Raw genomic sequence first — 144,179 nt, forward strand, 5'->3', positions numbered from 1 at the left:
AAATACTTTCATTTCACAGATACTATCTTCCATATATGCTTCATTGGGCATAGGATTGAGTAATGTTCCTCTTCACCCCCCCCCCCATTAGATTGTGAGCTCAAGGACAGGGACTGTCCTTTACCTTTCTTTGTAACCCCAGTACAGTGCCTGGTATATAATATAGCCAATTCTTAACAAATGTATACTAATTGAGGATTATGAGGCATTCTTAGTGTCACATTGGCTCTTTGTCTAAAACTCTTTATATATTTGAGTCCTCAGGAGCTCTAAGCCTGGAGTGTAAATACCTTTGCATAGTTGCCTATTTGGAACCACTCCACTGTGTGCCACTGTAGGATTGTAGGCAATGGGAGCAATAAATTGAGTTATTCCTCAATGGCATCTGTTTTCTTCCTTCCTTCCTGAATAGTGATAAGTTATAGGAGCTATATGGTGCTGCCTTTCTTCATCTAAACTTTGCTGTACTACAATTTCCTTTGCCACCTAAGTGAGATTTGACACATTTAGAAAAGAAAACTTTTATCAGACCTTGCTTTTAATCACCAATTATATCTTACCAAAAATACCAAATGTATTTTTGGTACAACTAAATGTTGTAGGGAAAACTCATGTTTCAAGAGGCAGTTTAATCAACTTGAAGGGAAAAAATGAACATGATTTTAGTATTGGAAATAATATATTATGAGGAATAAAATGTCAAACTTGGATTGAGAAAGACCTGACATCTTATTGGTGTTTATTTTACAGTTATATCACCATGGGGAAGTTACTTAAACTCAGTGAAATATGTTTTCTCAATAGTAAGATATCGATCAGCACACAGTTTACCTACAACTGATAGTAACTGAGTTAAGTATTTCAGGCACTTACTTTGAAAACTTTTTATCACCATGTAAATGTTAGTTTTTATTTTAATTGCTTAATACAAATATTTGTTATATTGAAAGAAAAAATCATTTCAAATAACTAAAAATGTAAGAATATAGACAAGATTTCTGAATTCAAACAGCTTTTCTTCCTAATTCATTTAAACGGTTTCAAGATTTCTAAAATAGTAAAGAAAACATGTACCACGTCAAATATTAGCATGTTGAAAAAATTAAATTAGGCATTCTTCAAGGGCCAGTTCAAATGCTTAAAAGAGTTTTATCTCATCACCCAACCAAAAGTAATCTTTTCCTCCTTTAAACTTTGTACCACTACATATCACCCAAAGCCTTGAACTGTGATTATTATCATTATTTTTGCAACTTTTTTGGGGGGAGAGGCAAGGCAGTTGGAGTTAAATGATTTGCCTAGTCACAAAGCTAGTAAGTGTTAAGTGTCTGAAGGTACATTTGAACTCGGGTCCTCCTGACTTCAGTGCCCAGTGCCAAATAGAACAATGCACCATGTAGCTACCTCCTGTTGTGTTTTTGTTTTGTCTTATCTTTTCTAGATTATATGTTTCTTGAGGACTGGATTGTTAACTCGTATTCCATATAGGACTTGACAATTCCTTCACAAAGTAAGCACTCAATCTTATTTGACAAATGGCTAATCAATTATTTTCATTAGACTGTGCACTTCTTGAAGGCTTGAATATTTTTAGCTTTTTTTTTGTATCTTCAGCTCTTAGCACAGTGCTGGCAGATACTAGGCACTTCATCAATCTTTGATAGATTGTTTCCAACTTCTCTCAGAAAACCAAATTCTGTCTAATATTAAAGAGAATGATATGGGAATAAGGGCTAATTATAAATACTAACTTCTTTTGCTCAAAGGAAAAAACATGAATACACAGATGAGTTTTAAGAGAACATGTTTTCTATTCACTTAATATTAATCACCATTATACTAGTAAGGAGTAACTAAGTTGAAGATTTGGGAATTCACCAATTCTTTGTATTCCCAAAATACCACTAAGAGTGCATGAGTAAAAAAAGGAATTAAATAGCCTAGCAGCTTAAAAGCGCTATATACTACTCATAAGAAGGTTAAACTGTCCACAGCAATGCAAATTGTATACTGCTGAGAAACTTATATGAAACTAAAAATTCTTTTAATTATTTTCTATTATATGCTCAGAGAAAAAATTAGTTAAAAAAACTTGAAAGTCATATTTATTAAAGCTTGAGGTATTCTACACAATATAGGCAACTTCCTAATACTGACTCAATACATCAGTTTGAACTTTATTGCTGTACTATTCTTAAGTTCACTTAATTTTGTAAATGTGTCATTAACATTTACCATTCGTTTCCTTTTAATATTGTTTTCACGGAGAACTTCTTCCAGAATTTAATTGCATAGCTGACTAATTTATTTCAAGTGTTGAAAATGTGACAATATTTGAGGAATATAATTCTCTCTCTCTCTCTCTTTTTTTGTGTTTCATTTTGTGCTTTATTGCATAGCATGTTTACATAGGTACAAACATGAGATGTGAGGGAATTAAAATCTGTGTGATTATATAGTTTTATAATAAGAAAAAACCTTCAAGGAATATAATTCTCCAAGTATCTTAGTATATATAGCATTTCATATATATATTACATATAAATTATTATCAGAATGTCACTGTTTTTAAATATGTTTAATGTTTCTCCCAATACCATTACTCTCATTTTCAACAAATTCATTTATATACTAATAACTCACAAGTTTTATAAGACTAAAATTTGAAGTACAGAACAAAATTGAAATGAATTTTATTCAAGAAGGGAAAAAACAAACCTTAACATTGTAAAATGCTAAAGGAGAATCTAAATAAAATACTTACATTATCACTTAATTTTCTATAACAATACAATATAACTGAGAATACTGTTAATATATAATTCAAATGAAATGTCTGGAAGCACATGTTAAAAAGTGAAACTTTTAGATATAAATGGGAATACCAACTACTGAACTCATATTCTGAATGTATGCAGATGTGCACACATAAATACATAATGTTCTTCCAGAAATAAATGGAAGAATTCTCAAGGTCTTTTGTTGACTCATGATTTTTCGTTTCTTAGAGTTTAGGAGTTTTCTTTCTTTCTTTCTTTCTTTCTTTCTTTCTTTCTTTCTTTCTTTCTTTCTTTCTTTTTTTTTTTTTTTTAAGATATTTCTAATTTTTCTTAAATGAATAAGAGGAAAACCTTCTCTAGGAGTTGTGTTACTCAAATCTACTTCATGTACAGTTACTATAATCTCTGCTGTTTTCTTTGAACTTCTTAATCATTAACCATAACCTTCATAAAGCCTAAGGAAACAGTTTTAAACATGTAATCTGTAATAGCAAATATGAGTGGAGTCAAGAAGAAAAAAATGTAAATGCTTCAAAAACAATAACAAATGTCAAAAAATACTTAGAAAAATCACTGACATTCCAAACCATTTAGCTGATCAAAATTGCATTGAAATCTTGTGTCAACATTAACAAAGCCTTAAATTTCAAATGACCAAAAATGGGTCAATGATTTAAAAAATATTTCCCTATGATTCCATGAGGAAAAAGTGAAAAAAAAAAAAAAACCCCAAAGCGGAAAAAGAGAGTTCAAAATTTGTTAATTCATGTTTAGCATAAAAGACATTTGTCATTTTTGTTTTAATTAATATTGCGTACTGGTAGGTGATTTTTTTGCTATGTTCTTTGATTTCAACTTAATAAGGATGGTTACTTGCTAAGCTGAATCAAATCCTTCTAGTCCAAACAAAGATGTAATAATTAGTATGTTCATGTATGATGAGAATCATTAAAGATTTCAACAAAATAAATGAAGAAAAACACTATGTTAAATGGGACTACTCCAGTCTACAATCAAGAAAAACCTCTTTTATTCAAATTTTAATATAAATGGTGTTATGTAATCATTAAAAAATATATTTCCCCCTCTACATGTCTTATGTTAACTACTGTCAAATAACTAGCCCTTGTCCATTATGAGTTCTGTAACAGTGACATTTTGAGAATTTTTGTTTTCAACAGTATGATATAAATCCTGAAAGTTTTACCCGGATTATGGATCCAATTAAGGACTTTTGAGAAAGAAAAAAATGTTACATTTAAAAGTTATCAACAACAGTCTTACGACAATATGGTAAATAATTTCAAATTTTTTTTTAAATTTGAAAACATAAAATAACTGCCAATGTCAAACAAAGAAACAAATTTATTCCAATTTTATTCAATTAAAAACATTGCCAACATACACTGTATTATCATTCACTATGATCTTCAAAAATTAAAATTATCCTTTTTTCTTTTGTAAGATGGTGATTCTAGAGTGAGATCATGAATTACAAGGGCCCAGTCATAAGGCATTATCCCCACCTTCAGTTTTTAAGAGTCAGTGCATCCAGTCATAAACAAACATGACATTTTTCAGGATCTAAAGATCTTTTTAAAGTAGCTTAAAATATTTAGCTTAAGTCCTTTATCAACATAAAATAGTCAGTATTTAGAAACTTCAACAATACCTCAAGGTATGCTACCATAAGCTAAATGTCAATCAGTTGCATTTTTCTCTCCTAAAGGGATACGCTCCCATAACTGTAAAAGTTGTTCTCCAACCTGGGGTTCCAATTCCTATAAAAAATGTAAGAAAAAGTAAACATAAAAGAAAGCAACATTTTTTTCATGGTCTAGATATCAAAATACATGAAAAGCAAGGTTTCATATTATAAGTTGGGAAGAATTTACTTAACCCCTAATGGCCTCTGATATTCCTTTCAGTCCTAGATTTTACACAGGTAGAACTTGTTTTTTTTCTCTTTTTAATATTTAGGTCAGAAGATAGTTTTAAACCTTTGCAAACCTTTAAAATATAATCACAAATAAACAGAGAACACTCTATGACTAATCTAGAATATACCCATAAAGCAAACTAATCTAGAAGATACCCATTGACAAAAGAAACCATTCTACTGATTTTAAAACTATTATTATAGATAAATTTTCAATTTTTTTTGTTTTCTTAAAAAAATATACTAATACATATTCAAAAAAATCAGGAAGGCAAAAAAAAATGCCATGACTACTTGAAGATTTTATAATTTAACAAAGTAAGAAAGCTAAATTTGAAAAACTTTTTATTAGTAGTAGTAAGATTTGTGAAATTAACATAAGTCAATGATATTTAGCCTAATTCTGAAGTTTTCCCACCTGTAAAATGTGAATAATGATATTTATAATAACCTAAAGTCAATCCATTATTTTCTACTTGTAAACAGTCAACATTCTAATAAGTAATCTTCAAAACCAAATATTGGACAACAGAAAGGAAAAAATATTTTTTAATACTATCAAAAAGTAACATATTTAATATACCTGTCCATCTCTGCTTATTTGTACTTTCTTATTGTCATTCCAAGGATTGAGTAAGTGGTGTGCAAACTGAAAAGGAAGACTTTCTTTTCGTATCCATTCCACTTTGAACACTCCTCCTAGACCTGCCGAGCCCCAATCCTGACTCTTTTCCCGTCCTATCTCTGAAGACATCCTAGAAAATCCCTGTAGTGAAATTCAGAGAAAAAAAATTCAAGATTTTCCAAATGTCTGCTTTAATTTAATATTTTAAAATGTATTTTTACATTGTAACACAAACAATTGTAACATTGTAACAAGAAAAATCTACAAAACTTTATATTGATTTGTTAATGTGCCTAAATTTTTTTTTGGGGGGGAGGGGAACAAATATACCAAGCATCATCAGCCTTCTGGTAATAATAACTTTAAATATCTATTTTTAAAAATCAGACCATATGGTTTTGTCAAATAGATCAGCATTTGTTCTGCAACTTAGTCTTTATCAGTTGTGGAGGTTACTGAGAGGTTGTGTTATGTGGAAGGACAAGAATTCTGTTATCTTGTCCTTCCACATAAGTGAGACTTAAACTCAGGTCTTCTTGACTATAATAGACCACTATCCACTATATAGCAGTGCCTTTTATTGTACACCATTTATTAAGCACTTACTAGGAAGTACTTATTAGGAACTGTGTTAAATCTTTATTATCTATGTAGGTGTACATGCGTGTGCATGTGTGTGAGACATATATATGTAAACACAAAATTAACAGACAGTATTAAATAATGCAATTTTTGTCTGTATTTGTTCCATATTAATAATTATTTCTAAAAGTCTACAAAAATAAGAATTTCATTATCTTATAAATTTCAATATTTAAGGAATGAATGTCTTCTTTCCAAGGAGAAAACTACTTCATTCTGTTTATTTATAGCATAGTGACATGGATAGGAAGTAGGGCTCAAGGAATGAGGAAGACTTGGATTCAAGTTCCCTCTCTGACATACTAGCTTTATAACCCTGGACAAGTCATTTAATCTCTAAATATTCTAGGCAACTCAGTAAGATTTATTGTAGAAAATGTTTATTTACAATAATTAATTTACAATTTACAAAGGAATTTCCTTACCAAGGAATTCTATACCAAGGTTTGAAACCACAGATTCCATCTCTATCTGTACATGAAGTAATTTTTTTATATCACAGGAAACAAGAATTTTTCAAGAGTTGATAAGTTTGTTGGTGCAGTTATTATTATCAAGGCAAAACTGTTGCTGCCTAGACTGGGCTTAGGCACTAGCTTAATATTCAGGAGATCTAGTTTTACTGAAATATAGAACCAGCTTTAACAATAAACTAGTGAATATATTTTAAGCAAATTGAACATGTCACATACATATAAACACACCAATAAATCAGAGAATCACAGTACAACTCCAGGCTTCCAGACACATATAACCATTCTCCTTGAACTTTATCCTCTTTCAGTAAAGGGAGATGCATTCAAAGTCAATACAGAGTGGCCTGAAGTTCTAGGGTGTAAATAGTAAAATGAACTCCAGAGGCCCAAGAAAAGAAATCCAAAAAACCAAATTGATTACAAAGTAGAAATGTAGCCCAGTTCTTGGAGGGAGCTTTCATGAAAGAAATAATGTTGGGTTGAAGCAAAAATCTGTATGTTCCGTTAAAGTGGTGTGGTACATTTGAAATTACATTGCTAATTGAGAGTCCTTTCTGTTCCCCATGGAGAACTGGGACTATAGAGTAAATTTAGTCTTAAAAGTCTTTTGGACTTTTAAATTCAAGAGATTTGGCTCACAATGCATCACAATGTTCTTTAGCTGTACAATGAATCCTATAATTGTGCAGTCTTATATATAATAGAGGGACAGGGAATTAACAAAAAATGAATTAGAATAACACTGAGAATTTCACTAGAATCTTCACCACATTCTTTACCTAATCCTGAATTCCTTTGCTATCAATGTGGTACCCAGGTAGCACAATGGATAGTGTTGAACTTGGGATCAGAAAAATTTGATTTTAAATTCTGCTTCAGATACTTAGAACATTTTAAATCTGCCTGCCTCAGTTTTCTGATGTGTAAAATGAGGACAATTATAGCATCTACATTACAAAGTTGTTAGGATCAAATGAGTTAACATTTATTTTATAAAGTTTAAAGACTATATAAATGTTAGTTATTGTTATCATTATTATCATCAGTCTTGCTTGTTTTCTCAGAAGTAGTGGGAGGCGTTATATAGAGTGAGTACTGGATTAAAATTGAAAGTTCAAGTTCAAGATTTCACATTTTGTAGCTATGTAACTGAACAAATCTTTAAATCTAATTCTGGGAATGATGCTTACTACTTTACAAGGCTGTAGTTAAGAGGGTTTTTTAATAGAGTGTAAAACACAATAAAATGTGAACTATTGTAATTATTAGTTTTAAAAATAGTTTCTAGATACACATACCATAAAGTTCACTTTATCAGTTTTTTTTAAATCACAATAATGCCTTCAGATATGATAATAAAGTAAACAAAGTCTCAATATCTATTTAAGTGTTTATGATTTACAGAGTGGTATTTGTTGACCAGAATAAAAAGAAATCAGATACTTTAAAAAAAGAAATTTAGAAAAGTACAAAGGACAGAGAGGTCAATGCAAAGCAGTAACAAAAGAAACTGGAGGAATAGGGGCAGTGAGGAGAACCTGGGAGGACAAGAATAAAGATATTTCAATTGGTGAATATATGCCCATAGCAAAATCTGTAGTCAAATGGGGAAAAAAAAATTAAAACCAAAACCATTTTATTGTATTAGGATAACTTACCTGGAAATGTCCAGATCCTTGAACAGAAAACACCAAATAAACCATGCTGCTCTCCCAAAAGGCTCTATTTAATTTCCGTTCATTGCTAGGGGTTGTAGACCATATACCCTTCTGTTGAGAAATCTCAAGATTTCTCAGATTGCTACTCTTCATTATGAAGTATCGAACTGGCATATTTGGTCTTGGTGAAGGGGATTTTGAGCCCTGCAAAAGAGTATCTAAGTTCTTGAAAGGTAACATAAAATCCAAAGAGACTCATAAGTGCTACAAAAAGACAAATCAAAATAATCTAACAGAACACTTTTCAAAATGTGTTCTGTAGAATCCTAGTTTTCCATGAGAATATGTTGATATTAGTGTATTTCCCTCTAAAATGTTAAATATAAAATTATGTATGTATCCAAATACTTAATACTTCATACTTAATATAATTTTTCAGTATTAAAACAGATTTAATTTCCTATTTTGATCCCACTTAATTTTGGGTAAGTTCCATTACCCCAAAGCTTCCCAAACCTATTTATGGGCTCCTGTAAAAAATGAAATTCAATTCATTTGGAGAAACTAACCTAACAAGTAATTAAAAGTCAAAAAATTCTAATGTGATAAAATTTATCCATAAAATATAATTGGTAGAACTACAGTGCATATTTTAGTCTAAAAGATCTATTATGGAAAAAAGGAACCTATTAAGATTAAAGGATCTACTTGCTATTGATATAAAATTAAGATACAATTTCTTAAGAATGAATATACAAATTCTTTTTTTTCATTATTTAATTTTTGGAAATATAAATTTATGTGAACCAACAAAATTTGGGTAGTCTTTAATTCAATATTTACATGAACATATAAGTGTGTAACATACATAAAGACACATATAATACACACTTGTGTCTCAAGAAATTATCAAAGATATGAGGCTATTTATTCATATAATTAATTCCTTAAAAAAATTACTCTTTCAAACCTATCCCTGTAAAATCTTGCACATGGCAGGTCCTTAATAAATGTGTTTATGTTTGCTGAATTTCCTTCAGTCAACTTTTTAAATATAATAAAAGATTTAGTCCAAAGATTAAATATGGTTTGCAAACTGTCCTTTGAAATGAATATAAGCCATGTCACAAGAACTAAGATACTCATTTTATGACCCAAAGGTAATTGTTTATGAATGGATAAATTAGAAAGAATATACAAAATTGTCTAATTGCATGTTCATAATGACCTTGGAATGATCTTATAATACATGCAATATGAAAACCACAGCTAAAAATGTGGTCATATTCAATTGTTTTTAAGTTTATAGAAATAGATACTCTACCTTTCCTGAAGATGGAGGAGAAGGACTGGCACAAGGACTAGGGTAACTACTACTATCTGTAGATTTCACAGAAGATTGGTCAGATCGATCATCAGAACTTCGTTTAGGATGCAAAATACCTCTATCTTTGTATTTCTGAGGTGGGTGGAATGCTGGAGATGGAGACTTCATCAAGACTCTTTGGGAGAATTAGAAAAATAGAAATAAAATGAATTTAGTTCCAATAATTTTTTTAAAATGCAAGTAAAGGTTTTAAGATTATATTTTATAAAATAGCAATTTATAGAGAAATTGTGATTCCTATATCAATATTTGGAATTTAAAAATATAAATCTGGATTATACATTTACTTTCATCTAAAAAATTGATCAATTTCTCAAGAGCTAAAAATGTTTCATCAGCCAATTCTACATACAGTCCTATTTGAAAAATTCCTAATTGCCTTTAGGAATCAATAGTAATGTTCTATAAATTTTAAAATTATTATTTTTTAAAAACAGATTTTGATTTCATTGGCTCTCAGGGAAGAAACTCCCTTAATCATTGTGGAATGACAATTGATCTATAATTAATCTGTAGTCTTAGTTACCTGGAACCACTGAAAGGTTGTAACTTGCTTAAGCCATGAAACTTCTCACAAATTTTTATATACCTGTTTTATACTTAAGTATCTCTTAAATTTATCTGGTTCAGATATGAATAATATATATATAGCATCATGGTACTAGCCTTATCTAAAAAAATAATTTAAAACTTCTAAGAGCTAAGTACAATTGACAGAATAAATATATTCAACAGCACAACAGAATGAAAACTAGTCAAGAAACTTGGGTTCTAAATTCCAGCTCTGTTACTAACTAGCCTCCTTTGGCCTCAATTTTTTTCATATATAAAATGAGGGGATTAATCTTTTAGGTTCCATTCAGCTCCAGCATTCCACAATTCTCTACATACTGTGAATAAGATATTTCAATTTTCAACATTTTACAAATTTTACAAAATTCTTCAAAGTTATATATACTCTGATTTCAAGACAAGCTTAATTAAGTGTACCCCAAAAAGGTTTTTTCAGTAATCTCATTGACCTAGCATTAATTCCAGGATGTTACTAGGAAACATCAGGGCAAATATATAAATTAAATCTACATCTATATCTATCTATCTATCTATCTATCTATCTATCTATCTATATGAAGCGATTCTTGAAAATGGTTTGATGCTTAGGGCAAATATGTATACATATATACATTATATATATGTACATCTACATATATGTATGTGTATATACACATGTGAGGTGATTCTTGAAAATGGTTTGATGTTTATTGAATTTGGTGAGCCTTACAAAAGCATTCCATATAAAAGGGTTCAGATCTCCATGCTGACTTAAGAACACTTGAAACTGCTCAGACTAGCAAGGCCATGCATACCTGAAAGACTACTAAGTAACTGGAAAATAACAACTGAAAGGATATTCTTTTCAATCACTAACATAATGGATTTGGTAAATAGGTCCAGGTTAAATAGTGAGTTAAATACAAGCCTCATGCCCCACCAAAATTTCTGACTTCCTTCTACACTTATAAATGCAGTACATACATAAGGGTTTGGACGTGGAATTTCTGGTTTTTGAAGACATCAGATCAATAAAGCTTCCAAAATGTACAGGCCTATATAAGACTTATGGCCAAATTAATGTCTGAGCCTCCTCTCACATTTAAGCCAGAAGAGGAATTTGTTCAAACTAGGCTGAACTGTAAGTAAGAAATGAAAAGCTTATGACATATGAATAAATTAATCAAAAGGCACTTATCAAGTGTCTGCTATATATTATTAATATGCAAATAAATTGAAATTTAAAATTTCCAAAAGGAAGAAAATTTATACATATATGCATGTTCCCGACCTCTCCCCCAGTTTAAACCCTATGATTTCAACATAGAGGATTCCCAGTGAGAAAGCTCCTGATTAAAAAAAATCTTCAGTGCCTCCATCTTGTATAGGATAAAACATAAACTCTTTATGCTGATATTTTCATCCCTTCACAATCTAGCTAACATTTTTCTAGTCTTTCTTCAATTATTTCTCTCTATGACCTCTATGTTTTAGCTACCCTGACTAGTAGTTGTTTCTAGGACCACACATATATTCTGGCTCTGTGCACCAGCAAGAGACGTTCCATGTGACTGGAATTCCCTTTATCCTGCTCCCCACTTCTTAGAAGCTTTGTCTCTTCTAGGCTCAGTTCAGATGCTGTCTCTTCTATGAAGCCTTCCCTATCTCCATAGGAGTCAGCACTTTCTCCTCTCTCAATTCTGTTAGTGTCATATTTCCCTGTGTATATGTTGAATTTTGAAGTAAAATGTAAGATACTTGAGGATAGGCCTTTTGCCTCTACAGACTGCTTCCCATGCCTGGGAGTCCTCACCTTTTCTTTATAGAATCACTGGTTTTCTTTAAGATTCAGCTCAAATTCCATCTCTCACAAGACATCTTATGCCTATCTTGATTTTACTTTGAAGCCTATTACTAGAGCCTCTAGACCTAGAAAGAAATTACTCTGAATTTAGGAGAGGGAAGCGGATTTCAATAGAGCAATTATTTTATACTAATACTACGATCATTGCTCAATATTTGCTTTGTTTAAATGTTTTAATTTTGTCCTTGTATTCTGAGAGAAGAGGAAAACTGGGGAGTAGAGAATGGAAGATAAAGGAAAACAGGAAAAGGAGGAGAGGATGGAAAGGGATAATTAGAAAATGTGAATTTTCCTATATTCAGGAATTTTCTTCAGATGATTAATGCTAACCTTCATAAAAATCTAAACATTTACCTTTCTGCATTAGAAGAATCATCAGAGAATTCAGTATCTGCTGAACTCTTCCTGCTATTATTTGACCTCCAAGAAGATGCCAAAGGAAGTTCCTCTGAAGACATTGGTCTTGGTCTTTGGCCAATCCCTGATGGTTGTTGCAATCCTGCAGACTGTTCTTCTGTGCTTAAAACAGCTATAATTGCTCTTATAGTTGCTTCATCAACTTGAGACCAAGGCTTAGAAGGAGCTCTCATACGGCGCAAAAATAAACTATGCCATTTCTGTCTGAGCTGTAGCAATAAACTGGCAGCCTGTAATTAATTTTTATTCAATTAGAATTTGTACTGAAGCAGAAGAAATTAAAAAAAAAATCCATCATTTAGGATTTTTTTTTTTTTACAGTTTTCAGTGAACTAAACTTGTGATTTATATTTTTCTCATAATTTTAGAGGAACACTGTTCTATCTCCTTTTCCTTTTTTCTGTTTCTCTCTCTTTTTATTCTTCCACTTCTTTTTTTTGTCCCTCTCTAGATAAATAGAAAGTAGAAAGAACTTTTTGGGATCAGAGAAAGAAAATCTCAGAAATCACCTACTTCAACTTTTTAATTTTACAATTATTAGGAAACTGAGACTAAAGATGTAATAAGAAATGTAGTAAATGACAGAAAGGATTAAAACCTAATTTTTATAACTTTAAATTCCATGCTTATGTACCATACTCTCTCCTTCTGGTCTATAAGGAACTACTCATAAATTTTCCCAGTTCCACTGAAATGTTCTCTAACTTTTAAAATAATTCCTTCTTTATGGTCATGAGTTTGATTTTTCTATCTCTCCTCTGACTAAGCAAAAAGCTCATCTACATGATAATACCAAAGAAAGTTTTTCCCCTAATATTCAAGACAGAACACAACATATGAACACAAACTTGCCAAACTTGCCAAATGTTTATATATTTACTAAAAGATAGCTACCTCTGGATCCATTTTGAAATTTAGCCACTCATCCAGTTTCAATGCTGCCAAATTAGCAGTGGTTCTATCTTCCATTTCACTGTCACTGCTGTCATTAGGAACACCATCCACTATTCAAAAAAAAATGCAAATTTTAGCATATTTCAGAGCAGAAAAAGTCTTAAAAATGCTTCTAAAGAATGTTATCATGCTTATATAAATCTTCCTGACTTATAAATTTGTGTGGACAGATTTCCTCTAGTTTTCCCCGTCTCAAAAGCCAGCAAGGAAGAAAGGGAAGAGAGGTGATCGAATAAAAGAAAACATCTTTCAGGAAAGCTCAAGAATGAAGACATTTGTAAAAACTTAAAACAATATATAAATTTAGTTATTATTACTATGGTCAAGAATGGACCTACAAAGTTATTTTGGAGTTAATCATAATAAAACTTTATAATCTTGTATTCCCTACTCAAATCCACTGTGCTTTCATATATGCTTTCTCCAACAATAAAGATCACAAATTATCCATGCCAACTTATTATATTCAATGTAACTCTTGTATTTTGTCTCCTTGCAATTTTGCTATCACAAATAGTCTACCTGATATGGTCTTCTCCAGCACTGGAGCTGTCCATCAGTTCTTATTCATATTTTCAGATAATTAGCTCATTTCCGTTTTTGAGGACTTAATATTTTACTCTTGTTCTTCACTTTTCTTTTTTCACTGTTGTCATGATATATTATAGCCTATATATGCATACATACCATATCCTTTCCCATTACCTTTTATGTGGTGCTCATTTTTAATTTCTTGAGAAACTGTAGTATTGCATAACCTACAAATCTAATATTGGTTTTAAAGAGATGAACCTTTTTATCTGGGAGAAATATGGGGCCATTAAAAGAGCTTTGCAATTTCCTAACACACACTGATGAACAAGCACTATATTCATCCAACAGCATGTTACAATCTGGGCAATAAACATTCCTCAATCACCTGTTTTTGCCTATGTGGATGGTAAGACCAAACTCCTTTGAACAGTTATGGATATCTTTCAGGAAACTCCAGAATGTTCTCAGGCTTAACAATCACCACAATTTCAACTGCAAGTAAGTGTCAATGGAGGTCTTTATCAACTCTAGATAATCTACTTCAACTTGGACTTTACATTAGAATTTTCCTTGACAATGGCAAACATAACATTAACAATCCAAGAATTGGTAGAAGCAACAACTCATGCACATAAGATAGGCTAGTTTTTCCATAAAATTGATTCTTCCTCTTGCCTTTAATTTGTTTTGGAGTCTAAGGCTCAATGCATTAACATAAATATAAAAGCCTAGTGATTAAGAACTTACCACCAAGGCAAAAAACAAAGGCTGGAGAGTTATGTACAACTAAATGAATGGTATATCTTTGCTATACTTTTTGTGCTGCAGCTGCTGTTATTACTATTGTGTCATTTCAGTCATGTTCAGTCATGACCCCACTTGTGATTTTCTTAGCAAAGATACTATAGTGAATTGCCATTTGCTTTCCCAACTCATTTTATAGATAAGGAAAATGAGACAAACAGGATAACTGACTTTTCCAGGGTCACTAAATAGATGCTATATCCTATTTAAATGTTTTTTGGCATTATTAAGCAAAATTAATTTTGCCAAATAGTCTACAAGTATCACATTTTGTTGCAATACTGACTCTGAAATACTGGGCCCAATTAAGTCAGATCAAGTCCAGAAATCCCATACACAAATCATCAAAATGATGATCTGGGATTTCGTAAATTTAAGTATCCCTTACAATGATGCAGATCATAATCCAGACTGGCTAATTATTATTTTTTGGCCTCCCCAAAGTTATCCAGAAGACATCTATTCAATGTGTTTCAGGCCTATCTTCCTCACTTTCCTCACATTGCATAGGAGTCAGTGGAACACTTTAGCCACCTATATATGACCCCCTTCTCTCACCATATGCTCAACCCATCTATGTTAATATTAACAAAATCTTTTCTACCTGTTCTTCAGAGTTTCCTCATGGGTTCTAGGTCCCTGTTCACATTTAGTATGAACCCTTTCACTATAGTTTCTGTTAATGTTTAGTTCTTCAAGGAAGTGGGATTCCAGGTCTCACTGCCTTACAAGCAACACTGGTGATGTGTTTATATTGAAAACAGGGATTTTTGCTGTTATGGGAAGCTTTGGATTAATAAAAGCAACCCAGTCCTCTCTTTTTTCTACTTTTAACTCTAGGCTCAACTCACTGTCCATCTGTACAAACTTTGTACAAGCTCTATTGGATGTCCATGTTGAAATGTTTTAGATGAAACATGCTGAAATCAGAACAATAGATATTTTTCGTCTACTTGTTTTTTTCCATGAGGATGGATAAGCCAAACTCTTAAGTAATTATAGATCTCTTTCAGGAACATCTGTAATGATTTGGGGCTCAATGCAGCAAATACAACATCACCCTCAAAATAGGAACATGTGGAGAACACTACCATAAGGAATCCTTCTTCAACTTGTTTTGCTGCACTGGATATTCTCCATCACAATAAATACTTGTGACAAGTATGTAACTCCCATTGTATTATACCATGCTTGAACTTTAGTCATTTCTGCTGTTACATCTTCCAAGGAATCCTAAAAGATTTTCATGTTCAGGAGATAGGAGGTAAGAAATACCATGCTGAAAAAGAGTCTGGAAGTTAGCCTTTTAAAAATGAAATTTTGTTGAAGATTTTTGACCTTTTTATGTCATCAAAATTTCCTTCTGTTATGCTTAGTTCTACCAGTTATCCTATATAATATTTTTTAAAAGAAAAAATAATCAAAACTGATTAATTAAAGTCTAAAACATGTATATAATGTACTTCAATTGTGGATCAGGCATCTCTGCAAAGGGGTGGGGTAGGATTTGCTCTCTGTCTTTTTGTATCTTTCCTTTGGAGTCATGTTTGCTTTTTATAATTTTAGAGCATTCATTTCAGATTTTTTTTTGGAGCATTCTTTCCCTTCTAGTCATCAGGTACATATGGCATTTCCCCTTATAATGATAAGTTAAGTAGCTTTTCATAACCAATAAATACTGAGCACAACAGGATGTCATTCCCTATATAGTCCATTGTGAGAAATCACTTGTGAAAGCTTGCTTATTCATTATTTTTAGGGAAGCCCTCAATTCCCCTATAGATGACTCTTGGAAACATTTTATATGTTTAAAAAAGCAGGCATATACATCCCTTTTTTAGTATCAAAAAGTGATATTTTCTTCTATATCTTTGGTATCTTATCCTTAAAATAATTTGTGTATTGATCCTTCAAAACCCTTTCAATTTTAATGCCATAAAAATAGGTGTCTTCATTGTAAAGTTATTCCTTTGACATCAGGATGACATTATGGCTCCCTTGTGATCTGGAAAATCTACATAAAATTTTTTGGTTCTTCTTTCATACCAGAAATCTGAATTTTTTCTTTTATAGGATGTTGACAGTACCTTATTGTAAAATTTGGCTTACGTATTTGGTCACAGATTTTGAATCACCTGCTGGACTTCAAATGTTATCTGCAGCTTCTACAAAACTTCCAAAGAATTTCCATTTAATTTCTTATGTCATTCCACAATATACTGAAACTGTGCTGGGGAAAGTTACAATGTGGAAGGAATAGCTGTACATTTAATTAAATCTGGCTGCTTTTTCCATCGTTGTCCTCTTCATCTGTAAGTACTACAGAAACTATGATGTTAAGAGCTCAAATGTGATGGTTTCTTTATCCTTGCTGACCTGTATTGTTTTTGAAAATTTTTTCAAAACTTTTCCATTTTCTTTTGTTTATAGACTTTTTTTCCCCCATTTTTCTTCTGTTTATAGACTCTTCCCCCTTTCACTTAAGATGACTTGCCACACTTTATTTAAAGTGGTTTTATTCTCCACTGCTTCTGTGTTCTCTATGAAATAATAGCAATCATAATAATTCCTCATCTTTTTTTCATAAGATTTTGCTGATTATTTTGTATCCTAATTGTGTTGCCTTTGTCAGCTTTTTCTATTTGGCCAGCAAATCAATTATTTGCAAAAGTGCTTTCTGGAATCTTTTGTGGGTCTCCTTACTGTAGGAATTAATAAATGTTGGTTTAACTTTTGGATGAAATTATTATAGTTGATACTGATGTCCTTTCTGTTGTCATTTCCCATTTTGAAGTAGCTTGTTTAAATTATTCAGAGTTAAATTATCTTAATTGTTTATCATTTTTCTTTATTACAGATCCTAATCTTAGCGATATACATATAGGTGACTAAACAATAAGTTCTCTGGCAGTAATGCTTCTTTTTTAAGCTAAAACATTATCAATTTCATTCTTTGCAAAGTTACTTCATGCTCACTTTGTCCACTGCCTACTAATTCTTTTTTTGATGAAAATTTCAATGACATAGAGATATAACACTCCTGGCCCCTCTCCAAGTCTTCAGTCAATTTCATACTTTCCTATACATTTCTTTCCACCTTCACCTTCTCCTTCATTTCCACTAAAGTTACCAAGTATAGATAGATTTGATTTGACGGGTCTTATCAAGGTATTTGTAAAATTCCTATATTACTTCATTTTAACCCAGTACAAGAGAAAACATATATAAAATGCTTTATAAATCTTAAAAGTATTATAAAAAAAGTATTATAAAAATTATTATCTGCTGTTATGTTGAAAACAAGATGTTGTGAACAATTCTGATACATGTATGAGAAAGATCTGGTACAAAGATGGCCTTTAAGATTATGGTTTCTGAACTACTTATTGAAATGATTATTTAATAGCCCACAATGAGATTTTTATGTTTACGTCTATCAGTAAATTATATGATCTTTTGTGGAACACTGTTTAAGAAAGCAGATTCACTCCCTACTTATATTATCCATTAAGGATTCCTCTGAAATAAGTGTAGATTATTCTTATAAAACTGGATTGGAAAGTAGGCATATATATCAACAGTTGTTGACAGGCTTTTGAGCTTTCTATTTAAAAATTTTTTTTTTAAAGTTCATGTCTTTCATATCTTTTCTTCAAATAACCTGTGAATCTAATACTTAGCACCCTCTCTATTAAGATTGCATATTTTTAACTGGTGCTATTGCTCTTGAATATCAGCTGTTTTTTCTTGGCAAGGAAGTCAAATGTTATCTAATGAGGGTAATTTAGGTGGTTTTTTTCTCTCTTCTGGTCTCTCTTTGATCTCCTTGACAATTATGTCTGTCAGTGAAATTTCTAAAGGAGGGGGTAGGTAGGTGGCGCAGTGGATAGAGCACCAGCCCTGAAATCAGGAGGACCGGAGTTCAAATCTGGCCTCAGACACTTAACACTTCCTATCTGTGTGAACCTGGGCAAGTCACTTAACCCCAGCCTTAGGAAAAAAAAAAAAGAAATACTTAGCATCAAGGTATTTTGTTGTCCAAAATATATCCCATTTTTAATACTGAAAAGTTATTTTAAAAAAAGATTAGGTTAAAGTTATTTTAATGCATATCATATTTTTCTCAATTTTTCTTTCAGTTTTGTATATAGATTTTTGCTCTAATAAATTGTAGGTCTGAATGTATAGACAGTCAATTTACAAATTACTTCTATATAAGCAATGTATTGGTTCAAATTTCCTATCTGTTAACACAATCATTTGTGTGTGTGTGTGTGTGTGTGTGTGTGAGAGTGAGAGTGAGAGAGAGAGAGAGAGAGAGAGAGAGAGAGAGAGAGAGAGAGATGTCACTTAGTGTTTACCATGGCCAGAGCTTTCCAATTTTTTTTTTTTTTTTTGAAGAAAGAATTTATGATGTGGAGTCACAAGTTAATTCTGGAAACCACAAATTTTGACCTCTCCCTTCATATTTATTCCAGCTCCATACTTTCCGATGTTTATCACAATTGTCACACTGTTCCTATTTCCATCTTTGTACTGAAGTCAAATACATGTTTGATTTGGAGAATTAGCAAATTCTTCACAGAACTATTCTATGACTTTGCATGCAAAGTTAAATTTGTTCCTATGGTAGTTTTTTTGAGACTACTTGGGCACAACAGTATGAAATACTATCCTATGAAATGATGTTTTTTGTTGCCTTTGGACACCTAATGAAAGTCATTTCATTAATTCTTCAATTTGCAATTTCCCTTTTTTATGATTTTAATTTATAATGAAAATATTGTCATTGATATGATTCAGTTCTTCAATTAGTATACCTACTCTTTTGATACTGGTCAAAGATTTCATATTTAGAGCTAAATTAAAATTGAGAGATGGTCTAAAAGCTGTGTAATTCTTAATATTCTCTGTTCACTTTTTCAGAACTCTTTCAGAACTCTGTCAATTCAAGGACTAAGGGTCAATTTGCATTTTTCTTTTTTCATTTGTTTGGCCTATTCAATGAATTTATCATCAAGTGGACAACGTGCTAGTGATTCTCCTTAGCTAAATAGGTTCTTAGAAAGGTGATTCATTCTGCTGCTGAGATCATACTCAAAGCCTTTCTAGTACATTATGACTTTATAGCACAGTATGACCTATTAAACTGGGTATACATTTGTCTCATGAGAAAATATAAAGGGAAAGAACTTTTACATTGCACTTTACACATGATAGTCACTGGATAATTTTTTTTCACTTCATAATATTCTTGTTTTAATAAGAACTTTTAATTATAATACTGAGTTTTATTCAACTCAGCATACATTTACCTCTAAAAGATGAAGGTTCCTGAAGAGCATTACTTGCCAACCTTGCTGGCCCACAAAATACTGAAACAGTGACAGGTGTTACAGCTGAACAACATCGGATATTGGCTATTCTGTGTGCTCTGGTCATTTCATCATATATAAGCCAATCTGTGGGGAGTGCTTGAAGAGCTGCTGCTTGGCCATTAGCTGGAGGAATCTGGTAAAATCACACACAAAAAAAAGTATATATAATTATAAAAACTAAAATATATAATTACAAAATTATAAAAATATCTTTGAAAACAGACCAAGTAATAGTATTGTTGAGTCAAATGAGACAGATTATTTAACAACTTTTTGGGCATAATTCCAGATTCTCTCAAAAATTGCTGGAGCAGTTCAAAATTTCACAATGAATTGGTACCCAATTTTTTCCACATTCTCCCCAACATCTGCCACTTTCCACTTCTATCATTTTAGCCAATCCATTAAGGACTGTTTCTCAAGATTGTTTTAAACTGCATTTCCCTCAACAATAATGATTTAGAACATTAAAAACTTGACTATAAATTGTTTGATTTCTTTACTGGAAAATTGCCTGTTTATATCTTTTGACCTTTTATCAAATCAGGAAATCTTTGTAATGTTTAAAATGTTCATAGTAGCTCTCTTTGTAGTGGCAAAGAACTGGAAATGTCATGGATGTCCATCAAATGATGAATGGCTAAACAAACTGTTGTATATGATTGTGATGGAGTAACTATTATAAGGAGCTCAATGATTTTAGGAAAAAAATATGGAAAGATTTGTATAAAATAATGAATAAAATGACCAAAACCGGGAGAATACTTTCAGATGTTATCTGCATTAAGAGACAGAACTGATAAACAGAAGCATGCATAGAATAATTTTACATATATGTTTGTGATATCTCTGAATGTGTGTGTGTGTTGAATGGTAGCTATCTCCAGGGTGTGGGGGAGGAAGAAAAAAAAAGAAAATAAATTCGCTTGATAATTGTGCTGTATATTTAAAAGGAAAAGCAAGTTGGATATAACATATGCAGTTTCACATACAATCACCTTTTTATTGTGCTATGTTATGGTAATACTTGTTTTATTTGAGAAATTAGAAATAAAATTAAGAATTATAAAAATATTTTAACTTTTAATATTTCAAAATGTTTCTTCATGAAATACATATGTATTCTAACATATACATTATTACCCCAACTCTGAAATCTATATTTCCTGAGATTTAATTTTAAAACACTCACTCTAGTTCTCTCATCTCTTTATGAAATCTGCTTTTTACTAGTGTTTAATCTTACATAGTTAAATGTTTCAATTCCAAAAGAAAGGAAATATATTGATTGTTGGTTTTCTATTCTTGAGCTAAATTTTATTCTATTTTTTTCTGCATTCTAAATGTGAAATGAAGAATTTACCTTTTTATATTGAGGTTGACTGAGAACAGAAGTTGGATGAAACCGTACTTTTTTCTCCTTTGGTCCTGTTAATACTACATTCTCTCTGTCCACATGAACTAAATTAGGATACATGCCTGCCACCAATGCAGCTTTAACTACAGCCCAATTTTCAGAATTTGTGTTAACATCCCGAATGTCACCACCACCTCGTGCTCTAACAAAACCTAGAATGGAGAAAAACCCATTTATACATTATAAATTATTCCTAAACTGAACAAAAGCTTATTCTTTTCTTTCTATTAAATTAAATATAGATATGTATATATAAGGATTTATGATATATCCTTGCCTTGAAAACTTTTAAATTAGGAAAAGCATTTCATGAGTAAATTCTGTAACCTTAATAAACCAAAGTCACAAACTCTTGGGATTGTTTCTTAATCTATAAAATAAATGGATTTGACGAAATATTTTCCTACATGTCATCATTCTATGATCCCTATACCATAATTTTGAGTCATCCAAGACAAAGGTAAGCAGCTGAGAATAAATGGTGTCCTAAGATCTCTCCTACTTATTATTTGAAATATTAGATCTTGACCATTATCAATTACTAGGTGCTACCACAAATGGACAACCGAACATTTTCGAGATCAAAATAAATTATATGTTGGCTACAATACAAAATGAAATCATCAAAACTTTTTTTCCTTTCTTATAAAACTTTATTCCATCCTAATAGCATTTTTTGGGGGGTCTGGAAGTATTTCTCCTCACTGAAATGCCATCTTCAGTAACTGATTCAAAGTTAATATTCTAGAAGGAAACCGAAATTTAAATGTTCTCTTAAAAAGAACAACAAAAATAGGCATTTAGTGCTGTTTAACAAATAGGTGATTTTAAAAATCTTTACCAATTTTATTTTAATCTCCATAATATCTTATTTTGGGGTTATATTGGGTTCTTAAAGGCTCAAGAATAGGAATATGTTTCAGCAGATTCTACCACACTGGAAATGCCTCAAGTACTGCTCTAGAAAAAGAATAAATCTTATTCAAGAACCAATCTAACTAAATACAAAGCTTGTTGCTTAAAAAGTGGTCTACTTAAGTGATTACTTCTCTGACCATACCAATCACTGAAACACAAAAATGTAAAAGTTATTGATTCCAGACTACTTCCTTCTACTTCTGCACTGACAATGGCAAAATGGCAGAAAGTACAAAGAATCAATTTTTCAACTGCCTATCAACATTAACTTAGCTGTTGGTACTTTAAATGATTCTTGTAAATGACCATTGAATGGATGTAATGTTAGAAAAGTTGACTAATAATAATTCTGCTATAAAAAAGAAAAAAATAAATTAAAAAGTTGCAGCAAAATTAAGGTATACTTTAGTTTCTTCTCAAAAAAAAAAAAAAAAAAAAGAATTTGCTATATGCCCCAAAACAAAAAGAAACATTATTTTACAGAATAGTTGGTCACCACTCGTATTCTAATATTCATGCAAAAAGAACACTATGAAAATAACTTATGTATCAATTCTTCTCACAAAGTTTAAAAGATGGAGGGTGGAGCCAAGATGATGGAGAGCAGACACGACTTTCTGTGACCTCCTCTGATTCTCCTCTCAAACCAACAGCAGATTAAGCCTCTAAACTGGTTTTGTAGTGAGGGAACACACAAATATTTGGAGTACAACACATTCCCAGAAGAAGATACTTTGAAATAACTTCATAACAAGTCTGTTTCAAAAGGGCAGAGGACAGTGTGCTGAGGTCTAACCACCATGCAAGGAGTTGGGGTGGGGAGTCAAAGCATTGCAGCTTCACACCTGGGAATCTTCCATGAGCCTCTTACGCCACTCTGTTCTGGTTTCAGATGGGTGGCTTATTAGATTTGCTGCAAAACACCCAAAAGCCTTGATTACCCAGAAACGGAAATCAGTGAGAAACACTGGCCCCAGGGCAAACTAAAGCAGTTGTTGCTCCGGTGCCTTAAAAGCAGATCTCAACCCTTAAAAAAAAAATGAACAGAAAAGCAAAAAGAACTGAGCACAGACAACTTTTATGGAGAAAGAGAGAAAAGACCTAAAACCCTGAGGTTTCCAAAGGCAAGTCAACCCTAGATGAAGTCCCAAAGGGAGATATGCTTCACAAAGCCTTCTTGGAAGAATTCAAAAAGGATCTTAAAAGAATTAGAAGAAAAATGGGAAAAGGAAATATCTTTGCAAGAGGGTATGGAAAAGGACAAACAGAAATTATCTGAAGAAAACTTGCTACAAAATAGATTTGATGAAATGGAATAAGCCTATAAACTTCTTACAAAATAGATATGAAAAAAATCCAATTCATTGAAAAATAGAATTTGTGAAATGGACAAAAAAATGCAATCAACAGAAGTTTAAGAGATAGAAAAATTATATGTAAAACTTGATAAAAACGTCCAACTTAAATCAAAAAGTACTGATACTTATTGACTTCAATGAAATGACTGGAAAAAGTGAAGATGATGGGATATATGGCAAAACATGTTTCAAAAGGAAATGAGAGAGGTCAAAGGTACCAACTATACAGAAACCTTTAAACTTTATATGTAAACACTTTCATCAAGAAAAGAACTGGTACAATTAAAATAATCAAACACTGAATAATATTAACAAGGAAATCAATTGCATTTTAATAAAGGAAAAGATTTATTATTGATGTGGGAGTTATACTTGAACCAGCTATGTATGTAAAGTGAGGCACTGAACTTGCTAAAGAAGAAGTGATCATAAAAAGATTACTTGAAAAAATTATGACATATAATTAAAACAATTCAATTTTGAACCATTTAAAAAATAGCTGATAATGAAAAATAGGAAGCAGATGAGAAAAGACATCAACATAAGAAAAAAAAATTATCTTAAAGTTTAACCAATGTAAACACTAGCCATAACAAAACCAACAAGAGTCTAAAATGTTCCTCAGTCATGAAACTCTCGACTTAATTTAGAGATAGATGACAGCCAAAACTATAACAGTTTAGAATATAGTCATTTGTGAAATTTTATGAAAATGACAGGTGACTATGAATAGTATTGTATCATAAACTAAGAGAAAACAATGTTAAAACTAAGGTAAAGAAAGCTTGGCAAAAATTTCGAATGATACAAAGTTATCTTAAGGACATATGAAGATGAAAATAAAAGGAAAGTTAACAAATGGAAAAAAAATGGGAAAAATCTGCAAAGATCATCTTACCATATCAAGCAAAATAGAGCTAGTACTTTAATACCACAATCCGAGATGTCTTTATAGGTGAGGCAGAAATGTTACTGAACAAAACAGACTAGAAATGCAGTAAAATTGAACAAAATGTATATGTAAGAAAACATACTGAAGGTAAAACAATTATGATTTAAAGAAGGGGAAATATCAAAGATGCTGAAAACATTTCAGATCTTATTAATAATAAAAGAAAACGTGACCAAGAATATACCTATAACTACTTTCTTTCATTATGAAATCTTTATGAAAGTCATTTTTTGCACAAATTAAAGGCATTCTTGATGAAGGTAATTAATAATAGGTAGGCTTCATAAGCAATATTCAACAATGGGTCACATCTTTTATTATTTTATAACATTAAAATATAGATATGTAAATATTTATATTTATAGATACATAAATATCTATATACATAGATATTAGATATAGATAAAAAGATAGAGACCCCATTGTATTTATTTGTGGATTATGAAAAAAACATGTGATTCAGTAAAGCAAAAAGCTACCTTAAAAGATTTCTTCCAGCCAGGTATAAATATTCCATCCAAAATTTTAATAATTCTAGGTTCTTTGAAAGATATAACAGAAATAACTCTGTTTCTTGATCTTCTCATTATAAATATCTGGTGAAGTATAAAGAGAGAGAAATCTATGGTCGCCATAGGCATTAGTCATTGTGATGGAGGAGATCCTACGCAGAGTATAAATTGAAACAGGATAATGAAGTTCTCCAGATGCTACTGTTTGCATATGACATTGTATTGGTTCCATCTAGTCTTAGATTACTGTGATACCTCCTGGAAGAGAGCCATCACCACTCAAAAGGGGGAAAAAAGGCCTGATCATTCACACTGAAAAAGACCAAATACATGAAGATTGTCTATTACACAAATTACTATATGTATTTGCACAAGCTACATAACTCATCCATTAATATATTTTGGACAGGCAATGCAATGTTTTAGACCAGAATTGAGCAAGTATAGAGTGGCCTGAATTGCCTCTGGGAAACAGAAAAGCTGCTTTAATAATTTTAAGGTTTCCCATGAAAATAAAGGTCTATCCTTTTAACACCAACATTATATGGTGGCATTATAAAGCAATAAGAAATGAAACTAAATGATTGAAAATAAAAATCTCAGAGGGGAATGGAAAAATATATGGGTGTGAGCAGGCCATGATATACGAAACCAGTGAAAAACATGGAAGAAGAAATGGAATAAAAGAGGAAATATATAAAAACATAACACATGGAATGGATAAAGACAAACAGATGTAGTCATATTATTAATGTCAGGAGAAGGCAAAGAAGGCCTTTAGCATATCAGGTAGACCCTTCTGGAAAATATATAGCAGGTAGAAAAGTATCATACAGGATGAGAAAGCATGGAAGTGTGGCATTAACCTTTTTCACTGTAAGGAGTAAGTAAATTTTAACTTTTACAATTTCCCAAGTCAAAATGTTGGCCATGAGATATTTGCTACAAGATATGTATGTATATGTGTATATGGAGAGAAAAAGAAGGGAAAAAGAAAGGAATGGGGGATAAAGAGAAAATGCCATTACATTATTTTGTTGATTTATTACAATTTCAGATGTTTCAATACCAATTAAAAAGGAGAAAATATAAGATAGACAAGAAAAATTCCACAAAACATTTTGTTAAATCTTACATGTGCAACCTGATAGGTATCCTGTATAGCAAAATTAACCCATCATGAATAAAAATAACATAACTATGAACCAATTTTACACTCAATATCGTAACTACTTTAGTACTTTACCTGATGCTCTAAGCTGACCAAGCAACTGAGTTCTCATGCCTATGATGATTTCCATTGTAGCTTGTGAAAGAAAATTCTTTTCACAAAAAGCTCTTTCCCAGCCATCACTTCTTGCTTTCTGCCATGCCTACAGAAAAGATTAAACAATACTTAATGGACACATGCAAGGCAGTATTACTGAAAACTAAGATCTAATTCATCTCACTCTATTTTTCTTTTCTTCTTCTGATATTTTAAATAACTTTTAAAATTAAAATTAATTAACTTAAAAAAATTAAGATGCTAGTTTAGCATATTTAGAGATCTTCAAGAAAGGAACCTCTTCATATATTACTTGATCAGTAAGGTCCCTTTTAACTCTCAAATTCTTTGACTTTGTTATCTTCTAATTTATCAAATGAAGCAAAAGGTTCTTAAATTGTTCTTTAAGTGCAGGGAAGGGCATCAATGATGTAAACAAGTTACCTTAAGCCCCAAATTGAGAAAGGCCCAACAATATTTAATTTACTTTTTACTTTCAGTTATTGCCATTCAAAAAAAAATTATACATTGTAATTGATGGTTCATTCATTCTCTTGTTCTTTTAGGGTTGAGGAATATCCAATCTCTAATGAACTTCAAAATAATATATACTGCAAAAATTATAGCAGCCATAGGTTACTTAGGGCAAAGCCATAATTCTCACCTTCCTTGATGGGAACTGAAAAGTAAGGATTTTGTAAACTGTCTATGCAGTAAAATGGAAGGTGCTCTAGAAAAAAAGAGTAGGAAGCAGAGTAGCAGCAAAAGTAGGAAGCCAAAGAAATTACAAAGTCCTCTTGACCCCATGCCATTCTTTTCTAACCAAATTCTGTTTTGAGGGAACAGAAGCAAATTAAAATAAAAAATACTAAAGAAAACATTATTTCAATATTCCTTCTATTGTGCTTATCCATCTAGAGGCAGGTAATGATATTTAGTAATCTAATGGTCCCATCAGCTAATAATTCTTTGTAATTAATAGGCATATATTGAATTTTCAACTATACAATAATCATTGCTAGCTCCATGAACACCATGTGAACCAAAAACATTTACTCTATTTACTGGGTACTAGATGTATGTGCAATTATATCAGAAAACTTTTTAAAAAATGGTACAGAAATAACACAGAATTAAAATAAGAGATCACAAGATGTCCAGGAAGGAAACTCAGTGTTTTGGCCAGGTTCCTTAGGCTTTCCTGACCTTTTCACCACTCCTAATTGTTAGGGCTCTCCCTATCCTCAAATAAATATGTATATACTTACCTTACATCTTATATGCTCCCAAGAAAACATAAGCTCCTTGAGAGAAGGGGCTATTTTATTACTTGGGACCTAGGACAGTTTTGTGGCACATATACTAAATAAACGTTTGTTACATAAAATTGTCGACTTGGCCTTGGGGAGTTGTCTGGGGTTCAGAGAAGTCAAGTGACATACCTATGATCACAGGGCTACTAAGTTACACAAGTAGAATTCAAATTTAGCTCTTTCTGCATCCAAGAACAATCCTGTAATCATCATATCGCACTATCTCACTAAGAGCTACAGTATTAAAAGCAAAAAGAGATACTAATACTCCTTAATGCACAAGTTATTGTTCAAATATTATTATTCAATTTTTTTGAAATTACTATTACAAAAAAAGGTTAAGGTAACATATGTTTAAATATTTTTAGAGTTGTGATTTCATGAATACAGATATTCCCCTTCTACAAATATATATATATATATATATATATCACAAGCATATTTCAGTAGATAATTTCCTGAGTTTCTGTAATCAAAGATACCCATCATCTGAAGGTCAACCTTCTAGTGATGAATTTTTCAAAATGTGACATGTTAGAACTCAAAAAATACTACTGGGCTAATACTCAGTCTTTGTAGTTTGCTTTAAGAGCTTTTGTTGCACTGCCATAACTTCCAAGTATTCAATATGTACAAAAAAGGATTTTAGCAAGAGTAATGCACATAACATATGGTAAATGTGACTAAATACTTTTGAGATTTTAAGTTTTATCTCCCCCATGTTATGTACACCTGAAATCTCTAAAAACTTGTACACTTCCTGTATATTAAATGACAATACCTGAAAAGCTCTCAGAAGTGCCATATGGTCGCTAAAGGTGCCTGCTGTAAAACGTTTCCTACACAGCATGGCTGCACGCTTTTGAGAAGCTTGTGTGGGTAGCACAAAAGGATCTCTATATGCTAGAGTACAGGCAATGGTAAGGATAGGGTCCAGACACTTCAAAACGACAGCACACAAGACCATTTTACCAAGGTGAGGTTCAACTGGCAAATCAGCCAAATGATATCCAAGCTCAGTCAGATCTTCCCATGTATCCATGGCATCTATTGTCTAAATAAATGACAAAGCCAAGTTTAATTAGCCAGGTAATTAATCATATTAAACAAAATTATATGCCAATGTTAAAGAAAACAAAATAAAATATTTTATCACTATTTCTCAGAAGTGACCTTCACAGTAATCTAGTGCAGCTCCTTAATAAATGCACAAATCTTGTCTACAAGAGTCCTAACAAGGGTCCATCAAGTCTTTGTGTTAACACTTGGAATGAAGAGAATCTTGTTTGTTTATAAGGGAGTCCATTACACTTTTTTGGACACCCCTAAGAATTAGAAAAGTCTTTCTTATACTCAGATAAATCTACCTCCTTAAAATTGTTATCCAATGAATCTAGTCTCTCCTCTGTAGCTAGAGTGAGTTAAGTTTGATCTCTTTTCCACATGGAAACCTTTCAAATGTTTCAAGAGGGACATTATTTTTCTATCTTCTTAAAAGAAACATGACAATTTGCTTCAAAAACATTTATTTAAAAGGTAAAATATTACTTTATTTTTATTGTTAATCATCCTTTTACTTAAAAATAATCTTTATTAATTATATGAAAGACTGTTCCAAATAACTAATAATGAGAAAAGCAAATAAAAACCCTGAGATTTTACCACACACTCAGCAAATAGGCAAAGGTAACAAAAAAAGCAAATGGTCACTGTTGGGACTGCATACACTAGGCACTAATTTATTGTTAGAACAGTTATGAATTACAATAATTACATGAATTACAAGAGTTATCACTATTTTGGAAAGCTACTAAGCATTTATATCAAGGAAGATGTTAAAAAAAAATTCCTATATACACCACAATAATTATAGCAATACTTATTGTCTTGGCAAAGAACTGATCCCAAAATAGATGTCTACAAATTAGTAAATGGTTAATTGTAGCATATGAAAGAAATGGAGTATGGCTGTACTATTAAAAAAAGATAAATATAATGAAGACATAATATAGAAAGATTTATATGAACTGATGCAGAGTAAAGCAAACAGATCCAAGAAAGCAATATACATAATGACTATAGAAATGTAAATGGAAAAAAACAACTACATAACAATTGAAAGTGAATGTTGCAAAATTACAAAAAATAAGCAAAGACTCAGAGATATAAGAAGACACCTTCTACCCTCAACTTCTTTGCAGAGATGGGAGATCCATAACTGTGGAACACTGTATGTAATTTCAGATTTTTTTTTCATTATATTGATTGATTTTGCTGTTGTCTTTTCTTCCTCTTTTTATTATTATTTTTTTAATATTCTGTTATATAAGACAGCTCTCTCTGGGAGGGGAATATGGAAAGGGTACAGGGGGAAATGTAGGTGATTTAAAAATAAAAGATATCAATAAAAATGTAATTTTTAAAAGACAAAGAGTTATACAAAAGACCACAAAAAGCAATTACAGATTAACTACTGCTATTAAAATACTTACCTTGAGCATTTGAACAGCATTTCTAACAATCAAAGCTGGTGGAGGTTCTGGGGCTTTCATAAGAAAGTCAGCAATGGGACAGTTAATAGGTGCTAATAGTTTGGTATGTAAACAAAGTTCCTGTAAATCAAAATCAGCAAATATATTTTGAAAAAAGCAATAAAATTAGCCTCTAACATTGACTTTTGGAATTTTGCCCAATTACCAAAGCAGTATATGATTTTTAAAAATAAACTCTAAAATAAAATTTTAAAAAGCATATAGTTTTAAATTAAATTCTAGATTATATTTTTTTGTAGTAGCTATAAACATAGAAAAAGCAGATCCTACAGAATTTGACAAGTATCTAAAAATAATTGCTGGCTTACCTATCTTAGATGGGAGGGGGAGGGGATGTCTTTGTTAGATCAATATTCCTACAACATTGAAGTGGCAAGAACTGATAACACAAAAGATGACCTAATGTACTAGAAATGGGGGAAACAATGTATTTCTTAAAAATTAACAAAGTCCCTGATACATGAAATGACTTTAGTTTATTTATCTTTGAAAACAATTGAGAACATGAGAATGATATAGAAATAAACTTAAGAAACGTACTGCTGAATAGTTATATGTAAAGTATTTCCCATAAACTGAAACTATTGAAAATTTACTATAGAAATGATAGCAATAACTAAAAAAAACTTGTAAAGGATGAAATCTTCTTTTGTAATGCAAATAAACATTTCTAAAATATTTGCTTTGTGAGTTTAGAATTTTTGAAATTATGTTTTCTTCAAAGTAAGTCACAGCTAGCAGGAATAGGAAATAAAAGAGATACACATACTACAATAAAGATTAGGAATAAAATTTATTAGAAAAAAAAAGTAGGACTAAGTACTCATTGATCTCAGATAAAGTCAAATTTTAAAATTCAATCAAGAGAGAAATCTATATAATAATAGTTTTGGATGCATGTTCAGATATGTGAAAATATGTATACGTGTATGTATGTTTGTATATGTGAATATGTGTATACATGTATGTATGTTTGTATATGTGAATATGTGTATGTATGTATATGTATATAAATATACCTGGGCTTAACTGTAGTCTGCTTTGAGTAGGTAGAGAAGATGAAAGAGGCAAATAAATAAATAAAGTAAAAAGTGCACAGCAGAGAACAAAAGAATTACCAATAATAAAGAAACAAAGAAAAGGACAGTCATAAATATAATCTCTTCTATTACTGTATATGCTTTTTTGAAGAGAAAATTGTTACATATTTTGAAACCTCTGCTATTCTGCAGGGTACAACAATCTTTTGTTTTTATTTTTAATTTTCTTCTTCTGTCTTTTTCTTTTCCTATTTTTCTATTTCTTCTTATTTTATATTTAGTTTAATAAAAACATAACTCACACCTGCATATTCATTATCAGTGAATTCTATTGTTCAAAGTTTTCAATCAAATTCTCACCTGCAGTGGCATTCTCAGAAGTTCTGGTGTCTGAAATTCCAACATATTCTGAAATCGAAGTCTGCTGAAGAGACGAAAACAGATTCCAGGCCTACATCTCCCCGCCCTTAGGAATAAAATGTAAAACAGAGACTGAGTATATAAAATATGTGTAAATTCACGAAAAATTCAAATATTTGTCTTTTAATGATACAATGGAATGGAAAGTGGCTTGTGATTTTTCAAGTAAATGTTTCCTAAATAAATTATGTTGGTCAATAAGATCCTTTCAATTAAAATATATATTATTCTAATGAATTCAAAATTTATTTTCAAGATGACTTCTTTGGAATAATTTGCCTAATCAGTAAAAAAAAAAGACTAATTTGAAGGGCAATTTAATTTAGTAATCACAAATGTTCAATTCAATTATTCAATACCTACTTGATCACTCGACTTCTCTGGGCCTCAGTTTCCTCATTTGTAAAATGGACTGGAAAATCTCTAAGGTTCAATTCAATTTAATAATGATACAGCTCAAAATAAGCTGAGGCTGTCAAGGTAAAAAGGACATTTTTTAAGGGAGAAAAAAAGGGGATAAAAAATAGCCTTTGCTTGGGATGAACAGAACAATAACTGACCATAGAAAAAGTAGCCCTACTTAGTTCTTGTTTATGTTTTCTCCTCAAAAGAAAATTAATTTTAACACTGGAATTACAGAGCAAAAATAACAGAACTTATAACCAAGTGATATAAGGAGATAGTAAGAGAGTATCTATCTGTCCTTGATGATTTTTAGATAATTAGCACAGATTGATTACATCCTTCAGTCCTGAAAGGACAGATAGATCTGGCTGCTGAGCCACTATCAGTTATATTTGAAAGGTCATGGAAAAAGGGAAAGGAACTATTAGAATACAGAAGGGCAAATTTCTGGATTTTCAAAAGAGGGAAGAATAGTCTTAATTATAATGGTTTTAGAAGTCAGTTTGACTTCAGTCCTGAAATTTTTTTAAATGAATAACTTAAAAAAGTAGCTGGTGAACATCTGGAAAAGGAAGACTAACTTCATTTTCATTTTTAAAAGATTACTAAACTTGTAAATAAGGGGAGTGCCAAGGCTATATTTTATTTAGATTTAAGCTAAACTTTAGATAATGCTATTCCTCTGAAAAAGGTGGAGAGAGATATAGATTAACCAGTAATGATACAATCAGATGGACTGGCCAAACTCAAAAGAATATTTGCCAAAGGTTTGATATCAATGTGGAAAAATGTCTCCAAAGGATTACTCTAAGGATGTTTGCTTAGTTGTGTGCTGTTTACATTTTTATTAATTACTTAAGTGAAGACATAGATAGCATGTTCATCAAATTTTGCTTATGAGACCAAATTGAGGATAGTTATTACATCTGCTGAAAATATGAGGATCCAAGGTTAATCTGAATATGCTAGAGCATCAGAATTTAATAGGATTAGTTTTATATTTGGGGACAAAAACCAAACCAAAATAAAAACAACTTCAGAAGTACAAAATGGATGAAGGCATGATTAGGCAGCAATTCTGAAAATGATTTTTCAAAAAGGAATTCTGAAAACAGGGAATTTTAATGATTTGCACATTCACTATGAATCAGTAGAGAGAAATGGCAGTCAAAAAAGTTAACGTGATTTTGGGCTGTAAAGATCTAGGAACAGGAAAGTGAAAATCCCACTGTACAGTATTTTTATCAGACTTCATAAAGAATAGTATGGTGCAATGACATGGAAATAAGATGACTTATGATCATATCTGGGACAGCTAGATGATGCAGTGGATAGTAGGGTGGGAATCATTGTTCTAATCTGGTCTTAGGTAAGTACTGGCTGTGTGATCCTGGGCAAGTCACTTCACCCTGTTTGCTTCAGTTTCCTCATTAAAAGAAATGGCAAATCATTCTAGTATGTTGGCCAAGGGGTGGGGGGGAACCCAAATGGGGTCATAAAAAGGTAGATATGACTGAAAAATGAAGAAAGAAAATGTTCAAATATTTCTAACCCTGTTACTTATACAAGTCACTAACTTTTCTGCCTTGTTTTCCTCATCTGTAAAATAAAGGGGCATTCAAGGCTTCTAAGGTCATTTTAAGTGTTTAAGCTTTTAAAGGTTTTTGATTATGGTGCACATCTGAAGGTAACTAGGATGGGCCTTGAGCACAAGTTATATGAAGTTTAAAGGAACAGGAAACAGATAAGAAAAGCATCTAAGAACATGTGATAGTTGTTTTCAAGTATTTGAAGGATAAGGATAAGGATAAGGATGTGGATAAGGGATTAGATTTATTCAACTTGCCCCCAGCAGACAGACCTAGAAATTGAAGATGTAAAGAGGCAAATTTAAGGTATATCTCAGAAAGAAAAACTTTCCAACAATGAAAGTTTTCACTAAGTGGAAAGGGACTGCTTTGAAAAGCAGAATTCCACAGGTCTTTAAGCAGAGGCTGGATGCCATCTTATCATGTATTGCTATAGATTCCTTTTATGTATGAGTTGAACTAAATGGACATTTCTAACTCTCTAATTATGTGATAGTTTAAGTTCCTTCCAAGCTTAAACTATAATTCTACATTTACCAGCTATCACATTTCTTTAATCTCCTCTCCCATCCTAAGATCACTCTATCCCACAATCTAGGTTCTGCAGTAGCATTTGATTCTGAGAAATTTTTTGTTCAATTTTTTTTTTAATTATTATCTCATTCTACTCTACTTTTACCCACCAATACAAGTTCTTCATTGTTCACATAATTCTTAAAAGCATAGTTTCTATGATATATTAAGTTTTTATAGATTAAACAAAAGTAGAAACAATTGGTTTTCCTGGACTTAATCTACTTTATTTTATGATTCCCAAGACTGTCTAATAACTTTTGATAAATACATGTTGTAAACATTTTCAATCCATATTGTTATTTCTGAATAATATTTGTTGAGTTCTTATTCATTCCATGTAGAATGTCATTCAGAATCTAATCACACAGAATCTAACACAAATGTGTTTGATAAGTAATATACTTATTTAATATGGTAAAGCTACAAAATGGTTTATGAACCCACAACTTGTAAACATTGATGACTAAAAAAAGCACCAGTTATTAATACATTTCAATAAATACTGTGAAGTAGTCTTAAAAATTTTAAAGACATGAGAAAGAAGGTATGGGTTGATAACTACTGATAACAACTGGCTAACAAAAAATTATTCCATCCTTTTGGCAGTTTCACTTGAGATACCTTAAAAATTAAGTCCTCAATTTCGTTAAAATGATCACTTCCAGCTAGATATCTTTGACATATATTTGATCAGACACTATTATTCTTATGAATTTCATTGTCTTAAATTGACATTGTTACTTTCTCAATTGCTTCATTAGGTTTTTAAAGTAGTAGAATTTATTTTCATCATCAATGGGATTAGATGATCATAAAAACGATTATAATTTTCACAATTTGCTGAAATCTGCTGTCTTCTTTCAACTTTTTCCTATACATGTTCCCATAATAATCTAGTTTTGCAGAATTTCATGGCAAGCTGATTTTTTTCAATTGTTTTTCTCTATTTTGGTGAGATCATATATAAATATACATATATACATATATATATATATGTATATATATATATATATATATGTGTGTGTGTGTGTGTGTATACATACACATATATATGCATATAAATTATACTACTACCTTCCCCATTACCCCTATACAACTGAGTTTTCACTTTAAATTGTTGTTGCAATTTGCTGTCAGTTTCTTCTCTTAAAAAAGGCTAAATTATCTGCTAAATGAGACAGATTTGCAAAGTCCCAAGGACCACAAAGAAAATAAAGGCAAACACCTGCTTAATAGTAGTTTGGTTTTATTTTGATTTTAAGAAAGAAAGAAAAGGGAAAGTTAATAAATCATTAGTGTATACATAAAGAAGGAACCATAATTTAACTCTTACTTATAATTGGGATTGATGATACAACTAATATTTATTAGGTGCTTGCTATGTGCCAGATACTGTGCTATGTTAAGCAGCACTATGCTAAATATGGTGTTACAAAGAAAAGCAAAAACAAAACGAAAAGCCAGGACTTATTTTCAAGAGCTCCCATAAAAAGAATAAAAAACCATGGAGATAAAACTAGGGAAATTAGGCATTTAGTGAAGTATTTGGGTAAAAAAAGGATTGAACACACACACACACACACACACACACACACACACACACACACACACACACATACACACACACTTTAGTTTGCAAGGAAAAAAAAAAGGAAATAGGTATGAAAACTGTAATATATATGCATATATATGAAAAATGAGGCAAAACAACTTCAACTATGGGAAATGAGTCACATATACAAACAGTATATGGATTAAGTGGGAAGAATATAAAAATCAGTGAGGGGCTCTAAGCCAAATGAAGAAAGAAGAGCAAAGAAATGGAATGAGACCACTTCAATTATGTATTACTAATATCAATCCCATTTTGTTTCCTTCTCCATCCTTTGCTCTTTATAAAATGTGAGTAGGGGAGGCAAGGAAGAGACAAAAAATTTTAAGAGGATATATTAGAAAAAAATATTCATAACCATAATAAAAGAGAAGGTAGCAGAATAGATCGAAAAGTGTATTCCGAGAATATGCTGTTTGCAAAAAACAGACTTAAAGCACAAAGATGCTTAAAACTGAATAAAATTGAGGAGATGAAGCAGAATTTTTTACAGCACAAAAATCTAAAAAATTGGACATGATTACAAAAGATAAAAGCAAGGAAGTTACATACATTATGCTTAAAAGCATCATAGATAACGAAATACTGTTGACTTAAATGATAAATATTTCAGGAAAAGCTAAAAAAAGAGAAATATACAACAAAAGCTGAAGACCTCAATGTTTCTCATTGGCAAAAGTAATAAAAAGACAGCAAAAAAAGGGCTTTTAAAAGTTAGATGTGTTTTATCTTGAACAACTAGTGAATGAGGATCAATGAATAGTATTTCTCTCCTTTTCCCAAGTCTTTTGACAAAAGTCACCCTTTTTGCCAAAGACAACTCTTTTATAATTGCATTTGGTTCTATTCCCTTCCATTTTCCCCAGCATTATTATGCTGTCTAAATCATCCCTATCTCTTTCAAAACTTCATTCTCTCATCTACTAATTTGTTGCCTATAGCCTTTATATATGCTCAGGACTCTTCCATCTTTAAAAAAAACTTCACTAAATTGTACCACACCCCTTAAGTCATATCTCTTTTCCCTTTCTCAGCCAAATTCCTTGCATAATAAAGTCATCTATATACATTGTCTACACTTCTTAATCCTTTTTAAACAGTTCTGGCTTTTTTGATTGGTATCTTTAACTCAAATTTCACTATTCTAATTTCTCCTTTTGTACTTTATGATCTAGCCAAATTGGCCTTCTCCTTATTCCTTAAACATGACATAACATTTTCAGTCTTTATGACTGCAATGGCTACAAAACTGAAAGTGAAAAAAAGCAGGTAGAGGGGGCCAGGCTGTGATGAGCTTTAAAGCTAAAAAGAAAAGATTACATTTGATTTAAGAAGTAATGGGGAGAATTATTGGAATAGAGTAGGGGAGTCTATGCTCAAATATTCAATTAAGGAAAATCACTTTGACAGTAATATATAGAATGGATTAGAGTAATGAAATATTTGGGGCAGGGAAACCAATTAAGAGACTACTCCATTAATTTAAGCAAAAGGTGATAAGGACCTGAACTTTGATGATAAAGAGCTTTATGAGTAGAGAAAAGAGGTCAGATATGAGAGATGCAAAGTGGAAACAATAATATATAGTAATTGAATACATGGGATATAAAGTGTGAGGGATTAAGAATGTTGAAATTAACTGGGAAATTATAAGAATGGTGGCATCTTTGACAGAAATAGAATAATTTGGAAGAGTGGGGGAAAATGTTGTCTGTTTTTAGAATCCTGATTTTAAGATATTACTGGGACATATAGTTAGAAATGTTCAATAAGCAGCTAGTGATATCAGACAGAAATTCATAAGATGTGACAGTTCTGCAAATCATTGAAATAGAGTTAAACTAAGGTAATCATGAGAAAGTGTACAGCATAAGAAAAAAGTTTAGAACAGAGATCTGGGGACAATTCATAGTTAGATGATCTACAAAGATGTTAAGAGTTCATCTAGTCAAGAGATTCTTAACTTAAGGTCCATGAATTTATTTTTTTTAAATGTTTTGATAAATTTAATTTTTCAATTTGATTGGTTTCCTTAGTAATCCTATGTATTTTATTTTATGAATTTCAGAATATTATCCTAACAATGAGTCCATAAGATTTACCAGAATGGGGTGAAAAAAAAAAAACCCATGACACCAAAAAAGTTAAAAACCTTGAAATAGACTAGTGCTCTAATTTTGAAGAAAATTGTGAAGCCCAGAGAGCTAAGTGATGCACAATGTCACAAAGAGTGAATGATAAAATTGGATTTGATTATAGTTTCTCCCATTACACTTTATTACCTCTCAATCCAAGTTTCAACATCAATTTTTAACATCAACATGCAAAATTATTTATCCTTAATTTAATAAAATCCACATTAAATCTACATTACCTGCCTTTTCTTTGGATAGCACTGGCTTTTGAAATCCACACCATTTTTAGCATCGTAACGTAATTTAGGGCATCAAAGGATTTCTGCAATATTTAGTTCACATTCAAATATAAAAGCATGAAAATCCCTTAACAAGGAATAGTAAAGAGTTTTATCACTATTATTTTAACACATAATCTTTACTATCTCTTAGAAACAGTAATGGAAGGGAGTAATATAATAAATAATCCAAAATCATTTTCCAATGAGCAACATTGTGAACAATTCAACTCAGAAAAAACTTTAGTTAAAATGCTGAATTGCTTGCTGCTCTATTTTGGTGAATGAATATTATCATTTCTCATAATTGTTGCACAATGCTCTACTCTAACAATTCCCCTTTCTAAATTTACTTTTTATATGGATTACATTTTCCCTGGGAGTACAGACAAAAAGTTCTAAGGTTATGATTATTGTTTATTTGAAATACTCTTCTTGATTGCCAGGGCATGCTAAGAATGGGAACAATTCTTGTTGACTAGATCCCTTCCCCAGAATGAAGAATTCAAACTCCTTTTTCTTCTGACCTTTGATAGGCTTCTGGTACAACAGATCAACACAAGATATAAAAATAAACAGGATCAGAAAATTAAAACCCAGTAAATACTATTCTCCACAGTGGTGATAAATCTTCCCCAAATTAAAATTAATCACAGAGGTATCATGATCAAGTCTGTACTTTAGGAAAAAACTTTTGTAGCTTTTGTGGAAGACAATGCAATAGGGAGAGATTTAGATAAGACTAATTTGCTGTGGTTTAGTCATTTCAGTTGAGGCAAACAGGATTAAGAGACTTGCCCATGGTCATAGAGCTAATAAGTGTCTGAGGCCAATTTTGAACTTTGGAAGAAAAGTCTTCCTGAATCCAGGGCTGGCACTCCATCCACCTTGCCACCCTAAGTCACTAGATATCTTAAGACTAACTATAAGTAATTATAGTATATATAGTTATACAAGAAATGATAAGAGCCTAAACAAGGAAAGAAGATAAAAATGACAAAATTTGAAATTAATTGGATATGTGGGATGAGTCACAACAAGGAATTAAGGATGACACCAAAGTTATGAATCTGAGTAAATGGAAGGATAGTGGCAATAGGAAATTTAGAATATTGAAGTTTGAGGGAAAAACTAATGAGTTTTGGACAAACACGTAATACAAAATGTCCAATAAGCAATTGGTGATAGAGGATCTGAATGTCATATGCATAAAAAATAGCTAAACACACGGGAACTAATAACAACCACAAAACATACCTCTTTCACTTTGCCAGAATCAATAACAAAGACAACATCATTAACTGTTATGCTGGTTTCAGCAATATTGGTAGAAAGGATCTGCAATAAGAATGTTATTTTTAAAATAATGCTTGAAATAGGAAAAAATTACTAAGAATGGAAATGAAAAATTTATATGATACTTACTATTTTCCGAATACCTGAGGGTGGATTTTTTAGTACTTTTTTTTGATCAGAAGTTTGCATATTTGAATGCAGCATAAAGACTTGATACCTACAAAAAGTGACAGCATAACAATACATTAAAGAATATTAGCAATGAAAAGTTCAGCTTTACTTAGAAAAATCACTTCACTTCTCTGGGTTTCAATTTATTTTCATATAAAATGAATGGCTTGATAATCCCTAAGGACCATTCCAGTTCTAAAATTCTATGATTCTACCTATGTGTATTATCTGCAAAACGCTTGTCATCAAACAGAATGCGATCTCTCAGTCCAACAATTTCATCATATCCAGGAAGGAAAATTAAGATTGCTCCTATGGGAAGAATAAAGAAAAACAGACCAACAAAACTCAATACAACTTCAGTCAAACAAGAAATAATTAGTGAAGATCTACTACCATCATATAAAACAACTTAAATATAGACAATTTTTAGTAGTAAAGTAATTCTGGGGACTATTAATGCATTATTATGTGACTTCACATAAACAATGGAACAACAAGAATGATTTTAAAATAGAATTATTTTGGTTCCTTAAATTGAACAAAAAGTACATATTTACCAGCATCACAGCTATGGCAGATGTTGTAGAGAAGGTGCATGATCAAATCCAAATCCACTTTTTCATCATCAAAGCTGTGATGATATGCTTTCAGTAATTCTCTGTCTTCTGCATTGAGATCACTTCCATTTGCTTGAACCAAAGAACTTTCATCTAGATTTCCAAACTCCAAGGAAGCACTTAAAAACAAATTTTATAAAGAAAAGTTAATTTCTTATAAAAAGCAAAATCCAAAAACCAATATTCTCTCAAATTATATTACAAATTTCACTACTATACTTTCCAACAGATGGCATATTCACATAAACTTATGATAATTGCTATTTGGGGTTTCAAAAGTAGTTGAAGTCCCTTTAAAGATAAATGGCATAAAAGACAGGATTATAGTTTGGAGTCAAATTTCCTTATTACTAAAATGGAGACAGTATCTGCAGTAATGAATACATAGGGACTGTGGTTAGACTCAGATATAACACATATGTAAAATAACTTTATAAATCTTAAAAGCACTAAAAGCTGGGCTTTTTGTACTTGGATCACCAAAAAGCCACAGTTTGTCTAGTTCCCTGGTCTAATCAAGTTTTATGGATAGCTTTCTTGCCTTTCTAAAGAGAAAACTTATTACAAAATATTTTTAAAAGAGCAATAGAGTACTATTTATACATATATATATATATATATGTACATATGTGTGTGTGTGTGTGTGTGTGTGTGTGTGTAGAGACAAAGAATACTATCGTTTCTTGGCTAAGATCACAATATAGCACAGAACCATAGTATACATCAATTACTATTAGTATTACTGCTGTTTTATTTAATGTGTGGTAAAATCAGTGTCTATTATAAATAGGCTGTGTTACTGATTTCTCTTTAAAGTGGCACTTGATTAGGGCTTGCCAAGAAAACTCAAAGTGGAGTCAGAGAGGAATATATCACTGAAAACTTTTTAAAATGCAATTTTTAATGATAGGATATTCTGTCTTGTTTAAAAAGTGTGTGTGTGTGTGTGTGTGTGTGTGTGTGTGTGTGTGTGTGTGTGTTGTGTAGCTAGGTGATATGGTAGAATGAACATTGGACTTGGAGTCAGAAGATCTGAGTTCAAATTTTGACTCTCACCCTTAACTGATTATATTACCCTAAGTAAATCATTGAATTTCTCTAAGCCCCAATTCCCTTACCTGCAAAATGAGAACAACATTCATCTTCAGTTTCAAAGAGTTGTAATGGGAAAAGTACTTTGTGAACCTTAAATTTCTATAAAAATGTGAATTATAATACAATCTTCACGATGCAGACCAAAAAAATTTTTTATAAATGATTTCTTTGGCAGTGATTTTAACAGGTTGAAGAAAGAATCATTCATTTAAAATTTTTGAGATCCAAATCCTGTCCCTCTCTTGCACACTTCCCCTTCCTGAAGAAGACAAGCAGTATGCAGGATGATATCAATTATAAATGCATGGACATGAAAAACATTTCCGTATTAGCCACTGGGCAAAAGAAAACAGAGACCCGCCCCCCCCCCCCCAAAAAAAAAAGACTAATAAAGAAAGGAGAAAATAGATGTTTCTATCAGCATTAAGAATTTATCAGATCTTTTTGGGGAGGTGGATACAATTTTCATCATAAGTTTTTCAGAATTGTCTTGGACCATTGTATTCCAGAGAATAGCTTTCATAGGTGATCATCCTTACAGTATTGTGGTTACTGTATATAATGTTTTCACGGTTTTGTTTATTTCATTTTGTATCAGTTCATGTAAGTCTTCCAAAGTTTGTCTTGAAAGCATCCCACTCAACAGTCTTACAACCATGTACCACAATTTGTTCAGCAATTTCTTGATTGATGGACATCCCGATTTCCAATTCTTTGTCCTCACAAAAAGAACTGATACAATTATCTTTGTCCTTTTCTTTGTTCTAAGATGTATTTGGGTTACAGAAATGTCTATTACTTTTTGGTTTTGTTTTTTTGCTGAGGCAAGTGGGGTTAACTGACTTGTCCAGGGTCACACAGCTGGGAGGTGTTATGTGTCTGAGAACATATTTGGAATCAGGTCCTCCTGAATTCAGGGCTGGCGCTCTATCCATTGAGCCACCTAGCTACCCCATGTCTATTACTTTTGATCCACATATACTACCAGAAGAGCATATTCTACAAAATGGCAATAACAGAAAGAAATATACTACATAAATCAAAATATTTATAGTAGGATTTTTTGGGGGGAGTAGCAAAAAACTGAAGATAAAGTAGAAACATATTGATTGGAGACTACCTAGGAAAATAATTTAATAGCACATTACTGCATTGTAAGGAAGAAAAAAATTAGAGAAATATGTAAAGGCCTATATGACCTGACAATAACGGAAATAAAATCAGGAAAACAATATACACAATGATTACAACAGCACAAAGAAAGGAATAGAACAAACAAAACTGAACATTGAATAATTGAGATTAACAAGCATGACCCTAGGAAAAAAGTAAAAAACTAAAAACATTTGCCATCTCTCACTGAAAAAGAAGGATTATGTGTAGAATATTCCAAATACTGTTAGACATAAATAGTACATTAGCTGGTTTTGTTGATCTGTTTCTTATTTTTATAAAGCTGGACTTATTACCAAGGGGAGTAAAGGAACAATTAATTTGAAAAATGTGATACAAAAATACAACCTACCAATCAATAAAAATAATTAGTTTTTAAAAGAGCTTATTAAATAAATTTAGCTTGTTTTTAATTTAGTTTTCAAGGTTGATGAATTTCTTTTAAATAATGATCAAGATATATACAAACAAAATGAGTTGTTTAATTGCCATATATCAATTCAAAGTTTTATACCTTCTTTATTTGAACACCTAGGAAATCTGAAAAACAACATCATGAAAAATAAATGAACTTTCAGAAAGCTGATGATGCCCAAACAACTATTAAAGCCATGATGAATTAACAATAAGGCACACAAATTGGCAGAACCATTAACTCAGCCTAAAAAGATCATATTGTCCTGCATTTAGACACTTGAAGCATCTTTACAGTAAGTTCATATCAACTTGCTATAAAATCTGGAGTTATCTACTAGTTTAAAATATTTCTATAGGCTTATTTTAGTATAGTTGTACCTGTGACAGGTAATAAATTCAAAAGAATTCTATAAGTAAAATCCTTAAGCTAAAAGTTTCATTTATTTTAAATACTGGATATCCTATGTTAAATACAAATCATTTTCCCAAAATTTTCTTCAATAAAATTATTGTAAGCTTAGAAGGCAAAATCAAACAAATTTTAGAATTTCAAGTTTAGTATTTGATTGGGGGTTTTTAATTTGGTCTTTTTCAAGTTTTTTAATTTGCAAGCCCAATTCATTGATCTTCTCTTTCTCAAGTAAGCCTCTAAAGATATAAAATTTCCCCTTATTACCGCTTTAGCTGCATCCCTCAAATTTTGGTATGATGTCTCATTGTTGTCATTATCTTGAATGAAATTATTGTGTTTATAATTTGCTGTTTCACTCAATCATTCTTTAAGGTGAGATTATTTAGTTTCCAATTACTTTTTGGTCTATTTACCCCTAACTTTTTGTTGAATGTAGTTTTTATTGCATCATGATCTGAAAAGAAAGCCTTTACTATTTCTGCGCACTATCACCATTACTATTCAATATTGTATTAGAAATGCTAGCTTTGGCAATAAGAGTGGAGAAAGAGATTAAAGGAATTAGAGTAGGTAATGAGGAAACCAAATTATCACTCCTGATGATATGATGGTATACTTAGAGAACCCCAAAGATTCTACTAAAAAGCTATTAGAAATAATCCACACCTTTAGCAAAATTACAGGATACAAAATAAACCCACATAAATCATCCGTATTCTTATATGTCACTAACAAAATTCAACAGTTAAGAGTTACAAAGAGAAATTCCATTTAAAGTAACTACCGATAGTATAAAATATTTAGGAATCTATCTGCCAAGGGAAAATCAGAAACTATATGAACAAAATTACAAAACACTGTCCACACAAATTAAGTCTGATATAACCAATTGGAACAATACTAAATGCTCTTGGATAGGGGGAGCAAATATAATAAAGATGAGAATACTGCCTAGTCTATTTATTTGGCGCTACACAAATCAGATTACCAAAAAATTATTATTGTAATGATCTAGAAAAAATAACAACAAAGTTTATATAAAAACAAAAGGTCAAGAATTTTAAGGGAATTAATGGAAAAAAAAAATCAAATGAAGGTGGCCTAGCTGTACCAGATGTAAATTTATATTATAAAGCAGTGGTTACCAAAACCATTTGGTATTGGCTAAGAAATAGACTAGTTGATCAGTGGAATAGGTTAGGTCCAAAGGACAAAATAATCAATAACTTTAATAATCTAGTGTTTGACAAACCCAAGGATCCCAGCTTTTAGGATAAGAATTCAATGTTTGACAAAAATTTCTGGGAAAATTGGAAATTAATATGGCAGAAACTAGGCATATCACACTTAACACCGTACACCAAAATCAGGTAAAAACGGGTTTATGACCTAGGCATAAAGAATGAGATTATAAATAAATTAGAGGAACACAGGATAGTTTAACTCTCAGACCTGTGGAAGAGGAATGAATTTATGTCCAAAGAAGAACTAGAGATCATTATTGATCACAAAGTAGAAAACTTTGATTATATCAAATTGAAAAGTTTTTGTACAAACAAAACTAATGCAGATAAGATTAGAAGGGAAGCAATAAACTGGGGAAACATTTTTACAGTCAAAGGTTCTGATAAAAGCCTCATTTCCAAAATATATAGAGAATTGACTCTAATTTATAAGAAATCAAGCCATTCTCCAATTGATAAATGGTCAAAGGATATGAACAGACAATTCTCAGATGAAGAAATTGAAACTATTTCTAGCCATATGAAAAGATGCTCCAAGTCATTATTAATCAGAGAAATGCAAATTAAGACAACTCTGAGATACCACTACACACCTCTCAGATTGGCTAGAATGATAGGAAAAGATAATGAGCAATGTTGGAGGGGATGTGGGAAAACAGGTCCCTGTTGGAGGAATTATGAATACATCCAGCCATTCTAGAGAGCAATTTGGAACAATGCTCAAAAAGTTATCCAACTGTGTATACCCTTTGACCCAGCAGTGTTGCTACTGGGCTTACATCCCAAAGAGATCTTAAAGAAGGGAAAGGGACCTGTATGTCCAAGAATGTTTGTGGCAGCCCTCTTTGTAGTGACCAGAAACTGGAAACTAAGTGGATGCCCGTCAATTGGAGAATGGTTGAATAAATTGTGGTATATGAATATTATGGAATATTATTGTTCTGTAAGAAATGACCAACAGGATGATTTCAGAAAGGCCTGGAGATCCTCACATGATCTGATGCTGAGTGAAATGAGCAGGACCAGGAGATCATTATATACTTCAACAACAATATGGATGTGGCCATCTTCAACAATGAGATGAACCAAATCAGTTCCAACTGAGCAGTAATGAACTGAACCAGCTACACCCAGTGAAAAAACTCTGGGAGATAACTATGAACCACTACATGGAATTCCCAGTTCCTCTGTTTTTGTTTGCCTGCATTTTTGATCTCCTTCACTATTGTGAACTATTGTACACTATTTCAAAGTCCGATTCTTTTTGTACAGCAAGACAATTGTTTGGACATGTATACATATATTGTATTTAACTTATACTTTAACATATTTAACATGTTTTGGTCAACCTGCCATCTGGGGGGGGGGAAGAGGGGAAAAATTAGAACAAAAGGTTTGGCAATTGTCAATGTTGTAAAATTACCCATGCATATATCTGGTAAATAAAAACTATTAAATAAAAAAAATAAACCCCCTTAAATCATCAACAATTCTATACATTACCAACATAGCTAGAAAGAAAAATTCCATTTTTTTATTCCATATTTTAAAATACCTGTGGATAATATAAAATACTTGGAAATTTACCTGTCAAGACAAACCCAGGAATTATGACTGCAATACAAAATGATTTTCACAAATATATTCTAACAATTGGAAAAATTTCAATTATACATCAATAGACCAATTATAATATAATAACATATACATATTATTATATAATATGTATATAATATAATAAAAGTGACAATTCTATCCAAATTAAGCTACTTATTCAGTACCATACAAAAATAATTACCAAAGAATTATTTTACAGAGCTGGGGAAAACAGTGACAAAATTAATCTCGAAGAAGAGATCAAGAATACCAAGAAAATCAATTTTTAAAAAAGTAAAATTGCTTAGCCATACCGGATCCCAAAATATATAAAATGGTAATTATTAAAACAATATGGTACTGGATAAGAAATAGTGTGATCAATGGCACAGATTAGGCACACAATGACCATAGTAATCTGGTATTTGACAAACTCAAAGACTCAAGATTTTGGGAAAAGAACTCACTATTTGACAAAAAATATTAGAAAAACTAGAAAATATTTTGGCAGTAATTAATTTGAGATCAACATCATATATTAAGGTAAGATCAAAATAGGTATATGATTTTTTAGTCACAAAAATAAATTAGGGGATCAAGGAATACTTTAGCTGTCATATCTATGGAAAGAGAAAGAATTTATGATCAAACAAGAGACAGAGAGCATGATGAAATATAAAATGGATAATTTTGGTTATTTTATTTTTTAAAGGTTTTGCAAAAAACAAACTAGTTCCGCCACGATTAGAAGGAAAGCAGAAACCTGGGAAAAATTTTTTGTGGCAAGTGTTTCTGATAAAAGCCTCTTTTCTCAAATATAAAGAGATCTTAAATTTATAAGACTACAAGTCATTTCCCAATTGACAAATGATCAAATGATATGAATAGGCAGTTTTCAGAAGAAATCAAAACTAATTCTAGTCATATGAAAAATGCTCTAAATAATTATTGATTAGATAACTGTAAATTAAAACAACTCTGAGATATCACCTTACACCTATCAAATGGGCCAACAGAACAGAAAAGGAAAATTATAAAAGTTGATGGGGATGTTAAAAACTAGGACACTCATGTACTGTTAGTAGAGATGAGAACTGATCCAACCATTCTGGAGAGCAGTTTGGAACCCAAGGACTTAAAAGCAATAAAAATGTGCATATATACTTTGATACAGCAATACCACCACTGGGTTTGTATTTCAGAGATTTTTTTTTTTTAAATCAAAGACTTTTATATGTGCAAAAGTATTTATAGCACCTGTTTTTGTGGTAGCAAAGAACTGCAAATTGAGCGAATATCCATTAGTTGGAAACAGCTAAACAAGTGATATATGATTGTGATGGAACACTATTGTGTTAAGAAATAATTAATGGGATGCTCTCAGAAAGACTCACATAAGGTGATGCAAAGTGACATGAGTAAGAACCAGGAGAATACTGTACAAACTAACAACAATATTGTACGATGATCACCTGTAGATGACTTAAATATTCTCAGCAATAAATGATCCAAGACAATTCACAAACACTCATGATGAAAAATGTTATTTATCTCCAATAAAGGAACTTATAGCATCTGAATACAGATTAAAGTATAATATTTTTCTCTTTATTTCTTTCATGGTTTTCTTTTGGTGTGTGTTTCTTTTCACAACATGTCTAACATGGACATATATTTCAAATGATTGCATGTGTATAATCTACATCAAACTGCTTACTGCCTCATGGTGAGATAAGGAGAGGGAGGGAGGAAGAGAATTTAAAACTCAAAATTCATTTTAAAAATGAATGTTAAAATTTGTTTTACATGCAATTGGGGAAAAGTAACACATTTTTAAAAATTCTTGTGTTAGGATAAAACAAGTAATCTTGAAAATGATAATAAAATTGTTTTTAAAATTATTAAAATGTTCATTTATTTCATTACAATTAAAAACTTAAGGTACTACCCCCTTTGGATCAGTCTGTTAATAAAAATATGCCAAATCCCACTGATTCTTAGTTATCCAGTGTCATCATATTCCTATAAAAATGGCAAATTAAATAACTTTAATAGTATATTCTAGTGTACATTTATTTGTCTCAATTTTATAATAGTATACGATCTTAAAACAAGGTAAGATCTTTGATGTATGTCTATATATGTATGCATATATATGTATGTATATATAATCTCTTTAAAGTAAAAACATCACCTTACCTATATGACTCCAGAAGGTCTACAATCTCAGTCTGTCCAAAGTGTTTAGCCCAGTCTAAAGCCATCCTGTTAAAATTTCAAAAACTCAATTTAAGATGAACTTTCCTTTAAATCAACATCCAAAAACATGTAATAACTTTTTAATTCATCTATCAAAATGCAGGTGAAAAGAACTTTTAGTATAAAAGTGTAAATAAATTAAAAGAAATAAAAATACACATAATTAAGTTTAAAAAAAAATTACCAGCCATTTGAAGCTTTGCTATGGACATTGGCTCCCATGCTAATTAACTGTTCTACTTGACTCAAAAATCCTCTCCCTGCAGCAACCATTAATGCTGTTGCACTGGTTTCGCTGTGCCTGTAATCCACTAACAAAAAATAAAGTAAAAAAAAAAAAACATTCATAAGAACACTTTTCACATGATTGTTGAAATATGATTCAAATTGTATGAATATTACAAATTTAAGTTTTTATTCAACTGATATATTTTGATGTCTCCTCAATTCCAGAAATTAGCTTACTTGCTATAAATATATATGTATATAAAATATATGCATATGCATGTATACACACATATATATAAAACCACTAGCCATACTTTTAAAATGAAAACAAACTTGAAATATAGAGAGTATTATAATACAATTTTTTATTTATAAAAATCTAAAACAGGTCAACCATGAAGATCTTTGTCACCTTAGATACAGATAAGAGAAAGGACTCTGCTATGATTAAGTGGAGGTAAAAATTTAATTTTTAAGCTGAGAACAGTAATATCTGAAATCTGTACCAGTGGTAAAAAGGAATTATTAAATAAAAGTCTATCATCTCCTAAATCACATGAATTATTTCCGTTAGCCTAGATTCTTTCTTTATCACAAAATGATTACATACAAGTTATAAAACAGGATTCTGTATACAAATTCTGTATACAAATACAAACTTATTTTTTATCAATAATTGAGTTATGTTAAATTCAGAAATCTCTGAACTCAAAGTTTTAGAGAGGATGACAAAATTATGCGATAATTTCATCATGATATTTAAAGAGAATTGTATCATTGGTAAAAATGTTTTTTCCCATAAAAATCTCTCGCTCAAGAAAAGTATAAGTTAAAAATTTTCTACAAAGTATTTCTCAGGGGCTTTAATAAATCACTGCTACTCAAAATAACCAAACTTAAATGAGCAATTTTTGAAAAGAATTTATTATAGAAAACAAAATAGACTGACAAAAGTTTATGCATATTACTATACTTATGACTGAATTATCTGTTAGAACCTGTAATTTTCACTTAATCATTTTCAAGTACACATTAAATGACTTAATACACGCATACATGAATGTATATATGTGTATCTATCAGTATACATGTTAATATAGATATATAAACATATGTCTCTACATACACACATAATGTTTAATATTTTTATATTGTATGTATATATACACATACATGTTATTATATTATACATATAAATACATGTATTTGTGTGTACATGTATAATGCATATACAAACACACAACTATACATATGTAATGTACAATATTGTTATATTACAATATTATAACATATACATAAATATACATATATAGATATATGTATAATTAAACAATATAGTTGATCCAGCGATTCCCAGATTCCCATGAAGCTTCATGTTTCCACCCTATTACAAAACATAATTCAACTTCAGTTTCTCTCTCCTTTCAAGTGACTGGACTCCATTAAGCCCATCTTCAATGTTTTGGTGAGCAGACCAAGAAGGAGAATAAAGAGGTCTATGAAAAAAGGATGAAGGAGAATAAAAATGTCTCTGGGAAAAAGGAACTCCAACCAAAAGAAAAAAAAAAAAAAACCAAACAGGAAAAAAATATAAAACATGGGGAGCGGAATTTATAGAAAAGTAAAAACAGAAATAAAATATAATTCAAAAGTCAACTAGAATAATATTTATTTTTCAAAAATTGGTTAAGGTTCAGTCATTGTGATACTTGTTCACTAGATCAGAGTTCTTAAATTTTGTATTTATTAGAAATGTAACAATGGCAAGTTACTAAACTCTCAGAAGATTGTTACTTCTGTTGTTATAGCAGTCACTTCATAAAGATATTGTGAAGAAAAATTTGTAATGTATATAAAATGATTTGTAAACCTTAAAATGTTATAAAGTTATTCATTATTAGTTCTATTTTAATGCAGTGTATCTAATAATAATTTCCACTTTATATAAAATCTCACTATAAAAATTTTTTATTAAAAATGATTTTATGTTGTAAAAACAGCTAGCCTACACAGTTTACAATACTATTTTAAACAAATAACTAAATGCAACCAATGCTTTCCTTGTTCCAAACTCTAGAATGGCCGTATCTGATTTTATAGCATTTTCATTATAAGAAAACAGATGAAGCTACTTTATAGGTCAAGTATTATGATAATATGTAACAAATTCCTTCTATTTATCTCTAATACTCTTATCTAGCACACTTCAATTATTTATCAAGCTACTGTAAACTTCCAAGCTATAACCACTTACAAAATCAATATAAAATGATATGACATTTTCAGAAGAAAAGGAATGAAATGTTTATGTGAAATTATTTTTTGCTACATGGTGCCTCAAAGTTCTTAAGGACATTTTATGATACTAAAGCTTTGCACGACTTAAGGCTTTTGGACACCTTTATATTCAAACTTTAATAAAGGTAAATGTTTTCCTAAAAAGTACTCTTACCCTTGAAACTAAAGGCAGAAACCCCATAGATTTAAATGGTCTTAGGTGGCTATATACAGACAATAGATTTTTATAAGTCATCAAGAGTTTAAAGGTGATCAGTATCATGTTCACTGAGCAAGACATACTGTCGAAGAGAAAAATGAAAATACCTAAAGAGCCTTCCTCCTCCCTTTTCCTCATTTCTGCAAATACCAGAAAAGAAAATGGGGCCTAATAAGGGAAAAAATGTAAAGTTTACTTGCTGTTCTGTCCTGAATGGAAGGTTTCAAAGATCCAGGATAAACAAGAGACAGTCAATAGAGCAAATTAGACATTAGATCTGAAGTCATAAAACCTGAATTCAAGCCACTTACAAATTGTGGCTTTCAGGTAAATTCCTGAGTCTCAGCTCACTGCTCTGTTGTGCTTTTGATGTCAAAGAGAGGTTGGGAGGTTCAAATGAGATAATATGTGAAAAGCACTTTATAGAATTTTAAGACTTGATTGTAAGCTATTTTATTTAAATTGCACCAGGAGGCTTTCACAAACTCCTTCTCCACAAAGTTTCCCATACAATCAACTAATTATAGATTCATCTGATTTTATAAACAAATTTTTAAAATACAAACATATTCAAGGAAGATAATGCTCATTAGTTCGCACAATGCCTAAAATTTAGCTGAAATACCTAGGAACGAGTATTTTCATTACACACATACACACGCGTGTGCATGCATGCTTCCCTTTCCTATAACTTTGACAAATGGGGCACACTATATAAGATAGGGTTTAGGCTTGCACATGGAGCATAGAACACCAAGATGACAGAATGAGGTCAATGAAGTATTTTATAAGGCATGGAAGTAGAAAAGAACAAAGATACTATTTTTTAAAGATTTTGTTAAGGGCCCTGTAACCTCTGAAAAAGCATACTGATGTGGAGATACCTCATGAATTGGAATATTGGTAACACCAGATATTATGCATATATAACACACCTCAGTGTCTTATCACATAATACCATTAATTAACAATAATTTAGTACATAAATGTTTTTCAATATATTACTACAAAGAAGTGGTTTCAGAGATGTACCATAAAGTAAGTAATGAATACAAATTACCTTATGATCATAAGGCAGAGACCATGCCTCATTTGTCTTTGTATTTTCCACAGTGCCTTACAGAGTAGGCACTCATGTTTCTGGAATGAACAACTTTTTGAACATAAATAAAAGACTTAGGGAATAAATTTCTACATAACCTACAAATCTTCTATAAAATAACTACATGTATTGAGCAATTTATCAAGAGATGCAACCTACCGCTAACATTTTCAGTTAAAATAAGGTGAAACACCTGAGCAAAGGCATCGACATCTTTATGCAGCCATATATCAGAAAGACAAGCATCCATTTCTTTTATTAGCCATGGTTCAAGGCAATTCACATCTTTTTCAGTCTAAAATGCAGAAATGTTCAAATTAATCTAATATCTGAAGAAATGGGTGTTAAGAATGTGATAACTATAAAAACCATTATTTCAAAAAATCTTTAGTATCAGCCAAATAAAGACAAACAGTATAACTAAGCAGCTGGGTGACACGGGATGGAATGTTGTACCTAGGAGACAGGAAGAACTTAATTTAAATCCCATCTCAAACACTAACCAATCTATGTGACCCATGACAAGTTAATTTAACTTCTCTCAGCCTAAATTTCCTCATCTATAAAAATGATCAAGATAACAGATTCTATCTTATGAGGTTGTTGAGAATATTAAATGAGACAACATATACACACACACACACACATATATAGCTGAATTTTTATTTATAAAACATAGATATAATTAATATGATGATAATAATGACATGTTCAGCATAAGCTGAACAACAGGCATTCTCTGGACGTGCAAAGAAAACATAATTCCAACTAAGTACTATTAAGCTTGCAATGACATGATCAAAAATTGCTTTGAAATATGTTAACTTATTGAATTTATCTAAAATTTCATTAGTATATATACTTCCTCCAACCACAACACTTCCATGTTTTAGGAGACAGTTTAATGTGTGCTCTGACCAAAAAAAAGTATTGGTTGGCAGCCAAACCAGATGATGATTATGAATTATGAATGAATTTAGCTTGGCTGGCCTTTAGACAATAGTTGGCAATATGTCATACTTAAAGCCTTTCCAACTGGTAGCATTTGCCAGATTTGTATTTTTCAGGCACAATCTTTGTAAATATAGGATCAACTCTATAATACAATAAAGCACCAAAATATAATAAATGTCATAGTTCTGAAATGTCTCAGATCATTTAAATTGGTATATTAGTAACACAATAGCTGCAAAAAAATTTAGAATTTAAAATATTTTCCTTTTTCTAAGAGTTGATATAGTTGCTGAACCCAATTTGGGTTAAGTGATTTGCCCAGGGTCACACAGCTAGGAAGTGTTAAGTGTCTGAGACCATATTTGAATTCAGATCCTCCTGACTTCAGGGTTGGTGCTCTATCCACTGCACCACCTAGCTGCTCCCGATAGACATTTTTAAAAAAGTAAAAATCCTAGCACCATTTAATTGATGAATTGACACTCTAAGTTCATAATGAGGAATGATTAAAGTACAAGTTAGAAAAAAAAAAAGAAGAAGAAGAAAATCCTCAAAGTTCCAAGCTGACTGTAACTAAATCTTACCAGTTGACTGAATACAGCATCACCACCATCATCCAATAGATCATATTCTTCAGTAACATTTGGAACAGTTCTTTGTCTTTGGGATTCCGGTTTGATGCTATTCTCTTGAGCTGAGTACCATTCAGTAAGAGTAGTTTGCTGTTTTTCTTCTAAATTATGAGAAAGATTATTTGTTAGTATAATCTTTAATTTGCTTTCAAAATTTATTTTTTTAAATTGCAGTGCATAAATATAACTGATATTATGCTATAAGAAACAACAAATAAGTTCAGAAAAATAGTTCATAAATGGGTACAAAATGAAGTAAACCAAGAACACACAAACTACGGTACCCTACTAACTACAATAATGTGAACAGAAAAAAAGAATAAAATGAATTCTGACCCAGATTAAAAACTTAGAAGATACACCTCATACCCTTCACTGAAGATGTGAATAAATACTACATACATTGTGTTACATGAGGTTACTTAATTTTGCTGACCTTTTTCTTTTTCCTTTTAAAAATCTGTCACAAGAGAAGAACTCTGGGTAGGAACATACATTTGGAAATGAATGTAATATGAAAAAAAGCATCACTTTTTTAAAAGGAAAACTTTAAAAATGTATCTACTTATAAAATTAAAGAAATAAAATTGCATTAAAAACTATGCCCTAAGATTTTTTTTTTTTTTTTTTTTTTTTTTTTTTTTTTGCTGAGGCAATTGGAATTAAGTGACTTGCCCAGGGTCACACAACCAGGAAATGTTAAGCATCTGAGGTCACATTTGAACTCAGGTCCTCTTGACTTCAGGATTGGTATTTGTCCTAAAATATTAATACCTCTTCTAAAACTCTTGTTATGGATTTAAAATACCAAAATGTACTCATAAAAGGAAAATGAGAAATGTTACAGAAGATGTAGAAAAATTGGGACACTAATGTACTTTTGATGGAATTGTGAACTGGTCGAATAACCATGAAGAACAATTTGGAACTATATCCAAAGGATTACAAAACTGTGTATATCCTTTAATCCAGCAATAACACTGCTAGGTCTGTCTGCCAAAGATGTAAAAGAAAAGAGAAAAGGACCTATTTGTACAAAATCTTTTATAACAGTTTTGGTTTTTTTTGGGGGGGCTGGCAAGGAATTAACTGGATATTGAGGGCATATCTATTAACTAGAGATTAGCTGAAAAAGTTGTGGCACATGATTATGATAGATTATTACTGTGCTATAAGAAATGAATACTTTCAGAAAAAAACAGGGAAAATTTATATGAACTGATACAAAATGAAGTGAGCAGAAGCAAGGGAACATTACACACAGTAACAGCAATATTGTAAAGATCATCAACTGTGAAAAGGTACTCTGATCAAGGCAAGGATCCACGACAATTCCAAAGGACCCATGAAAAATGCTATCCACCACCAGATGAAGATAACCAAGAAAAATGTCAAACTCTAAAAACTGAAGTGAAAATTTATAAAGCAAGCCAAAAATAGATATGAAACTTTGCAAACAGGGCCTACATGAACCTTTCCTTGATTTTGTGGCTTGCCTACAAGTGGCTGTTAAGAGGTTAGAAGGTAAAAAAGAAGCAGCTGGTCTTCTTATCTGGAAATTAGCTAGAGAGAACCCATTGCCAGAAAGCCATGTTCTCCTTAGATAAGGACGAAAGCCTTGAGGAGATGATAAAAAGATGTGAGAATGTTGGCTCTAGTGCCTTTCAAACAGATACCCTCAGAGGAATGCAGGGTGATCACATACAATAAAGACTTGAGCTCACAAGCTCCTGTGTCCGAGTGCTCTGTTGAATAAGAACCATTGCTTGATGTTGCCGGGGAAGATTGATATGTGTGGCCCTGGCAATCAGAAGCCTTGGTGGGAGATTACAAAGATTATAGGTCTTATTAGAATTATCTTGGGATGTTAGAAAGATTATAGGCCTTATTAGAACTATCTTAAAATTGAGGACAAAATATTCATAAGATCATAGGATTTATAAATGAAAGAAATTACAAATAACTGAATTCAAGCTATTCATTTTTATTACAATCAAGACTGGAAATATAGCAGAACTATTTCTAGGATTGTAAATCTTAATAAGAAAGAGACTATGAGAGATTTTGTATTTCATACACCTTCCTGTGGGAATACCCAGGAGCCACCAGACAGTAGTTGATGGAAATCCAATCCAGAATGGATCTCCTCGTGTGAGAGGATGATACAAGGAGACTGAGAGGCAGTTGCTGTTCTCTGACCTCTCTGAGAGGCTGTTGATTGTCTGACCTCTCTCCTCTTCCCTTTGCCTTCAATTTCTCATTCCCAGTCTACAACACCTGTGTTAGCAAAGGTTGCCTTGCAACTCCTTCAGATGTTATGATCCACAGCTGTGGAGGTTCTTGGAGAATTGACCTGTCCCTTAACACCTTCCCTACCCCAGCAAAACTAGTTTCAATTCAAAATAAGTAGTTTCTGGCTCACATTTTTTTTTCCCCGTATATAGTCAATCTTGCCCATTCCTCATGTCACCTAGCAAGTCAGCAGTAATATAGGAGGTCATGGTTTTGGCTTGTTATTACATATGGAGGAAGGGGTTGCTTTTGACTTACATTATTGAGAGCATTTCTGTAACAAAAACAAAAAAAAATATTTCAATTTCTGTTTTTATTTTTATTCTTTGCAAGAAAAAACTCACCTCGCTGTTTTTCCTTTTTGTATTTTAACATTTCCTTGTTAGTGTATCCTGTACTTCTTAAAATGTCCTCCAGAAACATCTCTTTTACTTCAAATGGTCTTCCCTGTACTGAATTTAAAAAAAAAATCTTCTCATTAAGCAAATTAGTTATTTTTTCCAAATTATCTTAACATCAACTTTAAAAAAAAAAACTGAATTTTAAAAGGAAAACTAATGGTTTAAAATCTTTATTTTTTATAAAATTTCTTTACTTTTTTAAAATATACGTATATATTATTTACTTCAACACCTCAATATGATAGAGAAGTAATTCTGGTGTTCTGAAGGCTATGTTAGCAAAATACAAATTGTGGCAGGTCTTGGAAAGACTCTATGACCTTCTTCCTTTTTTTTTTTTTTTTTTTTTTTTTTTTTTCTGAGGCAATTGGGGTTAAGAGCTTGCCCAGGGTCATACAGCTAGGAAATATTTGAGGCCAGGTTTGAACTCAGGTCTTCCTGACTTTAGGACTATTCACTGAGCCATTTAGCTGCCCCTATGACCTTCTTAATAATCTTTCTGAAGAGAAACCTCGATACTTTTCTTAATGGTACACTGGCTGTCAGGCAGTGAATTTTTAAGCCATAATAACCCACTAAAACGAAGAAAAATATAAAATATCCTTTATCTTATAAGATTGCCTTCCATTTCTGCTGTGATAAAGGCAGAGTAATTGAAAAGAGGTAGAGTGCTAACAATTATAGTTTTAGACATTCAGTTAATTATAGATCTCTGAATGTAAGATCTGTTCACTGATAAATATGGGCAAATTCATATGTAGAAACTATCAAAAACATATTAAAATATACCAAATCATTAATATTAAAAATTAAAGTGTCTCTCAAGCTTCTTAATATAAAAGGAAAATGAACAATTATTGGAAAAGCTATAGGTCAGGAATCCAAATGCATTCTTTATGGAATGTGATCCAATAATTACTGAAAGGAATTTGAAAAATGGCTATATGTATTTCATGGAATACAAAAGTCTCTGAAGGAGTAAAGTTTAAGGTCACTCAAAATTCAATTTTAAGACATGTGTCTTACATGAATGACTAGAATTTTGACAACAAAGCAAACTAGAAGCAATGCAAAACAGTGGTGAGGAACTCAAATATAAACAACTGCTACTATACTATATGTATTTTATTTTACTAAACATTTCCCTTTGACTTCTTAATCTGGTTCAGGTTTTACTTGCTGTTATAGGCTACTTGTGATGTGATAAAAAAAGATGTCAAAAATATGTGTGACTGAAAAGAAGGTGGAAAGATAAAAAATAGAGTATAAGTAACAGCAGATTGGCAGCTTATATATTCTACTGGTAATACAGCAGCTCTAAAGCAAAGCCTCCATCCAACATACTGGGTGGCCCTCTTGTAAACCGAAATTGTACACTTTTTTTGTGCTAAATACAATAGAAGTATAGAGAAACATAAAAATCAATGAAATGACAGATTCTGCAACTATTATATTTTTATACTTATTGTATTTCACAACCTTTGATTATTATTTAATCCTGAGAGTAAACAAATTGCAAACAGGACTGCTTAATATTTTTATAAAATGACCAGGAAAAAGACCTAAGAGGAATGCATATAAAAATTGCAGATAGCATAAAAACTGAGATGAGATGGATAAAAATCCAGAAGAAAACTGAAATCAATCAAAATTTTAAAAAAATAAATAGAAATTTAAGTACAATTTTAAAAATTTAAAGAATAACCAAACCAATTAAAATGTCAAAAACAATGAAAATGAAATTACACAAGACTTTTTCTTTTACCTGTGTTCAGGCACTTACCTGAATATTCAAAGAAATTAGGCAAAATTAACCAATGCTAAGAAAATCATAGGATCAAACAAAAGATCTTAAAGATCTAAAAAAAGTCACACATTAACAAGTGTTTTTTTAAAAAAAGGCAAATCAATTACTAATAAACAGTCAACAAACCTTTATTATATACCTATGATGTGCAAATAACAGTCCCTGCTGCCAAGCAGCTTACAATCTAATGTGGGAGATTACTTGAAAACAACAATGTACAAATAAGCTAGAAAAAGAGGAAAAATTAGAAATAAACCAATGGCTTAATGGATTAAAAACACTTCCTAGGAATGAGAACTATACAAAAGTGGATTTTTCTAATTTTTAAATCCCTATTCATCTGTTCATTTATCCATTTATTTATGTTTACTCATTTATTTGTTTGCACAATTCATAAATGAAAGAATTCACATAATTGAAATGATTGTTTAAATCATTTTGGGTTTGGCTACCTTTTTCTTTTTAAATGAAAGAAGAGATTGTTTAAAATTAAAACTTTAAGTATTAGCAACACAAATGGAATTTACATGGATACAGCAAATATTTCAATTATGCAGAAGTAGTAAGCAGAAATAAATCAATCTAATACTCTCTGATTCGTACTATTTACAAAACTGAATTATTCAGAATGATGCTTATGAATCCCTTGGTAAAGTATTATCAAATAAAGGCAAAACAAGATATTTTAATTCACATGAATGTACAAAATTGAATAAAAAATGTTGTATTTGAAGATAAACTCCATCGATATAAGAATCCATCTATCTAAAATAAGCCCTAAATCTCAATTAGAACTTGGGTCATTATTATGCAGCTCCATAAAACTAAATTTATAAGAAATGTTATAAGAAACCTTAACTTTGCCCATTTTATGTTCCAAGTGTCTTAATTTAATAAAATCCAAAAATTACTGACCTTAATTTCAGATACATCTTCTGATGGTATGCCTAGAGCCACCTAGAGAAGTGGTGTGTTCTTCCATAATTGTTTAACTTCAAGGAAAAATCTGCATAATTGCCTTTTGCATATGTTGTAAACGTGCTTCTTGTTCACATATAGATAGGTAAGAATTCTAAGGCTTGTAAGATCCCCACCAATTAAGAGATTCTATAAGTATTTATTATAAAAATTTTATAGAAAATTTAAATAATCCATAACTCTGTAACTAATCAATCAGTGAACTGTTATTAAGTCATCATTATGTGAAGGTAATGTGAGAAATACCTACATGGCTACTGGGCTCAAGAAATTGAGGGACCCAGTGAAACAAAACTACTCCATATGAAACCATTAAAGATTAACTGTATACAAAACCATGTGACACTATCCATAGCTACTTAAAGAATGGGAAACTAATATTTACTGGATAAAAAAGACATAGAGGAGGCAAGATTATAAGCCTTCAAGAAGACTGTGGAATCCAAAACTGAAAGGGTCCAATCCTTTCATATTATAGATGAGGAAGAAAACTGAAGTCCAGGAAGTTTACAGGTCACCGTATCAGGAAGTGGAATCTGAGCCCAGATTCTCTGACTTTCCCTTAATTTATAACAAAAATACTACAAATGTTCATTTGAACAAGGCTGGTGAAAATTTTGATGTACTAAAATTCCTAGTGACAATCAATGTAGCTGAAGTAGCAAGGTAGTCTGAAAGAGTGTCAAGAAGTAGCAAGTCTCAGGTAAATCAATCTACTATAATCTCTCCCACTACCACCTGGGTCACTATCTCTTTACAGATATTTCAAATAAAAAATATTAATGACCCTGAGACCAAAAGCCCAGGGAAAAGCAGTGCCCCTGTTTTCAGTTTAATCATCAACAAGGGAAATAATGCCCTCCAAAAAAATGAATACACCATCCTTGCCACTACTAACACGAAAAGCTGACAAAAGCTATGATGAACAAGCAAACTAAGGATGAGTCCCAAGAAAAAACTCCTGCTCTGCCACTGGTCCAATTTCTAGGGCCTCATTACCAGCAGCCAGGAAATTTACTCTTTGGAGATGTGACCTAGCCAGTGTTTTGGAAGTTTAGCTCTGCCTTCTCAGTAGTCAGTTACTGAAAGCCTAAAAAAGAAAAGTTCTCACTATCAACTTTATTGTTTAAAGTGCTTGGGTTTGGCTACCTTTTTTTTTTTTTTTAATTGAAAGGACAGATTGTTTAAAATTAAAACTTTAGGTATTAGCAACACAAATGGAATTTACATAGATGTAGCAAATATTTCTGTATTTAACCTAAGAGATGGTTTGTTAATTTTTCTCAATGGAGATAATATTAAAGAAGAAGAATTAACATCTGTTTCTCTGATATATCCACTGGGCCTTTCCATATGTCTTGCAGTTCAAATTTCCTATTATGTATTCTTTCCCCTTTTGGAATATAAGCTCCATGAGAGCAGAAACACTTACTTTTCTTTTTGTATCTCCCAAACTTAACAAAGTGCTCTACACAGACTAAGCACTCAATAAATCTTTCCTTCCCATGTTACCACCTTAACTGTAGCCTTGAGTATGTCTTACATGAACTATTCATATAGTCTTTTAACTGCTTCTGTTCTTGACGCCATTCTCTACCCACCCCATATGCAGAAAAATTAACCTGAAGCACATATATACTCAACATCATTTTTTGCAACTCAAAAAAGTTTACCCCATAGCTTCTGTATTAGAAATTGAAACTCTGTATCTGAAAATTTTCCATAATCTTGCCTCAACTAATTTGCTCAGATTCCTCTCTTACAGTTCCCTTTATACTCCACTCCCTAGAGAAATGAGACTACTGTTTTCCAAACCTGTCCTATGCCTCTGTATCTTATATTACTCTTTATTCTTAAAATGTCCTTCCATCTGTACCCCTTCTGGATACATCATTCAAGGTCTAACTCAAAAGTCACTCATATTTCCTTGATCTGATCTTAGTCCTTCCCCTACAGAAAAATAATCAGATCCAGCTATAAACTTTCATAGCATTTTTTTATGACACATCGTTTTGTGCCTTTTAATAGTTCTTATTCATCTATCTCTGACATTACTTTCTACATGGTACAAATATGTTAAGTATATACTGTATTAGTGAATGAAAGCCAAAAAAAAAAAAAAAAAAAAAAGCAATTTTAAAAAATATACTTCAGGTAAAAAAGGATTTAAGAAAAGTAATAGATAATTTTTAGTCAGAAAACAAGGGCCTGGGATTTAGATATACTGAAGGAACATTCAATTACTCTGTCTTCTCATTTTCACTGCATTGGAACCTATTCCTAGTTCATTACTATACTAATTTTATACAACTTTGTATGTGACATAGGGTTAAGGTGGTTTGGAATCTGCAAAAAATAAATAAATTTTACTTCCAAAATTTCAATAAAGAATATTTAATAATGATATCCACAACACTTTCCCCTGAGATATTTTATTTAAAGGTTTGACTATATTTCATATTTACTTACTGTATATCACTGGGCAACTTCCAAAATATCTTATAAAAAGATTCACATCCAATGCAGCACTAGAAAGAATCAGTTTCAAAGTTGGATGTTTCTGTAACAAGTCTCTTAATTTTGTCAGTAAAAAATCACTAAATCTATCCCTTTCATGTACTTCATCCTGAATTAAGAAAAAAGAAAAATAGGTAATTATTAGGATATTACAAGTAACTATATATCTTTTGATGTGCGACTTTTTAAATACAAAAGACAGGCTAAAAACCTTAGCAATTCAGAAACCAGTAAGGAAGGCCACTTTGAATTAGTGAAAACCTAAATTGAATATCTAACAAGTTTATTCTCTATAGGAACTACCTAGCTAACAAATCATTGTAAATTCTTTTTCCTATAAAGAACAAAAAAAGTAAACCTGGTCAACCCATAGTCAACTTAATATAAAATTTGAATTTAATGATGTAAAAATTAATGGTGTGAAATTTTATTTTATAACCCTATTAAAGTTATGAAGACCAATCTACCTATTATTTAAAAGACTATCATTGAGTTGATATCACTCAAGTAGTTCAAAAATTCCTTTAAATCTGAATTCTACCTAAAAGACTATGAGAGAGGACATATAGTTTTTGAAAAATGCACAGGCTCTGAAATCAAAGGATCTGGGTTTAAATTCCAGTTTAAATTCTACTGTGTAATGCTATGCAAAGTTGCCTCAGTAAAATGAAGGAACTAGATAACACAATCTCTGAGGATTCTTTCTGGTATAAATCCACTGACTATTAATTATGAAATAGCTGGTTTCTGGTAGTTTATTTCACTTCAAATGTATGTGATGCTGGAATACAGTAACAATTTTATTTTGTGACAAGCCAAAGAAAACCAGTACTTCAATCTCTGGTAAACAAGTGACAGGGAGGGAATACTTACTGATTACTTATTACATGCCAGGCAAAGGGCTAAAAACTTTACAAATATAATCTCATTTGATTCTCACAATCCTTATCCCCATTTTACAACTGAGTAAACAGAGACAAACAGAAGTTATTCCCCAGAATCACAGCCAGTAGTCAGGATTTGAATTCAGGTCTTCATAACTCTAAACACAGCACTTTATCCTCTATGCCACCAGTGGGCCTTAACAGTTGCCAGTTAGTTTAATAATTTGAATATGATAATAATGAGATAAAAGGTTCAATGACTAAATAACTAAGTTAAGATTTACTCTCTTCCATGGCCAAAAATAATATCCCAAAAGTGTCTAGTCAAAGTACAAGCTTATCAATCAACTGAAACAGATCCACACAAAGTTTCCAATTATCTATATGCCAAATCTAATGATCTATTCTCAGTTCTCATCCTTCTTGACCTGTCTCTGCAACATATATTGCTGACCACCCTCTCTATATTGTCTTCTCCTGATAGTATTCTCTCCTAGTTCTCTATCCAACCACCCACTCTAACTTCTTTGCTAGCTCTTCATCCATATCAACTTTCTTACTAGAGTGATGTGTGGATTCTTAAAAAAAAATCATGGTGAGGAGTAAGGGGAAGCGTGGTTGGCTCAATGGATAGAACACTAGTCCTGGAATCAGGGGGATCTGAATTAAAATCTGTTCTTTACTACCTGTGTGATCCTGAGCAAGTAGCTTAACCATTTGCTTTCTTTTAAAAAGAAAATCACAACTAAACAAAGTGCATGAACCTTTTTGATGGTCATTCCTTAGCATCATTTTCTTATATAAAGGATAAGCAAACTATCAATATTATAATTTTTCATAAGACCTGTTAAGTAAAGTCTTTTAATATTACTAATCACAACAAAACCAATTAGTATTTATTCAGTTTCACAGTTTGCAAAGAACCTTAAAGATATTCCATCGATTCTCACATAGATGAAGAAATTGAGGGTCAGCAATGTTACAACTTTCCCAGAATCACCCAGATAGTATCTGTGGCAAGATTTTAACCCATATCTTCCTGTCTTCTGCAATTTTAATCTTCTTTTAAGTACAAGAAATAAACTAATTTTTTAAACATCAGAAATCATATGTTATAGTTTGAAATAAATACTTATTTCTTTGGAGTCATGGTAGTGTCTTGTCCTACAATTATTTAATAAGTATGTGGATATTCTGGTAATGAAAACATGCTCCATCCACACAGACTAATAACTTCCTCTGTAATTTGAAACTTAGGCATGCTTTTCTTTTTCTTTTCTTTTTTTTTTTTTTTTTTGGTTTTTCTGAGGCTGGGGTTAAATGACTTGCCCAGGGTCACACAGCTAGGAAGTGTTAAGTGTCTGAGACCAGATTTGAACTCGGGTCCTCCTGAATTCAGGGCTGGTGCTCTATCCACTGTGCCACCTAGCTGTCCCCTTATGCATGCTTTTCAAAGTGGCCCTCTACTATTTTATACTGACTTTCTTTTTTAAATATATATAGTCTGTTCTACATTGACAAATAAAAGTCACAATCACAATTATTGAATTTCAGTTATATATATAGGAGGGAACAAAATTCTTACCACAATAACATGTGTCACAGTTGATAGTGTACTATCTCCTGCCATCAATGTGCGAAGTAATACTCCATTAGTGCAAAATGTCAGAAGAGTCTTTGGAGAAACTCTAAGAAAGTAAAGTGTCTTGCAAAGTTACAAATCTATTAAGATTGATTATATTTTAATTACCTATCCCATTGATAACAATGCTATCAGCTCAATGATATGTAGGTATAATTACCATAGCCTTGCGGAAAATATTGTTTATTCGCTAACCCCACAGATATAATATTATCAAAAGTCTCCTTTTGCTAAAATTGTCACACTTGTCTTTTAAATATTCAAGTGTCCTTCAAAGTTTTTCCTTGGAAAAAATGCCCTCTTCAATAAAGCTGTTTTCTTGAGTCATAACAAATGCCTTATCTGCAAAGAACATGGAAAAGCTAAAAAACCAGCTAGTCAAATTAAGGTAAACAATAGGCAAGATGAAGCTCACATCAGAAACCCAAATCCTATGAAAGATTTCCTCCAAAACAGCAATGTCAATTTGGAAACTAAAAAAGAAATATTTTTATTCCCTATTCTCTAACTCTTTCATTGCCAAATCTTCAAAGGCAATTATTATTTTAAAGACTCAAACAGGTATGATTAGCAACTTTAAATAAAAATTTACTTTGAGTAAATTAATGGTGGAAAATGCAGTTTTACCAAACTAGAAAAAAAACTAAAAAAACATATTTTAGGAAAATTTATATTACCTGCTTTCTAATCGTATCTGATAGCCAATTGTCTGGCCAATCTTTTCTCTTCTTTCTGCTGCCACTCTTTCAGCCACAGCAATAGCTGCTAAACGTCTTGGTTGAGTACAAAATATGCGACAGGGAATTCCATTTTTGAAGCAATCATCTAAAAGGAACTGAGGAATCTGAAAGAAATGTTTCAGTTGCCATTGTAATTCTTCAAACTCCAATCTACAAAATAGGTAGAGTTGATTACTCATGTATTCATTATGAAAATTTACTGTAACTGTTTAAATTCCAGGGCACAATTATCTATAAATAACATTGCAAATACCTACAAATAATAATATCGCAAATACAATTGATTTCTTCTCCACTTTCCCAGGGTTTTATCTTAATTATACCAACAAGTCAAACTTGGAGTTCCAAATTTAAATTTAAGTACTTTAGCATAATTAGTAAATTAGCATGGAAAAAGGTAAAAAGGTTTAAAATGCAAGTGGGGAAATCTCATAATATGAGTTGTTAAAAGAAAACATATAATAAAGAATATTTAGATTTATCATGTATTAATCAAGGTGTTTGAAATATATGCATTATATTCCACTAACAATGAATATTATTATAATAGAAATGAAAAGCATTTGAAATGAATTGCCTATTTCAAACAGCATCTGATGATAAAACAAAATATTCTAACATAACACCAAAACCAGAACAATTCTTTAAGAGTTGTTTCTAATAAATTTCAACTGGTATTGCTAGCTTATAAAAGGACTTTGCATAATAGGAAATTTAAATTGTGTAGTCTGATTCTTTTTGAGGAATGTTGAGGAAAACTGATAAAACTTATCAATAAATAAGAATGTTCCCATTGATTTCATTATATCTAAAAAGTGAACAAAAATAATAAGGGGCAATATGTCATTCTATCTGTTGAGTAAATATAAAATGACATATCCATAGGAAAATTCAGAAAATTAAGGAATTGTCTTTAGAAAAGTGTAAGAAAAATACAGAATTTTTTTTTAACATGGATGCAACATAAAGCTAATAAGGAAAGGTGAGGATTATAAACACATTGATGTTCTACTACTATAACACTATACTACATCATAAATAAAATTGTCTTAATGAGACCCTTTTGGTAGTTCACTAACTATATTATCTAAAACAAATTCTAAGTTTCAATTGCCTCATACTGAATTTTATACTATATTGTTTCTTTCTACATCATAGTTTACCAAATCCCAACCTTGGATTTTTCCACCACCTTCTTACTTGTATTCATGAGCTGCTGAATATATTTAACCCTGAATCCACATTCCAGCAAGTTGATCCTTTTACTTCACCTCACTGATTTTTCATCCCATTCCTCTGTTCTTCTCTTTTCAAATTTCACATATTTCCCTTTCTTTTTTACCCTTTTAGCTGACAACACTCTGCTAAGAGACTATTTATCATAAACTCCTTCTCCTCTTCTTGTCATCTCACAATCTGTTGGTATCAGCTTTTTTTTTTTTCTTTATTCTAGCTTCTGATAATGAAACAGTGCTCCTCTCTACCCAAGCCAACATATACTCTCTCATCCTATCCTGTCTTATAAAAAGATTAAGAACAGATTGCCCCTTACTTACTGTCTTCAATCTCTCTTATTAATTCTTTGCTTGCTGAATACAGACATATTTTTAAAATAACTTGTCCTATTATCACTTTAGAGTTTTAACCTTAACCCTCATTTTCTTAAGAAAAGCCCTAAAAAACAAAACAAAACCAAACCCAAACAACTCTCTTTCCTCTCACTCCTAATCCCTGGCGAATCTTGCTTCCCACCTTTTGGCTCAAGTGAAACTGCTCTCTCCAAACCTATCGATCATAGATCTGTTATCAAATCTGATGGTCTCTTCTCAAATCTTCAGTTTCCTTCATCTTCCTGTTATGTTTGATCTGGTTAATCACCTCTGGTTCTCCTACCTGACTAATGTTCACTCTTTTTGCTGCCTATACATATCCTGCTCTCTAACTGTGGGTACTGTATCCCACAGCTTATATTCTCTTCTTTTCTTTCTACATTCTTTTGATGATTTTATCAGCTCCCAATGTGTTTAATTATCATCTCCATGCAGATTATTTTCATATCTTTAAATCCAACCATATCTTTTTCCCCCCAAGCTTTATTTTTACAACACCAACTATCTATCTATATGTTTCAAACAGAATATCCCAGAGACAATCTCAACATGTTCAAAATAATTATCTTTAATAATTACTCTATTACCTTTTCTCACAAATGCACTCTCTCTTCCAAACTTCTATTTCTGTCCAGGACATCACCATTCTTTCAATCTCCCAAGTTCACAATTTTGAAATTATCCTCAACTCCTTATTCTGCCCTCATTCCATATATTCAATCATTTGTCAATTCTTGTTATTTCTAGCTCCACAATATTGCACATCCATTCTTTTTATACTACTCAAAAGGGCTATCACAGCTTAATCGAGGCTTTTTATCACCTCTCATTTGGGACACCCTTAATGCATATTATGATATCCTTGTCTCAAATCTCTCCCCACTCCAAATTCATCCTTTATTCAGCTACCAACATGATTTTCCTTAAGCATATGTCTGATTTCCACTGACAATCCACTACATTCCTCTGTTTGGCTTTTAAGACCCTTCACAACTTGGCCCTTGCCTATCCTTTCAATTTCATTATACATTATTTCCCTTCCCACACTCTGTTCTAACCCAGCTGGCCTTCTTCCTATTCCTCACACCTGATATTCCATCTCTCATATGTGCCTTTACATAGGCGCAGGATATTCCAAGAATATTCTCTCTCCTCACAGATAACTTCATATAATCCCTTACTTCTTTCAAGACTTACTTCAGTTATTACCTTCTATATAGTCTTTCCTGATCTTCCCAGTGCTAATACCCTCAACCTTCCTCCTTCCTAAACTATCTTGCATTTATTTTGTACATAATTATACATACATGTCTTCTATTGAATTCAAACTTCTTGAGGATCTGAAGCTTTGGTTGTTGTTTTTTTCTATTTTTGTTTTTTCTATGCCTATCATTTGGTACATTGAAAGCATCTAATGAATGTCTGCTGATTAAGTGACATAGTATTACTGTGAAGATTTAGTGTACTAACCACATGGTTTCATTTCCTCTGTGATCTTTCTTGTCTTGCTATTAAAGTTCTTTCCTTTATCCAAATTCATTGAGCTTTTATTCCCTGACATTTCCTCTTAACTATTTTCAAAACATGTTAAGCTTCTCTTATTGTATTTCTAAAAATAAATACAATGTCTTCAATATGGTAAGCCCTTAATAGTTGTTAAATTTTATTTTCTGTTACAACTAAAATGTTCTTATGTCTTCCTAAAAAGTTCTATCTAATCAGATGCAAATTTTGTCTAAATCATATTTAGATCCTTGTCATGGCTAAAATGAGGCTTAAAATTTAAAAATACAATCAAATATTTTTCTTCACTTGATTTAAAAACAAACAAACCTGTGTAGTCTTTCCTGACCCAGTTTCTCCAACAATCAAAACGACCTTATTATCTTTAATTATTTTGACAATTTCTTCTTGTTTCTCAAACACTGGTAAAGACTGTCTAAAAGAATCAAATTCTGATTCTCCCCTTTTCACTGGAATCTGAGGTATACCATTGTTCAGTCGTCCACTTGTCTTACTCATTTCTCGGTTTTCTTTAAAAAATGGAAAACACAATAAGGAATTAACAATCAATAGTGAATAAGGTTATATGCTAACATATGTACATTAATTTTATTTTCATTTTCATTGATAAAGACAGATGTTCAGGTAGCTAAACAAAGCATGAAAAGAAAGACAAAAAATGAAACAAGTAACAAAAAGAATGAAAATATGTAGGTAAATTTGTCATTCACTATATGTAATCCCCAACCTTAGTATGTATGTATGTATACATTGAATTTAAAACAGCAGTAACCTTATTGTCCTTACTTTCAGGAACCTTTATTATATTTGAATTATTTTTTAAGTTCTAAGATTTAGTCTCTTGTTATAACAAATTAACATAGTATGACAGTAGAATTTTCCTTCTTCATCATGAATGTAGAAATAATCTGACAAAGTAAAAAATAACTAAAAAAAACCACCTCAAATGAAAACAAAAACAGAATCAGATCAATATACATAACTATAGCAACGTTAAAACAAGAACAAAAACAAAAAGGATACAGAACTGTGATCAAAGACAAAGGCTAACATTATTGGCAAATGATTCAATTTATCAAGCACACATTTTCTGACAAGTGTTCAATTGCAAAAGTCAGCATAATTGTTATGTCATATCAAAAGTAACATACACTAGCAAATGAAATCATTTTATTAGGCAGTTTCATTTAACTGTTTTCTGGGGATTGTACTTAGCATTAGAGAATCTACCATTTCAAAATAAAATAAGAAAAATATTTTTCAAAGTACATCATAAAGCTAATTCAATTAAAAACAAACATGCTTATTACCAAATTCATGGCACTGTAAAATGGGTTCATCTTCAGAAACTTTCATTCTTCAATGAAAATGGCAATACATCTATGTGTATTCAATCTTCCAATTAGAATATGAACTACGGTGGAGCAAGGACTATCTTATTTTTCTATTTGTATCCCAGTAATCTGGACAAAACATGAACTTGAAAAATATTGTTGTCATTCATTTATTCATTTAAGTATTTAATGAAATATCAAATTTTTATTTCCATATCAAGATTAAGCTTATGTCAATCAATGAAAACCACTATGAATGGTATAGCTCCAGACTGAGTATTCGCCTCCTTCAGGCTGTTGTTAGAATGGTATCATTAAAGTTAAGTTCCCTGCATCACTGCCCCTCCCATTCATCACTTTCCTTATTAGGCAATTTAGAAAATATTTTCCCTTTACTGGTCCTATAGATAACGGGATAATCTCACTTTGGAGTCATGTTTGTTGGCTAAAATTCTCTATAAATTTGAGCTCTAAAAAGCACTGGGATTTAACCTGGAATGCAAAAGTCATTCCACACCCAATAACCTTTCTCCCTACAATTCCAAGATTATTCCCTGTTGGCTTCTGTGTTCCTCTGTTTACTGGTGGTAATAATAAAGTTTTGTTAATTGCTTGACCTGTATGGTTCTATTAGCTTCATCCAAATTATTTTAGCAAAGTTTGATACAAATATTCAAAATTACAGATGTTTCAAAATTTGGAGAATGATATTTTTGAGAAGTAGAACAGAAAACTTAATTTAACATATTTATTCCAATATGCAAGGACTTGTGACTTTACATATGTAGGTGCTAATACTGATCACAACCTAACAAGACTTGTTTTTTTTATAGGTACTATGGCTGAAAAAGGCATCACCCTATATAGCAATTCTGGAAATGAGACACATCCCAGACAGTGTAAGGATCTGGCAAGATTGGTAATTCACTGATAGAACTTTTGTAATAGAACTGTGTAACACAATAAGGTATTCAAATAGGACTTAAGTGGAATTATTTATATAAAATACAAATTTCAGTATCAAAACCCCAATTAGAAAGAGCATGTTAATTGAAAAAAATTAATTTAAAAGAAAAAAAAGTGTGATACTCCAAAAAGTTAACAAAATTGACCCACACATCTTTTTAGTTATAGTTTTTTTAGATAACTTTCTGTTACGAAGGGGAAAATGATATAATAATAGAGAAGTATTATTCCTACTTTCTAAATCAGAAAATTAAAATTTTTGATGTTTTTACACTTTAGAACATAGCAAAAAGAAAAAAAAAGATGTCATTTAATATACTAAATATTTATTTCTAATTTCAACAATAGTTAGCTCTTAATATTTTTCAATTCAAAACTTAAGGTTACTGGTTAATTTTCTCTCATTTCACTAACAGAATAACTAACAAACTCTGTACTATACATTAATGCAAACATTTAAACAATTTCACATTTAAATCCATATCCAATACAGCTCAAATAATCACATTTGAAAAACTTGTTTCATTTTACTCAATAAAATTCAAAAAAATTCAAAATTCAAATTAAATCAAATCAAACTCATTACACAGCAAAATATACAAGGAAAAATCATTAGAAGATTCATACCAGCTTCAACTGCAAATACATTTCCCCGTTCTGTCTTAGGCAGAAGTTCTGTACGCTCTTTATTCGTGACTGGAAATCTTTGAATTAGACTTCTAACAGCATGTTTTGTATTGTGAGTCAAACTGCAGGTCATCATTGCATGTGCTGTTTCTGATCCATCTTTCTTCTTCACAGTTAGATATCTATTTGCTCCCTTTCTGAAAAATAATAATTAATAAACTATAAAGACAGCTATATTCATAAAAAAATTTTGACTAGCTTGCTAGAGCTGGGAGGACAAAGAAGGAACTTCATCAATACATGTGGATGATGAACAACTTCTCTGCAATTTCTAGTCTTAAAAAAAGCTATCTGCTTCAAATGAATTGCCCACAAAGTCAGTTTTGTGGCAGAAACTGTATTTCATATATATTTACTCACTAAATGCCTTGTAAACATTCAGTAAAAAGGGGTCATGTGTAAATTTACCCCAAAAATAAAAAAAGGCTTAAAACCCAATTTATAATCACTAAAAAAGACTTATTTATCTATGCAAATTGATTTTTCACAAGGTTTATGATTGATAAAACACTACTAGCTGAAAAAAATGCTGAATGACATCAGGGATGGGGAAGGGAGTCAATAGAAACAATCTGAACTATATCTAGAAATAATAAAACTTTTAGGTCCCCTCTCCAGACTGTCATCTGAATGTCTCTTCAGTATGTGTACTCTGATACTATCATTCTCATATAATTCTGCTAACAGAATCTAATGTTATGGATGTATTTAACAAATTGTAAGGTGGCATAGTGGTTAAAATACTATGCCTAGAATCAGGAATATTCATCTTTTTGAGTTCAAATCTGGAATCATTTACTAGTTGTATAACTCTAGATAGGTAAGTCACAACCCTTATTTGGCTCAGTTTTCTCATTTATAAGCATCAGAAGGAAATGACAAACCACTCTAGTAATTTTGCCAAAAAAAAAAAAATCTCAAATGGGAAGTAAAATGGGACACTACTGAAAAGTGACTTAACAATTGTTTGAACTGTAATTAATTGTAATGACCAATTTTAACACCAGTGAATACACTTTCCTAAAATCTTTGGATATAGGTGCAAAATGCTGCCCATGTAATTGTGTGAAGAGTGGTTTTACTTTAAAAATGACTGATGTAAAAAATGACAAAATTTTAGTCATCCAAAAATTCTACCATAATAATTATAAATATATAAATTCCAATCTGAGTCCTATTATCACAGCCTTACCTATGGTTTAACAAAAGATTAAGCAGCTATTTTAAGCTCCATTTTTCTCATTTGTAAGGAGATATTATGGTATTAAAGTTCCTTGATGTGTTATTATTTGTGTTAAATATGATTCATAAAGTGAGGAAACAGGTGGTATATCACCTGTGGTATCACAGGTGGTAATGGTCTTTTCAAGTCCTCTAGTCCTCTTCCAATATAATGTTTCTTCATAGCACAAAAATGACAATGAGTGGCTAGAAACTGGAAGCTGAGTGAGCTTCAGTTGAAGAATGGCTAAATAAGTTATGGTATATGAATGCTATGGAATACTATTGTTCTGTAAGAAACTATCAGCAGGATGATTTCAGAAAATCTGGAGAGACTTACATGAATTGCTGCTAAGTGAAATGAGCAGAACCAAGAAATCATTGCATACAGCAACAAGATTATATGATGATCATTTCTTATGGATGTAGCTCTTCTCAACAGTGAGACGATTCAGACCAGTTCCAATGATCTTGTGGTGATGAGAGCCATCTACACCCAGAGAGAGAGGACTGTGGGAACTGAGTGTGGATCACAACATAACATTTTTCACTTCTTTTGTTGTTTTTTACTTGAATTTCTCATTTTTTTCCTTTTTAATCTGATTTTTCTTGTGCAGCAAGATAATTGTATAACTATGTATGCCTACATTGAATTTACATACACATTTATCATGTGTAATATATATTGGATTACTTGACATCTAGGGGAGAGGAAGTGGGGGAAATTGGAACACAAGGTTTTTCACGGGTCAGTGGTGAAAAATTATCCTTGCATATGTTTTGAAAATAAAAAGCTTCAATAAAAATTAAAATTAAAAATAAAAAAAAATGACACTGGGCTCTTCTAGATGACAGCAGAACATATGATCAGACAAATCCAATTAAAATCATTCATTTATTTTTTAAAAAATATTTTACTGACTTTTTTTGTTACTTACATAACCTAAATTTCTTCTTCTATTCTCCTTATCACTATAATATCCTGGGAGGCTACAACAGTGAATATCAATTGTTACAATCACAAATCTGAGGTACTGATAGAGTGGTTTATCCAATATTACAAAAGAAAAAATAGAAGGCTATCCCTACCTGTAATTTCAAGTATCTTTTGCAATTAATCCATTATATTTCTATTGTTTTTTCATTTTCTCATTTTGTAAATTAAGAAGATGAAACCTTGACTTTCTATGTTATAACAACTTGTGAGGAAATCACTATGCTAATAAGATTGAGAATTTTTCTATTTATGTAATTATTGTATTTCTTTTTATTTATTTTCCCTCTAATTGTTCATCAAGTACAATCTTAGCATTTACACTAATTTGTTGAACCAGACAGTATCTTTTAACAGGTATCTCCATTACACATGTTACTATTCTATTGCTTTTTTCCCCCTTTCTTGGTTTTTGGATTCAGGTGTCTCCTACTTTACCCAAGCTGAAAGTGCAGCAGCCATTGAAAGGTGCAATCTCACTGCTGTTATGTATGGAAGCTTTAATTTGTCTTGTTTCCGACATGGCCAGTTCACTTCTCCTTGAGCAGCCTGATAGTCCCCCCCACATAAACCCCATCTGATCCCTGGGCTTACCCTATAGATGTCAAACTTAGTAAGAACATTTAGTTGTACTACATACCTCATAACTCCCAAATTCAGCCTACCGATGAAAAGAGATCACAGATGTGCAACACCATGCTAACAAATGCTATGTCCTTTTTGATGAAACATCAAATGTCGTATACTTTCTTATATAAGTTTCTTTTATATACAAATACAGTCAACTTAATTCTGACTGTACTCTTCATTCTACAAAGTAAGAAACTTGCCTCCTTCATGGTAAAGATACACATAACATTGTCCAGAGATTAATTTAAAAAACATCAGTGGAACTCTAAGATAAATTTATGTCAAAAATCAATGTCAAATACTAAGGGGAAGAGCTGGTATGACTGACAGGCAAACTCACAAGGGTTATTCAAAGAAGTTATCATTCAAAAATTAGAAAAAACTGATATGAGGTAAGGGGACCAAAAAGGATGAATGGGCAAGTGGATGCTAGCAATTACAGCAAAAGAAAATTTCAGTACTCCTTTGAATGAATCAAATACAAGCAAACGAAGAAGATATCTAAAGAATCGGTGGAACCACATAATCAGATTGCTACAGCTATTCTTAGGTATAAAAAGAAATAGTGGGCAGAGAAAAGGGTGGCACCATCAGAAATGCTGCAGCATCAGAAAAGGAAAATAGGGCTTTAAGAAATGTTACCTTTATCTACTTCCCCTCATACTAGATGTTAACTTAATCCCTTTCCTTGATCTGCATAGTCCTTTACCTATTTTCTTAATTATATTCTACCAAATGGCAATGCAACCTAAGGATCTCAGGAATATGATCTTTTCTACTTGTATCCCAAGTGCTTGCATAGTATATTCTTTCTGTACAAAATAAATGCTTAATAATTCCATTTTCATTCATTCCATAATTCATTATCACCAATATAATTCTTCTCTTTGTCTTTTTCTCTCTGGTCTCTGTTGATATCTCTTCCTGCCATGTCTTGATCTTTTACCCCCAAACAGATCTCTCTTCTTTATCTGAAACTAAATACAAATTTCCAAGTGATCAGCAGTTCATATTCCAAAGATATTTTAGTAAATCAATTATTTGGAATTGGGAATATTCCCCCCTTTTGTTATTGTGCAGTTGTTCAGTCTTGAATTATACTTCGTGATCCCATGATCCACAGCACATAAAGACCTTCTATTCTTCACTATCTCTTGAAGTCTGTCCAAATTCATGTTCATTTCTTCTATGACACTATCTATCCATCTTATCTTCTGTTATTCCCTTCTCTTTTTGCCTTCATTTTCCAGCATCAGGGTTTTTTCCAATGAGTCCTATTTTCTTATTATTTGGCCAAAGTATTTAGCTTTCAGCTTTAGTATTTGACCTTTCAATGAATAGTATGAATTAATGTCTTATTAATTAAGTCTTATTGATTGATTTGATCTCCTGATGTCCAAGGGCTCCTCAAAGTCTTCTCTATCACCATAATTCCAGTGTTGATTCTGCAGTGCTTAGCTTTCCTTTCTACTCCAACTCTCACAGCTATATATTTTCATTATTTTGAGTATATGGACCTCTGTTGGAAAAGTGAAATTTCTGCTTTCTAGTATGTTGTTCAGATTTGCCACAGTTTTTCTTCCTTGGAACAAGCATCTTTTAATTTCATAGTTACATTCACCATCTGTAGTGATCTTTGAGTTGAAGAACATACTGACACTTTCCATTTCTTCTCCTTCTATCTGGCAGGAGGTGATGAGGTCAGTGTAATATAGCTAAAATGTTGTATACTTAAAATTAGGAAATAACCACAACAGTAGAAGACAATACTATTTTAAACGTATGGTTCTCCTTATCCTTTGGGAGCTGACCTATAAACTATCCAATATTAGTAATTGTTTCTATGGGAAAGTGTGTTCCAAACTCCAAATAAAACTTTTGGGACCCAACAAGCACATCTTCCCTTTTCTGAAGCTAGCAGCAAGAAGGGACTCTAATACCTCTCAGTGACGAGATTAAAAGCAATAGCCCCTACCACAAAAAGGATAAAATGGGAGTTCTCTAGACTTAAAGGCAACTATGATTATTTAAAGGGTATTTGTGGATCATGTGTAAAGAATTGCCTGTATAGTTCTTTTTGCTGATGTTATTGTTTTGGAATTTACTTTTCTTTTCCTTAATATAGAAGTTTTTATCATGGGGTCAGTCATCTTATTTTTTTGTGTTGATTATTTATTTTGGTTCACTATTTAACTATTTATCTATTTCAATAAAGTCTGCTTTATAATCTTATGTATTTTATTTTGTGCATTTAAAAACATTAAGCTGAAGAGTCCATGGTTTTGATTAGATTGCCAAACTGTCCCATGATGCAAAAAAAGTATTTCAAAGGTAAGTTAACAAATAAATTAATATCTTTTTCCAAAATCAAAATATGCTCAAAACATATTGCTTTTTCATTAAGGCTACTTCTCAAATGGACCCTCATACCCTTTCCCCTCTCCTCAACTTGTTTTTATATAGATATAGATATAGATATATATGCATGTATATATATATATATAGATATAGATATATAAATTTTGAGACAATAGTTCCCTATTTTGCTCATGCTAGAAGTGCAACAGATAATCATGAACCCAATTCCAAAAGTTTTGGTACAGAATCTTCAACCTGTCTTTTTTTCCAACCTAGGCCATTTAGCCTCCATCCCAGGGGGCTCACTATTTTGATACCAGATTTAGTGCCAACACCTAATAAACAGACATTAGACCTACTGTAGATCAGAATCTCTAAACTCATGCAATCCACCAGCCTCAGTCTTCTCAGAAGCAGAGACTACAAATGTATGCCATCATGCTTAGTCCTTACAATTATTTCTAAAAACTAAAATCTAGTCAGGAAGAGAAAAAAAAATAAGAAGAGGGCATGAACAGGTATAATTCCTTATTGAAAAAAAACACATCAACAATAAAACAATGTCTATAAACATACTTTGTGATATAAGTGGAACAAGCAGCAGATTCTGCTTCTGCTATTTATTTGTATGATATTGGATAAATCTTTTGACTTCTCAAGCTTTAGTTCTCCCATCTGTAAAATAAGGGGGATTAAGCTAGCTAATTTCTAAAAATCACTTCCTATTCTGATATCAAGTCAGGACCATTTTTTTCTTTCCTCAGTAAGATAGATTTAACTACTTTTTTCCTCTTGAGGGAAAAATAAAATATGGGAAAGAGTAAACACAAAAGTCAAATATGGTAACTGAAGTGTTTCCAATTTCTTTCTCTTCCCCTCTTTCCATAGATATTGATAACTATTATATGTAGGCAGCAATTTCTTTTGATAAGAGACATATTAACTTACCCTTTGCTTTTAGAGACCAAACCAAGAGACTGACTTAATCGATGAATAAAAGCTCTTTCAGTACTGGTTAAAGAAGAAGGAAATTCCATTTCTAGAAAAAGAAAAATAATAGTCATATAAGAAGAAAAACCTTCTGTTCTTTTCTTTAGCCTTGGCTAAATCTCATTTATCTTTACTATATTTTCATGATGGTAAGAAAATGAAATAAATTCACTTCAACAAATATTCACTATTACATCGGACTTTAAAGCATAGTAACCAAATGTTAAGCCTTGCAAGCATAAGGCAATTATACTATACATACATACCATTATGGTCCAAAAGCTTCATTTGAGCTACTTTTTACTCTAAACATGCATCTCTCTTTTTAAAATACTTTTTAATACTATCTCTATTCTTTTAAATAGTGTTTACACACTTACCATGCCCTTCCTTTCTAGCTCCAATTCTTCAAGGCCTAAGACAATATCATTTCTTTCAAGAATTAAGCTTTAGTTGGAAGTAATCACTCTATCTTCTGAATTAAAACACTTTATACTTTCACTCTCTATATTGCATTATAGTTATTTGTACTTTCACTTTCTAGTTCTCACTTTATGATTATAAATTTTATAAAGTCTAGGAAAATTTTTCTTTCTTGAATTATATAATATGGTTTCATATTTTTAAAAACACAGAAATGTAAACCCAAACATTTAGATACTTTGATAATTCAAAACATTCACTGAATGGCTACTTTATACTAGGCAAGGCCATGTTAGAGGTAGTTCAAGAAAGGAAAAAAAATGTATTACATATAGTTTTATTTAGGATTGTTGCAGTTTGAATTTATTGAATGCTTATTATGTTTCGGCATTAGGAAATATGCTGGGAATATACATGCAAAAGAAGATAGTCCTCATTCTCAAGAAGCTGACATTCTATTAAAGGAAGACAACACATTGAGGAGAAGGTGAAAAGAAGTGAGGAATAGGAAATATGTGAGATGGGGAAGCATGGGTATATAATTAGGAGAGGGATGGCTGGTCTGGGTTTTTTTCCAAGATAAAGGCTTTATGAAGAACTCGTTAAAGTAAGCAAAGTGAGGAAACAACTAAGACATGGTGAGTTGGTATAAAGTTCCAGGTCTTCTGCCATATACTGGTTCTGTGACTTCAGGAAAGTAACCTCAGTGCATTAGGCTACTCTCTAAAACCATAAGTTGCAAATAAGTCTGCATTGAAGTGGAAGATACTTATCAAGAGCTCCCCACAAATCACAGATCTATTTAAAAAAAGAAAAACAAGAAAAGATCCCCCAAAACTCAAACCTCTATATGCACCACTGTTACTATTTTGGATTGGAATCTTGCAAAGGATTTTTTGTTTTTTGGTTTGCTTGAAAGTCTGGTGAAATCTAAGGACCCTTTCTCAGAAAAATGTTTTGAAAGGCATAAAATCAAATATATTAAAATTATGAAAGAAAAAAATTAAAGTACAGTTATAAAATGGGCCCTAGGTTAAGAACCGCTCTCCCAAAGGGTAAGAACAAGTCTCATTCACTTTGTGCAACATTAAACTCAAGCTTACAACCACCAAAACTGTATACTTTAAACGTTGGAAAGCATTTTACATACATTGTCTCATTTGAGACTCCTAACCTTACAGAGTAGGTTTTTCTAGCTACTACTATCCACATTTTACAGATAAAGAAACTAAAACTCAAGTGATGTACCCAGGGTTCAACAGTTAATAAGTGTCAGGGGTCAGATTTGAGCCTAGCTAGGCCTTCCTGACTTCCAGCTGCACCTGGGTTCACAATGTCATGAGTCCATGACTATGAAGTTTACAATTTGAACTCCACCAGCAGGCTAGAGGGTAATGATTATTTAAAAAGATAAAGTCCCATCTCACTTCACCTAGAGGCAAATAATCATAAAAATAATAAAAGGTTAAACTTTTTGGGGGGAAACTGTGTAGAATTATTAGTTTGTGACAAATGTACTAAATTTTGTTCAATTCTCTGTTGAAGCTATCTGTTCCACGTGCTGCCTCATTAGTGTCCAACTTGGGATTTCACGCTATGTGAAAAATAAAAAACCTTTTCCTTGGACTTTTTAATTTTTTTTTTTTTTTTTTTATGAACAAGTGTTTATTTTCTCTCCCATCTAACTCCATTCCCTCCTTCATACAACGAAAAAAAAAAAAAAAGAAAATCCAAACTATTATAAAAATATGAATATGTAATCAAGTTATGCAAATTATCCTACTGGCCACATCAAAAAAAAAAGTCTCATTTTGCATCCTACATCAGTCCTTCTCTTTGTCTGGAGGTGCACAATGTGCATCCTCAAAAGTTCTCTAGAATCATATGTGATTACATTATACTGAACAAGCGTACTTAAGTGTCTCATGTTGTTTTTCTTTACAATATTGTTGTTACTGCATAATTTCTTCTTTCAACTCATTTTACTCAGGCTTCTCTGAAACTGTTGGGCTAACTTTTGCATCCAAATACCTATCTTTTTTTTTTTTTTTTTTTCTCTCTCTCCTTCTGGTACTGATATTTCAAACAGAATCCTTGATGTGGCCAGACCTGTGAGGAACCCCCCCACCCCATGACATCAGCATGGATTCTGATGTTCATCGTGTGGAGACTGAGCAGAAGTTAGGTGAATCAGGTTTTCACGCCTTCAGACGTCAGCTCGCTATCCAATACACAAAGATGCCGCACGGCACCTAGAGCAGAAATCCCTCCCCGCAGGGCGCCGGTCCGGAGCCCGGAATGACAGCTGACTCCCTCCCCGCGCCAGGAAAGGGAGGGTACCGCTGCCGGGAGAGAAGGGAAACGAAACCAGAGGCCGGCCAGCGCCGGGGGAGCCCGGCTCGACCACTCACTCACCCCTCTGATCTCCATAACGAAACCGCTCCAGGGCGATGTTGACCGCTATCTTCACCTCCTCGTCAATGCGAATGTCCTTCAGCCCCTTGGCTCGGCCGCCACTTCCACTGGAGCCGCACTGAGAGGAGACTCCACCGCTGCTGCCGCCGCCGCCGCCGCCACCGCCGCCGCCGCCGCCGCCTCCAGGAGCCGGGGGCCGCGGGGAGACGCTGCTCGGCCTGGACATGGTACCTGCCGTCGACCGCCCTGAGGAGACCCTGACTGACTGATGGGGCGCGAGGCCGAGGAAGACAGGACCCTGACCAAGCTTCGGAGACCACTGACAGGATGCCGAGAAGGGAAGGTATAAGGGACAAGTGCGAAACCTCAAACCTGGTAACAAGAAGGCTCCCACACGCCAGAGAATCCAGAGGCGGATACCCAGCCACAGTTAGCCGGGGCACCGCCACTCTCCCACTTCAGCGCGGCTAAGCCTACGGCGACGTCGGCGACGTGACGTGTGACGTCAGCACGTCGCCGCGGGGTGGGGGCTGAGGGAGCTCTCCAAAGATGCTTACATGGTTGTAAGCTATCCTAGCATTTAGATATGGTTAAAATTGAGTCTCAAGGAAACAAGTCCAAATGGCCCAAGATAATAAGTAAGGCCGTTTCCTATTTTCCTGTACTTGATTCCATTCGTGGCTTCATCTGCGGCTGCATCTCCCGCCTCTTTTCTCTCCTAATCCCTCAAGCAGAAGCTGAGTTCCCGCATGATCTGATGTTTCTGTGAGAATTGTAATGGATTCTCTTTCATAACGTCTTTCTCTTTATTATGACCGTCATCCCCCTATTCAAAAAATTCCATTCGTTCTCTAATGATTTTAAAATCAAAACTTCCCTGTTTAACTTTGTAAAAGTCAATATATTATATAATAAAACAGTAATTGTCAAAAGTATCTAGTACGGGTTAAAAACACAGAGGTGGATCAGTAGAGTATAATACCTATTACATTATAGTATATACATTATATTAATCTATATTATAAGCCCAAAGATCCAAACTTTTGCAACAAAAACTCATGATTTACAAAAACTCTTGGGAAAACTGGAAAACAATATGGTAGAAACTATATATAGATCAACATGAAGAAATTAAAGATATCTATGGTCATATGAAAAAATGCTCTAAATCACTATTGATTAGAGAAATGAGAATTAAGATAACTGAGGCAACAACTCATATTGATTAAAACTGGTTAATGTGACAGAAAAGGACAATGATAAATATTGAAGAAGGTGTAGGAAAATTGCTACACTGTTGGAGCATTGTTGGTGGAGTTTTGAACTGATCCAACTATTCTGGATAGCAATTTGTCACTAGGCCCAAGGGGCTATAAAACTGTGCATACCCTTTGATCTAGTAATACCACCACTGGGTCTTTATCCCAAAGAAATAATATTTAAAAAAAGAAAAAAGAAAAGGAGCCATCTGTACAAAAATAGTTATAGCAGTTCTTTTTGTGTTGGGAAAGAATTAGAAATTGAACGGATGCTTATGTATTAGTTGTGAAATGGCTAACCAACTTATGGTATAGGAATTTAATAGAATACTATTATTTATAAGAAATGATGAGCAGGTATTTTCAGGAAAAATTAGATTTACATGAACTGATGCTGAGTAAAGTGAGTAGAACTAGAAAAATACTATACATAGTAACAGCAATACTGAGAAATGATCAACTATAGGAGACTTAGCTCTTCTCAGAAATACAGTGATCCAAGACATGTCAAAAGACTCAGGATAGAAAATGCTATCCACATCCAGAGAAAGAACTATGAAGTCTGAAGGCAGATTGAAACATACTATTTTCACTTTTTTGTTGTTTCTTTCTTGTGGTTTTTTTTTAGCTTTTGCTTTCATTCTTCTTTCACAACGTGACTAATGTGGAAATATGTTTTATATATATATATATAAAATCTATATCAGAATGCTTGCTATCTTGGGGAGGGAGAAGGGAAGGAAAAAAAGGGAGAGAGAAAAATTTGGAACTCATAATCTTACAAAATGTTGAAAACTACTTTTACATGTAATTGATGGAAAAATAAATACTATTAAGAGAAAAAAGCTAAGCAGAATGATTTCAGAAAAACTTGGAAAGACAAAAAAACTGATGTGAAGTAAAGTAAACAGAACCACGAGAAAATTCTATACACTAATAGAAATATTTTACAATGAAGAACTGTGAATGACTTAGTTATTCTCAGCTATACAATGATACAAGACTTTTCAAAAGGACTCATGATGAAGCATGCTATCCACCTTCACAGAAAGAATTGATATTGTCTGAATGCAAATTGAAACATGCTATTTTTCACTTTGTTTCCTTTCATTATACCCAACGATTCCCTGCCATGTCTATCAATTTGTGTCTACTCTTGCTTTAAAGTTGTCCAGAATTAAACAATAATATAAGAAATAATCCAAAAAACATTGTCCTGAAATTATAGAATATGAAGGGAAAGCAGAAATAGAAAAAATAAAACCACCAATTACTACCTCAAAGAGATTCTTTGTGAAAACACATGGTGATATTATTGCCAAATTTTAAAAACTCCAGGACAAAGAGAAAATTTTTCAAGAAACGAAAAAAAACCAATTCAAATATGCTAGAACTGTAATTGTACAAGACTTATTAGTAAATATCACATCCAGCAAAATTATCCATGATATTGAATGTAAAAAAGGACATTCAACAGATCTGCAGATTTTCAAAACTTTATTTCACCAAACCTGAACTCAATGGAAAATTTAACATATAAAAACCAATATCAAAGATCAATTTTAAGGAACTTAGCATAGACAAATTGTTTATGTTTTTAACAAGGAAATATATATCATATATTTAAAATTAATATCAGTGATTTGGTAGCTTAAAAGAAAGATTGGGGCAGAGTTGAGCATGATATGATTCTAAAAAAGCAAAACTGCCTAGAAAAAGGTAAAAATAATAATTATGTTATACAAATGAGGTACAGAGGAAGAATAGACACAGAGGCACTAAAGGAGGGAAGAGGGCTTTTAGTTCTGAAAATTTACTCACATCAATAATGAGATAAATAGGCAACACTACATATATTCCCTGAAGGATATAGCACCCTCCAAAATCTATAAAGAAATAAGGGAGGAAGGATGGGTGGAGGGGGAAGCAAAGAGTGGGGTAAGAAGACAAGGGAGAGATCCATGGATGGGGGGCCTTTAAGTTACAGCAAGGCAAGTTAAGGAGCAGAATTAAAGCGAAGAGTTAACAGGAATAGGCAAGAATAAATATACACAGACATTACAAGAAAGATCAAGAGTAGAATTTATTAGAAAAAAAAGTACAGCTAATAATGTTTGATCTTAGACAGTCAGACTTAAAGATTCAATCAAGAGAGAAATCTACATTAGGTGTCAGCCATACTAATATTGTTTTAGATGAATGTTTGTATATGTATAAATGCATATGTATATATATATATATATGAGTCTGATTATATGGAGATATATATGCATGTTGCTCTCTGTATGTGTGTATATAAATATATGTATATGTTAGTGGGTCTGTGAGTGGATGTGAATATATATATATATGTATATACATGTGCATGTATATGTGTATATATGGGCAGAGGTATGTGTACATGTGTATCCATATATATATACACATAGATATATTTGTGCTCAACTACAGTCTGCTTGGAGGAAATAGAGGTGCTCAACAGAGAACAAAATAACAATCTACAAGGAAACAAAGACTCGTGAATATAATTTCTTCTACTGTCATATATCCTTTCTTGAACCGGTAATTTATTGTTACATATTTTGAATCTTCCCTGATGTTCTGCTGGGCACATAACAATGTTCTGTTCTGTTTTGGTTTTCCTTTTCTGTTTTCTTTTTTTTTTTTCTATTCTTTTTTTTTTTTTAATGAAATAAGAAAAAATGGTTGCTTAGACACCTAAGTTCCTGAATTCCATTGCTGCATCTAGTGAGAAGATAACACTATTATCTATGAAGATAACACAATGCAGGATTGTGACTAGAGCTCCCAGTGCATCTGCATTTGCTGCTTTTGTCACTTGACTGTCACCACAAGGCTTTGAGATAGGTAAAAAATGGTAAAATGGTATGGGTGATGTCTTTTAATTCACACTTAAATTGGAAATAAATAAGGTAGAGTTGCACAAAATCATCAATCTCATTCTATCTTCTAGAGTTGTCACAGTTCCATGGTAGGAAAGAATCAAGATAACTGGTGATGGCTCAAGATGCAGTAAATGACCGTGATTTCTTTGATGACTAATCAATCTCTAAGCATTCACAGCACCTGTTTCTACCACCTTCGTTGTCATTAGACCAAATTGTTCTCATCTGTTTTATCCACCGGGGAAGACTTCGAACACTTTGGTTAGATACCTTGCTCCCTAACTCACTAAAGGGTTTGAGACCCCTTGGTTTAGTCTTTCTATTGAAATGATCTATTGGGATATGGCTACTGCATATACTATAGCTTCGTGGAGCCACTGTAATAGTTAGGTGGATTAGGTGTACACTAAAGTTGGAAAACAGCCCTGAAAATAGTTTGCCAGCCCTCATACCAGAGGTACTAGTATTTCCTGAACACATCCTACACCCCAGAAACCCCCAGGAACTTTGTAATGCAGATACATGAGCCAAGAGAAGTCTAGAAAAACAAATTTATATTATGCTAATCTTATAGAAGGATAGAAAGAAGCAAGTCTCCCTTTAGAGGCGTAATATCTTCAAAATATTGAAGAAGTAAAACAAGAAAAAGGGATTTATTTTTAATAAGTAGAGTGAATTAGTTCTAGTTTTGAACAAGGGAATGAGAGGGAAAACAAAAGGAATACATTAAAGAAGAAGAAAGAAGTGAAACTTACTTCGGCCTTCCATTTATCTAAACAAATCCAAACACTTCTAAATAACTGTAGTTCACTGTGGCAAATAGCAACAGAATTTGACTGTGTCCAACCAGTCCTAGTGCCATGTATATAGGAGGTGAAGATACAATAAAGCAGAAATGTGTTTCACTTGGAGGGAGAGCAATACTCAGAACCCAAAGAACAGATGACATTGGGGCAGGGTACTAATTTGTGTGAGATACTACACCAAACTTTCAGGGAAAAGGACAGAAATCCAAATGGAACCATTCCTATCCTTCTCTTTGAGACTTAGGCCAATGAAAAGTGAATCCTCCAGTGTGGGAGGGTCCAGTCCAGGAGACTTAGTTAGTAAAAATAAAATATCAGAAAATGAGTATAAGATGAGTATAAGGGAAAAAGACCAAAATTAACAAAGATTTCTAGATTCATTCCACAATAATATTGCAATGTCTATAAGTCATGTATAATAAGTCCATAAGTCATTTTTTTTGGTTGGTATTACTGCCTTTCTATTACCATAGAATTAAATGAATCTTTTCTATTTATTATCTGTATGCTATACAAGATTCATGAAAATTCAGCAAAAAAAAACAACAAAAAAATAATTAGGCAAAGAGATGAACTAAACATTGAATGCAAAAAAAAATTGGTTAGCAGGTCAATTTGCTTTTAATCATCATGTTTCTATGCTTCTTGAGATGCTAATAAATCAAATTGAATACTTTCTCTAATTGCCATGGAAACAACCAATTAGATTCTTCTGAGTGTATTATTCTTAATTAAAAAGATTGATGCAAAGGAGTGGCATACATTTCCAGAGAAACAAGATTTGCAAATCTCATTCAGTTTTTGGAGGGCCTCCTCCATTTTGCTACTGAAGTCCTACCTATTATCTCAAGTTGATATGTATATCTGGAATAAAAGCAAATACTATGGAAATAAATATCTAGGAATTAGTGTATTTAACTAGAAAATCAGTCCATTCCTTGAATTAAGTATGTTTCACATATTCTTCATTTTTTAAAAATTAGTTTGTTTGTTATTGCAGTTAAATGAAGTCAGATTCTTCATTTAGTACATTTGAATGAAATTGTGATTTTTCTTGAGAAAACTGCCTGGAAGAAAATAAGTGGTATTTCAGCCAAAAAATAAAAACAAAACAAAAACACAACTCCCACCCCAAAAACCTGATGGAATCTCTACAAAGTTTTATACAGAGGTACAAATGAGACAACATCAAACAGTCAATTCAATCTTTCACTTCATGTCATATTTTTACCTACAGGAAGAAATATGGAAACTCTGAAGGAAGTGTGTAATATACTCTGTCAGAATCTGTGAATTTGATCAATGATTTTGGAATCTGATTGACAAGGATACTTTTTCTAAATACCACAAAGTTTAGAGCAAATTCAGTATAGTTCCACTCAAAAAAAAAAAAAAAAAAAAAGGAAAAGAAAAGAAAAGAAATACTCTTCAATGACATTGAAGCCTCTATAAGGATTTGTAATATGTCAGAAAATCAATTTCTGTGCTTTATATAATGACTAAAATATTGGTCTGAGTATCCAGAACCATGGAAACCATTTTCCATTGCATGGAAAGTACAAATTCCTACTCTCTTCTCCTTTCAGGTTTGTATTGTTCCCATTAATGGTATAGGTTACTTCAAAACAAAGGAATGGCAAACTGTCATTCTCCTTAGGGTTTTAGAAGATATTCTGCAAATTACCAGGATAGACCTCTAAGTTATGACATATTTATACCTATAAAGTGAATAAAAACAAAAATATTTGGAAGCAGACCAAATGAGCTAAAGAATTAATATATCTAGTAAGGCAATTAATCAAATACATAAAATAAAATATATCAAAATGTTCCTCATGAATTTTCCTAGTCAAATGAAATTTCCTAGTCAATTCATTTGAATGAAATGCTGCCATCTGTTAATATTTTTTCCTAGAAAAAGATAACTGGCATTTCAAGGGATAAAAATGAAGTTCTAACTCTATAGTCATGTAAATCAAGGAGATACTGGGTGACAAATAGTTTCACAACTTTTGTGTGAACAAAGTTTTCATTTGATGAGATAGATGATATTCATGTAAAGGAAAGATACAATCAAAGTGAAAAAGCAAAACATTAATTCCCATACAATTTGTTCAAGAACTTCACCGGAATATCTTTTATGGTCTTCCACTTCATGTCACATTATAGCCTATAGGAGGAATCCTAGAAACACTGAAGGAAAAATACAATGTATTCTATTAGAATCAAAGAATGAAGCCAATGCAATAGGATAAAAATTGATGGAGGCTTTTGCTATATTTTTCATGATTTAGTTAGAACAATATCATTGTGATTCTTCTCAATTAAAAGAACTGTTATCCTGCCCTTAAAAAAAGATTTTATTTTTGGTACACCTGGTACTTATATAAGGATTTGTAGAAGTTCAGCAAAACAAGGTACTTTTTCTAAGAAACAATTTGTTGAACCAAATATTTGGTTCCATGCTGAAGACAATTAACTGAAATACAATGCAATTATTTTGTTTCTTTCATGCTAGTATTGTTCTTAATTGATTTGATGTTACCTCAATATAGATGAATGGCATACTGGTCCAGGGAAGCAAGATATAAAATAATCATTTAGTTTCTGGCCTTTAAACTGTCAGATTCATCATATTAATAAATATGGAGAAAATAAAGACAAATTATTTGGTAAGAAAAACATATATTACATAGGAATTATGACGTCTAATGAGGAATCTAAATCAATATTTAAACTACATATGTTATAATGCTCCTAGTAGAGACTTTGGTGGTTATTGAAATGAAATGTAGCTGTCTTTCTCTCTTAATCCACACTAAAGAAATCTGACTTTCTGTTGAAAAAAATTTCCAATAAGAGGAAAATTGTTATTTTTGAAAAGAAAATGTAGCAAGTAAAAACAGAAACAAAAAAAAAACTTGATATAGTGATAGAAAATGGGAAGATTGTTTATATTTCTCCCAGCAATTTAAATTCTAACTTTTGGCTTATCTAGCCTGGCATTTCATGCAATGTATTTGGTGTATCAAATAAATAAGGTGACAATATACAACCTGGATGTATCCTTTTCCAATCTTAAACCAATCAGTTCTAACTGTTCCTTCTTGGAGAACAAAAATGATTATCTGGGACTTCTTCTTTTTCTTTTTTTTCTTTTTCTTTTCTTTTGTTTTCTTTCTTTTTTTTTTTTTTTTTTTTTTTGAGGCTGGGGTTAAGTGACTTGCCCAGGGTCACACAGCTAGGAAGTGTTAAGTGTCTGAGACCACATTTGAACTCGGGTCCTCCTGAATTCAAGGCTGGTGCTCAATCCACTGCGACACCTAGCTGCCCCAGGGACTTCCATTTTTTTGAGGACTTGCCACATTTTGTTGTGATCCACATGACAATATTCTATAACAATTACATGCCATATTTTATATAGGTATTCCCCAATTGATGAGCATCCCCTTGATTTCTAATCTTTGCCACAACAAAAAACTGCTATATTTTTGTATGTTTAGGCCCTTTTCCTTTTTTTTTTTTATCTCTTTGGAAAAAAAATGGTAGTAGTAGGCATAGTTCCAAAATATTCTCCAAAATGCTTAGACCAATTTACTACTATACCAACATTACATTAATTTACCTATTCATTTCTATATCCCCACAAGGATTTGCATTTCTGATAGCTGCAAGGTGACACTAGAATTGTTTTAATTTATATGTGTTTAATTAATAGTGATTCTTGGAACAATTTTGATAAGGTTATAGATAGTTTTGATTTCTTCTGGAAACTGCTTGATTATATTTTTGAACATTTATCATTTGGGGAATGGCTCTCATTTTTATAAATTTGATATAATTCTATGGTCATATATTTGAGAAATGAAGCCTTTATCAGAGAAATTTACTGTAAATTTAAAAAATATTCATTGTCTACAGTTATTTTAACAAAATATAGTTTCCCTGATTTTCTTTAAATTACGCTTACTTTTGCTTTTTCTTTGCTTAAGATCAGGTTTATTACCCCTGCCTTTTTTTTACCTCAATGAAAACAATAGATTCTGTTTTAGCCCTTTATTTTAACTTTGTATATGTGTTTCTTTTTCAACTGTGTCTCTTGTAAACAATATATTGTTGGATTCTAGTTTCTATTCCATTTTGCTATCTGCTCTCATTCCATTTACATTCACGGTTATGATTAATATTTCCCTCCATTCCATTTTTTTTCATTTCTTCTGTTTTATTCTTTATCTGTCTTCAAAGGTCTCTTTTGCTTTTAAGTACAGCCTCCCTTAATCCATCCTCACTTATGCTATCCTCCCCAAAGATATCCTTTCCACTTCTTCTAGATTGGATCAGATATATTTTGATATACTATTGATATATATTCTTCCATCTTTGAACAAATTCCAATGAGAGTGGGATTCAAATATTGTCCACCAAACTGCCCCATTCTCCCCTAAAAGATAAACTCTCTTATTTGAGCACTTCTTTTATTTGAGAAAATTTTCCCCGTTTTACCTCTCCTCTCTCCCAATTTCTCCCTCTTTCTCACCCCTTCAGTTTTTCAGGGTTATTCTAATAAAACTGACTCATACCCACGGCCTTTTTCTCTGTAAATTCCTTTTAATTGTTCTAATAATAACATTCTTAAGGGTTATAGGTATCATCTTTACATACAGGAATATAAACAGTTTAACTTTATTGAGTCCTTTTACTTACTCTTTCATGTTTACCTTTTTATACTTTTCTTGAGTCTTCTGTTTCAATGTCAAGTTTTATATTCACTTCTGGTCTTTTCATCGGGAATGCTTAAAAGTCCTATATTTCATTAAATGTCTGTTTTTAATCTCTTGAAGAATTATATTCAGTTTTTCTGAGTAGATTATTCTTGGTGATAATCTTTACTCCTTTGCCCTCTCCTTGGCCTGGGAGCTCTGGAATTTGACTGTAATATTCCTAGGAGTTTTCAGTTTAGGATCTTTTGCAGGAGATTATCAGTGTATTTTTTTCAATTTCTATTTTGTTTTCTGGTTGTAAGATATCAGGGCAAATCTCCTTAATAACATCTTGAGATACATCTAGGCTTTTTTTTTTTTTTTTTAATCATAGCTTTCAGGTAGTCTAAGGGCTGCTAGTTGATACAGTGAATAGAATGCCAGACTTGAAGTCAATAAGATCTGGGCAAATCATTTTAATCTGTTTGCCTCGATTTCTGTAAAATGATCTGGAGAAGGAAATAACAAAATCACTCTAGTATCCCTGTAAAGAAATACCCCCAAAGGGTTTATGAAGCAACTTAGGTGTGACAGACTACATGATTGGCTGGAAATTGGGAATGCAGGCTAGCTCCAAACTCTCCTTCATTCTAGAAAGTTCCCATTGATTTGATCCAAGTGTAGAAATAATTAATGATAACTTTCTTCTAATCATACAATAACAGTTAGTATATAGAGAATGGGTTTTCTTTTATTTTTAATTAAAGGGATTATAGGGAAACTGTTAAACTTAATTTAATGAGGAAAACAATGTACTGATGGATTTATTCAGAGACAAAGAAAATTTGAACTTAGGCAGCTTTACAAAATATTGGCAGTGATATAGAATAGAATCAATTACAAAATAGAATTTTGTTTTTCTGAAGGTTTTGTTTGTATCTGTTTTCATGTAGATGTCTTCTAAGTTTATATGTTGGATACCTCCCATTAGAATAAATTTTTTATGGTCAAGTTTTTTTTTATGTTTACTCATTTTCTAGCCTGTTTCTTGACTTTGAATTTTATGTTAAGATTGAGCTCTGCTCACCTTGGGGTGAAGAGGTACAGTCCCAAGCTTGAAGCTTTTTTGTGCTACTATTTTCAGGGCTAATTTTTGGAGGGCTACAAATTTTCAATGCTTGCAAGGTGTTATAATCCAGGAAGAGATGTGGTCATTGTTTTGCTGGTTTACCCTTTGGCATTTACCCAGTAAGGATCCCTGCTGTCCTGCTGCTACAAATACTAGCACTCTTCTTAACTCTAGAAATGATATCAGATTCTTTGCTTTCCTGTAGCTGCATTAACTAGTGCTCCTTTCTGCCCCAAAATTGTGACCCAGAATTACCTATGAGGAGAAAAGTTGCTAGTCAGAGCTAGTTGTATCCAGTGCCAGCAAAGAGTCCCTGTATCTCTTTCTAACTAGTTGTAAGAACCCCTTAATATCTCTGGACTGGGAGCTCTCAAAGCTGCTACCTCTATTGCTGCTGCATGTGTGTACTTAGACAAACCTCCCCCACACCTTCTGGGGTCCCAGACTTCTCCTCCCAAATACCTAAGTTTTTTACACTGGAAAAATGTCTCACCCTAATCTTTTGTGGTTCTTGCCCTCCAAAATTTTATTTGAGGCATTATTTGAAAGTTGTTTGGAAGGGAATATTGAGAGTTCAGCCAGATTGCTACCTTTAATGTGTCATTTTAGCTCTGCCCCTTGAAGTCAGCTTTCTCTTTCAATCCATAAAAATGAAATTTTGTCTTTTTTTTCAGAGAATTTTCCAGAAAGAGAATAAAAATTATTTTAGTACTTAAAATCAAGGGGTTTCCCAAGGTCTTTAATATAGTGCTGGAAGTGGTTGATTTACTAAAATCAAGAGGTATATTTTGAAACTTCAAAACTACATTTTTAATACTTTAATTTAACAGTTCAATCACCTTTGCTACTGTTCTTAATCCATCTCGTCTTTATTTCCCTATTATATTCTAATCCAATATTTCATTTATTCTTCATTCATATAATCTTTTTTTTTTTTGATTCTTAAGTTAAAATTCTTTTTCTGATTGTTTAAGATTACCTTAAAGCTGCCAAAAAGATTTGTGTTTTCCATTTTTTCTGCTTTTGAACATCAGTAGCAAAAGCTTTCAAACTAGTTTCAGTTCTGTTTATTCTCTAGTCAGTGAAATTACTTTCTATTAAAACAATTTTATGTATCACCTTTAATTTTCTGGTTACCCAGAATCATCAGTTCTAATTTGCATCCTTGAATGTGTTTAACATGAACTTCATGGGATTCACCAAATAATCACCATGGCAATTTGATTCTGTTGGTTGGTTCTGCTTATGCTCCATCCAGAGATCACAGACACTTACTCAACTTCTGTGATTTTAGAGAAACTTCAAATATTGTGGGGCAATTATCAGAGATCCTATTTCTAAAAATAAGTAGTTAGTTATAAATAAGCCCTAAGCCTCAGAGCATTTTTAGGAAAAAAATTATTAAATTACTTGGCAGAGAAGAGATTCAGAAAAATATGCGACACTCTCACCCCCTAAACCTCTATTTAGTTTTACATTATAGGGAGCTATTTTCTTCATTTTTGGATGGCTTCCAGCTAGCTCCAATATCATTAATTTTTTTAAAAACAAAGCTGTTAATTCTCTTTTCATAATTGTTTTGCATAGCTTTCATTTCTTTTCAAACTATTTCTTCTCTTGCCCTTATTAAATTTTAAAAAATATTTTTCTATTTTTTAAAAACAAGCTCTTCTAGGATGAAGGAATTTATGACCAAAGAAGAACTAGGCAACATTATTAAATGCAAAATAAATAATTTTTATTGTATTAAATTAAAAATGTTTTGTACAAACAAAACCAATATAGCTAATATTAGAAAGGAAGTGATGGATTTTGATCTTTTCAACAATGAAGTGAATCAGGGCAATTCCAATAGACTTATGATGGAGAGAGCTATCTCTGCTTGTTGTTGTTTGCTTGTTTTTTCTTTCTCCTTTTTTCACTCTTGATCTGATTTTTCTTGTACAGCATGATAAAGGCGAAAATATGCTTAGAAGAATTGCATGTGTTTAATCTATATTGAATTACTTGCTGTCTAGGGGATGGGGAGAGGAAGGGATAAAAATTTGGAACACAAGTTTTGTAAGAGTAAATATTGAAAACTATCTTTTCATGTATTAAAAAAATAAAAAGCTATTATTATTTAAAAAAAAAACTCTTCTTGTTGCACTTTTGTCTCATTTGCATTAAAGCTTGGCTTGTAGATGTTTTTAAATAATTGTTTTAAATCATTTTGAACTGATATCTTGAGCTTTCTGTCCCCAAAGTAGCTTTTTTGATTAGCTCCCTTTTTGTGGTTATTTTCCCATTTTACCAAACCATTTCTTGACTTTGGGCTTTAAGTTAGAATTGGGTTCTGATAACCTCTAGCAGTGATCTATTCTGAGCATCTGTCTTTTATGTCCTTCTGCTGTTTTTATAGTGCCATTTTATAATTTATATAGTTCAATTAATGAGATCCTGTAAGTTTTCAGTTTATCCAAAATGGTATGACCCTGGATCACTCTATTCCTTACTTAGGGCTTCTTCTCCTTTGTGATCATGACTACTCCTCTCCACTATGGAACTATGACCTAGAACTGGGTCACTCATTGGTGACAGTTGTCAAATGACATCTGGTTCTGCTTCCAGGGCTAAAGCAGAAATACTCTGGGATCTCTTTCTAACTAGTTATTTAGCCTATTCTTGTTATAGTTGCACTGCTTATAATATGCTTCTACATAGCTACCACTCTAGAGTCAAAGGATCCTTCTTTATAGCTAAGCTGCCCTAGACTGAAAAAATGACTCACTGTAACTTTATTGATTTTCCCACTAAGAATTTAGTTCATTAATCAACTAAAAAAGGAAGTACAAAGTCTCAAAAATAAAAATAATTCTTCAAAAATTATAATTGGGCAAGGGAAAGCCAGTGAAGTTATGAGAGATAGAGAAATAACAAAACAGATTATAAAGGATGAGAAAATAGAACCAAATGTGAAACATCTTATAAGAAAAATGACAGCTCTGGAGAACAGATAAAGAAAGAAAAATATGAGAATAATTGGATTACCTGAAACTGTGATGAAAAGAAAAAGACTGTTGATATAACAATGCAGGAAATAATATAAGAAAATTATCCTGGAGTAATAGAAAATGAGAGAAAAGTTGAAATTGAAAAAAATCCACCAATCAAAGAGATCCTTTATGAAAAACACAAGAATATAATTGCCAAACTTTGAAACCTCCAGGTAAGAGAAATTTTGCAAAAAACAAGAAAAAGCAATTCAAATTTGCTGGAACTACAATTAGAATTATACAAGACTTATCAACAGTTACAATAAAAGACCATAGGTCCTAGAATCATATCTACCAACAATCAAAGAACTAGGCCAGTGGCCAAAACTATCATATCCAGCAAAATTATCTATAATTTTGAATAAGAAAAAAATGAACCTTCAAGAAACTTGCAGATTTTCAGGACTTCCTATCAATCAAACCCAAACTTAACATAGAAAAGCCAATATCAAAGTTCAATTTTAAACAACTCAACATAGACAAACTGTTTAAATATGGACAAATTGTTTATTTTTTTACATGAGAAATGTACACTATATGTTACACATCAACAATAGGGTAGCTCAAAAGAAAGATTGGCAATTAAGGTAAAATTAGTAATATATGCAAATGAAGTGTGAAGGAAAAATAACACAGAGGCATGGGTTGGGAGAGCTCATTAATTTTGAAAACTTACATTGGGAATAGCTTCAAGGCAACACACACATGCTCTTTTTACACACACACACATACACACACACATATGCACACACACACACACACACACACACACACACACACACACACACACACTATGAAGGGTAAAGTAGCCTCCAAAAGCTATAAAGAAATATGGGGAGGAGAGATGGGCAGATGGTGAAACCAAGGGTGAGGGAGGAATTCAAGGAAGGGATCCTAGGATGGAGGGAAGTTAAGCAATAGCAAGGCAAGTTATGGAGCAGAATTTAATTAGTCAGCAGGGATAGGAAAGACATGTGTGTGTATGTTTATATGTATATATTTGTATATCTACATATGAATACATAACTATATCTTTTCTTAACTGTAACTTGTTGGGGATGTGCGGAGTTGAAAAGAAGAACAAAGGATAAAGTAACTAAGGTCCAAATCAGAGAAGTAAAGAACAATTTTTAAGGAAGTAAAGAAAAAATGGAAATTCATGAATATAATTTCTTTTACTAATATATATACTTTCTTGATCAGTAATTTGTTGTTATATATTTTTAATCCTCCCTGATATTCTGCTGGGCACATGACAGTGCTCTCTTTTGTTTTGCTTTATTTTGTTTTATATTCCTTTTCTGTTTTTCTTTTTTTTTTAACTCTATTTTTTCAAATAAAATAAATTTTAAGGAATAAAAAATAATAAATTTTTTTTAAAAAGAACTTAGTTTGACATAAGGAGGAAATGATATTGCAGGAAATTGCCTGTATAAGATTAACTTTTTTCAGCATATAAACACAAAGGCAATTCAAATGTTGGAATATAGGAAATAACCTGAAATCAAATAAATGGTTTGCAATATACCAAATTCACTCCCTACCTGTTGGAATGATTTTTAATTGTTCAAAAACATTATGTTCATGTAAGGAAAAATATATTCCTATAGGGAAGCAAGATACTTAAATCTCACTCATTTTCTTTAAGATTTTCATCCATCAGCCTGTTTAAACATCTTTGCTTTAGAAGGAAATGCGAAAAACCTTTAGAATCTCTATGTAGTCTATGGAAATCAAAGAATGTGATTATTATTTTGGAGTATTCTATCACAAAGATTCTGGTTATATTCCTCATGGTTTAGAGCAATTTCGTTGTGATTTTGTCCTTTTGGAATGATTACAGTCTTTCCATTAAATACTAGTAAATCTTATCTTCAGTATGACTGTTGCTTATATGAGAATTCTCAGAACCTTAGAAAAACAGATTCAGTGATTTATCCAAAGAATATATTATTGACCTAGACATCCAGTTCCATGATGAAATTAAATAACTGTCCTGGAACACAGAAGTTTTATTTCTTTTGGGTTTGTATAGCTCTCAATCAATGGAACAAGTTGCTTCAATACAAAGGAATAGTATAGTGCTCTAAAGAAGAAAGATATATAACATTTGGCTTTAGGAGCACCTTTTTCAAATTACCAGCTTTGTCACATTGATATCTATAGAGGTGATAAAATGAAATTATTTAGAATGAGAAAAATAATATATAGCAATGATTGTGACTAACCAGGAATCTCTTTCATTATTTGAATTAAATATGTGGTAAAACCTCAAATCAAGTTTTTCAGTGAAGTGATTTTTGCAGTCAAGTGGAGCCATCCTTATTTTTCAATCTGTACCCAGTGAAATTTTTATTTTTGTTGAGTAGATTGCCTGCAAGATAACTTCTTTTACAACATAAAATGCAGAAGTAACTCAGATGACCTTAATATAATGGCAGAAATATGATAGTTACATGAAGTCATATAGGTGGCCTGGAATACACCAGATTTACTCCCTTTGTGTCAAGATGGTTTTCAATTGCTATGTCTGTGTAAAGCAAATATATACTTCTAGAGAAGAGCAATATACTTAACTTCCATTCATTTTCTTAAGGACCTTCATCAAATTATCTGTCCAGACATTCTCTTCATGTAATATTTCTGCCTTTAGCAGGAGCCATAAATCGCTACATCTATTTTCTTCCTTTAGGAAGGTGTCTGTCTAGTCTTTGGGAAGCAAAGAGTCTGGTCAATAACTTGTATATATCTTGACAAAGAGATTTTTGCTTTATTCCTCATGGTTTAGGAATCACAATTTCACTGTGATTTCATTCTTTTGAAACAATTGTTGTCTTTGTATAGAACATTAGGAAATCCAGTCTTTGCAGTGCTTATTGTTCACTTGAAAACAAGCTCAGTAATTTCTCTAAGGAACAAATTATTGATCTGTATATCAAGTTCCACTGAAGTTAAGTAACTATGTGGAACACAATGATTTTATTTCTTTTGGTTTTGTATTGTTCTCAAGCAATATGTACTTCAATATGAAGGAATGGTATTCAGTTTTAGAGAAGCAGGAAGCTTTAGAGAAACTTTAGTTACTGAAGCACCCTCTTCAAATCAACAGTTTTGTTACATTGATATGTAAAGTAGGAATAAAATTAAACCATTTTGAATGAGAAAAAAATTGTATAGGCCTAAACTTATATGTTAAGAAAATAGGAAAAAGTACTAAGAACTGAATATGCATTTTTAAAAATTAGAAAGTCAACAAATAAATTAAAAATAACTATAAAAGTATCCATATAAATCAAGAAGTAAGCAAGCAGTGGATATCTATTAGAAATAAAACAAAAAATGAGCAAAGCATTTTCCAATTCTCTCCATTATTATTTGATAAAATTCTAGAAATGTTAGCAACAGCAATAATACAAGTCAGGGAAACCAAGGTGTAAAGATAGGCAAAGGAAATAAAACAATCCCCATTTGCTGATAACTTGGTAGTTAGAAAATTCTAGAGAAAAAAAAAGCTAAGAAACTGTGATAATCACTTCAGCAAAGTTACAAGTTAACAAATAAACTTACATTATACAAACATATTAGCATCTATATGGTACTATGGCTAGAGCCCTGGATCTGGAGTCAGGAAAACCTGAGTTCAAGTGCCTCAAGTACTTATGAACTATGTGATACTGGGCAAATCACTTAACCTCTATCTCCCTCAGCTTCCTTGCCTCTAAAATGGTGTTAATAATCCTACCAATAATCAGAATAGGAAAAAGATATTTAATGCAACAAAAGATTTACAAGATTAATGAAGAAATAAAAGGGAACTAGAACTTAGAAAAATCAAACGAATATAAAGGAGCAATTTTCAAAACTATTTGCTACTATAATAGAAAGAGAAAGTAGAAAAGCAGATCAATGAAAAAGCCTAAACAAAGAATAATAGAAAATAATGATATCCAATAGCCCTCAAATATATATTATTTGGGGGAGGGGAAACATTGTTAATAGACAAAATACGCTGTCAGAAAACAGATTTGGACCAATATCATATACCACATTTTTCAATGTATTCAAAATAAAATACATTGCTTGAATATTAAAGGCAATACCATAAAACTTAAGAACTTTATGAAAGGATTTTAATGCATCTATTCAGATGATAATGTGGGATGTTTTGGTTTCAATACGATTATGTTCATTATTTCCTGAATGTTGAGCCATCCTTACATTTCTAGAATAAATCTTACACAGTCATAATGAATGATCTCCCGGATAATTATCTGTAATCTATTTGGCAGGATTTTGTTTAAAATTTTAAAATGAGTCAGTGTTCATAAATGATATTGGCAAATAGTTTTCTTTCTATGTTTTCTTTTTCTTTAAATATTAAAGCTACATTTATTTTATAAAAGAATTTTGGTGGGGATTATTTTCAATTTTTGAAGATGATTTTTGAACTATAGTTCTATAAGTACTAACTGTTCTTTAAAAGCTTGACAATGAAATGACTCAACCATTCTGGAGAGCAATTCAGAACTATGCACAAAAGGCTATAAAATTGTTCATATCCTTTGATCCAGCAGGGCCACTACTGGGCTCTTTTTATGATGGTAAAGAGTTGGAAAATGAGTAGATGCCCATCAATTGGGGAATAGTTGAATAAGTTATGGTATATGAAAGTAATGGAATATTATTGTTCTATAAAAATTATGAAGAAACTGATTTTAGAAAAACTTGGAAAGATTCAAGCGAACTTATGCTTAGTGAAACAAGTAGAATGAGGAATTCATTGTACACAGAAACAGCAAGATGTGTGATGATCAGCTAGGAAAGACTTGGTTCTTCTCAGTGGCTCAATAGTCCCAGACAATTCCAATAAACTTTGTATAAAAATATTATCTGCATCCAGAGAGACAACTATGGAAACTAAATGTAAATCAACATATACTATTCAAATATATTCACTTTTTTCTTTTTCTCCATGTGCTTTTTCCCCTTTGTTCTGATTTTTTTCTTTCCCAACATGACTCATAAAGAAATGTGTATTTTAAAAATGTTTTTTTGCCCCTGCCTTAAAGGAATTGTGCAATGAATTTCCTTTTTTCATTGAGCCTCACTTCCAGGATAATGTTAATTATTGCAGGTGTGCCATAATAGGCTTCCCTTGCAAATCTTTAATTATGTAGCCCACCATGGATCTGTACATTCTCTTGTGGATTTTTTGCCTCTTACATTTGTTTCAAAATTTTCTATGTCCATGCTTTCCCAATGCATGACAAATAGACTTTCAAGAATCAAATTCCCCAAACCTTATCCATTGTAAGGTCTTCATCTCCCTTTACTTACTATCTTTCTTCATGCATAGGAGCATTCATCAGTGAAATCCTTTCCACCTCCAAAGTAAAGCCTTCTTTCTCTCCCTTTCAAGATTTCCCTCTACTCTTTACTCACTCACCTGTAAGTTATTCTCTTTCTGAGATTCCAGAGATCATTTGCCCCTCATTGCTAGAGTTCAATTTGGTCCTGATTCATTACATATTCATATCTATTATATTATATCACCTTTTATGTACCCTCCCGTGAAATACTGTCCCACACAATAAGATTGATCCACTTGTAAAGAGGATGTCACCATTCTTTCTATAATGACCCCTATCTATCTCTTCACTTGTTACTTCTACCAGTTTCTTGCTTCATCTCTCTCTCTCTCCTTTTGTACATTTAGAAGGAAGCCTCTGTCATTCTCTTGTCATGGTGTTGCTGTTGCAGTCCTTGCGTGCTATGTTTATTCAGTATTCCTGCATTTCTTATGTTGGGAGTGTTCAAATAACAAATAATCTCTTCAGTTCTGGTTTTCTTTATAAAAATGTTTCAAATTCTTCTTTATTTTGTAACATCCCGTTTTCCACCATGTGGTTAATCTCTTTGGTAATTTCAGTATTTTTACCTTCTCACTTTTTCTTATCACTTCCTTTCTTTTAATTTGTTTCTCTTTTTCTTTCTCAATAACATGTAAACAAAAATTATAATATATACTTAAAATTTTGAGTTCCATATTCTTTCCCTCCCTTCCTTACCTCTCCTTTCTTTGAGAAAGAAAACAATTCTATGTAAATTATGAATGTGCAGCTAAGCAAAACATTTCCATACTAGCCATTTGTAAAACCAAATGCAGATCCCCCCAAAAAATTTATATTAATTTTGTTAATTTATTAATTTTATTTTTAATTTGTGGAATACAATAAGCATTTCTGTAACATAATACAATAAAAAAGATGATTGTCATGAAACTGCAAATTGACTGTGCAGTTTGCTATTTTAAAAAATATACAACAAAATTATCATATGTATTTCTTTTTATTTCCTTTCCCTCTTTTTGACGTTAGATTTATGTGTGTGTATGTGAGTATTTCTGTGTATATGTACAAAATTGTCCTTCACATCCTTTTACTTACTAGTTCTTTCTTTGGATATAGATAGTATCTTTCTTATATGTCTTTTATAGTTAATTTGGGAATTTATAGTAGTCAAAATAACTTATTCAGTGGTGATTCAGGCCAATTCCAATAGACTTGTATAGTCCTCTACAAGAGGACTGTGGGGACTGAATGTGGATCACATCATAGTGTTTTCACCTTTTTTGTTGTTTGCTTGTTTTTTTCTTTCTATTTTTTTCCCTTTTGATTTGATTTTTCTTGCACAGCATGATAAAGGTGGAATTAGGTTTAGAAGAATTATGTATGTTTAATCTATATTGGATAACTTGCTATCTAGGGGAGGAGGATGAGGAGGGAGGTAGAAAAATTAGAAACGAGGATTTACAAGGTGAATGTTGAAAATTATCTTTTCATGTATTTTGAAAAATAAAAGCTATTGCAAAAATTACTTATTTGCTCAAAGCCATTCTTAAAATAATATTGCTGTTACTGTGTGCAGTTCTACTAATTTCACTCTTTATTATTTATTATTTTATGCAAATCTTTCTATGTTCTTTCTAAAGTCATTGATATCACCATTTCTTAGAGCACAAAAATATTCCATCACAATCCACAACTTATTCAGCCAATCCCCAATTGACTGGTATTTCTGCAATTTCCAGTGCTTTCCCACCACAGAGAACTAGTATAAAGATTTTAAAACATATAGTTTCTTTTCCTTTTTCCCAATTATCTTTGGAAATAAACCAAGTAGAAATATTGCTGTGTCAAAGGGTATAGGTAGTTTAAAAACTCTTTGGACCTCCAAAATTGTTCTCCAAAATGGTTAGATCAGTTAACAATTCTACCAACAATGAACTAGTGTCCCAATTTTTCTACTTTTCCCTCTAACATTTGTCACTTTCTACTTCAATCATTTTAGCCAGTCTGATAGGCATAAAATGATATCTTAAGATTATTTTAATTTGCATTTCTTTAGTCAATAATGATTTAGAGGATCATTTTATATAGCTATAAATTGATTTGATTTCTTCATGAGAAAATTCCCTATTCATATTTCATATCTTTGACAATTTATCAATTAGGAATGGCTCACACTTTTGTAGATTTGACAAAGTTATTTATATGTTTTTGTTATGAGACCTTTATCTGATAAATTGTGTATAAAATGTTTTCCCCAGTTTTCTGTTTTTTTCTGATCTTGGCTTACCTTTGTTTTATTTGTATAAACTTTTTAGTTTAATGTAATCAAAATTCTCCCTTTCATATTAGTTTTGCTTCTCTATTTCTTGTTTAATCATAAACTACACTATTACATTGGTTTACCTATCTATTTCTTAGCCAGTAACAGATAGTTTTGATAATTATTGCTTTGAAATGTAATTTAAGGTCTAGAGTTGCTAAATCTCCTTCTTTTATATTTTTCCAGTAATTCCCTTTATATTGCATGAATTTTGTTATTATTTATTCTATTCTACTCAGTAAAATATTATTTAATAATTTAATTGGGATGGCATTAAATATATCAAATAATTTAGGTTAAACAGTCATTTTTTATTATATTGGTCCTGCCTATCCATAAACAATATTTTTCCAGTTACTTAAATCTGATTTTATTTGTATAAAAATGTTTTTAAAAACAATTTTGTTCATATAATTCCTGAAATTTTTTTGACAGATGTGTTCCCTGGTATCTTATAGTGTCTGGACTTATTTTAAATGGGATATCTCTTACTATTTCTTCCTGCAGGGTTTTATTGGTGATGTGTAGAAATGCTGATGTTTTATGTTGGTTTCCTTTATATCCTGCTACTTTGCTAAATTTATTAATTGTTTCAACTAACTTTTTGGTCCAGTTTTTAGGGGTTTCCAAGTGTATCATCATATCATATGCAAAAGATTTTATTGTCTCATTGTCCATTCTGATTCTTTCTATTTCTTTTTCTTCTCTTATTGTTAGGATTTCCAATACAAAACTGAATAATATTGGTGACAGCAGACACTTTTGTTTCACACTTAATCTTACTGGGAAGGCTTCTAGAGAGTTATACAGCTTTTAAAGGCAATGGCAGAAACTGCCTTAATGAAAGAGCTGAGAATGAATATTTCTGAAATTTTGATTCTCTGAGTAATACTAGATTTGATCATTATAGGGATCAAAACCAGAGAGTTAGTGTTAAGAGTATACAAAAAGAGAAGATAGATAATAAAGAGAGGGAAACAAATTCTCCTTAGAAAGAGACACAAAGATGGATTTTAAAACACAAATGACCAAGATTGATGAAAGGTAAGAGGGGAAGGAAAGATCTATTTGATTGAGAATGGAAGAATTAAATAATCGGTTAAAAAGAGGAAAGAAAAAGGAGCTTAAAAGCAAAATCCCAAAGAGGAGGAACTAGGGATAATGGGATTGATTGGGTTTTGTCTTTCATTCTCAAAGAGAGCCAAAATTACATCACTATATTGGATGGTACAGTGTGTCCAACTGTGGTTGATGAAACCAACATGATCTCAGGAGGCTATACTACATGGTGGGCATAAATAGTCCATATGAACATTTGGAGTGGATATGTCTAAATTTGCACATCTGATATTTATTTTGAGCTATTGCAATTTTGCTTTGCTTTGCTTATGGAATACAATGCCTTCTTTGATGCAGGCCTTCCATGGCCCTTTGCCAGTGTCTCCCATGACACACAATCATTTCCAAACTTCTTCAAAGAGACTTTAAAAATATCTTTGTATTGTTTCTTCTAATCTCCAGATGAGTGCTTGCCCTGTGTGAGTTCTTTGTAAAATAGACTTTTAAGCAAATATTCATTTGTCTCTCAAACAACATGGACAGCTCTTTGGAGTTGCACTCTTTGCAGTAAAGTTTGAGGTTAGTTTGAGAAAGAACTTCAGAGTCTGGTATTTTATCTTGCTAAGTGTCTTCAGAATTTTCCAAAGACAATTCAAATGGAAATGATTCTGTTTTCTGGCATGGCACTAACATACTGTCCAGAGCATACAACAATGAGATCAGTATAATGGTTCTGTACACCTTCAGTTTGGTAAAAGGCCTAATAATGCCTCTTTTCCACACTTTCTTGTGGAGCCTTCTAAACCCCGAGACAGCTCAAGGAAGTCAGGACTAAATTTCATCATCTGTGTGTACATTCATGAAAAGTATACTGCCAAGGTAAATGGAGTTATTTACAGCATTCAATATTTCTCCATTTGCTGTAACTTATGGTTCCATGTATGGATGATGTGGTGCTGACCAGTGAAGAACCTGTTTTCTTGGTATTAATGATTATGTCCAAATTAGCAGAAACAGCAGAGAATCAATCCATATATTGTTGCCTCTCAGCTTCAGAGGTTACATTGAATTCACAATCATTTGTGAACAACAAAATCATTTGGCCTTTTTAGATCCAATAATTTAGCATCGGTATAGGTAACTGATCTTGATACTGCTCTTATTCTCATTGAAGGCACTGCTATCAACATGCTAAAAATATGCGGCCTTACTTTATTACATTGATGATGGGGAAAGCACTGTTACCCAAATTTTGACATGATCTTCCACAAGCCCTTAAGGCTGACAGTATCTAAGGCCTTGGTTATATCAGCGAATGTGATTTGCAGAACTCTGTTCTAGCCCTGGCATTTCTCCTGGAGTTATTGGGCAATAAGTAACAAATCAACCATTCCTTGCTCCTTTCTGAAACCAAACTGGCTTTCAGGTAGATGACCATATTCCAGGTGAAGAATCAACTATTAAGGAGGACTCTGGTACAAACCTTGCCAGCAATGACTAAGAGAGAAATGTCCCTGTCATTGCCTCAGGACAATTTGTTTCCTTTACTTTTATAGAGATGGCTAATGGAGGTATCCCTGAACTTCTGGGGGATAAACTCTTCTTGCGATCTAACCTTAAAAAATTCAGTCAGCTTTCATTGGAATAGCAAACTCCCTTGTAAATCTCAACTGGAATAGAACCAGTATTGTGATCTTTGCAACACAAGAGGAACCTGATGGCATCCAAAAGCTTTCAAGTCAAGAGACTGACTTTTTCCTGAAGTATATGATCATTGGCTTCAGAATTGATTAATGATGGTCTCTTGAGACACTGTGGAAGGATTCAGCCATCTTTCCAGGATCTTGTCTTTATTACTAATCAATGTAGCTCCATCAGTGCTGAGTAGTTGAGATAGCTCTTTGGCCAATAAATAGCCTTCAGAACATCATAAAAGTGTTTCAGATAATTACTATCAATGTAAAGTTGAACTTCATTTGCCTGCTTCTTGAGCCAAAAATCCTGCATCTCTCCAAGATTTCCTTGAATTTTATTTTTGATGGAGTTAAATTCTGCCTTTTTAGAAATGAATGAACTATCCTTCTGGTAAATCCTGTGGGTTTTTTATATTTTGTTTAGCAATTTCTGAAATTTTCCATAATTTTTATCAACCAACCTTAATGTTTGTGAGTATTGTGGCACAGATAAGTGTGGCTCTGTACACCAAGTCTCTGAAAACTGCCCTCTCCTTTTCTGCTCCACTATTATCAACCACTTTCCCTCCAAATTAGGAATGGGCTGTTCCCACTTGGAGAAGGCTCTAATTTATTGACATTAATTTTCCAGTAGTTGGTTTGTCTTGGGGCTGCTAGTTTTGTTGTTTGCAAATATATAGCTTAGAGAAGATCCTATCTCTTCTCCTTAAAATGACAGTCTATTAAATGCCAAAGTTTGTTGTGAAGGTACATCTATGAAGTTTTATTATGTTTGGGTAAACAGAAAAATAATTGGGTGTAATAAGAAGATCATGAGATAAATAAGTCTTCAGTAGTAAGTCTCTATTGCTGTTTTTGACTTCATTCTTCCCAAGGACTTCCTGTAATATGTGCCTTCTTGGACTTAAAGTCATATAGCAATCATCAAACTCATCTGGTATTTGTCTAAAAAAAAAAACAAAACAAAACAGGTTGGGCAGTTAGGTGGCGCAGTGGATAGAGCACCAGCCCTGAATTCAGGAGGACCGGAGTTCAAATCTGGTCTCAGACACTTAACACTTCCTAGCTGTGTGACCCTGGGCAAGTCCCTTAAACCCAGCCTCAGGAAGAAAACAAACAAACAAACAAACAAACAGATAGGTCAGTGGAACAGTAGAAATAGGGGGAATCAGAAATGATGAAACTCAATTATTCTGTGTTTGATAAGTGGAAAACATCAGTTAGGAAAAAATTCCTCACTTCATAATAAGTACTTGCAAAACTAGAAAACAATCCGGCAGAAATTAGGCTAAGACTAATACCTTACACCACATTCTACAATAGATTCTAAGTAACATTTAATTGTAATATTAATGATTAAATCATAACAAAAATTAGAAAAGCAGTTTACATACCTATCACAACTGTGAATAGGAGAGATGTAATCTCAATCAAACAAGAGATAAAAGCAACTCTAATTTTTTAAAAAAATTATTTATTTTACTTTTTTTGCTGAGGCAATTGGGATTAAACTTACCTAAGTATGATAAGTCAAATTTGAATTCAGGTCCTCCAGACTTCAGGACTGTTCCTCTCTCCATTGCACCCTCTAACTGCCCCTATAGAAGAAATTCTAAAAGACAAAATAAGTAAATTTAATTACAAGAAACTAAAAAGTTTTTTCAGAGACAAAATTAAGATACCTAGGATAAGAGAAGGAGGGATAAAATGGGAAAATATCTTTATATCAAATTCCTCTATTAAGAGGTTGGTATCCCACAATGACATAGATGAAAAGAACAATATGAAAAGTATAATAAATGCTATGAAATTAAAATGAACTAATTTGCTTTCCCTCCTTCCAAAAAAAGAAAAAAAGAAATAAAGTTTGGTAGATGTTACTTTTGATGAATTATTTTATTCTTTTTTATTATTTCTTTTAAGGAATGAATCTTTTTTTTTTTTAAAGAGGAGGTGAGGAATATTTGGGGAAATGGAAGAACTGCAAAAAATAAAAGATATAAAAAATTAAAGAGTTTGGTATCTAAGCTATAAATATTATATAAAACTGACTAATCTTTTCTTCTTCATCCCCTTAATGCCAAAGTAATTAAGGAGGAGAATCTTTTATTCTTTTTTCCCATATTATAATCTGCCCCAAACAGGGCTATTTTTTCTCCTTGTAAAGAAGTTTAAATCCATGAAGAATACAGAGAAGGATAAAAAAAAAATGAATGACTAATGATAAGAACCATGAATCATAGAAAAAATGTAGAATAGACCGAAGGGAAATATACTGCAAAGGATAAGGGAAAGAAATAAGTTTTTTTAGAAAATGGAGTGGAAAGCAAAAGAAAAAACTAACAAGCAGAAGTTAAAGGAGAGGAGGGGAAAAGGGATTTCACTCAACAGGCTAAATAAGGGAAGTGGTAAGGGAAAAATTAAATAACTAAATGAAAGAATGAAAGGAAAAGTAAATAATAGACTTAAAAAACTTCAAAACTAGGGAAATATATTTCTTAGAATTTTCATTTTGGGCTCTCAGGAAATGATAAATGGATTCTTTCAATGACTATTTTAACCACAGCTTCTAGGATATTAAGGCAATTTTCCTTGATGATTTCTTGAAAGATGCTGTCCATGCCTTTTCAGTACTTCAATAATTCTCAAATTATTTCTTCTGGATCTATTTCCAGGTTGGTTGGTTTTTTATGAGACATTTTAGATTTTCTTTTGTTTTTTCATTTTAAAAATTTGGTTTGACTAATTATTGATTTCTCAAAGAGTCATTAACTTCCATTGTTTAATTCTAATTTTAATGAATTATTTTCTTCACTTAGCTTTTTTATCTCCTTTTCCATTTGGCTAATTCTATTTTTATAGGAGTTGTTTTCTTCAATGGATTGATTTTTTACATTTTGCCAATTCTATTTTTTAAGGAGTTGTTTTCTTCAGTGTATTTTTCCCCACTTAACCAATTCTATTATTTAAGGACTTGTTTTCTTTGGTCAATTTTTATTCTTTTTACATATTGTTGTCTCTTTTTTCATAATTTTCTTGCATAACTCTCCTTTCTTTTCCTAACTTTTCTTCTATCTCTTAAATGATTTTTAAAATGCTTTTTGAAATCTTTCAAGGAAACCTTTTGAGCTTGTGACCAATTCATTTTCCCCTTTGAGGCTTCACATGTAGGCAATTTGCCAGCGCTGTCCTCTTCTGAATTTGTATACTGAGTTTCCCTGTTGCCATAGTAACTTTCAGCTTTTTCAATAGAGTCAGGGCTCTTTTTGTTTTTTTTTGTTCATTTTGTTAAAAGTTGAGTTCTCCTCCTACACCAAAGGGGACACTGTCCCAAGCTTCTTTTGTTAGAGGAAAGGGCTCTCATCATTGACTTTCCATGCTGGTATCAGATAGGCTAATAGCTTTCCTACTGTGTAACGTGCTCTTCTGGCAGTTACAATTACTAGTCTGTCCTAGACCCACCAGAGTACCTTTGACCACTGTCCTTTGCAGTGTGAGCTCTACCCGGCTCGCCTCCTCTGAGGCCTTCTAAGGTCTCTGGCCACAATCTCTTGAATCTATAGCTTAATAACCGGTAGCGCACTCAAGAACAACCACGTGTAATCTTAAAAGCCTTTATTATACCTACTCACATAATGCTCTAGCTGATGCCCTGACTTGTTGGTTCCCGAGTGAACACCTGGTCAGAAGACCCACGTGTTCACTACCAAAATCCTTACCTCTTTCGGCTACCCATCTTGGCTTGGCCACCCAGGCTAGGAGCCAGGGTTAAAGAGGGCGGTTGCTGCCTGCAGTGGGCTTATATAGGGCCTGTGAGGTCGCACACACAGCCAATCAGCGAGAGAGTCACCCATTACAAAACTATCTCAATATGGCCAGGATCCCGCCCAAGGGCAGTCCTAACATCCACAGAAATTACTTCTGGGCCTCAATCCCGATGCACTGTGTCCGCCCCTTTAAAGGGCCCTTACAATATTCCCTTTCTCTTGTTTTGCGGGAACCGCACATCTCACCAAGCTAAACTTTTAGCATCAGCTATAGTTCACTTGATCCATGAGATGACAATGTTATGCCCAAGGAGGTCCAAAGCAGCAGATCAGTAAACAGAAGTATGACAATGAGAACCAGGCTCAACAGTGGCCCAAATGTTCAACCCATTCATCAAAGTCATACTCGAGATAATAAGCCAAAGAGGTTGGATGCCAATGAGGTAGGATGTCAACACTGAGGTGGGAAGTCAACAAGGTAAAACATCACAATTCTAGTTAACAAATATCAGTAGGTAGGTTGTCACAATTCTAGTTACATTTATCACAGTTCTAGACCAATTCTAGTTTCTTACAATTTTCTGTTGCACTTTTCACACTCCTAGAACAATTCTAGCTTATCACAATTCTCAATTGCACTTGTCACAATCCTAGAACAATTCTAGTTTATCACAATTCTCTATTGCACTTTTCACAATTCTAGAACAATTCTAGCTTATCACAATTCTCTATTGCACTTTTCACAATTCTAGAACAATTCTAGCTTATCACAATTCTCTATTGCACTTTTCACAATTCTAGAGCAATTCTAGCTTATCACAATTCTCTATTGCACTTTTCACAATTCTAGAACAATTCTAGTTTCACAGGTGCACATAAGCAAAGTCATGTCCAGTAACATTGTCTCAATAACAATGGCAGGTGGGTGTGTTGGTTTTTTACCCACTAATTTAAAAGCATAGTCCTTCAATAGAAAGCATAGGGCAAAGCCTCTTCCCAGGCCACCATATGGCAAGTGGCCACGGGAGAAGCAAGCAGGCCCATTGTCCATTTACAGTCTTTATATTGCGTATCACCCAAAACAGTCCATTTCAGCTGCAACACTGGAACTGTGTCTGGTGTCTCTGGTCACGGTCAGGAGGGGCATCGCTGCCATCAGCGTCTGAAGGGCTGCTGACATCTGGCTGGTCTCTCTGGACTGTTGTCTGGTCCTTCTCTTGGATCCCCAGGTTACAAATGTCTCTGGTGGGGATGAACTCTGCTGCTAGATCTGCACCTAGGAAGGAATGTCCCCAGGGCCCAACTTGGGCCTTTCCAAATGCCATCCAGGCCTTTCCACATCACAGTGGAAACAAAGTTGTTGTCAAAAAGATTAACAAGTCAGACAAAAGTCAGTCTGTCACTTAGCTGCACTTTCTGTGTATGCCCGAAGTGCATTGCTAAGGTAAAATGCAAAGAATTTAAAAATGTAAAACCAAAATAATTTAAAAGTGTAAAACCGAAATAGATTAAAAATGTAAAACCAAAATAACTTTAAAATGTAAAATCAAAAATGTTTAAAAATGTAAAATCAAAATTTAAAAATTGTAAGCAATCACATATCCCAAAATTCCCTTCTCTTGTTTAGAAGAGAAGATCTTGGGGATAGTCTGTGCAGTAATGACTTTACTAGAACACTCGGCTATATCCCTGAATTCTTTTGCCTAAAAATCAAAGTTTGAGTTTCTGATACCGAATTGTACTTCAGGAGTGTGAATCAATAAATCTGATATTTTCCTCCTGGGTCAAAGATCACACACTGTCTATTTATTCTAGTGATTAAAATAGCAATTTTCCAACCCATTCTAAACATAAACACTGTTTTATAAGTACCCGTAGGGGGTTGGGAAATCAAGCTCACCTGTGGAAGTGGAAAATCCACGAGGTAAAAAAAGAGGAGTTCCAACTCTCCAAAGACGATCCTAGCAGTTTTACAAGTATAAAACTCCACTCTCTCTAACTGCAAGGCCTTATCCCTGTAAGGTTTCTTAGAAATTAACTGAACTGTATTTTTAAAACTTTTCCGATTATACTCAATACCCCACAATTCCTTTTTGCCTTGGGGCATAAAGCCTACTCCTGTCCTTTGAAATGAAGACACAGGAGTTTTAAATGGATTAATGGGCAGTGCTGATGGTATTATCGCCCTTCCTTTTCCTCCTCCCCCTTCTCCCTTGGCCCAAGAAGGTGAGGCAGAGGGAAGAAGAATTGGAAAATCCCCCAAAGGCTGATTTAAAATCCAACCTGAGCTTTGCACATAAAAAGAACTAAACTTCTTCTCAATGAAAGAGTAATCAATAAATTCCTTAAAACAACAATGCACAAGGTAAACCAACAAAACGCTAAGAAGAATTTCTACAACTGAAGTCCATGTGGTTCGTTTATTTCCTTCCTTAGTTTCAGCCACTGGTTTGAACTCTTCCTGTTCTATCTGTAGTAACCTAGCTTTTTCTTCTTTCTCTATCTCCATCTGTAGTTTAACCTGCAATTCCAGCAACTCTTGCTGTGGCATTTTATACTCTCTACTGTCATACAATCGCATTAGCTCTAGGTTGCTCCCTCTCCTAGCTCTATTTACTGGGTGTGGGGATAGCCTTTGTGGAGCTTGATTACAAGCTTCCTGCTGTTCTTCAGTGGTGATCTTTGTTAAAAGATCTTCCATCTGGCTCTTTAACCTCTTTATATAATAAGCATTATGTTCAGCTGTGTCCTTGAGCCTGATCCCAGATTTACCTGGGTCCATATTGCTTCTCTGTCTTCCCTCTTAAGTGGCGTTTCTACCGGATCTTTCAGAATCTTAATTCTGAATATTAAATATTTTCAAAACCTGATAATTCCTTATGTGTCCACCACGTTGGGCGCCATTTGTAACGTGCTCTTCTGGCAGTTACAATTACTAGTCTGTCCTAGACCCACCAGAGTACCTTTGACCACTGTCCTTTGCAGTGTGAGCTCTACCCGGCTCGCCTCCTCTGAGGCCTTCTAAGGTCTCTGGCCACAATCTCTTGAATCTATAGCTTAATAACCGGTAGCGCACTCAAGAACAACCACGTGTAATCTTAAAAGCCTTTATTATACCTACTCACATAATGCTCTAGCTGATGCCCTGACTTGTTGGTTCCCGAGTGAACACCTGGTCAGAAGACCCACGTGTTCACTACCAAAATCCTTACCTCTTTCGGCTACCCATCTTGGCTTGGCCACCCAGGCTAGGAGCCAGGGTTAAAGAGGGCGGTTGCTGCCTGCAGTGGGCTTATATAGGGCCTGTGAGGTCGCACACACAGCCAATCAGCGAGAGAGTCACCCATTACAAAACTATCTCAATATGGCCAGGATCCCGCCCAAGGGCAGTCCTAACATCCACAGAAATTACTTCTGGGCCTCAATCCCGATGCACTGTGTCCGCCCCTTTAAAGGGCCCTTACACTACTGTACTGAGTTGGTCCAGACTAGTCAGCCTGTTGTGCCTAATCACACCTTGTTAAGGACCCTGCAGGTCAATGGTGAAGGGGCAGGTCAATTTTCCAAGAGCCTTCATAGCTGTGAATCCTAAACTTAAATGAATTGCAAAGCAGCCTTTGGAGATGTTCCTTGTGGCTTGGGAAGAGGAGAGAGTTCAGGTCAGAGAACAGGAACTTCCTCTCAGTCTCCTTGTATCATCATCATCCTCTCACATGAAGACATACATTCTACAGGTCTGAATTAGACTTTCAGCAGCCACTAGCAGGTGGCTCCCGTATTACAAAATATGTCTTGATTTTTTTGTTCTCCATTTTTAGTATATTAATTTCATCTAGCTGTGGTGTCCTTCTGGAGGTCCCTGTTTGGGCACCACATGTGCTTTCTAGAGCCCCCAAATTGTAATGCCAAAATATACTGTCTGGACTAGCTCTCTTGGAGGATCTCAGGACCAGCCTTGGTCTTGGCGGAGGAGTGAAGAAAGCAGAAGACTCATAAGGATGGTCAAAGATGGAGTCCTTATTTCCAATCCTCTCACCCCTTAAACATCTTGGTATAATTAAATCATTATAGCACACTGAGCATGTGCCAGTTAGAGGACCATTATATCATCACATCATGCTGAGTAAGTACTAACTATAAGCATCCTATTATTGATATGTAAATTCCTCTTTACTGTAAGTATCCCTTGCTTCAAATAGAACACAGGTGGTCACACCCTCCTTGACTTCTCAGGAAGGGTAAATACACCAAAGGGAAATGGGGAGCCAAACCAGACATTGTTAGCAGGTTCCCTCTGAGCTGAAGGATCTTATACCTTACCTAGAGTTCCCCCAACATCTGTGGCCCTCTACATCTCCCACTTTCTTTTGTTTTAGTTGAAACATGTATACATAAATACATCAGCACGGGAGGTATTACACAAGTAAGTAATAATGTAACAAACAATATGAATCAACATGGTATTATAAAAGATTTCCATGAGTCCTAGAAGAAGGATATATAAATAACAATCACACATATGCCTCCTTCAGCAGCCAAGAGGTAGTCCAAAACCGATCTATTGTCCATTTCTTCATGTCTCAGGGATTCCAATGATTCCTGAGGGTTTTGAAGTCCTGCAGCAGTCTCATTAACAATTTTTGATGTCCATGAGTCAATTGCCATAACTGCCATGCTCTTTCAGTGGTGGGCACAATCAGCATTGGAACTACTTGATGTTTCTTGGGTCTTCTCTTTTGTTCCAAGGGTCTTCTCTTTTTCTGTCTCCAATGGACAAGGCGAACATGGCTCATTGGCACCCATCTGATTCCTTCTCCATCTGTAGAAATACAAGCAAACTCTCTCCCCCAAGCAGTTAACCTATCTAGTCCCTTCCATTCACCACTTTCTGGGTCTCTCCACATCACCTGGCGATTATCTAAAGATAGTGGAGCTACTTGTACTAGACACTGCCCTTCTGGTGGGTTATAAAACCTGTCTGCCAGAGCCATGCATCTTTGTTAAAAATCAAGAAATTAAAAGTGTAAAGAGCTAAATTTAGAAGTTCTCTAGTGTTCCTGTGGTTCCCCCTTTCTTTTGTTTTTAGAGGAGTGTCTTGATTTTTCTGTTTCTCCTCTCTACTATTACCTGTCCTTGAGGATTAAAAGGTACTCCAATGGTGTATAAAATCTTATACTGTGCACAAAAGTGTGCAAAATGTTTAGAAGTATATGCAGGTCCATTGTCTGTTTTTATTGCTTGTGGCACACCCATAATTGCAAATGCTTGTATAAGGAATTCTTTTGCTGCTGGTATTGCAAATGTGAATCCTGAATCCTGAAAAGATGAAAAGGTGTCTGCTAAAAGACAGATGACCAAAAGATTTATAGTAGGTCAATCCATTTGCCAAATTTAATTGGGTCTCAAAGCATGAGGATTCTTCCCTGGAGGGAGTGTAGGAGCATGGAAAAGAAGGCAAGCTGTACAGGCTTTTACTATGCTCCTAGTTTCCTCTTTTGTTATCCCAAATTACAATTGTAAAGCTCAAGCAGCCTGATGATATTTAAAATGAGATTCTTGTACAGCTTGAAATAAAGAAGTATTGGCTAGCATGGTTAGAAGGCAATCTGCCTTTGATTTTTTTTTTTCGGGGAGCTATATGCAATTGGTAGTTCCTTAGTGTTTCTATGGTCTTATGTAGACATTTTCACTACCATATTATAACAACACCTGGAGTTTGCAATTTGGCTTCTGTGCTGGGCTGGAGGACTAATAATTGAAACTCTTGAGCCATTAATTCATTGAGCCAGAATGAAGGAACCTCACTTGCTGATCTGTGCAGCGTCTATTAACTTGCTACTAGATCACTGAGCCTATGTTGGGTTGCACTCCCTTTTAACCCAAGTGAGACATAGCTTTCCAAAAGTCCTTCTAGGTTATCTTAAGCTGGAATATTATTTTGTTCTATCTTTATTTGTGGATTCTGTCATTCCAGAATTACTTGATTTAACATTATTTCCAAGGGAGACTCAGAAGTGTTCAGGCAACTTCCTCCTTCCTTCTCTCCTTCCTTCCTTCCTTCTCTCTACTATCTTAACTCTGCCCCCAAAATTGCTGATCACTACACCCATGTTGGTTGATAATCTAACATCTCTTTGTCTTAGAGTTTGACGCATAAAGGCTTTTGTTGTTGTTTTGTTTTATTTATATATTGGAAAATTGTTGGATTCTTTTAACTGGTGTGTATTCAGAAATTTGGGGTTGGTTTCTTGTATTATATCTTGAATTGCGGTATTAATGTTTTTGACATGTCATGTATTTCTGGAAGACTTGTGATTCTTAAGATGCCCATATTCATGCAGTATTCAAGATCAAAGGTTTTTGCTTTATAAAAAATCATGTGTTACTTTTTAGTTAAAAAAAAAAACCCCAAAATATCAGTGCCTTCTGTTCTTTTTCCAGATTGTCCTTCACTTTAACAAATTTTTATCCTCAATCTGTTGCATTTCATTTTTTTTTTCTTTTGAAAGACTCGCCATTGTGGATTACAATTTTTCTCTTCTGCTGTAGAAACCAAAAATTCTATTTCTTTCTCTCACTTTTTCTGTCAAGAATCTGATTTCTCTTTTGAACCATTCTGGAATGTCCTGTGATTCCATGCTCTCTTAAGAATCTACTTTCTAATTTCTTTTTCTTTATTGAGTATTTATCCCTAGATTGAAAATAGTATTTCAACACTGAAAAAATTACTTTTCAATTGCATTAATCCCTACCCCAAGTAGCTTTGGCTGGGTTGATAATCATTTCCTTCAGGCTTTGTGGGAACTATACATGTTGTCCAATTACCTCTGTTCTTTGGTTCCTTGACTGGGCTGATTCATCCTCTATTGCCTTTTACAAGGTTGGAAGAAAGAGAATCAGAGTTCCTTATAGATTCTCTATACTCCTGGGGTCCCTTATCTAGGGGCTGTCCCAGATGAAGCCAAAATAAAGTTCATTCCTTACTACTTACAAAGCTGATAGAATCAAGATCTACTACTTATTGAAGTAGAGCAATGGAAGGACAGGGTTGTGGTGTGCTACCAGTCTCTGCAGCAGAAATGAAATTCTTGACTGGGTCCTAAAGCATACACCTATAGGTTGTTTGGTGCATCTTATCAGAACAGAGAGGCTGGTAGGGTGCTGAGTGAGGGTGTTGTGACTTCACATTCTGACTATTAACTTATAATTCTTGCTATCTTGTTGAACTTTTTCCTTTAAAGTCATGTAGATTCAATTGTAATTGCTCTTTTCTCCATGCTCAGTTTTTTTAAGAAAAATTATTTTGGTTTTAAGTCTATAGATTTGTCCTCTTGTTTAGTCTAGATTTTTTTTGATACTAAAACATATCTTGTGCTCAAATGGCTTCTTTCTGGGTGCTTGCTGTATATTTTTCTTTGCTATAGGTTCTAGATTTTATCTATGACACGTCAGGAACTTTTTTGGGTTTCTTTGATTAGAAAGCAGGTTCTTCCCATCTTTACTTTGTTCCCTAATTCTAGTAGAGCTGGACAGTTTTCATTTATGATTTTTAGAAACAATGTCTAGAGACAGTTCATTCCTTATGTCTATGGAGAACTGTAACCATGATAAATTTGTAAAAAGTAGTACTTACTTTTATTCAGAACCATAATTGCATACTGTCATGGCAGACACTTTACTGGAATATATCTATCAATTGGACTCAGAATCAATCTTTGATTGAAACATCAGTATTACCAGCATATTTGGTCTAATCTTCTATTTTATGGAAATGTTAAAGAAATTGTTAAAGTGACAATGAACATGACTCATCTAAATGTGCCCTGTAGAAGTCATGAGTAATACAGAGAACCTACTAAAATATGTGAAAAGCCACAGAAATCTTTTTTTTTCTAATGGATAAAATGATAGATGAAACACACACATAGACAAAGAGAATATTAAGTGCTTACTCTATGGTGTTATGCACTGGGACAAGAAATATAAGCAAAAAGACAGTTCCTGCTCTAAAGGAGTTTACATTGTAATGAGAGAGGGAAATCATAAATTGAAGTTGAAAAGCAGGAGATGGGAGAGGGAATGAAGATCCAAGTTGAAATTAAGAGTCAGAGGAACGACCTGAATACTTTCTCAGTGGGAGATTCCTGGATGGCTATCACTGATTAGTGAGGCATCTTTGATAATGGTGAAGGGGAGAAGTCTGGAGCAGAGTTGAGAAAGAACTAAACTAACTAAACTAACTAAAAAGTGTAATAAAGTTGAAAAATCTGTTATTTGTGCCACTAATGTAAAAAGCATGATTAAGAAACTAGGGCAGTAATCTAGCCATGGAAGTAATAGCATTAAACTATCTGAATAGACTGCCAAAGGAGACTGAATAAGCTAATAAATATTTCCATTCCAATAAACATTAAGTGTCTACTATGTGTTAAGTATTGGAGATGCAATTAATAAAAAGAAAGACATTGCTTGCCCTCAAAAAGTTTACAATATAAAGGGTGAGACACACAGGAAGGTAGGAAAGCAGGATGAAAGAAAGGAGAGAAAGAGGAGGGTGGAAATTAGGAAGTATCTAATATGGGGACATCTTATTCTTTTAAGTTGAAAGTAGGCAAAGAACAAACAGATCAGTACAACAGTGAGCTCTATAAGGGAAGACATAGGAAGAAACTTGATACTACAACCTTCAGAACTTCATGAAGGTTGTAGGGAGAGCAATCTGAGAGAAATGGTATTAATCAAGGCTTGAATTGGTAGCATGCCAAGGAGATTAAAAGTGATGAGTTTGTCCTAAAGAGGCATCTTTTTTTTCTATGGAGTTGAAACCGTAAAGCAGCAATTGCAACGTTCTGTTGACTAAGACAGCTCTAAAAGCCACATGAATGAAATATCAGATTGCCCGAAAAACAACAAATATCATCTTTTATTGAAAACTATTTGAGGAGTTCTGCTGTCTGCCTCATATAACCAAGGATTTAGCTTAAGCTGCTGGTACCGGCACTTTGGTCTGGTAGCAGACTTTCTTTAAGTATTACACTGGAGGCTAGAACCTGGAAACTGAGTGGATGCCCATCAATTGGAGAATGGTTGGGTAAATTATGGTATATGAATGTTATGGAATATTATTGTTCTTTAAGAAATGACCAGCAGGGTGGAGTTGTGAAAGAATCCAGCCATTCTGGAGAGCAATTTGGAACTATGCCCAAAAAGTTATCAAATTGTGCATACCCTTTGACCCAGCATTGCTGCTATTGGGATTATATCCCAAAGAAATACTAAAGAGCAGAAAGGGACCTGTATGTGCCAAAATGTTTGTGGCAGCTCTTTTTGTTGTAGCTAGAAACTGGAAGTTGAATGGATGCCCATCAATTGGAGAATGGTTGGGTAAATTATGGTATATGAAGGTTATGGAATATTATTGCTCTGTAAGAAGTGACCAGCAGGACAAATACAGAGAGGTTTGGAAAGACTTACATCAACTGATGCTGAGTGAAATGAGCAGAACCAGAAGATCGCTGTACACTTCAATGCTGTATGAAGATGTATTCTGATGGAAGTGAATATCTTTAACATAAAGAAGATCCAACTTACTTCCAGTTGATCAATGATGGACAGAATTAACTACACCCAGAGAAGGAACACTGGGAAGTGAATGTAAATTGTTAGCACTACTGTCTATCTACCCAGGTTACTTATACTTTCGGAATCTAACACTTAACGTGCAACAAGAAAATGGTATTTACACACATATATTGTATCTAGGTTATATTGTAACACATGTAAAATGTATGGGATTGCCTGTCATTGGGGGGGAGAGAGTGGAGGGAGGGAGGGGATAATTTGGAAAAATGAATACAAGGGATAATATTATAAAAAATTACTCATGCATATATACTGTGGGGAAAAATTCTAAATAAAAAAAAATTTAAAAAAGGAAATGAGCAACAGGATGATTTCCTCTCCAGAGGCCTGGAGAGATTTACATGAACTGATGCTGAGTGAAATGAGCAGGACCAGGAGATCATTATACACTTCAACAACAATACTATATGAGGACCAATTCTGATGGACGTGGCTATCTCCAGTAATGAGAGGATCCAAATTAGTTCCAATAGATCAGTAATGAACAGAATCAGCTACACCCAGAAAAAGAACACTGGGAAATGAGTGTGGACCACAACATAACATTTACACTCTTTCTGTTATTGTTTACTTACATTTTTGTTTTTCTTCCTAGGTTATTTTTACCTTCTTTCTAAATCCGATTCTTCTTATGCAGCAAGATAACTGTATAAATATGTATGCATATATTGTATTTAACATATATTTTAACATATTTAACATGTATGGGACTACCTGCCATCTAGGGGAGGGGATGGGAGGAAGGAGGGGAAAAGTTGGAACAGAGGTTTTTGCAAGGGTCAATGTTAAAAAATTACCCATGCATACATTTTGTCAATAAAAAGCTATTTTTAAAAAAGTATTACATTGGAGCTATTATTGTTCTCACTAAGTCTGGAAAGTTTGCTCATCTCAGATGAGCCAGGTACTATGGGTCCCATCATTACTGTGACTCATAGTAATCATATCAGGATCAGTTGTAGCAAAAAACCTTACTTATGGTGTTCAGGAACTCCAACCACAAGTTTATTAACAAAGAACAAAATCCAAAACTGAAAAAGTTTGTAAAAATTTAGTTTTAGCAAAGGGAAGAGCCAAGAAATGGGTGGATTCCTTTACCTACTATCAATAAGTTACACATCATACAGGATTCAAATAAAGGAACAAGGAAACACAAGCTTGACTGACCAATATAAAGGCAGTTACCAGATCAAACATGTAGATTGCTTAAGATGTAAGATGGGGAAAAAAACTCCTCACATTACTAGCATCAATATTTTAATCTGACTTGATTTTTGGTTAGTGTAACCCACATCCTAAGTTAAACATAAAACATATACTATCAATAAGCAACTGGTCTGGTTTCTTAGCTACCACACAGGGTTAGGTTCATATAATGCTGTGAAGTTTTCCCACAGAATAAAAGATGTGGACCTCAAGATAAATTTTTTGCAAAGCTCATGGCTTCTTCAAGAAAGATGATGTAACTGTTGTACTGATCTTTTGCTATCTTGATCAGAACTTCATCAATACTAGGTATGTGCTTTCATTTCAATAAAAAGGAACTTGAACCTCCTCATAACTCCAGCACTCTCCCTTCCCTTTTTTGTCTGAATTCATTAGACCAGTAAATAAATGCTGTGCATTAATGGCTGTGAATGACTTTAGACAGCAGAAAAGAAAGATTAATGTATCTTCTTAAATATTAGATCTATCTTTCCTTCCTTCTCAACAAGAGCTAATATTCTCTGAGCTATGTGAGAGGCAGTTTGGCATATTGAATAGAGAATGCGCCTCGGAGTAAGAAAGACTTGGATTTAAGTACATCTTTTAACATATTTTGGTTGTGAAACCTTAGTCAAGTAATTTAACTTCTCAGTGATTTTAGGCCCATTGAAAGCGGGTTCAGAATAAGTGGAGGGAGAAAAAAAATCTGAGCCTCCAGCAAATGCAGAAAAAATGGGAGAGAAGAAGAGAGAAAGAAAAATGACAAGGAGAAGAGAGTTGGGAAGTAGAGGGAATGGAAGAGAAAGTAGGAAAGGAGTGAAAATACTCTCCAGGGTCTTCATATAAGACTTGTATTGGTGAAAAAAAATGTTCTGCCTAGGATCTAAATGAGAAACAGAATAGGAAAAGATTATTTTTATTCTTATTCTCAGTTGTTATTCTTAATAATTGCTATTCTTAATAAAATTCTTATTCCTAATTTTTAAAAATAAAATATTGTTATTCTTTCTTTCTCTCTCTCTTTCTCTCTCTCTCTCTCTCTCTCTCTCTCTCTCTCTCTCTCTCTCTCTCTCTCTCTCTCTCTCTCTCTTTTTGATAAGGTAATTGGGGTTAAGTGACTTGCCTAGGGTCACACAGCTAAGACGTGTTAAGTGTCTGAGATTAGATTTGAACTCAGGTCCTCCTGACTTCAGGGTTGGTGCTCTATCCACCACGCCACCTAACTACCCCCAAAATATCATAATTCTTAATAAAATAAAAATTTATAGAACATAAAAATCTTAAATAAAAATCATGAATGTGACGTTATAATTCTCATTGCAGTAAATATATATAATACAACTTTGCAAATTGTAATTTTTTGCAAATTGCAACTAATTACAAAATGTAGTTGCTTTTTGTTTTTCAACAGAATATTAATTTTTAAAATTTTAAAATTATAATGTGAGATTCTATTTATTTAAAAAACTAAAATAATACAATTTTAAATAATTTTTTAAAAAACAGGGGACAGCTTTATATGGTACAGTGGATAGAGTACCAGTGCTGAAGAAGGAAGGACCTGAGTTCAAATCGGATCTCAGAGACTTACATTTAGTAGCTGTGTGACCCTGGATAAGTCACTTAACCCCAATCACCTTAATAAAATAAATAAATAAAAATAGATTGTATTTTTTGGTAAAAACATATGTAGAGTATTTATACTTTTATAATAAAAGAATGGCTAAAATATTAATATTTAAATTTTATCTTAATAAAATTTATTCCAAATTATCAATTTTCAATTTCATTCATGAATATCTATGATTCTGGAAAGTTTTGTTGTCAAGGACAAACCAAGAACTGAAAAAAATTAAAAAGAAGTTTATTAGTCATCCAGCAGAGAGAAGGAGCTGAAAAAAAGTGACTTGTTTTCCCTGAGTCTCTGTAAATTTTACATTCTATAGAGTTCAAACAAAGAAACAAGGAAACAATAGCTAAATTGACCTACACAGAGTCCATTTTTAGATAAGACATGTGGTTTGCTTAAGATGTAGAAAAGGAGAAAACTCTTTATATCAATCTTTGGATTTGTTTTTCTTGGAAGGATTTTTGGGCTCAGCATAACCTGGAGTCTGAATTAACCATTAAATAAATCTGTTTCTAGCAACTGGTGTTTTTTCTCAGTCATACAGGGCTGGTTTCAAACAGTGCAATAATTTTTTCTCTATTTCCCCACTTTGAGGTTTTAACCTCCCCCCCAACATTTCTATATTAGCTAAAGCACAATATCAAGAGGAAAAAAAAAAACTAGATCAAAATTGCAAAAGGAAGTTTATTAGAATAACTTGAATCAGTGAAGGTATCACTTTCACTGCTCATCTTTATCAAAAGCTTGATGGAATTCCTTTAAGGAGTCATAGAGGGCAGATTTATGGCAACTTATTCCCAACTTCTCATAACTACAGCTATCATGTTGATTAAGCTTTAGAGGTTATAAATCAGTAGACTTAGATTTGCACTAAAAACCAAGTGAATGATACAATAGAGATAGATTTTCCAGAAAACGAAAGAACACATATAGCCACAAGTATCACAAAAAGCTTTTTTTTTTTAAAGAACAGATTCACAATCCCATATTTCCTTCATTGTTATACACACACACACACACACACACACACACACACACACACACACTAAGGAAACACCTAGTTGAATGTATTATTTATGTAAAATGAGTTACAGGTTACTAATTAAATTACATTTACTTAATCAACTCATTTCATCTTGGCCATCTTAATTAACTGTCTGATACTTGGAAAAATATTCTCCTGGAAATTTTGGAATACATCTCATTCCCAGGATAGTTCTAGAGGGTTGTTCCTCATAAATTTGATTTTCCAGTGACTTGTTCACATGGTGAAAAATCAGTTCAAACTTTATGCCATTAACTGTATATTTATCTGTCATTCTTAATGAAAAGCTTGAAAGACAATTATTTTATATCCTATTTCTTAGGAAAACAATCTGATTTTGTTGTTTTCTCAAAGTTTACTACTCTTCTTAAATTTTAAACTTTTACATAACTATACATAACTGAAACAAAACTTTTACATCTTTATCACATCAGATTTTCTGTCCTAATTCTTCCTATTAGAATAAATATTATCTTCAAATTATCTTTAAAGAATAAAATACTTAAAAAACATAATCTTGTACAAGAATATATAAAATATATAACTATCAATGACCTCAAATTCAGAACAGAGAAATTAAAACAATAAAACATTTTTTCATTGCATCCTATTATATAATTCAAATATGTTTGGTACTGCAACAACAAGATTTATCATAAACAAAAACTTTTACAACTTGCCTGGCCTTGTTATAGAAATTTGTTAGGAAAGGAAGGAGAGACATGGCTATAATAATATCAAAACTGACCCTTCAAGAGCATAAATTGACATGACATAATCATAAGATGATAAAGCTTTCTTCGATCTATTTAATTCTAGGTAATAGTCACAGCCAATCATACAGAAAAGTACCACATTATTCACAAGGTATCATAGTCAGGCTCGGAATTAACTAAGAGGAAAATTGTCTTGTTCAGAAGGAAAAGGACAGTGGGGTAAATTGAGTCAAGAGAATCTTAGCATTGTATTTGTAATTTTCCCAGATACAGACATCCACTTGTAGCAGTTCTGATGGCAATTTCTTTGAGCAGCATGTGAAATTTCTCTTAAGTGGGGGATTATTGACTTAATGATCTTTGAGGCAATCATACTTTAAATCAAAACTCTGAATAATATCAAAATACACTCTCAAAAGATTTTTCCTCAAATTACTAATCATAGCTTTGGGCTAAATATAGAGATTATTTTTCTCATGTTGTTGCATTAACAGTTAATAATAAATATATATAATATTATTTTATTCATCCTTTCTAGTTTAAATCCATTTTGGAGCAGAAATCAGTTATTAGAAATTAACACAATAATCACATTATATGATTAAATATATGTGATGAATACATGATAATTTACTCAAAACCTAGGAAAACATCAGCTATCATTAGCCTTAAGATTGACAAAAATCTGCCTTAAGATATTGCATAATGACTCCTAACACACACAAAAATAAGATTTTTAAATCAGGGATTTGTTAATGCTGACTTGGCTTAAAGATATAACTTCAATATTCAACTATTCCAGATGCAATTTCATAATTTCTATAAACAATAGTCATGCATTTTATCAAATAAAAGTCACTATAAAATAAACTTGTAAACTTTTTACTTTAGTGGTGAGAGATCCTAATTTCTTATGAAATGACAGTATTTTAGAACTTTACAATATTTTTTCAGTATCTTCTCTCACCTTTTGATAAGATTTTTGATTTTGAAATAAACAAATGCAAAAATTCAATAAAGTTTTCCCACAGTTGCAGTTGTGCACTAGAAAATGAGGTTGTAGAGTGGCAAAGCATAGGTATGAATATTTGTTTAAAGTACAAGTTCTCAGAAATGTTCAATTCCTTACATTAAATTCACAAGCTATTATTCATATTATTATGTGTGGGCATTTAACAGAAAATATATCTGTATATTTGTTAAGTTTTGTGTTGATATTTACAACACTACATTGTCTAAAATGACAGAAATGGAAAATGTCAAATATTGAATTGAACTGATCCAACCATTATGGAAAGCAACCTGGAATTACTCCCAAATAGTTATTAAAGTATTAATACCCTTTAACACAGAGATAACACTACTTAATTAATTTATGAAGATGGCTGGGGGGAAAGGAAATGTAGAGGACCACAGATATTGGGGAATTCTGAGAAAGGTATTCTTGAAGACACTTACAACAGAATGTTTACTCAGTGTGATTGATGAGTAATGGTTCTCTAGTTCACATATACTTAGTGTGATATGGTGATGTAATGGTTCTTCAGTTGGCACATGCTCAGTGTGCTTTAGTGATATAATAGTACTAAGGTATTTAAGGGCTGAGAGGACTTGAAGATTCCAGACTCCATCCTTGACCATCCTTGTTGTGAGTCTCTTGCCTTCATTACTTCTCCACCTAAGACCAGAGATCTTCTAGAAAGCTAGTCCGAATACTACAAGGAAAAGGAAAACATATATGTTTTAAAATGTTTATAGCAGTTCTTTTTGGGGTAGAAAAGATCTGGAAACAGCAGGGATGCCTATCAATGGGAGAATGGAAAATGAACAATTTGGCATATATGATCATGATGGAATATTACTATGCTATAAGAAATTATAAGGTCAATAATTTTATTTTATTATTTTTTTGTTAATTATTTTTATTTACCAGATATATGCATAGGTAATTTTACAACATCGACAATTGCCAAACCCTCTGCTCCAACCTTTCCCCTTCTTTCCCCCCCCCCCCCATGGCAGGTTGACCAATACATGTTAAACACATTAAAGTATAAATCAAACACAATATATGTATACATGTCCAAACAGTTGTTTTGCTGTACAAAAAGAATTGGACTTTGAAATAGTGTACAATTAGCCTATGAAGGAAATCCAAAATGCAGGTGGACAAAAATAGAGGGATTGGAAATTCTATGTTGTGGTTCATAGTCATCTCCCAGAGTTCTTTTGCTGGGTGTAGCTGGTTCAGTTCATTACTGCTCTATTGGAACTGATTTGGTTCATCTTATTGTTGAAAATGGCCACATCCATCAAAATTGATTATCATATAGTATTGTTGTTGAAGTATACAATGATCTCCTGGTCCTGCTCATTTCACTCAGCATCAGTTCATGTAAGTCTCTCCAGGCCTTTATGAAATCATCCTGTTGGTCATTTCTTACAGAAGAATAATATTCCATAATATTCATATACCACAACTTATTCAGCCATTCTCCAATTGATGGGCATCCACATAGTTTTCAGTTTCTAGCCACTACAAAGAGGGCTGCCACAAACATTCTTGCACATACAGGTCCCTTTCCCTTCTTTAAAATCTCTTTGTGATACAAACCCAGTAGCAACACTGCTGGGTTAAAGGATATGCACAGTTTGATAACTTTTTGAGCATAGTTCCAAATTGCTCTCCAGAATGGCTGGATATATTCACAATTCCACCAATAATGTATCAGTGTCCCTGTTTTCCCACATCCCCTCCAACATTGCGCATTATTTTTCCCTGTCATTCTAGCCAATTACAGGTGTGTGGTATCTCAGAGTTGTCTTAATTTGCATTTCTCTGATTAATAATGACTTGGAGCATCTTTTCATATGTCTAGAAATAGTTTCAATTTCTTCATCTGAGAATTGTCTGTTCATATCCTTTGGAGGTCAATAATTTTAGACAAACATGTAAAGACCTGAACAAAATGATGAATAATGAAGTGAATAGAACCAAGAGAAAATTGTATATAGTAAAATACTATATAGTATATAGTACATAACTATATTGTGTATAGTAACTTAGCAGTATGGTTTCAAGAATAACTTTGAGTAAGTTATTTTGTCCATTATAAATCTTCAAATTAACCATAAAAGACATATGAAGATACTATCTGCATCCAGAGAAAGAACTGATAAATAGAAGTATATATTGAACAATTTTACATATAAATCTTATTTGTGTCTAATGTCAGTCATTTTTAGGGGGGGACAGTTAAGAGGGAGAGAATAAAAAAGGAAAAAAATAGAAATTTCCATAATAATTTTGTTGTCTATTTGAAAGGAATAACAATTGTCCATAGTAGATTTGTAGTTTCATGTGAAATTATCTTTTTTTTATTGTACTATGTTATGGAAATTCTTATTTTATTCCATAAATTAAAGCTAAAAAATATTTACATTCAAATATGATTATATTTTGTTCTTTATATGTAATTAGTGTTTCCTTTTTTCAAGATTAGCCTAGATTATACCTCATAAGTTAATCAAATTCTAAAGCCATTAAACATGTTTATCTTCTCCTAGGTAAATTCTTTAATCTTTTGTGATATGCAGAATAGTGTATATACCGTATTCCCCATTCATTTGGTTATTTCTGTATTTTTGGAACTATTATAGGAGTTGACATATTCAGGAATGTGTCTAGAGCAGAAAGGCCTGTTAGTAGAAAGGGAATGTATTCAGTGTCCAAAGTCCCTGGCCCTTGCAGTAAGTCCAATTAAGGTTAGTGCTAGGACAATCTTTTCTATAATAAGAGAAAAGTGGTAATAGACTCCCTTTTCTCATTCTCTGCTTTGTTAAATTCTAATATTGGCATATGAGAACAAATTATTTCAAGCTAAAGGGTTTTTTTCTTAATAATTTATTAATTTCTTCTGTTTCTTATATCACCATATTATCATCTCATATATCTCTCTCTATCCCCCTCATCCAAAGGCATTCCAAATGACAAATGTTTTGTGTATTTTTTCCTTTAAGAGGAAAAATCCCCCTGCATAACTGATCAATACATTAAGAAAGTCGAAAAACATGTTCAGTGTGTAAAATCTGTAGAGACCTCCACAAATGGTGGAGTATAGGAATGGAGTCTCTGGTTAAAACAGAAGAGACATTTTAGTAACTTTATATGCATAATTCTAAATTGCTTTCCAAAATGATTGTACCATTTCACAACTCCACCAACAACGTGCCTATCTTACTTACAACCCTTCCATTATTAATTGGGGCCATTTTTTGTCAATATTTTGTCAATTTGCAGAGTATGAGGTGAAACCTCAGAGTTGTTCTGATGTGTATTTCTCTTATTACAAGTAATTTGGAGCATTTTTTCATGTGATTGTGAATATTTTGCAATTCTTTTAAGAATTGGGTTTTTTTTATATCTTTTGACCATTTGTTTATTGGGAAATGGCTATTAGTCTTACATATACATGTTATTAATTTACATATATTTTATATCAAACTTGAGGTTTTAGGCACTTTGTTGTTTTTTAGGAATAGAATTTCCTTTTCTTTAATTGATTCCTGTGTTTTGTTATTATTATATAAAAATGCTGTTGATTTTTGAGGATTTATTTTGTAGTGGGCAACTTTGCTGAAGCTATGAATTGTCTCAATTAGTATATTGCTGATTCCTTATGGTTTTCCAAGCAAACTATCATGTCATCAGCAAATAAGTAAATTTTATTTCTGTTTCACTTGTCTTTATGCCTTTAATTTTTTTTCCTCTCTTCTTATTGTTGTTGCTAACATTTCTAGTACTATATTAAATAATTGTGGAAAGTTTGGGCATCCTTGCTTTATTTTTGTATATTTGGCGAAAGTTTCTACTGTATACCCATTGCATATGATGCTTGCTTTTGGTTTTAGAGAGATACTTTATGATTTTTTTAAAAGTCCCTCCATGACTAAAATTTTAGGGGTTTTGGCCAAAAATAGTATACTTTGCCAAAGGCTTTTAAAAAGTACCTATTGATATAATTGCGTGGTTTGGGATATTTGGGGTTTTAATATGTTGATTGTTTTCCTAATGTTGAACTATTCTTGTATTTGTAGTATAAATCTCCTTGATCATAATGAGTGATTTCCCAGATAAATCTCTAGGCTGTAATCAAATTTTATTTTTAAATTTTAGTCAATATTCCTTAATGAAACTGGTCTGTAGTTTTCTTTCTGTGGTTTATTTTTCCCTAGTTTAAATATTAAGACTGTATTTGTCTCAAAAAAAAAAAAAAAGAATTCTTTTAAGATTTTTTTCTAAGTTTTGGGGAATAATTTTTGAAGTGTGGTGACTATCCTTTAAAAGTTTGGTAGATTTCTCATGTAGATCTAACAGGTTCAGGGTTCTTCTCCTACCTCTTTGATAATTCCTTTATAACTAGATCTATTTCCTTTTTTGATATTGAATTATTTAAGATTTCTATTTGATTTTTCTGATAGCTTGAGCATTTTATATTTTTGAAAGTTTTATTCTATTTCTTTTGTGTTATCAGTTTTATTAACTTTTAGCTGTGTCTAGTGGGGAAACATCAAACGTAATATTACTTTTGTATTGATTTCTATTTCTAATAATACAAAGTAATTGATTTTATATTGTATTAATTTTATAATTGGATTTTCATCCACCTGGTCTGAGTTTAGCTCAGGAATTCAGTTGAGTCTTGGTATCAGAGCATTTTTAAAATTGCATTTTGGATTCTTGGTATCCCAGAACATACAAATAGCAGAAGTTGCCTTATCTTTTGGTGCACAATTACTGATTTGGGAATATCTGAAAAATTGTAGGGAATAAAGAAAATGTCTGGTCTATTATTTGCTACTTTTGTAACCTGAAAATATAAAGCTTAGGTCTTGCTTACTTCATCTAAGTCTCAATATGTAATATTTTTTTCTCCCCCCTGCGGCTGGGGTTAAGTGACTTGCCCAGGGTCACACAGGTAGGAAGTGTTAAGTGTCTGAGACCAAGTTTGAACTCTGGTCCTCCTGAATTCAGGGCTGGTGCTCTATCCACTGTGCCACCTAGCTGCCCCCTCAATATATAAATTGAATCAGATATGGGACAGATATTTATTGTCTTCACACACACACACACACACACACATACACACACGCTATTAGATGCAAAACATAGTGCACATTTATAGAACAACTTAAAACAGGATTTGGAAACTTAACTTATAAATTCTCATTTCCAAGGAAGCTGATAGTGAAACTTCATCAGACCATAAAGCAATTTGCAGATTATTAATTAGATATTTTACATTTCACCTCCCATCACCACACATAATTTACATGACTCCTCATTTGTGCCTCCTTGAAAAATTAACCAGGTTTGGACCAGTCCACTTCTCCAAATCTCCAAAGTTATTGTTGGATTCTCCTTCCCTTGCCAACGTGAGAACAATGGTCAATTATCTATTTGGGAGAAGAAAAATAAAGCAGAGAAAAAAAAATAAAGGAAAATAGCCATCTGAGACAAACTTTTCTAGTTCAGTCCACATTCCACCTGACAATATATCAATAAAGAAAAGAATAAAAGCCATCCTTGAACCTCTTTCAAGATCTATTTGCAACATGGAAGACTCAGAGCAAAGAAACTGAAGCCATATCTTCTTTAATTGACAGAGCACTTTATCATTCCTGCTGTTATTATGGGGCTGGGTGAGTCCTAAGGGCCAATCAAAACTTGTCATGTCAAACTTTTCAATTCTTTTCATACCTGGATCACCAAATAGATGAAAGCAGTAAAGGAATTAGTAATCTCCCCCATAGGGTAAGTCATACTTGTGGAAGGACTATCCATGCATGCTTTGTATTGCATAAACACACATGCAAACACACTTTTTTTGGGGGGCGGGCAAGAAATAAATGTTTCAGTTTTATATTTTCTTTCTATGATTAGATTGACCTTTGGGGTAAAATGCTATTGTTTTTTTAAATGCAATATATCTTTTAAGGAAGTATTTACTTCTTACACCCATTTGTTGCTGCTAACTTTTGTTTCATTAAAGACTATAACTTTGAGGAACAGATTACTATGAATTCATTTTCTTTAATTAGTGTAGTACATGATCTAGGCTTATTCTATCAAACCCCCCACATCAAGAATATTTCTCCCTCAAAAATTCTGGGAGTAATCCTTATAGGTAATAGGGTGTTTAAAAAAATGTTAGGTCTATACAAGTTCACAAGCCCTCATCAATGTGCTTCATCAATTGGTTATCTGCAAACATCATTTAACAGACAGATTTGTCAAAAGATATATACTCAACAAATATAATAAGACATGGAAGCACATTTTTCCATAAATCCAAAGAGAATCCAGGGGGAAAGTGGACTCAGGATTAGAATACATGCAAATATAGGCAAAGAGGGTAGCTATTGGAAGTTCTTTAGTTATAAATTTTTCATTTCTCTCATGTTTTCATAAAGTTTCCTTTACTGCTTATATACCTTATAGAAGCTTTATAACATATATATATATATTGCTTATATACCTTATAGAAGCTTTTCTTTTTTTTTTTTAAATTATAGCTTTTTATTTACCAGATATATGCATGGGTAATTTTACAACACTGACAATTGCCAAACCTTTTGTTCCAATTTTTCCCCTCTGTCCTCTCTCCCCCACCAGATGGCAGGTTGACCAATACATGTTAAATATGTTAAAGTATAAATTAAATACAATAAATGTATACATGTCCCAACAGTTGTTTTGCTGTACAAAAAGAATAGAACTTTGAAATAGTGTACCATTAGCCTGTGAAGGAAATCAAAAATGTAGGCGGACAAATATAGAGATTGGGAATTCTATGTAGTTGTTCATAGTCATCTCCCAGAGTTCTTTCGCTGGGTGTAGCTGGTTCAGTTCATTACTGCTCTATTGGAGCTGATAACAGAAGCTTTTCTAAGTGGTCTGGTTTGTCCTCAATGCCAGATGGAGCCACTGTTACTAACTTGGACACAGATGAGAAGTCCAAATTTTCTGCTCTTTTCAAAGTTCTGAAAATCTTCCTCTAGTCAAGGAGACAGGGGCCCTTTTCCTCCCTAGGTCTCTCAAGAAATTCCCTCTCAGGGATTTGATCGAAATGGATCTCTTTTAGCACATCCCAAGAATGCTTGGTTCAAAACTTATTTGGGTTTTTTACACAACCCCCTCCCTGTTCACCCCAGGATGTGAAAGAATCTCCTTAGCCACTTCCAACACACTTTCTATTCAATTTCACTCCATTTCACCCAATGATTTTCACTTCTAAATTGATCAAGGATTACAATGTAATGCTATTAATTGGACAGATGGATTGATTTACTGAATCAACCTAGGGGGATCAAGACCTTGTTTGGACTTAATTCATACTTCTGACTTATTCAATTGAGAATAATTAATTACTGAGGTAGCATATGGAACCACCAGCTTAATATATAATCATAAATATTGACTTTTAAAGCTTTCCCCTCCCCTGTACTCAGTGTATTCAAATATAAGAAAATACGATGAATAGTCCATAAATGTAATTTCTTTATTTAAATTCATTTTCCCATTTGCGGGCTGAGAATAATGGAAAAGATGATTAAAGGTCAATGTTTCAAACAACTGGGAGACAATTTTAAAAGAAATGATAATCATCTTGTCAAAAGGGATTTAATGAATAAACTTTCCTTTTAACATCTTTTTAATTGCCATAATAAAATAACTGTTTTTGTCAACACAAATCATTTTGTACCACATTTATAGCAACTATATTTTAATAAAAAAAACCTGCTAGGTTTTTAAAATAGACTATTAAATTTGTTTTTCTAAGCCTGAAAAAGCAAGTGTTTTGAAGCAATTCCCAAGAAGAAAAGTGTGTGTGCAGAAGGGAACTTTATAGTTCAAGTGAATGAGAATATTAAATCTGCCCAAGTTTACGTTGAACAATTTGCAGAGCTCACTGCGCTGTATATTTGTTAAGAACGCCTGTCAGTTTCCCCACTCTCCTGGTGACTGGCCTACACGATTTTCTATTCCTTTCCTTTTCTTCTATATTTGGGACAAGAAAAAGTTTTGGGTGTAGCACGGAGGATGCGCGTTTCTTATGCACAGACAGCCGAGCTCTGGTGCACAAGCGCGCGTTTTGCGCGCAGCTCGGAGGCCGGTGTGCACTATTTTCTGCTTTGCTCCCAGACAGGCACATAAAAGGCAAGGCGGCTGCTGTGTGTCTCAGCCTTCTTTCCCTCAAATGCCCTTTGCTGCAGGTCTACGATTACAGTATGGGCCGCTCCCTCCCTCCTCTCCTTTCTCCTCCCCCTCCAGCAGCGGCGTCTGTGCAGGGTTTCGATCGCGGTTCTCTCTGGCTCTCAACCAAACCACCTCCTTATTTGTCTGGAGGCAACCACATTTCGAGGAGAAGATGGGAAGGGCGAGCACAAGAGCGTGATGGACGGACGGGCGGGCCAATCGCCTTCTCCGAAGATGGTCTAAGCAGGGAAGCTCCAGCAAACAGGCTGCGGGAGCCAAGGAAGGGAACAAAAATCCAAGGGTGGGAGAAGAACTGGGCGAGGGGAAGGCAGGGAGCGGTGGAGGGCTTTGGGGGCTCGGCCGGAGGCGCTGCGGCTCGTGCAGTCTGAGAGCCGTGCACGGATTGGTGCAGCCGTAGGACTGGGGGGGACTTGAGGCTCAGTTTATTGCCGAGTAAGCAGTCTGGCTGCGCCGCGCCAAGGGCTGGGCGGGTGCAGGGAGCTGGCTGGGGGCCAGCCAGGCTCAGAATTAGCTCATTGTTCAACAGAATCAGCCCAGGCCACCCAAGCCCAGCCTGGGGGAGGAAGGGAAAGGGGGAAAGACCGAGACAGAGTGACAGAAACAGACCCCTAGGCAGACAGACGTACGCGCACACACACGCGCACACACACAGACGCACACGCGCACGGGGAGGAGAGAAAGAAAGAGTGCTAGAGACATACCCCCTTTTTTTTTTTTTTTTTTTTTTTCCCTAAGACTGCTCTTCTTGGAAGTGGGGTCGGGTCACCCCCCCCTTCCAATCCCTCCCTCCCTCTTTCTTCTTCGTCCCCCTCCCCCACTGCCTTTCTAGCGTGGTGCCCCCTTTCATCCACATTTGTGTTTCAGGTGTAGAGAGGACAGAAAGTGGACAGGGAGCAGGGGCTTTTGTCTGTAAGTATATGCAATTCAAATCTACAGCCTTGAGAGCTTTTCTCTGTGTTGATTTCTTTCTTTTGCTCTTAGCAGGACTCTCCAATCCTGCAGCATTCATAGATTTTCCTATAAATTTGGAAGAGCAAAAGTATACTTTTAAAAAATTCTGTCATTTTGGTCCTGCTGCTTTAAGGCTGCAATTTAACTCGGGATTTTCATTTATTTATTTATTTATGCACAAATAAAAGGGGAAGAATTGAATGGGGGGAAGGGGGAAGGCTGGGTGGGTTTTTTTTTTTTCCGTGCTTTTTTTTTTTTTTTCTTTTTAATTTTGATGGTGGTGATACTCATAAAGCAGTGACAAAGAATGATTTTTTTTTTTTTAAATTAAATGCACTTTTGGTATGTCCAGGCTCCAGGAATTTCCTTTCTTATAAAATGATTTACACCCCACCCCCTTTACCCTTAGATTGGATTGCTTCCTAGGTTGCTTCCCAGGGTATTTTTAGAGCATTCATTCTTTCATCAGGTTTCTGCTTTTTCTTGGGCAGCCCTTAAACTTTGGAGGTGTTTGCTTAAAAATGGTATTGCTTTCCCCCCCACCCGTTGGCAAAAGTAGTAATTGGTCTGCATTTGCACCTATGCCATAAGTGGATATATTCTGTGACTATGACACCTTTTCCGAGAACTTTTAGTGCCATTCACCCTCCCTTTTACACAACTAATGCTAACAAAAGAACTGTATTGTTTATGCTATGTAATACTTTGAGGGAGAAGATAACCACAGCATTTAAATGAGTGTATTCATTAAAAGGACATAATGATAAATATTATTGATTTTTTTTATTATGTAGAGTTTTTTTTTTTTTTTTTAATGGAAGGTTATGTAATGCAGTGCCATTTCCAAAAATATCCATTCTCAGGCATTACAGGCTAGAAGGGTGATTCTTCTTTTGCTCTTTTGATTGCAAAAAATGTACTCAGTAGAGACTGTAAACAATGAACAGCCTTCAGCCAACAGCAAATGATCTTTTTTTATTGCCTCATTTTTAAGTGGGTAAAAAAAAAGTAAATTTAGTGTAACTTAAAGAGTGCTAACAATAGTAGAGAACTCTGAAAACCCAGGTGTCTGGAATTCCTTTGTCCTGTATTTAAACCTCTGCACTACTGAGGCACTTAAAAGTGTATTCCAATAACTGTGTGTGGCCAGAACAATTTGCATGTATCTATTTAAAAATAGTAAAGATTATATACAGCTAATTTGTCTTTGTGCTATCCAAATTATTTTTTATTTATTGCTGGGGTAGTGAGGTCATTTGTCTACTTTAACAATATTTTGCAGATTGGCTTTCTTGGACTAAAGAGCAAAGGAGTGCAGTCCCAAGACTGTTAAGATTCTCAAAATGGTAAGATTTTCAAAATGCAGAAATACCGTAGTTTTCTATAACATAAAATATTAATATCCACTTGCCCCTCCCAGCTCTGTTCTTTCTTCTATTCATGTCCCTCATCCTCATTCTCTTACTCTTGGCAAGCTGACCTGATAATAGTTTATCCTTCATTATTCTGGGGATTTACCATATGGTAATTGTGAATTATAATTCATTTTCATTCACTTTAAATAAAAACCTGAGATTTCTCTTTAAGAGGCAAGATTTATTTAACTGAATAACAGAAACTGTTTTGTTCATCAAGGAGGGAGACACATTGTGGGATGTGTATAGAGGGGACTTTGATGCCAGAATTCAAACAAAGCAGTGTGTCACTTACTAGATAGCCTGTCTACAAAAATTAGGTCGATGGATGTAATTGGTGAAAAAGCTGCTGACCTTATGTTATTCTTGGGCATTAGCACTTAAGGGCAAAAAGCCATGTATAATTTCTCTGTTGTGCTTTTAGTTTAATTACTGAAATGTGTTAATGCCAATTTTTGTGCTGATTAAATTGATATATACCTTGTCATTTGTCAAGCATGCTGACCTCAAAAATACATATATATATATATATATATATATATATATATATATATATATATATATATGTATGTGTGTGTGTATATATATATGTATGTGTGTGTGTATATATATAGTATGTGTGTGTGTGTGTGTGTGTGTGTGTATGTATGACTTTGGTAATGGCCTTTGATAAAGGTTTTGATCCACAAGAGAATGGGAGAGTTTGGTCTCCAATTACTGATTAAAGAAATATGGAACAATACATTAAGGACTTAAAAACTGCAAAGTTTATGTGTCATAAACTCAGTTATAAACAGCATGTCCTGTCATGAGTTTTCATACTCTTTAAAACATGCCTTTACCACTCAGAATTGTGTGATTTCCAAGTATAGTTCTTTATAGGGGTGGTATTTAACGAATCAGGACAACTGCCAATATTTTTAATGCTTTCTTTTGAGAATAACCCAGGCTCACGTTTCCATAGGGAAAAAATGAATCTGAGGCAATTACATGAATTAAAGATGAATTTTTATCTCAAGGAAGCTTTTCACTTAGTTTTTGTAGGGCCACTCAACACGTGATTAAAAAAATGGAACTTAAAAGATAAGGAATCCATTTAGTAATGAAATATGATATTTTGCTTCATAAAAATAAGGAATGTGAGTTAGGAATTGAAAGAAAGAAACATAGAATCTGTCATTATGATATGATTTCTTTAGTTCAATCTAAGCTTTTAAATATCCTAAAATGGAATGAATTAGTATGGATTGTACCAAAAGTAAATAATCTCCAAATAACTTTTAATTAACTCTAGAGTTAAGTAACATCTCAGAGACATCTACCTGAGACCTAGTCTTTTCCTCTCTTGGTTAAACAACCAAGGACCTAACCACCTTGAGATATTCTGGATAATCTGTGAAGGTGCACATGTTGTCTTCTCTAAATAGCATTTGGTCATGCATTTAACAAAGCATCTCACCAACTTTTTCAGGCATGATATGACCAATAATCCTGCCAGCAGATGGTCCCATAAAACCAGCAACAGCAAATAGCAGTTTTCAATAGTAGTTAATGGAATACTCTTCCAAGAATAAAAAATTCGGAACTTTGGACACAGGCAAATGTGATTTACAACTACATGTTGCAAATTCCTTGTTTTTGTCAATTTTATGTGGTGGCAGAACTGGAAATCACAATTTGTTGTTCTTGGAAAGATTTTTACTCGTGAAAAGTCTGCAACATTTTGGTGTTCCTTTCATCAAGATGTCAGTCCTTTTTGGCAATAGCCCATTGTCTGAAATAAAAACACTGTGTGTAATTCCAAGTAACTTTCTAATAATTTTTGTATCTTGGGAGGTCTGGTCTCCAAAATTCTTTGCACAGTTCAACATAAAAGATGGAAATACATTTTAAAAACCTGATTTTGGGAATTACATTGCATCTTTTTGTTTTACTTCTTGACAAAAAATAAATTATACCATTTTTTTCTTGGTATTATTAATAAAACTTTCCAGATCATTATTACTAAATTGAGAAGAGGGTTGAAGATTTAGTCCCACTTTTAAACAATTGCTAGTAAACCAATTTATATGCATAATTAGGGAAATTGGCTGCTTTTTCTATTCCCCCCCCCCCCCCCCCCGCCCCCAGGCTGGGGTTAAGTAACTTGCCCAGGGTCACACAGCTAGGAAATGTTAAGTGTCTGAGACCATATTTGAACTCATGTCCTCCTGAATTCAGGGCTGGTGCTGTATCCACTGCACCACCTAGCTGCCCCTGCTTTTTCTATTAAAGTTTTCTTTTCAGGTTGCATAATTTAAAATACTGAAGAATACTTAATTTGAGTGTATTTATCTTGCTTAAAAAAGGTCTTTCTTAAATGCACTTTTATAATTCTATCACTCCAGGATAACATACATACATGATACGTGTATACAATATACATACATGTGTATAATGTATGTACATTTACATAATGATACAGTATACATAATGATTTTTAAAATATTCCAAACCAGGGTGCTTTTTATATCTAGAGGTTTAATTATAGGACTGTCAACGGTAATTCATCTTTCTAATAATGACCCTGAGATACTGCAGATTGTTAGAAACTACTAAGTCATCACAAAATATCATATTATGTTCAATATCTTTTTAGTGGTAAATATACCATATTATCTTATTCAAATCTGAAAAATGGTTATCCAGAAGTGGTATGTGTGGGATAATTTTCAGCTAACTAGAGTAGTCATAAGTACCCTGAATATCTTATTCTTTAACCATTTAAGATGCACATGAATTTATTGTGTGATTTTTCCTTATTTCAACAGTAGAGGAAGTGGGAAAATAGACATTATGTTCTTAATTTTTTACATATTTTGTGCTTACTTTTGATTTCATGAATTGTTTCATTTTGCAGTGCTTGTAAATTCTTTTATTTGTTCTGGAGAGTACAAAAGTATCAGTAAGAAGAAAAATGAATCATATAAAAATATGAGAAAATAAAACATTGCCATTCAAAATATTGTTTATTAAGTAAACCAAATTACTGATTTAGGTGTTGGGGTATGATATTCAGTATGATTTACTCCAGCAACAGTAGATTTGCTTAAAAATGTATTTTGTTGTGGGAGCATTCTGATTGGGTGAACAGACAGCTGTGGGAATAATTTATAGTTCTCCCCAAAGGCTAATGCTGAGCTTTATTAATAGATGAGGGAAGCCCACTATTGCTACTCAGGTAGCTTTTCTTTCTGAACAGTCTGAAATATTATTCATAATTTTACAGTGAGAGTCAGTAACTTTGCTTTTGACATAAAGTTACCTTCTTAAAAAAAGAATTTGAGCAGGAAAAGATCTAATTGGTAACCATGCTGCTTCATGTTGGGATGTAAATTTGCAAGTTGCCATGAGATTTCAGCTTGTGAAATTAATAAAGCAACTTCAGAAAGATATTGTTCCTTATGTATTTTAGCACAAATTGAAAGGAAAACTTCATGATTGTTTGGAGAATTAGGGAGGCTGGGATAATATGGGGATTATATGCCTTAACTCCACCTTCTTCCTTCTTAAAAATATGGTAATATTGGTAATTAAGGCACATGCAGGTTCTTTGGACTGAATTATTAAGATTATAGAAGTTATGCTAATCAGCATTCAAGGATGAGACAAACAATTATGCCTCTTATTTCACAACAGGTAGAATTATTTGAATTTCAGCCTCTCAAATGTTTTATTATATCCACTTTTATTTAATGTCCTAAATGTATTCATTATTTTTTAAATACTCTGATGAAGCCATTAAAAACTGAAGGACACTTCAGTATTAGGGAATATCCATTCCCTTAAGGATGTTTGATAAAATTAGATTTTACATGGAGAAAAGTAGTCCTGTCCTGACATTAGAATGTATTCTATGTAATTTCATCTATGGAGAAAGATGTTAATAATTTTCAAGGTGTTCTGCATTTTACTTAGTATGATCATTGAATGGAAAGATCATATAAGGCTATGTCTTCATAGCTGAAGAAAAGTGGAAAGTTGAAATTATTATTTAGGTAAATGAGGTGAAAAACTTGGTTTTGAGTTATTTGAGTGATTCACATTTATGCAAAAATGTCTTAATTATCTGTTGAATTACCTCAGTTCTGTTATATATTTACTGATAGTATTTGAGTAACACTGATATGAACAGGAAAAGTGTCAGACTAAGCAGATTTTCTTATAAAGTTTGGACATGAACACCTATCTGAAAATTACAGAGGTGGAAAATCTAATCTGTTTAAGCTTAATATGGAAGATTTGAATTTTAAAGTGTCCTGTCTCTAAAGAAATTAAGTTTATCATGAGGTCCAGGACAGAGCTATGCAAGTTATGATAACTAAAAATATAGTACATGGTCTAAATTTAGCTCTAATGGCTATTTTTATACGCACTTCTAGGTATTCCTTGCAGTTATTTTTCCTTGAAGAGATAGTCATACTGAGTAGGAACTCTGACTCAAGCATTATTAGCAGGCCTTATAGCTTGAAGAGTTTAACATCATTATGCCAGATCTTAATGAAGGATATTTATTAGGAAGTCCTCTAATAAGATCTCAAGTATTAGGAACTAGAAAAATTATTAACAGGGACAGTTAATATAGTGTATATGCATGTATGTATATATATATATATATATACACATACAGAAGTATGAAATGTGGTATTGTATACTAAAGTAGAAATTTTACATTGATTTTTAAAAATAACTTTCTGTTACATATTTGATTTTTGTGAATTGTAGTTAATTCATGGCTTTTTCACATATGAACAAATAGGTTGAAATGAACTCAGATTCATTTTTTTAATGTATTTAATTATTCAGTCTTTATATTCATTAGAAAGATCCCATTGATGAGAAAAGTGGATCTAGCCAGCTGTCAGAAAAGAAGGACAAGTTGGCTGCTTTTTTGACAGATACATGTGAGAAGGCTGCTTCTATCTGGTGAACTCTTGACAGTTTTTATAACAATTCTGAGCTGCATGGTGTGGACACTCTGGATTTGAATAGTCAAGAGCATTCCTAGTTGGTCATAGCTATATTTGCACCTACGCAGAGTTCAAGAAGTTTGATCAATAAAGATTTGATTCATTTGCAAATATTTTGACTCACTGATTTTATGTCCATGACCCTAGGAACATAATATTGACATTTTCCCAAATAGAAATCTACCTAACAGTTCAAATTACAGAGAACATTTGTGCTCATTTCACATGCCAGCAAGATTATGCTTAAAATTCTGCAAGCTTTAAAAAAAAATTCTGCCAGCGAGGTTTTAATAATATATTGTGAACCAAAAATTACCAGAAGAACAGTCTAGTTTTTAAAGAGGTGGAGGAATTGGAGACCAAATTGCCAACATTGCCTCGGTTATGAGAAAGCAAAAAAAAAAAAAAAAAAAAAATCATCTGTTTCATTGACTAAGCTAAAGACGGACGGGTGAATCACAACAAAATGCGACAGCTCTCAAAAGAAATGAGAATACAAAATCATTGTTATTTACTGAGGAATCTGTTTGCAGGCCAAGAAGGAACAATTAGAATTTAACACAGAACAACTGATAAGTTTAAAATTGGAAAAGGAGCATGAGAACGCTGTATATTGTCACCTTATTTATTAAACTTATATGCCATGATTAGAAGAATCAAAAATTGAAATTAAGGTTGCTAAGAGAAATATCACCATTTTCAGATATGGAAATGATGCTACTCTGATGGAAGAAAGCAAAGGAGAATTAAGAAACTTTTTGATGAGAGTGAAAGAGGAGAGTGTAAAAGCTTGACACTACCAAAAAAAACTAAGATTGTACAAATTGGTCCCATCAGTTCTTGACAAATAGAAGAAGAAATGGAAGTAGTGTCAGATTTTATATTCTTGGACTCAAAGATCACTTCAGATGGCAACTTAACTGTGAAATAAAAAAAAAAATTGATACTAAAAAGCAGAGACTTTACCTTGCTGACCAAAGTCCATATAGTCAAAGTTGTAGTTTGTAGGTATGGCTATGAGAGCTAGACTATATAGGGAAAGCTGAACATGGTGGAATCGACACTCTTGGACAGCAAGGAACTCAGTCAGCCAATACTAAAAGAAATATATTCAAACTATTGATTGGAAGGTCAAATACCAAAGCTGAAATTGAAGCTTAAGTATTAGCCATATAATAAGAAGAAAGAATGCATTGGGAAAATACCCTAATATTTGGAAAGAATGAAGGCAAAAGAAAAAGGTATTGGCAGAAGAAGCAATGGCTTACGGAAGTAATGAACATGAATTTTGATAAATTTTGGAAATAGGGAAATATAGAAGGTCTGACATGCTATGGTTGACAGGGAAGTCACATATCACTGAATAATTGAACCACAAACTAAATAACATTTTTTAGAATAAGGTGTGCATGTCTGGGATTGTGGCCAAGAGATTTAAGATAGAAAATGGAAACTTTAGGGGCCTCTTTATTTATCCATTCTAGTTTCAGATGAATTTGTCTTTTTTTTTTTTTTTTTTAAGGACATGGACATTTTTACAGATAGCAGAGAAACCAGAAGATAGACATTTAAGATTAGAGTGAGTGGGGCATAAGACAGTCTCTTATATACTCTTGATCCCATCCCTCCCATCTTCTCCAGAGAAATCATCTGTCCTATATTCTTCACTCTTATTTTTAAGTATTTCCTTATCTGCTGACTCCTTCCTAGTTACTCACATGTTCCCCTTCTCAATCCTTAAAAAATGCTCCCTTGATTCTAACATTGCAGCTGTCCTTTGATATCTCTACTTCCTTTTTTAATTAGCATGAAGAAAACCATCTCTATTAAGTGTTTCTACTTGATTCTCATTTAAACTCTTAGTAATACTCTCTCCAACCTCATCATTTTCAGCTTGTTTCTCTCTCCACAATTATTAGTCATACTGACCAATTTAGTGCTCTTCTCAATTTTCAACCTTGATTTATGCATTTGGTACTGTAGATCATTTCCTTTTGAATACCCTCTACAATCTAGGTTTTTGTGATACTGTTTTTTCAAAAGAAACTCCGGAGATGATGCTATCCTTAGTAGGAATAGAGAAGTTTGTATGAGGCTTAGATTTAGAATAAGAGACAACTAGCTCAGGATGTTCAAAAGACATGTGGAAATATATGATTTTAGCTGAGGCAGAGAAATTAAAGCTGAATATAGAGAATTGGGAATGATTTACATAGAGATGATAGTTGAGTTCATCAAATGACTTAGTGTAGTATAGATGGAAAGGAGAAGATGGAACAGAACAGGGCTCACACAGTTATTTGGCAGGTCATTGATTGAGAACCAGTAAAGGATAATAAGAAATGGTAAAATAAGTAGAAAGAGAATCAAGAGAGAATAGAGTCACAAAAATCTCCCCAATAGGAGAAAATATTCTAAAGTGCCGCAGAAAGATCAAGGAAGAGAGTTGAGAAAAGGCCATTACATTTGGAAGTTAGGAAATGATTTGGCAATTTTGTAAAGGATACTTTTAGTTGAATGATATGGGTAGAAATCTAGATCACAAATGGTTTAGATGAGAACTTTTTCGTCTTGGTTAGCTGAGAAAGAGATGAGAGCTATCAAGCATATTAGGATTAAATGGGAAATTTGTCTTTTTTTTTTTTTTAAGCATATGGACATTTTTACAGATAGCAGAGAAACCAGAAGATAGACATTTAAGATTAGAGTGAGTGGGGCATATAGTGAGGGTTATCTTCTAAAGAAGATAGCATTAGAGATACGTGTAGAGAGATTGGTACTGCTAAGCAGGATTTCTTTTTCCTTTCTTCCATTTTTTTGGAACCCACTGAGATATGGCATCCTCCTCATGAAAGTGCTTTGTAAAACTTTTGTAATATTACAAATATTGCCTACACTTGGACAACTCACAATTTACTGGTCATGGTAAAAGTATCGGTATCCTCCTTCTCCATTGACATTTCTAGACCTTCCCTCTGGCACCATGATTTAATAGCTTCTTTTTTGAGGTTCATTCAATCTAAATTTATTTTTCGAATATCATAGTGTCTGTTTATCTACTGACCCCCAGAACCTTCTCCATCCTTTCTGGTTAAGTTAATTGCCTAGTTCACAGTCTTCCTTTCCTTGTCAATTCTTTCTAAGTGACTTCAAGATCTACATTAATATTCCTTCAGATACTTGACAGTTTCTCAATTTAAATACTTTTTTCTTTCTCTCTTTCACAGATATTATCATAGAAGCTCTTTGCTTCACTAAATACCTTTCTTCCAAGGTTTTTTGGAAGCTGCCATCTTCATTATTTTTTGTTGTATAGTAATATTCCATTCCATATACTATATCTTAGTCAACCAATTGATGAGCATCTCATAGTATCTAATTCTTTGCCACCATAAAAAACTAAAAAAAAAAAAAAACTACGATTAGTATTTTTGTATATATGTGTATATTTGTATATATTGTCCTTTTCCTCTTTCTTTGAATTCTTTCTTTTGGATCTTCTAATAGAACCAGTAGTGAAATTACTGAGTGCTTTTTAGGCATAGTTCCAAATGGCTTTCTAGAATGAAAGACTAGTTCATGGATCCACTAAAAGGACATTAGTTTTCCTCTTTGTTTTCCCAATTACTTCAGCTTTTCTTATTGTCTTTTAAAAGTCATTTTAATTAATCTGATGGATGATACCACAGAATTGTTTTAATTTCATTTCATTAATTATTAGAGATTTAGGGCATTTTTATGTAACTATTGATAGTTTTGATTTCTCCTGAAAATTGACTATCCATATTCTTGGGTTATTAATTGGAGAGTGACTCTTATTTTTATAAATTCAACTTTGCCACCACAAAAAGAGTTGCTACAAACATTTTTGTACATGTGTTGGAGACACATTTGTCTATGGTTTCTTTCAACATGTTGTTTCTTGTTTTTCTCTTTGTACATTGGATATTGTTTTGACTGATAACATTTTCATCATATTCGTCATTTTTTTTTTCTGAGACTGGGGTTAAGTGACTTGCTCAGGGTCACACAGCTAGGAAGTGTTAAGTGTCTGAAATCACATTTGAACTCAGGTCCTCCTGAATTCAAGGCTGGTGCTCTATCCACAGCACCACCTAGATGTCTTATAACATAAGTGTTTGTAATATTCATTTACATCATTTGTTTAGCCATTCCAGTGGCTAAATAAAAAGTCAATGAAAGTAGTCTCTTAATGTTTTGTCCTTCATTATTGTGTTATTTTTTATTTCATGTGTTTTTATGTTTTCAGATTCCCCCCTTTTTTCTGTTACTTGTGTCTTTCTTAGTTTCTCTTATTTACCTTCCTCATGTTTCTGTCATCTAGGTTGTTTGCAGAGTAATTCATTCTGAACTTAGTTTTCTTTGTGAGATTGATATAATTGTCTCTTTTTTATTGTTTTTATCATTTTTTTCATTGATTCTTAGAATTAAAAAAACTCAGAATGCAAAACAAGTTGATATATTGCTAACCTGAGCCTAATCATTATCTTGCTATGTAGTAACTCCTTCATGTTCTTTCATTGACCAAAATTGCAATTAACTGGCAATTGTATCTTCCAGTTTTTTTAGTAGTTCATTGTGCAGTTTATGTGATCCAAGTGTTGTTTACCAGTTTTTTCCACCTTTAGTTTTACGTGAAACATTTCCTTCCCTTGAGTCAGCCTTCTCTTTTGTGAATATACCTTGTGGTATTATGGTCTCTGATGGAATAGCCATTCATTCAAAAGTCTGAATATGGTATTGAGGTATTCCATATGACTAGGGCAGGAGGATTG

General features: G+C 32.7%; 2 protein-coding genes across 3 annotated transcripts; both read right to left on the reverse strand.

Moving 5' to 3' along the window:
- Positions 1–4,140: 4,140 nt before the first annotated feature.
- On the reverse strand, positions 4,141–80,964 carry YTHDC2 (YTH N6-methyladenosine RNA binding protein C2). Of its 2 annotated transcripts, XM_074281997.1 has the most exons (29): positions 80,464–80,964; positions 77,584–77,674; positions 71,373–71,569; positions 68,755–68,954; positions 65,249–65,415; positions 64,515–64,617; positions 61,998–62,154; positions 56,687–56,794; positions 54,003–54,151; positions 52,624–52,759; positions 48,822–48,948; positions 48,578–48,643; positions 40,382–40,560; positions 40,037–40,133; positions 39,780–39,867; positions 39,612–39,692; positions 38,316–38,398; positions 31,700–31,805; positions 30,240–30,359; positions 28,529–28,801; positions 26,414–26,540; positions 21,374–21,579; positions 19,948–20,143; positions 13,235–13,344; positions 12,278–12,570; positions 9,445–9,622; positions 8,121–8,324; positions 5,303–5,485; positions 4,141–4,561 (listed from the first exon to the last, which is right to left on the reverse strand). In XM_074281997.1, exons 1-29 carry the CDS (start codon positions 80,687–80,689, stop codon positions 4,481–4,483), a joined length of 4,332 nt encoding a protein of 1,443 aa, XP_074138098.1. In that variant the 5' UTR covers positions 80,690–80,964; the 3' UTR covers positions 4,141–4,480. The 2 variants fall into 2 exon arrangements, with proteins under 2 accessions (XP_074138098.1, XP_074138099.1); XM_074281998.1 differs by lacking the exon at positions 8,121–8,324.
- Positions 80,965–105,466: 24,502 nt separating this feature from the next.
- LOC141550891 (uncharacterized) lies at positions 105,467–111,907 on the reverse strand. Its single transcript, XM_074281999.1, has 3 exons — positions 110,390–111,907; positions 106,239–106,334; positions 105,467–105,667 (listed from the first exon to the last, which is right to left on the reverse strand). Exons 1-2 carry the CDS (start codon positions 111,269–111,271, stop codon positions 106,311–106,313), a joined length of 906 nt encoding a protein of 301 aa, XP_074138100.1. The 5' UTR covers positions 111,272–111,907; the 3' UTR covers positions 105,467–105,667; positions 106,239–106,310.
- Between the last annotated feature and the right edge of the window lie 32,272 nt (positions 111,908–144,179).

Source organism: Sminthopsis crassicaudata, chromosome 1 (assembly GCF_048593235.1).
Source record: "Sminthopsis crassicaudata isolate SCR6 chromosome 1, ASM4859323v1, whole genome shotgun sequence".
NCBI lineage: Eukaryota > Metazoa > Chordata > Mammalia > Dasyuromorphia > Dasyuridae > Sminthopsis > Sminthopsis crassicaudata.

Bases quoted from the DNA above. Each gene is read 5' to 3' on its own strand.
- YTHDC2 (XM_074281997.1), bottom strand. From the start codon at position 80,689: ATGTCCAGGCCGAGCAGCGTCTCCCCGCGGCCCCCGGCTCCTGGAGGC. The intron at 38,399-39,611 runs GTATGTTTTGTG...TAAATATTGCAG, and splicing joins ATTCTGGCAAAGTGAAAGAG to AAATCCTTTGATGCCCTAAA. The intron at 21,580-26,413 runs GTAAAGTACTAA...TCTCCATTCTAG, and splicing joins TGGTCAGCTTAGAGCATCAG to GTTTTGTTAGAGCACGAGGT.
- LOC141550891 (XM_074281999.1), bottom strand. From the start codon at position 111,271: ATGGACCCAGGTAAATCTGGGATCAGGCTCAAGGACACAGCTGAACAT. The intron at 106,335-110,389 runs GTGAGCTTGATT...TTTGTCTTTTAG, and splicing joins TGGATTTTCCACTTCCACAG to AATTTCTTCTATAGGGGCAG.